Source organism: Rhodnius prolixus, unplaced genomic scaffold, assembly GCF_049639745.1.
Source record: "Rhodnius prolixus isolate KJV_2025 unplaced genomic scaffold, Rpr scaffold_23, whole genome shotgun sequence".
In the NCBI taxonomy this organism is placed as follows: Eukaryota; Metazoa; Arthropoda; class Insecta; order Hemiptera; family Reduviidae; genus Rhodnius; species Rhodnius prolixus.
In genome coordinates this window covers 290,055-411,169 of record NW_027411627.1, presented here as the reverse complement: position 1 = coordinate 411,169, position 121,115 = coordinate 290,055, and the positions used below count along the sequence as shown (strand labels likewise).

Below are 121,115 nucleotides of genomic sequence, written 5' to 3'. Positions count from 1 at the left end.
AATTCGACTACACCACATGTAAAACCTTCTACACAAGGTAAACAAAGGCCACATTCTTGCGAAGAATGCGGTAAATCGTTTTTACTGAAACACCATTTAGCCACTCATATTAGAGTGCATACTGGTGAACGCCCGCACGTCTGTCCGGAATGCGGTAAATCGTTTGCATTGAAACATTGTCTGAGCACTCATCTATTGCTGCACAGTGCAGAAAGGCCCTATAAGTGCAATGAATGCAATAAAAATTTTACACTCAAACATCACTTAGTGAGTAATCTTTTCTCCTTTACATTTACATATAAACATTTCTATAATTATTAATTAAACATCTGTTTTATTTAAACTTTATTTTTTTTCAGGTAAGCCATGAAAAAATGCACACTCGTGATCGTCCATTTGAATGTCGAGAATGTGGCCAGAGATTCTCTCAGAAAAGGCATTTGAGCACACATATGAAGTTCCATTCTGGTGAAAGACCCTTTTCGTGTCAAGTAAGTGGCCACCATAGCAATCTTTTTTGGAGAATTGCTTCTCAAATTGTTGTAATTTTAAAAGTATTAAATAAATTTCATTTGCACATATTTAGTGTCATTTTTTTTTTCTAACATTAGCTTTTAATAGTTGTTTTAACTTTTTATAATAGGATGTAACAAAAGTATTTGCGTTTTCCTTTCATTTTTTGTTTAAGGCCTGTTATTTGAAGTCGATATTGCACTCTAGTCACATATTATTGATTAGTTGATAATATTATTTACTTTTCAGTATGTAGCTGCATTTTTGGTCGGATAATTTGTTATAAAACTTAATTCAATGCGTGAAACATCCTTTTTTTTATTAAAACAAATAAAAAAAGGGGTTTAGGGCTTTACAGGTTGCAGCGTTAATAAAGTTGCGGGATATCCAAAACCTGCTAAACAGTATGGTTTAACAATTTCTGATAAGAGAGATTTGGTGACTCTTGGAAGATGGCAGAATCCACAGTCCCTTGATCCAGTTATATAAAAAAAAATTAATAACTGTAGAAGTAGACCGGTTATGAGAGTCTCCCTCTAGTATTAACATGCACTTGTTTGATATAGAAATGTTTCCTAAAGAATGTAGAATGGTCCTCCAACGAATTATCACCTCAGGAAATGCACACAGGTTGTGCATTATACTAAAAAAAAAAAAAAAATCCACATTATTTTTCGATTTATAAAAAGAATACCACTTTCGTGAAAAAAAAGTGGATGGGTATAGCTAGAACAAACCAAGCCCTCAAAAAACAGTGTGTTAGACACTGACTGCTTTTCGTGTGCCTCAATGGGAAAGGTTGACTTTGAGAAGGAGTGAAGCATTTTTCCAGTAAAATTGGAAAAGGTCAATTGATGATCTGGCTGAAAATTATCCCTCCTTTGACAACAATGTGCAGGATGATGTTGTTAATACAAAATTCATGTTCTAACTTCTTTCACACCGTGCTTAAAACAAGTCCTTTAAAACTAGCACTTATTTGTCAGATGCATAGTCTTTGGGTAGATAAAAATTGACAGAAGGATGAAGAGATGATAGGTTGTATTTGAATTCTTTGCCTCCCAAGAACCTTTATAGTTTCTGAAGTGGAAGTTTATTGGCACCAAAGTGGGATTTTGGTAGCTATAAATTATACTTTAAGGAATAACAGGTGTCCAGTTTTTAAAAAAAATTCTAATCAAATTAAATCTTTAATTTAAAAAAAACGCCAAGAATTTTGTTACATCCCAGTGGTTATAGTTTTTAAACATTTTATTTTGTTTCTTCTAGTAAGTTTCTTTGCCATTCTTGGTTCTTTTAACAAGCTACGTTTCTGTTAACAGCATGTCTTATTTCTTTGAAGTAGAATTTAGTGATATTTAGTGAATTTAGTTAGATCTTATCTGAGGAGACAAATTGTGTAACTGGAAAACTTGTGCCTCCAAATTTCCTTATTTCTCTCCAATTTATATTTTCTTATAACGGCAACTGGAAATTTTGATTTTGCCATAAAAAAAAGCACCCGTTAAGGTCTTCTTCATAAAACCAATACATTAAAAACATATATCCTAATTTTATATATTTCTTTTATGACCAAGTTTGCGAATTTAAATTTTCAAAAGTTTTGGGTAATGGTTAAATCATTGGGAAATGTTTGGGAAAGTCCCATATCTAAACAATTTTATTTTAGTAATGTTTCTGAAGCCATTTAAATTTAGTTTGCAAAATTATATTTATAAAGCAGTTCAAAGCTGGAAAACCTCTGCTACTATCATAATTGTGCATAATCGCTAAATCACTTAGTTGATACATGATGCTGTGGATACGTACTGAAATATTGGTGATTAGGTACTTAATTAAGTGTTATACTCCAAATTTTCAAGAGGAACTGTTCTTACTTTACAAAGATGATGGATTTGTACTGCTTTTTGTCCCACCAAAACTTTTGATTTAATTTTTTTTTTTTTTTGGACAGGGCACTGCAAACGTTACAGGCCCATTGTGCTCTTCCCCGAACTATGCTTGAGGGATCACTTAAACAATAAATTAAGATTTCTGAAAATCTCAGAATCTAGGAGAGTTCCAGGGTGATAAAACCCTCGTCTAGTAACTCACCCAGGTTTACAAATTTTCTTTGATGAGGACATTGCAATTTGTTAAAAATGATTCCCCTCAGAATCTGCTGGTGCTCTAACCTAACCTACAGGGTTTTGTAGACCCTGTTTCAGGTTTCCACTTCAGGGAAGAACATTGCCCTGAACATGAAACTATTCAACTATTCTTTCAGCACTATTTCGGTTACAGTAGTCTAGGAAAATCTATTCCCGGATAAACAGTCCGGAAAGAGCTTAGCTTTAATGAGTTCCTTCTTTCTGAGCACCCCCTCTGGGGCAAGATAACCTGGTTTATCCCCCCCCCCAAAAAAAAGGATCCATTATAAGGTGACTTTATTTTTTCTACCCTGATTCTGATGTTACGTTTTCAAAACCATTTTTGAGCTTATAACATTTAACTTGTTGAAACCCTTTAACAAAGGTTTGTATTGCAGTCCCATGATTCCAAACTTACAGTCGTGATTAAACTGGACGCCTCTTCTTATGGCAGAAGCTGAGAAATTTTAGCCATAGGCTTCCGAGTACATGACTTGAACACGCTAAAGCGGCCATTTATCGAAACACTTAAGCCACAATGGCGTAAAAACTCTTTCTAGAGTAAAAGAAAGGGACCTACAGTTATTGGGCTTAATAGAAATCTCCAGGCTGTAACGGACAATAACCAATGACCCAGGACACAGGCGCATGCAAATTATCACTTGTAGGCCTCAATGAAATCGTCTGCAATTAATTTCTAATTTGCTGGGATCTTGATTGTGCTAAAACCTGCAATGATAGAGGATTTCTTAATGAAGCAATGAAAATAGACGCTACCTCCCTCCCATATACATAGATTTCCCTTGGAAAATTATTTAATTAAAAGTGATGGGCATTAGGTGCTTAAATGGTATATATAAAGAAAATCAATAGATCCATTTTCAAGAAAACCTTGGTGTAGCCTGGCGGCAGAATAACTTATTGTCTAAGTCGGCTAGAGTTCAGTATAACTCGCCCATCTGTAACCAACTCGAAATGCACCAAACTTTCTCCTTCAAAGTTTCTAAGATCATTAACTTTTTCCAAACAGTTTTCTTTGCAGCACAGGAATACGAGACTGGCCAGACATTCTGTTTTCAGCGTGTATGGGTTGTTAAAGCATATCTAACTTCTTAGCGAAGATCCAATTCACTTCAGGGGAGTTTGACACCTGTACTCTGTGTCCTCAACTAGATACTGTTACATTTCAAGAATTAATTATCAAATAATCAGTTTTTAAGAGATCAAAGTACCGTATCACTATTTAAGTATAGTTTATTCATTGATCCTAAACGCTCATTGTTGGCAGGCTGAGGGTTTTTCATCGTTTTTCCCCTCATTATTTACTTGTACTTTTATTTTTTATTTTATTTTGAAACAATAGATATTTTGGAGGTTATAGTTTTATTACTGGAACTCCTTATGTACATATGTATATACTTAAATGGTAAATAAAGTTTATTCATTCATTCATACTCATTGTTGGAAAATGGTCACGATTGCAACACTTCCACCTGATGAGGAGAAAAAAATTCCTGTGTAAACTGTGCGGTTTAAAAAAAAACAACACATATCAGAGTTCTTTTCTACGTTAGATTACTGCAGTTTTTGCTCAACAACTAGGGATATTCGTCCATCTTTAGCTTATCTTAGTGAATATTGGGACATCACAGACAGTGTGTTTGACACATTTGTAATATACTTCACAATAGAGTGTGCATTCTTCATTCTATGCTCTTCCCGTTCTCATAACTGCATCAAGGTAGTTGAAGACAGGCGATCACCTCCAGGAAAACGTTATGTTAACAAAATGAACTCAATTATGGAAAATTCTTTTTAATTTTAACAGCATTTTGAACTCATCATAGTTTCGTATTGTATCATTTTAATTGATTAAGTAGCGTCCCCTCTCACAATCTGTACATAGAGGGCCTGAGATTAAGATTGAAGAATACCGAACGACTAATTCCGAAGGAAATATTATGAAGGAGAAACAGAGTCAAACAGAGTATCGTGAAAGGCTTGGCCGTTCTGCTCAGAGATGCAATAAGGAAGTGAATGGTTGAAGAAAGTATCGATGTCTTGCGTCGATTTTTCTGGAAGATTATTCATTGTTATACTTTTAAAAATGAATTCTTTGTTTAACTGGTGTGTCTACCCGGCCCTGTTGTAAGGCTGCAAGAGCTGGGTTTGTGATTAGCTAGATTGATGGCAATATGGAGGCAACGGAGATGCGATTGATGAGGAGAATGCTTGGATGTAAGAAGAAGCCATAAGATAAGAAATTCGTCCCTTCTCGAGAAGATAAGAATGAAGAACTTGGCAAGAGAAGCTCGCAAGATAAAGATGGGTCATGTTGCCCGGTACTGGACTAATTTGAGCGCTGAGTGGTTCCCGTGGGATAGAACAAGAAATAGAGGAAGGAAGGGCTAATCCAGTGGATTGGGTAGGTGCAGCTGAACAGTAGATCCAGTGAGAGGTAATAACCTTTAGTTCAATTGAAGGTATGATTCTCTTTATTCGGTCCTCTTGTAAGATTTGTTTATCTTGTAAATTTAGAGTTTCACTGACCCTTCAAACAGTAAATGCGTATTTAAGAAAGACAAAGACAAGCAGCTCTGCAAAAATTATCTTTGATAAAAAGAGCCTTTTGTTCTGTTAACTAATTTGCATTTGGAATCGTTACAGGTATGTGGTGAGACATTTACACGCGAAGAGCATCTAGTAATGCACTCCAGATTTCATGGCGGCCTACAGCCTTACATCTGTCCAGACTGTGGTGCAGGCTTCCTACGTAAATTCCAGTTGGTGGAGCATGAACGTCAACATGGAAGATGTCCAGACGCGTGCCCTACATGCGGCAAGGAATTCCTACAGAAACGGACATTATTGCTGCACGTACGTACGTGCGGTATGAACAGCAATCCGCATAGTACGCATAATGTAGATCCAAATGCAGCGCTCACTAAAGTTTGCAAGTAAGCTGTATTTTTTAAATTTAAATATCATTTATTTAAAAAAAATAAAAAATCCATTTTGGTCTGAATCAATACAGAACTGAATTTCAGTACTGAATTTATAATCAGTGCGCTTAGTTCGAGAGAATTGCGGGCCCATCATATTTCTAGACAATGTCAATTCCTTATCAGTTAGAGTTAAGCATGTTTTCCAAATCGTTGTAGCAGCTGATGTCTTGGAAGATTCTTGCGCCTCTTCAGAAAACTTTCAACCAAGCTCCCTCCTTATTGATAAGATAATAGATGGGACGCGACCTACGCCCCACGGCACCACAGCCACAAAAGACTTATTGTGCCAGCCTCTTCTTAGTTCTAGTAAGCGAACCCTACCCTCCTAAAGAGGTTGAGGACCTTCCCTACTAGTTCTTTTTGCGCTACCATCTCCTTCGGCCTCAGCGTTCCAAAGGTTTCATAGCGCAAACGCTTGATTGCAACGCAATCGAACAGTAGGTGAGAGGCCGTTTCCTCCTCTTCCTGACATAATCTGCACAACGGTTCCGAGCTAATAAGCCCCACCTTGCGCATAGCTCCTTACTGAAGTTCTTGTCCCTTTCTTTAAATATTCTCATCTTAAACTTGCTTGGCAATTTTCTTAAGTTTTTATTTTACCTAATCCTACGTCTACCGCCCTTCTTTTGGCCTAGATCAAGTGATCCCGAATGCAAACTTATAATTTATTTATAAAAACAACATGTTCAAAAAAAGTAATTAGCTCCTTGGGGATTTTTAGTTACTATCTTCATCTGATTTTTCTTTTAAGTCTTTTATCTGTCAATAAAATCGTTTTAAGTCCTAGGTAGATCAAGTAGGTGTAGGTATCGCACATCGACAACTTTCAGCACGCAGTGACATTACTGCATCTAGTTAGTATTGCAAGTTCGGTGTTAAAGCTGATGATTTTTAGACTCTAGTATAGTTTTAGAGTATTCTCATTTTAATAAAGCATCCTCCGCCTGCATGTATCCGTAGTTATGAAAATGCTAGCGACTGATTCTGTTGAGCCAAGAGTATACTACTGAGCCACATTTCCTCATGCACTCTCCTGCATATGTTAGATTGTTTCTCACTTTTTTGTAAGCTGTTCAAAGCAGCCTTGTACGCGCCCAGGACCTCTCTTCAACTACATTTTCTGATACAATTCTTTGATTAGATATGATTCTCGAAAGTTTACCGTGGATTTCCATCATTTCTTCAGACTTAAAAAATAAATCTCATCCAAGGACTCCATGTAGAATGATGGTCTTTCCCTCACCTGTATTCTCAGCACCCATCCTTGAATTTTCATAGGGAAGAAATGTGACCCAAATTAATAGATTAGAATCTCGGTGATGTGCAACCGATTTACAAACCAATAACAGCCTCTCAGTTGTTCAGATGATTTGATTTAGTCTTTAAGTTTAATTGTAAACAAATTTTATTATTTGCCAACCGTTAACATTAGATTATCTACCCCCTACTTAAGTGTTTTCTCAGTGAATTCATGAGAAACAAGCTCGAAACAATCTTCCTCATTGTGCATATTTGTGCTGCATGAACGACTCTTTCATGTTGCGATTCGTTCCTTAAAATAGACTTTCATCAGCTGATCAAAACTTTTTTTTCAATTGCCTTCTTTTCTTTCTTTTGTTTTTAAATTGATTTTTGATCTAATCAAAGCAAAAATATAAAACACAAACAAACAAAAAAATTATGTACAAAATCAAAAAATATCAAGTGTATTTTTAACATTAATAAAATTTGTGATAATTAGAACTGACGGTACCCGAACACAGTCGAATGCAGTCGACGGCACCAGTCGGAGGTAAATAAATTTTTTAATTTTGTTAAATCAAAAAAAAAGTGCATCATTTTTTGAGGATTGGAAAAGATCAGAGAAGCTTTTTTTTTTGTCTCTCCCAGTAAATTTGTTTGAATTTTTGAATCAAAGAAGTTTCTCAAAACGAAGTCAAATTTTTGGAAACGTGAACAAACGGAATGTTACAAATTGTTTAGAATTAACCGTGTCTTGACTTCAGCTTAAATTTACCTACATTTCAGTTCAGTTGATGAATATTTCAATTTTTTTTAAGTTGATTTATTTAAATTACAAATATTTTTGAAACAATCTTGATTTTCGTTTTAAAATAAGTACAGATTTAGGTTTGGCATGATCGGGTGTCGAAGGAACCCTTTCTTTTAAGGCCCTTTTTGTTTTTTATTATAGCCTTCCAGTCGCAATGGTGCTTCTTTTTCTGAAGTTTTTGGACCTGTTTCGAATTTGCCTCCATCATCAGTGACTTTCATTTTATAAAAAAAAATATATTCACACAACAAATTTCAGTGATTGCCAAGCCGACAAAAACAAAATTTTAATGTTTGCCAAGCTAGTCTGTGCAAGACTGAGAAATTTACATTTTCCTCTAACAGAGCTTAGTGCCTTTATTCCAAGGCTCTCATGACTAGGTGGTTATAGAAAAGGATGTCGATATGCTACCTGTGCAGGCTGTAAGTTAGTTTGAGAACGTCAGTTAAATGTTTGTTCTTGTGGTTAGGATACGGAGCCCCGCTAGGAGGGCCCTGTGGATGTTAGGTTAGGCATAGTTCCCTTCTTCCCGTGGGAGGTCCGTCTGGCACCGTAGAAAGTTTGTGAAAAAGGGTCGATATCATTCTTAAGACATTTTTTCAAGATTTCTTCATTTTTTTTATTTCAGGGTTGTGATTGAAGATTGTTATGATTTATAATTATTAAATTTCAATTTGTTTCTTGCAGGGAATGTGGCGAGGCGTTCTCGAGTGCTGAAGGATTGGCACTGCACATGCGTCTGCACATCGGCGACCACAGTTTCCTATCCGACATCTGCAGTCTGGCGGCATCATTGAAACAGGCGGCCGGAACACAGACGCCAACGATTCCGAAGAAGGCGCACTCATGTCCGGACTGTAATCGCAGTTTCACGCAGAAACACGGCCTCAATCAGCACATGTTGAGGTATCCAAATGGTGCATGTAAATTGAAACCGTTCAGATGTGATAAATGTGGTAAATCTTTCTCGCAGAAAAATCATCTTGTGCTACACGAACGTCAACATATGGAGCCGTCGGCTAGAAGTGAATTACAAAAACATAGAAATAATAATATGCGCGATAATATGGCTAGCATAGAGAATTCTCAGGCAACGCTGATGAGGCACCTAGAGTTGAGCAGTCCGCCGCCACGGGGACCGCATACTCTGGCACATCCGCAGAAACCGCATCTAGTGTTGCACGAAAGACAGATGGAGCCGGCTGAAAGAAATGAAATCAACAAGGTGAGAAGCAATATGGAGAGTATGGAGAATTCGCAGGCTTTAATGCGACATCTAGAGATGGCGGATCCGGCGGCCAGACCTCAACAGCATCCGTTATCGTTGCCGGGCGGCAAGGGTCATCATGTACTACATGAACGGCAGATGGAAAGCGATCGTAATGATCTGAACAAGCACCGCAACATGGAGGCCATTGACGGCACACAGAGCTCCTTGATGAGACATCTGGACCACCCTTTGGCGCACAACCAGTGAGATCTCAACAGTATGATTGGCTACCTCTCCTAACATCACCTACTTCTTCGTGATTAACTTCTTTTTTTTTTCCAAAAAAATAAGAAAACAAACGTAGGTCTTACATGCTGCAAGGAAAAGGAAAAAGATGTCTGCTACATGTTTAGCACATTATACTACGTCAAGTTTAAAAGGAAATGTAAAAAAAAAAGAAACTTTTAAAAGCTTCAGCAAAATTTCTTGATGAAACCATGATTATCAGCAACTGATTTACTGAAGCAAAATTTACTTATCTTTCAATTAACATTTAAAATAAAAAAATTAATTGAATAAGTGACAAAGCGTATTACAATGGACTTTAAAAATACAAACAAACAAAAAATGTGAAGTTATTTTGATTTTTTTGTCTTTTTAATGCACATTTAAGGGCTAAAATGTTTGCAGCTTTAGAGAACCATGAATTTATTTGCCCTTAAGTCGAACGAATAATATATTATTAAGGTTAACAAAACACATATAACCACCAAACCTAAGTCGTCTCCTTTCAGTAAAAGCGATACTTTTTTTAAGATTTTTTTTTTTTGTACGAAATTTGAAATACATGAATAAATAATACACAAGAAATGATAAATTGCACTACTTTTTTTTTTTGTGTTCACAAAGTAACAAATAATTTTGTTCTTGTTCATTTAAACTACACATACTTCGCAAAATAAAGCCAGAAATGATTTCTATTTAGTCGTGGCTAACCTAATCCACCTGTGTAATACTCCTAGCACACTAAGTTTGGCCATATTTAAAACAAAAAACAAAAAAATATATATATTACCTAAAAATAGTAACTTTTCTAACTCCAACCTTTTTTTGTTGTGACTAATTTCGTACAACAAAAGCACAAAAATGAAAGAGTGAAAAAAAATTACAATATCCGAGTGAAATATTTTGCAAAGATCGAAATGCAAAGGTTGAATCGATCATCGAGATCTAAAACAAAAACAAAAAAAATATATGAATAATCTAATAAAGGCCCACCGATTTGTGAACGACAATTATATGTATTGTGTAAAAAAATAGGTTATTTAATATTCTATTAATTTCTTGCCGGCAATGAATTTTTCCATTAAAAAAAAAGAAAAGGTTCTTTGAACAAACCAGTTAGACGTCTTTCTCTTACCAAATTTTACACATATTTGAAACATTTTGTCCAGGCAAACAACTATGAAAGAAGATGGGTTGCAGGTTTTCCCCCTCTTTTAAAGAAAATCACTTTGTTCAGCAATATTGCCACACTTTGATTGCGTTCTCCGAACCTAAGATCTGGATATCGGTTTTGGTTACACTTCTTTTCTTGAAAATAACTTTTAAGGAAAAAGTTTTACTGGAAGCCATGATTCACTTAAAAATTTATTACTTTTATCGTTGTGAAAATTATATTTCATCCATCATATAGGGTGCGTTCCACTAAGCGACCACAACGACCAAAACATACCTTCAGGCGTTCCACTTGGCGACTGCGGTCGTTGTGGTCGTGGCGAAAACGTCACTAATGACGTCACTATTTTCGCTCACGCGAAGCCCACAACACCCCATCTATAGAGCTGGGTCGAAGTGGGCGTTCAGAAATATGGCGCAATTTTTAAAACAAAATATGGCGACCGAAAAAATTATCTCGATGTAAATGAAAGTATTATTTCTTGTAAATAATAGAATGTGTTTCTCGAAAGTCTACAAAAAATAAATAAATAAATAATTACTTATCCCTTTACATACTAAATCACTGAATAACACAAAATCATTTACCTGAAATAACTTTCAAGTTTTTCATCTGAATAAAGATCAATTACACTGATAGCTAATAATAACGTGGCCTAAGTTTTCGCTTTTCACCATTGCGATTTTGTAAAATTGCATTCCACTCTTCATCGGAACTAGATAAAGAACTTTCTAAAGCGTTATTAATAAATATCCAACTGTTGCCACAAAAAACATTTTAATTTTATTTAAACGTAAATTTTATAAATACTCCACTAAAATGTAATATAAAAAATTGAATTATTTATATATTTTTAATATAAGTCAACTTTACCAATAATTAATAAAGTTTATCATAACTGCTTATAAACGGGGTTAAAATTAAAAAATTAATAAATAGCTCTTCAAGCTTCTAACTTATTTTCGAGGCCACCATATGTAATGTTTACATGAACGGTTAAAACGCCCACAGACGATTCCACTTGGGTTTTCGACCGCAACGCTCGCAAGCAAGTGGAACGGCCAAAACCGCGGTCGTTGTGGTCGCTTAGTGGAACGCACCCATAGTATACAGACTTAAGTTTAAAGAACATTTGGGAATAGCTGATTAGAGAAAGACTAGTGATACAGAAAAACTGGATTGTCGATAATAAATTTTTGGTTTCTAAAGAAAAATGTTTTTGCATTTTTTAATCCCTGAAATAAATTAACATATTGTTGAACCCTTTGCTCCTTCCAGAAAAACTCATTCAAGTGCTAACAAAATTTAGAATGTATAATTTAAAAAAATAAAATAAAATAAAAAGACAGAATTTGTAATGAGAGCAACGAATTGTGCAGAACTCAAAATTTTAACCTGCAAATGTCAATAAACAAATCGACTGTTATAGAACCTACCCTGCACGTTTTTTTTTGTAAATCATTTTATTATTATTATTTTTTAGTGGAATCAATTTGCAAACAAGTTACAAAAAAAAAATAACACAATCTCTCATATCAATTCTTTCATTTATTTTTTATTCACGTTTTAAATTTATTAATGTTTATTATGATAGATTAAAAAAAAAGAAATATTTATATGATATTTTAACACTTTATCTGTCTGTGATAAAGAATTTTAATTTTATTATTTTTTAAATTTGTTTCTTTGTTTCGTACAAATTAATATTTGTGAAGGTTACAAATAGTGTCATTTAATGGATGTAAACAAACAAATTGACGTTTGCGTTGTGTTTCTGTTTCATTATTGATTATTTAAAAACATTTGGGTTTGCGTCACAAAATATATAATATATATTTTCAATTAAAAGAAATTGACTCATTAAATTTAAACTGCTTATAATTTAAATAGAATATTGAGGTTTGTCGTAGCGGGAATCTCTTGCTCACGCTTCTTTGTTGTTACCTCTTTTCTAATGCGTAAATTGAGACCATTTTTTTTTTTTTTTTTTTTTGTCAAGCTACACTAGAGTGATTCTATTTTGTACTATTTATTAAGATCTCTGTGTTGCAAATAATCTCTTCTGATTTGGCCAATCTGGTAAATTTAGGCTTTCTCATCCATTAGTCTAAACTAATAAAGTCCCCGCTGCTTCTCCTAGAAAAATAGAAATCTACTAAGGGGGGCAAGGGCTAGTAATACACTTGAGATTTTTCTGGAAAAGTTCTTTCATACAACGAAATTGCGTCCGGGTTGCATCTTTGGCAACTTTGTCGTACTGTACTTATACAAAAGAATATTGCACGTACTAGTTTTTTGTTTTAACTTTATTCTGAATTTTGTACACGTTTTGACGTTTTAAAAATTTCTGATTTATAACTCATCAGATATAATGTGGACGCAATGTTGTTGTGATCGCCCGAACGCATTTTCTCGATAAAGGAATCTTTAAGGAGCTTTTAGCCGAGTAAATCCTGATGTAATTCTAGCCTGCACTGCCTCCGAGCGTCAAAGTCTTTAAAATAAGTGGGAATTTTCTTCTATATTTCTTCTTTTTTTTTTTTTAGAGAAAGAACCTCAGTATTCTTTTTTAAATTATTAAAAACTCGTTATTTGATAATACTGTTCCAAAAGAGCCATATTGAAAGCCTAATCTCTTGTAAGGTTTATATATAAAAACTCTTATGAATTAATAATATCTTTTAAGGTTTTGTCCTTTAAATAAACAGGATAAACATTTAAATCAGTTATAAAATATTGAAAAAAGAAAAAAACTGAACTTAATGGAAGATAATTTAAAAAGTATGAATCGAGTCAACAATCTAGCAGAAGTCTAAAAAACGAAACGTTAAAACTTAACGTTCCGCAAGATACTTTAAAAGCTAAAAAAAAAAAACAGGACTTCTTTTTTCTAGATTATTTTTTGATAACTCAGCCGTAAATACACACAAAGGAAAAAACATAGACAACAAAGATGTTAAAAAGAAAAGGAAAATGTAAAAAAAGAAAATTAAAACGTTTTTTTTTTTTTAGCCTGCACTTATGTTTCCCCCGCATTAAATGTACGTCTAGATAAGAAATTTGTAAGTGTGCGAATATAAATATAAATAGTTAATGTAAGAAACGAAACAAATATGGAAGCAAATATGTGAAAAATAAAAATATTATTAAGGAATAAATTTAAAAAAAAAGTATGTTGCATTTTTCTTACTTTGTGTGAAAAATCGCCTCTTTTTGTTTTTTGAAAAATATGAGAAAACAAATTTTTGTATGTGTGAGTGTGTGTGTAATTCTTCAAAACACCTGTAGATAAAGAAAAAAACATAGTGGACATTTTTCCGCAGTTAATTACTTCGGGAAAAAAAATTTAAAGAAAGTTTGATTAGATTTATATGTAAAAAAATAAAGTATTGTTTTTTTGAACAAACAAAGAATATTAAACATAATAATTTATTAAAAACTAAAAAAACAAAAATAGATTTTTAGAATGATAAAAAAACAGAAAATAAAAAATATAAAGTAGGCACATTAAATGGAAATTAATTTCATGTTTACTCAAGTTTTTGTTTATCGATAAGTATCGATTGTTTGTAGTTACTTTTTTTTTTTTTTTTCTTATTGGCTTGGAATAAGACAAAATCGATGATACTGCTGTTGTGATGAATATATTTTAATTTTATTTTTTATTTGATGATTAGATCTGACTTTGCTGGATGATATAATTTGGGGGATATATTGTACGAGTATTTTAACTGTAATTGCAAGCTTGTTTTCTTTAATTCTGGATTTTATTTTTAGTAATTTTCCCAAAAAATGGATTGGTTAAACATGGATAGAGTATTCCGGCTTTCACTTAGTGGTTTTCTGTCCTGTGGTAAACCTAGAAGTCTGCGTGTTAGTTGTGAGGAAAAGATTTAGGTTCATAGCTCTGTTAAACAAACTTTAACTTTAAAGCTGCTGTAAGCTTCGTAACTTCAGCGCTTTCATAAAAGAAAAAAAAAACTAAGCTTTTTATTTTGAGTGAACTGACTCTTTCGTATCTATATTGAACGTCTGTTCTGGAAAAGCCATTCTCCCAGAATAGAATATGAAGGCCCATTATTCGGTCCACAATCACTGCCACCTATACGGATCGGAATGCGCTCAAAGCCAGGCCCAAATTGTATGTTGAAGTTGGAAACATTGGCCATTGAGACTTCGTTAGTTGTGACCAATGAGGTGATCTGTGGTATGCGCACTTCGAAAACCGGAAGAACATCTTTTTAGAAGAGTTTCTTCCTGAGCGTTGTAGGAGAGAAAGTCCGGAAGCTAGTGGAAGGATCATCTACTCTATGGTGGACAACGTTCAAAGAAAGACTTCCAAAAGAGTTGCAGCCCGTGGAAAAACACTTGGTTCTCCATGAGAACAACGCTATGCTTGTTCGTTCATTTCTCGACAAACACAACACGTTGTTCGTCTCATCCGCAAGGTCCTCCCCTTTACTCTCCCAGATTTAGTTCTCGTGGATTACTTTACTCGTATATTCTTGGAGGAAAAGATCCCATTGTCGTTTTAATACCCTTTTACAAGATCTAGCGTGAATCGCAGAAGCTTTTGCTGCTTGCTTACTAAGGAGGACTTCAAAACATTCAGGAGTGGCAGCAACGTCGAGATCCAGAAATGCCTAGGTGTATTTCTGGATCTCTACTTGAACCCACTTGGAAACACCAATTGCGAGGAACACTAATAATTATAACAACTTTGACAAATTCTTGATTGAATTTCAGTCGGTCTGACAGAAAACTTGAAAGTGAGAATGCCAGTTTATTTCTGATTTCCAGAATTTAAAGAAAACAAAGCTTATAAGTTAAAAAAGGGTCAAAACTTGATTATTTGAGATGTTGCTTTAATAAACTTTCTAAGCATTTCGATTTTTTTTTATTCGATTTTTTGTATCGATGTCTACTAGCATATTTCGACAACGCCTTTTTAAGGCGATTATCAGAAAATAAGACAACAAATACAAGTTGAATTCGACCCTTATTACTATTTACATTAGACGAGACAAATCCTGATTTAACATTTACCACTTTTTTTTTTGTAGTTTTTCTTTGGATGAAAAATAATGTCTCAGATATTTTCTAAATTTTTCCAGTAGTTTAACATCTTCCGTCCATGAGAAAAATGTTCCCAGTGTTTTAGAAGAAGGAAATAGTTACCAACATAGGCGCGTTTATAATATATTGTAGTCCAAGTACGGTGTTATTGATGGTGCAATGCTTTAGTAGAACTCTAAATAATCGCAGAAGACGGAGACACAAAGTAAGACCCAGAGGATGTAACTAAAGAGGTCCAGAGCGTTTCCCGGCTGGGAATCTCCCATTTCGGAGATCATTGGCCCAAATTCCTGTGTGATTACCCCCTCCCCCCATTTCCCTTTTGAACTTTAAGGAAGTTTCGGTGGATCGTAGGAGAAAGTTGAATGACGCTGGTTTATTCCACTTCGTTCACGTTCTCTGTACTGAACAATAACTGGAGACTGCCCATTTCGTGAGAGTGAATATTGGAGAAATCCTCTATCCTTCTCAAAGGACTTCCGCACTTCGTGTCTCTAGGCGCGAAAAAAGCCATTTGTATTGAAAAATAGTGATCACTGCACTTAGTATATTAAAACCAAAATAACTTGGAACTTGTATCAAAGTTTACATAAAACAACATCTCAAATAACCGTAATGACTTCTTTTTCAGCATCTGAGTGTAAAATCAGCTGTAAAATATTTTAAACTTAGGATGGAAGATTTGCGAGGAATCGGTCAAATAAAAACAACTCCGTCTTTTTTGCCAACTTTTCGACAAATATATTGTCCTCTTCAGAGGCCTGGATATTACAAATACAAAACAATTTACAGAGTCAGTAACATAGAAAAAAAAACAGTAAAAAGTCAGTAATACAAAAATAATCAGTAAAATACAATAAATTCTTTATAATTATTGAAAACTTACGTGGCTCTGCGGGTTGGTTGAGTTACAGAAACTAAGATCTCCATTGTTTCTGTAACTCAACCAACCCGCATAGCCAGGTAAGTTTTCAATAATTATAAAGAATTTATTGTATTTTACTGATTATTTTTCTATTACTGATTTTTTACTGTTTTTTTTTCTATGTTACTGACTCTGTAAATTGTTTTGTATTTGTAATATCCAGGCCCTGAAGAGGACAATATATTTGTCGAAACGTTGGCAAAAAAGACGGAGTTGTTTTATTTGACCGATTCCTCGCAAATCTTCCATCCTAAGTTTAACAATTTGCGGTCACGAAAACTATATATTCGTAAAATATTTTGTTAGACAACTATTTTTTTTTGTTTTAATAAAAATGTAAACAAAACTAAAAATGTATTACGTACATAATGTAAATTTAAAATTAAGTAGAGGTTTTTTTTTTCATTTTTCAATGAGAAAATTAAATGTTTAAAAGAAACAAAGTTAAAAAGTCTTTTTTTTAAAAAAAATAAAAAAATATTGTATAAAAAATATGTTAACCCTAATTGTAAATTACAATTGCATGCTATAAGTAACTGGTTTATCTTAAAAAACAAAAAAGCAAAAAAAAAAAGTTAGATGTAGTCTCCGTATTGTAAAATATATACATAAATTTAAATATAATATATATAAAATACAAATTGATATGAAATTGAAAAATACTTGAACAAAAAATCTTGTAAGAAAACGTTTTTGTCCCAAGAGAAAAAAAGATTCTTTTTCAGTAACAATTTTGAAAATTGTTTGAAGCTGACAGAATAACAAAATTCACAAATATGATGAAGAAATAAGAAATAAATATATTGCTAATAAAGACTGTGTGTTCTCTGAATAGTGTCTAAGGTGCTATTGAAAAAAATAAATAATAAATAATAATAAAGTAAATTAATAATAATACAAATTTAACTTTAAAACAATATGAGGCTAATGTTTGTATTTTGTACACAGAGAGCAAAAAAGCTGAGAAGCGAAACAAAGCAAAATGAAATATCATGTGTTTGGGAAAATACTGAACATTTTGGTTTTTGTTTTTTTAGTTTTTCTTTTAGTTTTCTGTTTCCTTTTTGTGCAAAGCTTCGAAGTGTGAGAAGTTATTCGCTTAGTGTAGTGAACTCATGGCAGACCGCACCGTAGGTCCTCCCACGTATTTTTGGAAATTGAAATCATGCTATTATACTTATTTTTTTCTGTTTTTTGTTTTAATGATATCAGATGTCGTGATTATAGATTTAAAATAAGTTCAGTGGTAGCAAAAGAAAAAAAAAAAACAACAAGTCGAGGAGAAGGTTATCTCTCTACAGTGGTTTAAAATCTGTATTTAACCGGGTATACGTGATCTTCAATCCATCAGAGAATATGGCTCTGTAAATCAATATCTGAGGTTATTTGTTCCAACAATATCTGCCACCGAAAAGTCTTCACAATGCACTGCTTCCCTCGTTGCAAGTGTTCTCTCTAGTTGCACATCTCCCTCATTGGTAAAAGATCTGGGAAGAGAGAAATCTTAAGCAGCATTGGTTCCCGTCTGGAATCCTGGGACATTCGCGTATTCCGAGCGTATTCAGCGACTACTCCGTAAAGTAAAGGCTTCCTTTGAACTGGTCCTTCCGGTGTACCCTGAAGCGTATCAATCGCCTTGACAGTACCTCCAGAATGTAATTTAATTCACTCTGACCCACCAAGTGCACTCTCGTAGCGCTAGTTTTTTATTTTTTTTTTTCCGGATTTCATATTTAGGAAATTCTTTTTTTTTAAACCAGGAAAAACTTGACATTAATTAATATTTTATGGATAGCAGGAAAGGGGGAAGCCCTTCGAAATTCCAAAAATAAATGTATTTCCAAATGTCTACATCTCGTACAACTTCGCAACACTGAAGCAGTCCAAAGTTTATCTCGGCTTTTCCCGTGGAGAACCGTTAATTGCTTTCCATACAGTCGCGTATTCCTTCCTGTCATTTTGTAAGATAGTGGTAATTTCTAGTTTTCCAAATCTTCAGGCAAATTTTGGCAGAAGTAAGTTGCAAAATTTAATTTTCCACAAACTACATTAAATTATACGTGTATGTGGGCAATACTTGAATGATAACTTCTTAGATTATGTACATAAATAATATAAAATTAAATCTATAATCACATGTTTACGCGCATTATTTATTTATTGACTAAAATGGATTTTAGTTTTTTTTGCAACTCCGCCTCTCCCAGCGCTCCTTACAGTAGAAAATGAACTATAAACACATTCATTGAAGATGCAATATTGGTGGCCATCTTTAATTTTATTTGATTTTAATTAAATAATATAATTTCATATATTATTGATTGTTAATTGATTCGTTTTTATTTTAATTTTTATTTTATTTTTTTTTTTAATTTTATATTAGATTTATTAGAACTTTTATTTTTTAATTTACGCCATTTTTTTTTTAAATTTTTTAAATTGTGAATATTTATTTTTTAATTATTTTAAAAAAATAAATTATATATTATATATATATTTTTACTTTGTATCTCTCAAAAATAATAATAAATAAATAAAATAAAATAAGTGAAAAAAAAAATCGTGTCGTATTTTTAGGATTTATTACGTAGAGAGCAATAAATTTTAATTAGTTATTAAAAAAATATATAAATGATTAAAAAAAAAATGTAAAGAAAAATGAAAAACTCGAACAAAAAAGAAAATGTGGCTTGTTGATGGCCACAAACAGGAGGAAAAATTGTAAAACAATTTCTAAAAACCCAAAAAAAATTCTTAAAAATAAATAAATGTAAAAAAAAAAGTACACTTGGATCGACCTTGTTCTTTTCTTAATGTGTTTCTTTATTTTTAATTTTGTTACTTCCTCTTACTTCCCTGAAGAGGATGTATTGCGATCGTGTCAAATTGATACAGGAAAAATTAGGTTTTTTTTTTTTCTTAATCTGAGGAAAAAAATGGGCTCTCATTATCAAATAGTGTTTGTTCTCTGGATTAACTTGGGTGAATTCCTAAAAGTGTTATAAACTTTTGTAATCCCTTGGGAACTAAAACAGAAAGCGATCGAAATTCCTGAACTAGAAGATCCACTTTGATAGACTTGTTTCTTTTTTAATTGATTGAGTTTTCTGCAAAAAAAAAACAACAATTTTCTAGGTTTTCCTTTAATCTTCACCGCACAACCATTTTCCTGTCCCCCCTACTCCCTGTAAGCTAAGCTAACCTTGGGGAACAGAGAGAGCTAGCTATCATCGAAGTGGATTAAGCTAGCTAATAACATAAATGGACTAATAGAGCCCAAATTGATTGGTTTGCTCAAAAGTGATTGCGGATTGCAGCAAATCTTTCAAAATCTTAGGAAGTTGCAATTGAGACTTCAAATTGTATTTCTTTTAATGCACCTAAAATCGCTTAAACTTCCGGAATGAAACATTGAAACGGTTTGGCCCTGACATAAGTTATCTCCAAATTCAGATGAAACTTTTTGAATTACTCGAAAAAAATAGAGAAAGTTCCTAGACATTCTCACTTTGATGTAATGGTATTCTTCCAACGACAATCTTTGGGGCTACATGTATCTCACTCACAATAGATCAACTTGTACATAAGAGTGTTCACCAAGTTAAGAAAATCTTTCAAATAATTTATCGGAAAAAAGAAAAATGTATTGTAGTAAAGTTTAACTTACAATGAAACTGATTATCTTTAAAATTGTGAGTTTTTCTTGGGGCTCACTTTAGGAAGAAAACCTACCACGCCCTTAAAATTGCCATCCAGGGGGAAAAAAAACAGGTTCTGGATAACCAGTTATAGATCAAGATGCACGAAAGTCGTACAGTATGTTTAAGGTAACTGTAGCCAGAGAGATGAAATTTGTTACTTGACTTAAGATGTGGTACTTCTATGGAACGCCATTATATGCCTTTCGACATACCACAGCCTCCAGGATATACCACTTTACTAAATCAATTTTTGAACTTAAAATAATTAAGTACATGTAGAGCTTTAACTTTTATTTGAAACGTTCTTCCAGGGAAATACATTTTATGGCACTTCAGGGAATGGGGGTCCCTCTAATGTCTCGTTTCAGTTTCAATATACTGATCTGTGTATTATAAACTAAACTGAGAGAAAAATTACGTGATTGTTCCGCACTAGATTTCAGTAATAGTTAAAATACGTAAGAATGGACTTCGCAAATTCATTAAAAACTGTTAACACCAAAACTTCAGGACGTGCTGTGGTAAAAACGCCCATAAAATGTACACTTAGTGGTACCAAAAATATTTGAGGGAGACCTCAAAACTAAATTGCTCCTGGAATTTTCTATAGTGCTAAAAAGATTTTAAAACTTACCTTTTTTTTTGTGAGTAATTGAAGTTAAAATTATTAAACAAAATTCCAAACTAAATAATTTATTAATGAAGTGCTTTTAATTATTCAATGCGGTTCATTAAGCACCTGTAAGCCCACTGTGCTTCCAATATATTTGCAAGGAACAGAATTGATAATTAAATATTTAATCTATTTACATTTTTTAATTCAATTCGCAAAATCATCGATCTTCATGACTTTAATTGCAACAGCATTCAATCTGCGGACCATGTAGTTTCAAGTGATAAAAAGGTAATTATTAAAATGCAAGTTGGAACAGAAAAGAATTAGCGATGGAGCTAGTAGAATTATAAAGTTGGCGCAAAATTCATGCTGTTCCAATTTTATTTCTTTCTGAATAGAATTGTCGTATTATCGATTTAAATAAAAGTGATTGTTTGGCGGAAAGTTTGTCCACGTTCGTAGAAAAAAACATGTTTTCCTATCAAGTTTAACAAGATATCCGCAGAAGTTCTCAAAATGGTGATGATATTTGTAAACAATCTGATAATGAGATTAAACAAAACTATATAACCTTAAAATCAGTCCCCAAAAACAATGAACAATATTCATTTTATCGATTATTACACAAAAGCTCATAGTTTCAAACTGAATGAATCAAAAAATTAAATTTCGATTTAAATCGAAAAGTTGTTTAATACAACATATTCATCACAAACTCGATTATATATGTTATGTTTGGAAAAAATTAACTTCTACATACATACCATAATGCATTTATTTGTGGGTCTCTTACAAATCCAAAATTATATCACTATTTCATTAAAAAATGTTCAATCTTTTTATAAATTAAATTTTTCAAAAAAAACTTTAAACACTTTTTTTCCACTTTTACAGTATCTGAATAGAAGAATTAAAATGTTGAAATAAAGCTTCACAATCGTATTAAAATCATTTATTTAATTTACTTACGAGATATTGAGTAGGCTGGACCTATCTAATCAGCCAGTTCAGCGCGGAAACTGCATCTTTAAACCCTCGGAGGGGGGGGGGCTTTTGATGTAAATACAATTTACTTTAATTAAAGATTGCTAGAATAATACATTAGAAAAATGAAAAGAAAAAAATTGAAATATAAGCATTAGATTTCTGTAAGATTTTATTTGATACAATGAAAGATTATTTTATTTTAAAATTACTGGAAAAAACTCAAAGGTATCTTCTATTTTATAACTGAACTTGGAAAAAAAGATGGCGCAAGAAAAAACAAATTTCAATTAATTGTAGCAGTTTTTTTGGATAACTAATGATTGTAATTCGTAACTGTCTTAAAGAAAATGGTATTTCTTTATCTTTATTTACACAAATAAATATAGAATAGATTTTTTTCAGAATCTATTGAGAATGTTTTATCTCAATTAAGAACTGCAATTTAATTCAATTTTATCAAAAACAAAAAACTGAATTTAATGAAAAGTTATTGCGCAAAGCAAATTCTGCTATCTCTAAAATCTTTTTGAGATCATTACTTATGATTTTTTTTTTTTTTATTGATTGCATAAAACATTGTCGCCAAGAATTTTGTAATCAAAGAGAAGCAAGGAAGTAATTAAGTCTACAATTTTTTTGATGTATACTCACTTGTAAAACATTTTATAAACCCATCTGTTTTATAGTTCGATACAAATTGTGAGTAACAATAAAATTACCTCTTCAACAAAAATTTGAGCTCATAAAACAACACAAAAAATATAAATTACCAATGTAATTCTAAACAAAATCCAGACTTTGAATATAATATAGTATATAACTGGCCACTAAATTATCCATCGAAGGTAGCTAACTTTTTGTTTTGTTTTGAGTTAATTGCTATAAATTAATTAAATTCAAAGATAAGCACTGACGAAAACTGCTACATTAAAATAAAATTTTGGTAAACCAAATCTTAGCCTTAAAAAAAAAACAACAACAAAAATCAGAAATTACAACTGAAATTTATAATCAATAAGAGCCTTAATTTCGTTTCATAAAACTACGATAACATTGTGGTTAGAACAATACTATTTCTGCTTCGATTAATTAGGGCTTAATTTAGGCTACATTTTCACGTTTATTAAGTTTTATGTCCAATATTGTTTACGCAAGAATATCAAACCAAGCTGCTATCTTATTATTCGAAAAATAAAAAATAAATTGGTAAGTTATCATTTTTCAATTATAAAATCCAAATTATCGTATTTTTCCACTTTGAAGGGAAAAAATGTATGAAAATGATTGTCCCTTTAAAAAAAGTTCTAACCTTCAAATTTCAAATTGATTTTCAAAAAGAAGGAAAAGTTTAATACGATAAATTTTTTGCTTTTTATTAGTTTTTTGTACAATAAATTCAGAACGATGACAGATGTTCATTCTTCTTCAGAGAGATGGCGATCAGATTTGAATGCTTAGACCAGAGTTCCCCAAACTTTTTTGTGTCGTAGACCCCTTGCCATGTTTTTCCGTGTTGGGTAGACCCCCTACTTACCTGATATTGATTTCCTGTAAATTTCTAACTGTAGTGAAGTTTAGTGTTAAAAACTTAAAGTAAAAACACATGTTAATTTATACATTTATTAATTGAATTTAAATTAAAACTACTCAAAATAAAATTTTGTATCTGTTATGTAAAATGTACGTAACATTGAATAAACATAAAATAAACTATAAATAAAATAACATAAGCAATAAGTCAATATTTTTAATGAGAAGGATGAACCTGATGCTTTAATAATAAATTATCAACATTTGGCGTCAATTTTGTAAGGGTTAATCTTAAATCTCCTCGGCTAATGATGTCCAGCCTGTTTCTTTTTTTCGTTAGGAGATTGATAACAGCGCTGAATATGTTTTGATATTATAAGATAGTATGATGTAAGTAAATAGGTTCTATCAGTGTATGTGTTGAGATCCACTATCGTGGACCCCCATTTTCATTTCATGGACCCCCAAATTTTTTTTGCGCTGAGGTAGACCCCTTGCAGGTTGTCATAGACCCCTAGGGGTCGATATAGACCACTTTGGGAATCACTGGCTTAGACATTCCTATCTTTCTTTACATGAATTTTATAAAAAACTAATTTGGGAAAAACTAATGAAAACCTAAAACTGCCACAATCAATGATAAAGTAAAGGTGCTATTATGAATAAAATCACTGATATTATTCAGCGTTATGAAACTAATAGGTTTTAATTAATCTAATTTATAATGAGTGAATGATTACTCTGTATTAAATATGTTCTACTTTTATGTAAAATGAAAGATACTATTTAATGATTGAATGAATGAATAAAAATAAATTTATTATCCTGGGACTATTGTCCCCTTAGAATAAATACATGTACAATTGGAGGTCCTATCGATTTGGCAATGTATAACTTATCTGAGATAACAATTATCGTTTACATTTGTAGATATTTTAAGAAGTTTGTCCAGAATAGATTCATGTTTTTATTCAGGCATTTATTCAGACAGTGTTGCAATAATGAAACAATTTTTTTCATGGTTGAGTCCAAATTTTAACTTCTTGTAACACTTAAGTTATTTACAATAACTTCTTAAGCAAGAATAGAATAACTCACCTATCAAGAATAAGATTCACAGTAGGTAATTTAAATAATAGGTAATAAAAAACAAGGAGCATGGTTTTAATCTAAGAAGGTTAGGTCTTCTGTATTAGTAAACAAATTATTACATATGTATGTATGTAGTACTGTACTAATTATTAGGTAGTCTATTTATTTTACAAATTAATACTCGGAACGGCTCACTTAAAGCATAAAAAATAGTGTAAACTTAAAAGTGTATATTAACAAACAAAAAATGAAAGAAATAGAACTCAATCTTAATAGATTCTAGTGTAATTAGGGTTTCTCGTACTAGAAGATGTAGTACCTCCAGTGATAATGCGTTGATGAAGGATATGTCTGAAGAGTAAGAAGAAGATAACAATATAAACATCTTGAATGTCGAGTTCTCAATGTATTTGGGTATTTTTAGGAAAAAAAATCTCGTTCACTGCGATCTGTAGTGTCCTGAAACATTAGTCATTTCGTTAGTGTATTGCTAGCTGCTATGCCAACTGGGCAGCCTTTTGTCAACTCAGAGTTCTGAGGAGTGTCTTGAACAGCAGTACAGTACTGAAGTGATTGAGAAATGTGTTTCTGTTGATGGGTTTGTTTCAGTCGAGTGTACGATTGTTTTAGTACTTAACACATACCTTGGTCGTTTCATTTCCATGGTATTTCCAGATCGTAAGCCTTCATTCCGGAGCCGGCAATGATTGAAGAACTTTACTTCTTTTTTGGAACTATTGAGCTGCAGTTTTTATTTTTGAAACAGATCGATGTCTATGGATGTCAGTGGCATTATTATTTTGGTGTGGCTAATATATCGTCGTTTCAAACGTAGCTAGGAGTCGGCAGTACAGGTAATGTATCGGGCTCACGATTGAATCTAATCAAGGATTTTCAGTCTTGTAGAACAAAAGTTCGTTTTTATGTAGAAATCCAGATATTGCCAAATTGGCGAATGCAGCCAGCTGTGTCAAGAATATCGCCGCAATATGTTTTCTGTCCTTAAAATTGTGTACGAAGTGTTCGTGATTCCCTTAAGTTGATTGTATTGGTGATTATTTAGGCTTAAACCCGGAGTTGTGAGATGGAATGGTGTTTTGTCCACTTTATTTGGGAGACATTTGTAAATCATTTTTCTTATCTTTTGGTTACGTGTTCAGAAGCTGATCGGCCGGTAACTGTTAGTACTGTGTTTTGTTGGCCAGTTTTATGAAGTATTATTATGATTACAGTGTTCGGAAAGTATTCGCAGGTGTTGAAAAATGCAGGTTATCGAGTTTATGCGCTTTGTTTTTCATCGAAGAATGCCTTAATTTGGAAAATACAAAGAGGCTTAGGAGGTTCTGTGTCGACAAAATGCTTAGGTCGCTGCAGTTTGTTATTGATGTCGATAGTCAAAGTCTGAGTATTAGTTACGAGTGAATTCGTTTTCTAAGTGATTTGCTGGTACCTCGTATTTTTTATTTTTCTTAACTTTTGCATCACATGTTGCCAGATGTTTCCATTTTGAGACTGTAGGAAACGGAGACAATTAATTAAGTAGCTCTTTAAAGGCAAGTCATCTGATGTTATCGCTCCTAAAAGAACATATGAATTTCGGAACTTCTGTAATTCTCAAGTGCCCATTTAATTTATATTGCTAGTAAGTCAAAGTTTTGCCAATGGATTCCTACATCTGTGCCAAACTTGGTGTATTTTGTTTTGTTGAATCAGTTTGAGAATGTCCAGGTAGTCATGTGTCTGTTAGTATTGTCATGGTTTTTTGGTGTGTACAGTTCGGTATTGTCTGGTTAAAAAAAAGTCTATCTACGGTAAAAACCAAATGCTTCGACTGCCTGTGCTGTTCGGCGAGACCATCAGAGATACCAACAGGAAAATCCAGAACTTTGACGACATGACTAACCATTAGAAGTAAGTCTTATTAAGTTTATTTTAAAACTTCTTTTAAATTTTAAACACTTTTTAATTTGTAACTGTGACAAGAAATTGCTACGATTTGAACATCCGTTTTATAAAATATGGTTGAGTTGGCAGTCCTGGATAATATCGTCGATTTTTCCCATCATGACATGATTTTCTTAATTCTGATTGGTTTCGAATTTTCAACCATCATCAGAGATTGATTAATCAGTTTTGAAATTTTACCTCCCAACTTTGTTTCTGTCACACACTTCATTTGCTGACAGGGGAGCCAAAATCTCTTCATCAAACTAAAGAATGAATCTCTAAATAAATAAATATAAAAAAAAGACATCGTGCTATGACGAAACAATAATGTTTTGTCTACTTTTATTGTTTTAACAATAAATGAATATGTAATAAATTCTGGAGTTCACTTAGGTCACCAAACAAGTTTTGATAATACTATTCAATGCGATCGATAGGAAATAAAAATTGTATAAATAGATAAATAGAGTAACGAAAAAGATGATACAAATAAAATCTTACAAATTGTAATCAAAATATTTTAGGAAATAAAATCATGATGCTATTGTTGGGCAATAAAATAGAAATTATTTTATAAACTATTTCTTGATTGCCATGCATTGTAAACATTCTTTGGATTTTCAGATGATGCAGGAGTGTAAAAGATAGGTGTTTGGTTTGTTTTTTTTATTCCAAATATTTAATATATTAAAGAAATGATTTTATTCAAATCAGTGCGTAAACCTAGTAATTCGTGTTTTACCCAAATTATTTCAAAATTATCAGTTTGTTTAGCCGTTACTATTTATTTTTATTGTGTCAAGTGTCTAGTGAGAAGTTATTGGCAGACTTCAGACGGTCCATCCATGGAAATAGCCACCAATAAAAGAGGTAGGATTTAAAGAATTATACAGTAATGGCCCACATTTACGCTTCTGTACCAATAGATGGCACTATTGTTACAATTTCTGTTCACAAATGAATTTAATGTACCACATTAAAGATAATTCCATCTTATTTTACTTATTTTGGGTGCAGGTATTTATTTATTTTTTCCTCAAGTTGTATACTGTGTTAATATTTAAATAGATTTATTCAAAGTAACTTTTTGAACTTTGAACGAGTAAACTTTACAGGAGCTAAAGAAGTATCTCACTCCACCTCAAAAATAAGCACTAGCCTGACATTGGAATGTTGTCTAAAAGATTGGGATCATCTCCTACAAATTGCCACGTCAGCAGTAGGCACAGAAATGTCTGGAAAACCAAAAAGATATTACAAGATTACCACTTTGCGCCAGACTGCCTCGAAAATTACTGAGTTGGGTTTGAACTTCTACCTTACAGGGGATAAACAGGGGTTCATAGCATAACCTCGCTGCTTCCGATCCGTTGACCATTAAGGGCGGGGTAAAAACTTTGCCAACAGGATAGCGACTGACATCCGGTTCTATTGAATTATATGCCTCCCAACAACCTACTAGTGGGCAAATAGGAGTTGAATGTCTTACATAGAATTGGGTTTAACTGAATGGATAACCATGGATTATGTAACTTAAATCAGAAATCGGTGCCTCCATAAGGAGGTAGAATGTGCACATAGGCCGTACGTGGCCTATTGTGACCCAGCCTTGCACGATTCAGAAACGCCTGGTCATAGGCGAGCGAATACTTTTATTTCCAATACAGGTGCCAAAGTGGTCGTCATGCTCGTATTCTTCAAGGAAGTGGAAGGAAGTTTTGGCCCTCTAGCGATGTTTCCTTCATAGCGGTTTCGCATATATTTGCTTCAAGAGCAGTGTGACTACGACTAGGGCAAGTAATCTTCGTCAGCTCGATTTCAACCAAGGAGATTGAGCAGGGGCCTTGACACAGACCTTTGCTAGAAGTTCTGGAAAGCGATCTTTTGCGTCACAATTTGAAGCCAAATATCTTTAGTACAGACTCTTTAGTTTTAAGAAAAAATTTTTTATTTCGTCGAACTGCAAAAAAGAGAAAGTCATATGATTCTTAACGCCAGCTGTAGTATATAATAGTGATGGGCTATTAGAGCGGACTCGTTCCACTGGAACGAGTCCGATGGTGGAACGAGTTGATTCAAATCCCTATTTTAAAAAAAAGTGATTCCGCCCCGCCCCAAAAAATTGAGGCAAATTAAAATGAAAATAATTAATACTGTAGTCGTTTACACTAAAATAAAACTCACTTAAGGCTACTATGTAGAAGTTCACTGACACATTCCAACTTGTAAGAGGAATCCACACCAAAATACAAAATCTGGCGAGCTTAAATACTGATGCTTGAAGAATAAAATAAGTTCCAAGGTTTTTTTAGAATATCGATTCTAAAATAATATTCATTTTATTATTTTGTTAATTTCTAAACAAAAGTAGGGGTCGATCTAAGACAGGGAGTCGAAGGAAAAATAATTTCGTACCCAATATAGCGAACCTTGCAAAGAAACACCAGGCACACCCATCTCATTAATTAAAAAGCAATGCTGTAGTTACTTTACTTATTATTTAATATTTTATTTTACATATAGAAAATGCTGTGTGCTTAATCTTTAACTTAGCGGCTGGACGCTCTTTCTCTTATCTTCATTGGCGAAAGTTAAATCGTGTACATGTTATTACGACGATCAAAGTAATACTGAGCTAAAAAATAGTATTACCTAACTGGTTTACTTACTGCTGTATCCCTCCCACTCTATCACCTACTTCACAAACATTCGTCGATTGGAAATGGGTTGTAGTTTAATATTCGTTTCATTTGAAAACAAAAAACATTATAACGCTTTCTCAAGATGTTTTTAATTTTTAAAAATTTGTTTTTGTCCATTACTCTTATAATATACGAAGAATTTCGAATAAAATATAATATACAAACACAGAATGATCTAGAGTGCAGGTGGAGTCAGTCGGCGTTGTCATGGTGATGGAACCGTTTAACGACTCCGGCCCAACACCAGCAATTTCATTGGTTAAATCCACTGGAATTGGTGGAGTCAAATCCGGAGTGATTTAAATCCTTTTGAAACCGGACTCGTTCCATTTTTTCGTTCACTGAATCTAGCCAATAGAAAATGCTGGAGCTGGAACCGGAGTCGTTAAACGGTTCCATCACCATGACAACGCCGACTGACTCCACCTGCATTCTAGATCATTTGTGTTTGTATATTATATTTTATTTAAAATTCTTCGTATTTTACAAGAGTAATGGACAAAAACAAATTTTTAAAACTTAAAAACATCTTGAGAAAGCGTTATAATGTTTTTTGTTTTCAAATGAAACAAATATTTAACTAAAACCTACTTCCAATCGACGAATGTTTGTGAAATAGGTGATAGAGTGGGAGGGATACAGCAGTAAGTAAAGCAGTTAGGTAATACTATTTTTTAGCTCAGTATTACTTTGATCGTCGTCATGACATGTACACGATTTAACTTTCGCCAATGAAGATAAGAGAAAGAGCGTCCAGCCGCTAAGTTAAAGATTTGGCACACAGCTTTTTCTTTTTGTAAAATAATAAGATATTTTAAAAGCTTGATATTAATTCATAGTAAATAAATATTTCTTTCTTTATGAGTAATTATCATTTTGTTTGAAGGGTTATAATTTTTTTTTATGGGAATAATTTCCTACCCATTTGCGTTTTTCTTCTTGAATCAAGTTAACTCCGGTGGTCAAGCTAGATAACGACAAAACTGCAGTTGCTTTAATTTTTATATTTGACTAGCCTATTTTTGTTAATATTTGGTTACGTTGTTAATTTTATATTTATCAGATCAATTGGGAATTAGGGAACTACTTAATGTGTGTTAAAGAAATATAGTTTTGTTATTAACTGGAAAAGCTAACTTTTAATTATTTATTTAATTACAATGCGTGACATTTGTACTAATGCATAGGGTAAGTACAGACTGGAATCAGTGAACGAGTTGTTGGAATCGATTCCAACCCTGGAACTGATTCAAATCCAACGACTCCAAACGCGGACTCGTTCTGCCCATCACTAGTATATAATGGATTCGCTGTAAATAGCAGAGTATTAGTGTCTGTAGTGGGGGGTACCCATACAGGCTGCGCACTAACCTGCGCGTTAGGTCCAGTTTCTTGCCTTGCATTCACCAACACTTGGCCACAAAACAAATCGAAACTCGTTCTCAGAATCGTGTGTGCGCTTTTACGTCTCTTGTTCAAGATATTTTTGTTTGTTTTTTTGAGAAATAACAAAGAACAATTGAAGTCGCATTTTGTTTTTGTAAATTTGATTCAACAATAAATCTATAATCTTGTTTATAATATCTTTAAACGGTGTACAATACGCGGACAATCGTTTTAAATAAAAGGATTTCTTAAAGAAATAATATGGAGGTAAGTGGTTTTCATTTCTGGTCAATCTGTTCACTTTTTTTGTAGGTTTTAATTGGTTTGTTTTTTCTTGATTGAATGATTAATTTATTCATTGATTTTGTTTAAACATGTGTTAATCAATTTCCAGAAATTAACTGCTTTTGTTGTTGATTGCATTTGGAAATTTACGTCTTTAGGTCAGTAGCACTTTTAGGTCTTATAGCTGCAAATTAGAATAAGGGAATCAATAAATTCATTTAATGTAAATAAAATTTATTTGTATTGAACATATTTTACACAGTAAAGTGTATTTACTTTCTTTGATTAATTATTAAAACGAATAGATCAAAACTTTGCCAGCAGTTAAACCCCTGATTTGGGTTTAGATTTGACCTGTTTACTTACAAGAGTTTTGAACCTCTAAAACTTTCTAGATAAAATAGCTTGCAAGGAACTTCGTTCTGGGATGTTTTGACGATCAGCTGAGCGCAGTCTGAGAGTGGGGATGACGGTAGTGTTGCCCTGGGGTAGTGGGGATACCTCAGTTTTTTGTTCCCTCAAAGGGGTTTAGCATTGGCGGGGGGTGGTGGTGGAGGAGCAAGATTATCTTTTGTATAAACTTGCATTGCTCTCCTTAGTGTATTTTTTGACGATTGTCTTAACTGACGTGGTTAGTTCGTTCTTGGGAGTAAATTTTTATTTATTTTTGGTAGTATGTTTTTTCCGTTTCTATAATAGACAGAGTGAACGAGCTCAAAGTGTTTATCTTCACTTTATTTATGAACTTCCTTCTTGTAGCATTTGTGATTTTTCGGCACCTTGGAGGTAAGCCAAAAAATATATTGAAGGCAGTGAACAGAATGAATTTAATGTATTCTTCCTTTTTTGCACTTCAATCCAGAATGTTTTTCATTTGGTTCAACATGACGATTTTTTTTTTCGTTCTTGTTTTTTCAGCTTTCATCTGCAAATTTCCTCTGTTGAGAGGCCCCTCTGAAAAAGTAATTTATAAATTATTAGGATGTGCGTGGTGTTTGTGTTACATCTAGCTCTATAATTAAGTCGTGCTAACTCTTTTGCTTTATCATCATGACACTTGGGACCTCAATTAGCTAGGGGGAAAGTTCTTCGACTTTTCCGACGATTTTCATGTCCAGTATAGGGTGTTATTTGTATTTTAATTATATTTTTCTAGGAAACCTAGTTTTAGGGCCATACTGGAGGAAGAGACCTATGTACCCTTTCTTCCTAAGTGTTATTTAGAATGATGTACAATTTAAAATTGTTACCTACCTACCTGCCTTACATCGTGCGCTACGGTCCTTCAAGAACCTGGGCTTTTTTTTTTTTACTAACCATTGCCATTCGACTCTGCTGCGTCTTCTCCATCATCACTTTAGTTGTCTCAAAGTAGACTGGAATTCGTCACTCTATCTCAACTAAGGGCGCCTTCTTCGTTAGTAACGGACCTTAGTATATTCAAAAATTCCCAGTTTGAAGAGAATGACCTGGAGAATCAAGATTGAGAAATTCCTAAGAGTGTTCCAGAAACATAGTTTAGGATGTACTGGGATTACTAACGACTAGGGAGGTAGATGTTTCTCTTTAAAGTACCATTTTCTTAATTACAGGATGTAGTGCCAAAATCGCCGAATGGTACAATTATCAGCGAAACAATAATGCGATTTTTTTGCAGTTTATTCTCGATTTTCCCGAAAATAACTCACAACGCTTTTCTGTTATCTATTTTTAATCACCTGATTTCATAATCACTTTTCATTGTAACTTTTCCGCCTGAAAATTCGTTATCTAGGTAATCTTATCTTTGAGCATTTCCTTGAAATAAAGAAATGACTAAATATCGTGACTCACCAACGGATAAACATCCTAGGGGTTTAAGATGAATCTATGTTTGAATTTATATGGCGGTGGATTTCTCTTAAACATGGTTCTTATATGAGGACTACCAATATATGTACTGATATATTGTCGGAAGTATCCGTCGAACCTCCACAACGGAAAGATTAAAATATTTGGTTAGGGCGCCTAACCAGAGGTTGCGGCAATAAAGTTTTGGTCTAAATCGGTCCGGCGGAAGTACTACTTTACGATTTTCCGGTCGTTGCGATTTCCGCTTTCGTACAGTTTTTTTTTACACGCACTTTTATTTACACAATTTTCCTGGGAAATTGGAATTAAGGCTCTACTGGTAAATGGAGAAGTAGTATTCCCCTAAAGAGGGCGCTGAAATATGTTGCTAAAAGATCGCGTTGATGCAGAGTTCTGTATCCGGAAGTCACCGATGGATCATATGTTTGCTTTATTGCTGAAGCTTAACCGGCCATTTTTTTTTCCAAACTTTATCCACAGTTGTCTTACAAATAGATCTTCAACTACTTACAACTTTTTTTAAAAACAATTCCAGGCGAATGAATGGGATAGGTAGGGGGGGGTTGACCTGCATCTTACGCACCATTGTAGTTGTAATGTATGGTTTTACCAAGTTTAATTTTAGAAAAAGGAAAATGTTTGATTCGAGAGTTCTGATTTTATTAGGAGAAAGTGTTAACTGGTCGCCATCGCCATTCAGATATTAGTACGTATTTTGGAGTCTGACCGATCAACTTCCGGCTAACTCCGTCATCCTGTTTTATACGCTAATTGGCTCCTTTTTGTTACTTTTTTTTTGCGCGCGCAGTAATTATTTGTAAGTAATTCTTTTATTATTAAAAGCAAGCAGCCAAATTCAGTCGCTTATTGTTGTGAACCTTTATTCATTTATTTTTTTTAGATGAAAAAAAAATTTAATGTCCTACCAGTTTGTAAAGGACAGTTTTGCCGGAAATAAGGGCAATCGCCGCGATGAACAGCAGATCCGGGGAGCCGTCATTGGAGCTCTTACAAGGCGAGTCATTCAACCTGCTCTGGCCAAGTTCATTAACACGCCCCGCACGAGGTGTTGCGTTTGTGCGTGTGTAATTCACTAATCGAGTTTATAAATCGCGCTGTGAAAATATATCGATATTTTAGTCCATTTTCAATTTTTCTAACACATGGTTTTGTGAAATGCATTAAGAGGAAATCCTGTGAATGTAGAGACTAGATAGTTTCTGTCTCGTTGTTTGTAGTTGTTACCAGCCAAAAGGTGCCTACACTGACCTCTCTGGAGCAGCTGCAACCTACTGGAGGCAGGGCTGGAGTCACCCTTCTTTAGAAAAACCACTTTGTATAGGTTAGTTCATAACAGAGAACAGGTGGTTCCATCTTCCGCCCGGATGTAAGCAACTTCCGCTCGCCTAGTACTGCAGCTGGACCAGTTCAAACCCACTTTAGTTCCCCCCCTCCAAGGGGGTTTTTGGTTATTTTTTGAGCATTAGCACCACCGAGGGATGTAGGTTATTTTCTGGTTACCAAGTTTTTTATGTTTTTTTCTCCTATTTTTCACAGGAGCAGAGTGGGGGAACACTGTTAGCTTTTAATACAAACCGCGGGTAGCTAAAGTTAGGCTCCGTGATTGGACCTGGAGGACAGCTAGCTGTCGGTATCCCTCAATCACAAGTGGTACATCAATCACTTATTTTTTATGGATTTTTCGATTACCCTTAAATTTAGATCTATCTGCAAATTAAATCGAACAATTACGACACGTTTTAACTGTTGTTTCCATCTTTTATCTAGTTTATTTCCGGAAGTACCATTTTCCCGGCGAATTCTTCCCTTTTTTGGAGTTTTTCTTTTTGGATAATCCCAACGATTTTCTTTAATCCTTTTCTCTGGATTTGATCTCCTACTTTTATTTGAGATAAGTCTAGGATAATTCGATTATAAAGAAAAGGGGGAATGATATTCTTCAAGCAAAGTAACGCAGTATAATTCAGCTATGTGGGTTCTATAACACGAAGAAAGATTAACTTCCTGATAAAGTCCGCCTCCCGGAAGTAGCACACTGTTAATTGGATTTTTATTTATTTATTTTTAGAAAAACTTATAGAACAGAAGTTTTTAGGTTTTCCAAGTGCGTTGAAATGTTCCTTCTTCTAAGTGAGCTACTCAAGAACTTTAGCGTAACAGAAAGTCATGTGGGTGGTTAGACAGATTCCTTCCTTCACTTAGCGCAATGATCTAGTTATCATTTTGTCCAAAACAGAATTGTAGCGATCTCTGTTTCCGGCCTTCAAGCGAATACCTTTTAGAATCTTAGCGATTTTTTTCTTATTGGGTTGTACAGTCAAACATTCTATAAAAAATCTGAGGAGCCTCAAGATGACGTGCCTCAGCATCGAAAGTCTAAATCTAAATGATCACGAGATTTCCTCTGACGTGTTTGTTTTTTTTTTTTTAAGTCAGTTTGGTCTTTAGAGGTTATATTTTTTTGAACTTGGGTCATCATTTAGTGCCGAATCATACTGTTAACTGTGTAAAGTAAGACGAAGTTGTTCTTACCAAACTTCATTTTACAATCACCCATGTGGGTAATAACAATGTCGTGTAGCCTGAGTGAGGGGAGGTTACACATGTGCAGGTTCGAATGTAAAGGTCACCTTGAGGAGCTGGGAGGGTGTTGTTGTTACTGGTCAAGTTATTTGTCAGCAGAAAGGCGTCCATTACCTTGCTACCCCTACCTCAAGGTCTCTGCCTCACAAATAAATTGCCCACCGACAAATATTTAGGCTGCCCCATCTCTGTACAAATACTGACAAGTGGTGACAGGTTTGTATAAATCTTAACCAGCTGTTTATTTTTGGCGCTGTTTAGCTCACGCGTGTTGATTATAAAATTGACACCCAGGAATCGGAAACAGTCTGGGCAACATTCACCTACCACACTTTCTCTTCCCGGCATTTCTCATAATTCTGGTAAATTTCTGCAAACCTGGCCGTTTTAGTACACTTTTAAAGGGAAAATCCTTGCAATCGTATGAAATTTTCGATATTTCAGTCGAGTTTGTGCCTGAATCGATTCTGATCTCAAGAAGCTGGAACTTTTAAACTTCGTTTAGATGCTGCAATGAGGTCTACAGAACTTATTCAAGGAAGTACATTGACCGGAAGTGATGCAGTGTAGAGTTTTTGTTTTTTCCCATTTTGCTGCCATTTCCTCGCGATAACACAGACAGTTTTGGGACATTTTCCCTGTGAGATTGAGGCACTTCCAGCAGATCGGACGGAGTTGTTTGGCTTCTTCTCTAAAAAGTATCATTCTAGTATTTGTCCGGTATTTAGATTATGAAGGAGGTTTAACTTTGTTACTTAATATAACGATTTTGACTTATTGACTTAACTTTGACCTGTGTTTCGGCGTGTCTATAAAACTTCTTCCTGGCTCGGTTCGTGATATGTCAGGCCCTAAATTCGGTTCCAGTTAGAATGTTTCCGCTTTCCAATTATCCCCATCACTCCACTGGTTTTTTTTTCACGTTTCCGGTTTTAAATCTGCCTCCTTTTAGTTATTATTTTTTTCATAGCTTTTCTTTTTTGTTTACATTGTAACCTCACCCTGACAACAGATAAATTTGTGAAGTTCCTGAAGAAGGGAAACGGTTACCGGAAACGTAGAGCACCAATATAAAGTTTTTGTACAATAAAAGAGACTGTCTTTGGCCATCGCAGAACTTGCTTCATTCTTTTACTCCACTTTTTAATAATCCTATCTTGATTAAGTTGTTCTTTTATTTTTTTAGTTGTAAATATAGTTTGATTTTTTAAGTGAAAGGTGTATATTATTGTAGAATTAGGACAGACTGTTTGAATTTCACATCCAGTGGGATTACAACCTTGACAGAATTACCTCAACACCAGCACCACAGTGTTGGATAAAAATCAGTAGGTTATGAAACCTTCCAGACACTAACGTATTACGCCATCTGTGTAACCTACAACGTGAGGAGGTTTCTTTTCTGTTCACATTAAATATCAAGAGAATAACCTGGTGAGGGTAGGTTATAAGGTCGGCGGAGTATTCTCTCGTACACACCTTGTTGCTGCTGCTGCTGATAACAGGAAGTAGGGCGATCTAGCTGCTGTGACCACTCACACGACTTCCTGTCTACGTGATTCCTAATTCACGAATTTCCTTCAGACCCCCAAACATTTTAGCCATATTTAATATTATGCGCATGCGCCTAGAATGAAGTTTTCACGAAAATCCTAAAAGCCATTTTTAAGAAAATGTGGGAAATGCGACCACCCATATGTTTGAATAAACATCTTCTGCCTTCGTGGTTGTGAGGAATTTCCTACAAACTCTTGGAATTCTAACGACGCATTCAGCCTTCCCAAGTGGTAGGACCATAAATTACAGAAAAATGGGACATTAGAGGCAGGACATAAACACTTCCCACTCCCAGAGGTACCGTTAACCGGAATATATGGAAAAATATATTTTTTTAAAAAAGTTATATAACTACATTTACGCAGTGGTTCGTTAGGTTTTAAGCAACTCGTTGCGTTAGCGTTAAAACGCGATGTAGCTAAGAGATTTCCGGTAGAGATCGTTGGAAAAGTGTCGGAGAATTGATAGTATTGACGATTCATGGATACTGCTAGCGAAATTTGTGGATAATTTTGATTGCGCATATGCGGAAATGCAGTGACAAACACACGCAACCGACCCAAACAAACTCCATCGCGCTTTATTTTTCTCATTGGATGCATTCTCCTAACAATCGGAACTCCAGCACCATTTACGCACCGGAACTCCGGAAATTAACTTTCCACCGGAAATTCATGTTTTGTGATTCTTTCTGAACGTGAAAAATGTATTTTGTGCAAACAGCATGACTGAAAAACGGAAACTCGCTGATGACTCAAATTTGGTTCCGCCACCCGCTTTTAGATACTAAAATTTTTGGTTGAAATCAGTTCAATCACCGGAAATGCGACTTAAAACTGAAGTGAAGTGTTCTATATTTCTATGCTTCCGGAAAATGACTTAGGCTTTATTTACCCCCTCGAACCTACCAAAATGTTTGCAACTTTTATTCGAAATTTTTTGCCGCTATAAACATCTGTGAAAAAATGCCGCTTTTAGAATACAAGATGCAGTTTCGGCGTCTACAAAGCGTCAACGTTAATTTCATTGGTGGAATTTTAAGCTAATCGGTTAACAGGAAGAGCAGAATAAGGTTTTAGTGTTTTGTTTTATTTACAAATATTTCCAAAAATGGTTCCGGTTATTAAATTTGCAATGCTTTTTGTTTATTTGGTAAACAATATATTTTATTTTTAAACAAATTTCCGGAACAAAATATTTTCGTGTGTTTTTAGGTGCTAGGCACAACTTCCGGATTCTTTCCACTAAATCTATCAGATTAAATTCTGTCTTCAACACGATCATGATTGCTTATCTGCTAGGGTTGGTTATTTACCTTCACAAGTGGTACTTAGATGAACTAGAAACGTCCATTGTTCGTTCATCTTTAGTGGTTAAGATTGATAAATAGATGGAAATCGTGTTCAAATTGGATTCTCAATTAAAAAACGTGGTTCAATTTTATTCCATGGCCACGTTAATCTAAACTGATTCGCTCGATTTTTTTTTTTCTAGCTTGTTTAATGGCCGCATGCCCTCTCCAGCAGGACTTCTGACGGCAATCGATACCAAGTAATGGATGTACCCATGCAGTGTGAACTCAGGTACGGAGATCGTTGACTCGCAGACGAATCCTCAGCCAAGGTTGCCCCCTCCACAGAAGCTGGTCTGCACTTGCACTTACCAAGTACTGCATTAAAACGCCATCTTCTTTGCTTTGCTTTTTTGTTTTTTTTTTTAATTTCCTATTTTACTGTTGGCAGCACTGTCAGCTCCAGACGCCATGTTCAATGCCCTCTAGAGGAGGTACATTGTTTCATCCGCAGGAAGGTCAACACTCTTTCCTCTTTACATCCTTTTTTGTTGAACTATTCTTGGTTGTGTTTTGTTCCATTGTTGTCGAGTTTATTTCTGTACCCTTTAGATGAACAGTTGGGGTTGTAATATTTCTACTCACGAGTTCCACTGGAAAAGGATCCAAAATCATTGTGACCAACACTGAATAAGCTGGTCCGGCTGATTATCGCCGGAAATGGGTATTTGGAGGTCACCTAACCAAGGAAAAATCTGCTTTGAACCACTCTCATGACTTACCACTATCCCCAAGGTTCTAACTCATTAATTTCCTCCAAGCTCCCAGCGTTTGCATTACATTTCATGCCTATGTCTTTACAGGAAATCCAACCTCCCCCTCACTCATGGAAGTAGTCTAAATTTAATTTCTGGCAAAATGGCCGTTGTCGTGAAAATCGTTGAAACACGGGAAATTCTGTTCAATAAAGTGGCACTTAGGGCGAGCTACTTTTCTTCAAGTTGGGAAATTCAGTTTCACATTTGATTGTCATACAGATAGATGGCCACTTCAGAAGAAAGCCCAAGTGGTGCCTTTATTCTAATTTTCCAGCGGATATGTTACCAATAATGGAGAGCACCACTTGTTCATGCTCAAGGGAACATGAAACGGATATCTCCGGTGAAATATCAAAAGCGGAAACTAACACGATTGTCACACACACGCCACACCTCATTTTTTGAATTAATTTCCCCTCTGTCCACCCCCCAAAAAAAGCTTGGCGATAACTTGATTCAGTAAAACTAAAACTAAGTAGGTTATTAAGGAAGATTATGAAATGTTGGTAAAACTGCTGGTTCGTTACGCTAGGTGTACGATGTACATGAGCGTACTTCCGCCGCATAGAGTCGTATAAACGGTGACACCCATTATTCTCAAAAAGGTCATCGCTACGCCCACATAAAATGGGAAACTTTAGACTTTTAAATGTACACTTGAATACTAAATATTTCCAGGCTAGTTCCAGGATCTCCTACTGGGACGCCTGTTGAATGTTTCGATTCCAGGCCGGGTGCACAATGTGCAGACATTTCAAGGGAACATTCGTCCAGGGTTGCGCACGAACATGCGGGATTTCCTAAAGTTTCCGCTTTAGGCTGAGGGAGCACCAAGTATCCAGATTGACTTGAGTCCATAAGCCTTCTTGTTTGGAATAAAGGCCAAATAGAACCGGTTTTAACTTGCACGTTTTGCTAAGTAGATAATGGTGGTGAGGATTAATAGGATTTTGGAATTTGGGGGCTTGAAAGGTGAGCGTCTGATCTTAGAACTTTGTAGTAGCGCTAGGCATTAAATGATTGGCTTTCAACCGGATTTTGGCTTATTTGAAATTGTCTAGATAGTCTTGAACGAGATCCATTCGTGAAGCGATTTGGTAATAATTGCAATTTTCAAATAATACAACAAAATTATTTACTTAAATTACTGTGAAAAGAACCATATTCTGTTAACGTCATATTCCTTTAATTACATCTAAATTTTAATACAAACTGAATACCATAAATGTGAATATTGCCCAAATACGTTTTGATTGGATAGTTGTCTAACCAACAGACAGGTGATGCAATTAGTTGTGAGGTCGAGGGAAATGTTTGGCTGTGCATGCTGATAGTTGGCAACACTGTGCTGGACCAGCTGTATTAGTGCAGTGTTTACAGACCCAGCGTGCTGAACTCGTAATGCCGTCTCTGAGTGGGTTACTCTCTTGTTTACAATATAAAGAGCTCCCAGTTATGTTTTAAAGTGGTGCCGCGTCAGATTCTTCTACTCTCTAAATATTTTAACCTGTGCTCTTTTGTGTATTGTGCAATTCTCTGAGAATTTGCATATTGTAGTAAGGGATTGTCTGTTGTTTCTCTCTTGGATAGTATTACTAATATTTTAGGTAAGTTGCTCTTTGTCTTTATTTCTAGTTATAATATTCTAGGTTGAACCCATTTCAGTTCCGGTGTATGATTACCTCGTTTTAGTTTTATTGTTTTTTTTTCCGACTGATTCTACTAGCAAAGACTTCCTTTTTGTAATGCCATCTACATTTCAATTCGGCGCTGTACAAATTCCGTCGTGCGCCTCCAAGGGAAGCAATTTCGCGGAAAAGATGTGAACGACTTAATATTTTGTTTGAACAGTAATCACCCACACGATTTCCTTTTGCTACCGATTTTAGAATTAAAAGACTAATACGTAACTTTAAAGTTTTAATTTTTTTTTCTTTTTATTTTGTATACTAACAGATCATTTTTTAAAAACTGTTTTTTTTTATTTTAATTTAGTGAAATACTCCCGTGTTTTCAGTAGCCATTTTGCACTTAATACTAGATTATTTACTAGTACGTATTTTAGTGCTTGAAACTATAAATTTATGTTTTATTTGTGTGATTATTGAAGAAAAATTAAGACTTTTCAGTTTTTACTCTATTTTTTTTCTTACCGTACTTTCTCTTACACCTTAAAGAGGGAAATACGGCAATCGTGCAGATTTTCTAAAAACATCGCTTTGTGTTAGTGGGTTCCGGAGCAACTGTGACGTCACGTTTCCTTCAATAGAATATCTTGTTATTAGGCTAATAAAAATCGTAGAGTTATAGCGATTTTTTTTTATATTAGTTTCAATTCTCAGAATCTTAACGAAATTTAATGACGTAAACCTGTGGTAAAAGAAAATTGTGGCCCCACCAGATTTTTTAAAAAAATGTATTAAGTTGGCCCACCTGCAATTACATTTTTATAAGATAATCGTACTGTTGCAAGAAGGTATCATTTAGAAAAAATGACAGAAGTCGACCTTACGCTGTATGTTGAGCACGGTTTACAATTAATTATTCTATAATTGTGCACTAAAATTACATGATTTGTCGGTTAATGTAATAGTAGTGCAAAATTATGTATACATTATGTAAATAGTGTTTGTTTATGTGAAAGGTGTTAGTTCTGTGTGAGTCATTGGACTGACATACAAAGACAAGGTAGGTCGCGTCATTTCTCTTATCTATTTTCCTTGTTGTTGAGAGATTTTCTTGTTTAAACAGACGATTCTCGAAATGACTGCGCTTGGTATTGTTGAGTTTGGCTCAAGTTTCCTGGAATCGAGTCTTTTCACTCTGTGATGAGGTATTGTTACATGGAAGTATCTATCAGAACGATTCATTCCGGTAACATTGTTACCTTCATGGTGCAAGATTCGTTCACCCTGTGTATCCTGCGAATGCAAAGAACTGTGGTCTGTACACGTGCACCTATCCTGAGTCTTGTCTTTCTGTCAGAGAAATCAGTAGTCAAATACTGACTTCACGGGCTGTCTAACTTTTGATATTTTGAGCTTATATAATATATACTGCGGGTCAAAAGTTTAAGACCGCCTGTTATTTATATTAATTAATAAGTTTTAATCACTCAAAACCCTAATTACACTTAGGTTAGGCATACGTACAATGGCGGTGCTTCAAAAGACATGTATAAGATTGTAACAGGTGACGAATCATGGATATATGCGTATGAGCCGGAAACTAAACAGCAGTCGACTGTATGGGTGTTTCAAGATGAACCAAATCCAACAAAAGTTGTTCGCGCTCGAAGCACTTCCTTAACAAATGTTCGCCTGTTTTTTTTTCCGGAAAAACTGGTCATGTGGCAACACTGCCTTTAGAGGAAACAGAGAACGGTCAATTCTGAATGGTACACAACCATTTGTTTGCCCGGAAATCTTCGATGAAATAAGGAAAACAAACAAGCGCCCGGAAGTATCGCTTTGCTGCAACCGGATTGCTTAAGATTTGGTGCTTTTCGAGGAAAAAAAGAAAACATCTTTTCGTTAAGGGTAAGAGGAAGTAAGATTGCACAGGAATGTAGTCGATTTATTTAATCTAAACAGTACTACCACTACAACAACTGTAGCTGTTTTAAGGATGAACAGGTCGGCCAACTGCTTTTTTTTTGTCGTGCTTTTAGGTAAAATTAGTTTTTAAGAGTTGAATGAACCGTGTAGGACTGTGGTGGCTTTTCTTTTTGACTACCACTTTCAGTAATTACTTAGTAAATACGAGCGTACGTACTAAGTGCGTGCTCGATTCGCTGCCGGTCACGCAACAGCCATTGCCTTTTTGATTATTCACTTTATTTGAGTTAAAGTTCTGGTAATCACTTCCGCGTGGGAGTACCACTTGTATGTTGGTAAGCGTGAAACAGTTGGAATTACTTTTTATCAAAGTGGCAGTGGAATAGAGCAGTTACGCGCGCAAAACCAGTAACTGTGACCAAGTTGCCTAATTCAACTTGAGCCTATATTATCTGAAGTGAACACTCTCTCGACTTCCTTCCGGTCACTACGCACTCAAAGATCTCACCAATGTTCGAGTTATAGATTCTTATTTCTAAAAACTCTTGGATGACCAACTGCAAGTTCATTAAACAGTCCAAGTTGGAAGAAATTGTCTGATTGCAGTAAAGAGAAATGCTATTTAGATAATTCTCCATGAATGTGGCACTCTTTCCGGTTTAGCAACGTACTGTATTGGATGAGATCTCAAAAGATATCAAGTTAGCAGTAATAATGGGCGGTTTAATATTTAACAGCTGACCTCTACTTCAGTTTGACCTACGAGATGACGTCAAAGTTACGTAGGTCAAAGTTATGTGAAAAATATTCTCTCGAACTGGTAATTCATAAAAACTGCTTTGACCATTTCGCTGCGACCCTGGTTGTGTAAAACCGTACTATCCTGTACACCCTTTTACTGCCTTCTCTGTAGAAGCTTTTGTTTATTAATTTTAAAACCAATAACATCGCAATCAGCTGTTTAATTTGTTTATTTAATAACAATAAGAGGTAATAACTGTTTACCAAATAAAGGTTATTGGGTCAATGTTTATCTTAATTTCCTTTTTAAGGTCACCGCCATGTTTATTAGAGTTTAGTTTGTTGATAAAGGTTAGCGGCGCTACAGTTTTGTTTGTTCGTAGTTAGTTCATCAAAACGTGTGTACACGTTCAAAATTAAAAGTAAACGACAGTTTGATAATCCCTCAAGCTAGGTTATTTCTATTGGCAACACTAGTGTTCTTAGTAATATTGTATTCCAATGATGGCAGCCCCTGCGTTCGAACGATCGTATTGTTTACATTAATTTTGTTGTAACCTTTCTTTTACAAGGTAATGTCAGGGCTTCGAAATCGTCTACCACTTTATGATTCTAGTTTTTACCGGAAATGTTGCGAAGTCTATTGTGAATATCTGTAAGCTTAAATCCCGCAACCGGAAGTAAGTCACTTAACAGAGTTTTTCTGTCACTTTTTTTGGTGGAAGTATCACCGTGTGTGGGACTCCGCCAGAATATCAGCTGCTGAAATCTCTTAGCAGGAAATTGCTCTTCCATAAACGACAATGTTCACCTCTTTTGTAGTCGTGTAAACACGTCACAGGATTTTCCTGAATTCTGTTTTCCATACTTAGTCTTGGTAATTTTCATTTTTAAAATTTCTTAGGGAAAATTTGTTTTTCTGCAGTTTTCTGAGAGGGAACGCAAGGAATTTTATTAACTTGAAATTAATAAACTTATAATATTCAATATAATTAATATACTAAACCCTAAAAAATAGAAAATGCATAACTTATTAATAACTTTTTTAGCAATATCATTCATACGAGGCCCAACCAAATGTGTGTGGAGTAAATGCCAAAATATAGGTGCATAAATATCTGGCGAGGTTGCATACTTTAAGGTTATAATAGTGACTATTTCTGTACATAATTTATTCAATTATGGTTCAGTATAATCTGAACATATGATCAATAAAGATCATTATTTATGTGGCTGTGAGATCTATATAACCTCTCACTTCCTATTATTATTTCAACGGAAATAATAAATGAATTTTAGGATATTGCCCTCTCTAGTTCGGAATAATCATTTATAGCTTATTAATAAAATAGAAATGCGTAAGTAGTAAAAGTAATTTATGTATAAATTTTGAAGGTTACAATTTAAGATGGCGTCTTTTCCTCTAAATTAGGAAATACGCGTTCACTACATTTTACATTTCGTTCAGTCAAACGCCATATGTGTTTTGGTTTGTACACCAACAGAACCAACCAAATCTATCAATTGGAAGCCACTAGAAGAGTAAGGAGGAAGTGAGGAACCCTGAGTGTTCACCAGAAGTGCCCGTTTTGAGGTTCCCTCAGGTTGACCTAGTTCCTTGCTAGTTTAAAACAGGACTCCTGTTTTGAATCTATCTGTTTACATTTTTCTTGGTATAGAGGGAATGAGGCTATTCATTATACTGATATGTGATTTCCGTTTTAATACGCGTATATTATCTCGTGCACGTTTTCCTGTGTTTTTATTTTTTGTAAATAATGCGTTTAATAAAAACACCATATTGGTGAAAATTTTCCGCACTGTAGCTGGGAAAACAACCAGCACTTACAAAAATAATATTAACAATATTAATTACCAATGCGTAATTAAGTCGGTTGTATAAGCGTAATAACAACAGCTGGGGTAATTATGATTTCTTTTAACAAAAAAATAAATAAATAACAGCTGATTGTAACAATATTGTAACCTTCCTGCTAATGGTGAAAGCTCTCGTATAAAAAACATTAAATTTGTTTCATTCATTTAGATTTCATGTATCTTTTTTTTTTTCACAATTATTTTACATTATTTTGTTTTAATTGAATGTAATTTTGTATTGCAGATTAATTGCTTAATAGCGGCTCCAATATTCGGACAATTGTTACAGCTGTAAGTACGCTAATATTTCCTAACTTCTTTTTTTATTATCTATATATTTTTTTTATTGTGTTTGTTTTGCGTCTAAACGTAGTGATATCTATTTCTCTTTGTATTACTGCTCTAATTTTTTGTATTGTTTTAAAGTTTAAATTTAAAGAATTAAGATAAGATTAGTGTAGTTAGGTGCGATGGGTTTGGCCCTACATCGCCATTTTGTTTGTGCGCATTTCCTGGCGCTCATTGGCGCATTTATTAGACACAGGAGTGTTGCCTTAGGGCAGGAATGGCGAACCTTTTTCGAGACGTGGGTCAAATTTTGTTCTTTTTTCCTTTTAGTACTAGCTCTTGGGTCACGAATGCCCATTTGCACAAGAGAGTTAAGTTTAAAAATTTTAAACTGAATATTTTCAAAACTAAACATCTTTAAAATTCAGTTGGCGGCTTAACTAGGTAAAACGGGACGAAACAATTGGCTATGGAAGTCTCTTTTTACAAACATAACTGAACAAAAGTGTGTGTTTTATCTGAAGAAAAATCTAAATATGGTTATTTGCTTTGGGTTGTCGATTTTTTTAACAGACATTCATTTAATTTGATATTTTGTAAACACTTTTTGCTTTATTTCTCAAATACTGCAAAAGCATTTGTCTTCATTTGCGTTTTAGAACTGTAATGATCAAACTAAAGGTTATAGATAGGCATTTAAATTGCTTTTGTGTCAATGCGTGATGAAGAAAATACAGATAGAATATAAATTATCCACAACAATTAGCAAAATCTAAATCAACCCGCGTAAACAAACAAATGGTTGCCTGGCAATTGTGTGGGTCAGTGAAAAAGCAGTGCCTGATCCGCGGGTCATAGCTTTAGGCCCATACTAGTCCTGCACACTTCCATAACCCTTTTAGTTTAAACTTGCTACAGGGCCTCTACTTGGACGTATCCAACTAACTTGGTCATCCTCAGTAGGAAGACTACATCAAGATTTAACAGCAAGATGAATGTATCAAACCGGAAGGAAATTTCTTTAAAAAGGTTCTAATGAATTGAATTGGGATTCCCCGTGGGTTTTTTTAAAGGGAAAATCTCGATCTGAAAAGTTTCGAACAGATCTCGATATCTTTTGTGTGGTTGGCGGGGCCACATTCGACAAAGGTGTGTTCGAGTCTAGAATGTCCGATATATGGTACTCCAGGAGTGTTGATGTATCAAAGTAATTTTCCAATTGAGGACCAATTGAGAAGGACCAAGGGTAGTGAGTGTGTTAGTGTTAGTGGTGACACCACACAGCGCTGTTTGTGCGTCTGTCTGTGTGAAGTGTCGCCGCCGCCAGAGACATCTGCTGGTCGATGTGCTCCGCACACACTGCTCTCTGGTGTGATCGTATGAACGTGTTAAATTGCTTTCAATCAGAACAGAGCGGCGAGGAGTGGGGGGGGAGCAGTATTTCAGCCAATTTGTTGGCATATTATTCGATTACAGATCGAACAAAAAGTGATTGACACTCTTTAATTCCTTGCTTTTCCTTCTCTGGCTGCGGTAAGGTTTCTTTTTTCACCCGGTTTCCAGTTGGCCGGTGACACCGTCTTGGGCATGTCGCGGATATCAACGGAAAGTTCACCTTCCAGATGCCTTCTCCACGTATGGGATCCAGCTTCCTAGCCTACCCGAAGACATACCGTTAGCTAGTTGGTCCATAAGAAGATGAAACTTTGAATTTCGTCGGGATTCTTCGGCCGAAACGGTCACGTTACTGATTGCAGTTTTACTTTGTACACGCTTGCTCAAGGTCGCCTACAACGTGTATTTGAATCACTCTATACCAGGAGGATTCGTTTTGGGGCAGTTCTAGGGAACGGATTGGGGTAGTTCCCCTCTAAATGGATTTCTAAAGCAGCAAGAACTGGATTTGATTTCTAACGTTTGAAGGTAATGCACGGAAATGGTGGCGAGCAAAAGTCGTGCGAGTGAGTGAGTCCAGAATGTGGCCTACTTCCTGTTTTGGGGCAGTTCTTGAGAAGGGATTGGAGTAGTTACTCTCTAAATGGATTTCCAAACCCGCTAGATCTAGATTTGTTCTAAAGTTAGTTTGAAGGTAATGCACGGGAATAGTGGCGAGCAAAAGTCGTGTGGTTACGTACTCCAGAATGTGGCCCATTCCCTATTTCCTCCTAGATCTAAAAGAATGCAACTGAAGGTGTATAGATAGATAAAACCAGAAGTGAACTTGAGATTTTGCTATGGGCGTTTTAGTTTTTTCCCAAACAGCTGCAGTTTTTATAACTTGGATAGTTTTTAAAGGTAGATGAGTGTTGGAAGAGGCTCGAAATTTTGGCACAGCCCCTTAAGAAGTTGGCATCAATAGCTGCTGTTATGCACAGCTTTCAAACTATCAAGGTGGCTTTTGCGAGTGTAATGTTATGTACTATCTCAGTCAGCTGTTTGATTATCTATTTCCACTGTGGACCACTCTGTTTACGTCAATCTATTTTTGGAAACTTTGTTTTGAGTTTAAATTTATCCTCTTTTTGGTCATCAAAAGTAGATTTTATTGTTTTCTGCTGCGATCGAATAGATTTTTCAACTTTTCATCGGAAATCCCGTGTAGTAATGAACGCGGATTGGTGCGGTAACAGCAGCTGCCGCGCTTTTCTTTAAAATTTCCTCACCTCGCCCCTTTTGCACAGAAGTAATTTTATAACTTTTTCATTTTTCCAGGGTTTTTTGAATATAGCTCCTAGAATTTCCTCTGTTTCGTACGTACTAGATCCACGTAGCCCTTCATATCCTATAATTAGCATAGTTTGTAATTCGGAGTTCGAAGAAATAGTGCAGGTTAGAACCTCGATAATGTGGCACCTTTCTTGCACGAATAGAAAGTTGTAAATGATGTTCACAGGAGATTTTTTCTTTAAAATGCTAGAACTGGTCTATAAGTGGTTGTTAAAAATATAGTGGGTGGTTTGGTGGGTGGGGGGAGCGTCAACGTGCAAGTTTGAACATGCTCATTGTGATCACACAGACCGCGTCCATGAACCGCACGCCACAGGGCAAAAGGAATACAGGGTCATGGAACTGTCTGTCCAGTTCGTTGTTTGCGCTTGCGCAGTTCATTGCTCCACACTCTGTCCATCGGATTACTCTTGTTTGCGCATGCTCAGTACAAAAAAAGAATAAAAAAAATAAAATGCTCGCAGCTACGAGGTTGGACAGTGATCTTAAGTTCCCTAACCTGTGACGTAGTTTCGCTTCCCTCTGTGTCTTCTTGATCCAGTATTCTGTGACTCATATCCCTGTCATTCATCTTAGACATCCTGATTGAAGAATATTCTCTTATTACATCCACCTACTGATTCTCGCTAATTATAGATATTAAAACTAAAATGTTTGTTCAATGCCAGTGCAGAACGTCGTAATACTGAATTGACGGGGGCCTTTTTGCTCTGCGCGCGTAGCTGAGCTTCCCAGTTTCGAGTTTGCGTGTGGCTGCTTTTATTTATTGGAAGTAATGTTTGAGCTTCCGTCACTCGCCTAATTCGGTAGTTCAGCTCCGCCTATAGAAAGTAGGCGATTAGTTTACTTGCTTTCTCAGTGAATATTGATTAGAGCACTTCTTTAAGACGATACTACACCTAAAGGGGGCCATTTCAGCTGATATACTAGGGTCTCGCATGGGTGAGCGATGACAGCTGTTCTAGCTGAAGAGCTGCACCACGATAATACCAGAATTAACAATTACGTCAGACTGCCTCCAACGTTAGTGAGCTAGGGTAAGAACTGCTACGTCACTCTGCTCAGCTGCACCTCTTCCAATCCATGGCTCATTTTTTTGCGGAGAAAAGCTCTTTCTAAGGAAGAGCAGGCAGTATTTGGTAATCCTCTGTCTTTAACGAGGAATTTAATTGCTGTCCTAAAGATGGATTGGATTATACTTGAAAGAATAAACGCTGCGTACGTATGGCACCCGGATCGCAACTTCTAAATAGATTGCCTTCCTTGGCCAGTGCTGTAAACATGAGAGACCATGATGTTGTTGTTTGTCCGGCATGTCCGTGGTGATGTTTATCATGCATAACTGGGTTTGTTATGTACGTAGAGGGGGGGAGGGATGACTACAGTTCCTTATCAGGAGGACATGTACATGCGCATCATTGTTTGGTAGAGTCCCACTCTGGCGCATGTAAAACAAAAACATATGCTCATTGTTTGTAATGTTGGTAATTCGTGTTTTTTGTTGCGTTGTATGTGATCCACATTTTTGCGTCATGGCGGGTAATATCAGAGAGTTCTGGTGTGACTACACCGTCCAGCTTCTTTACTTACACACTCGTAACTCCAATTTTAAAACATTATCTTAGATTATAAAACTAATCCAGCTCCAGGTAAAATGAGTACACGGAAATGAATTCGTATAAAAGTTATTGACACTACAAATCTAGATGTAAAGTAGATTTTGTACAAACGAAGGTTAGAGAGAGTCCAGGTTCTTTGAAAACTGAGGGCTGGCAGCTCAGTCAGGAAGAAGAATCAGCTTAACCTTACTTTGCCGAGGAGTTTCTCAACAGACTCTTCAAGTTAAATTAATCGCAGAGGAGGTGCACTTAGTAGAGGGTGTCTCAATGAAACCCCATAGACCTTAGGCCGAGGCTTCTCGTCATCCTTTCTGGAATCCAGGAGAGTGACTCCAGGGAACTTGCCCTGCTCTCTCCCTAGGGGGAACTTCCCTTGAGAGAGTTCATCCGGGAAGCCTGACATTTTTTGCTCTCTCTCACAGCAGGTAAGAGAAAGGGTCCTAATCCATGAGCAGATTTTCATGGAAATCTTGAGCTTTCTCTGAGTAAATAATATTTGTAACATTTTGCGGGCAAAAGTGCTGTTTGTCTGTAGAGTGCACGCTCCTAGCGTTTCCTGCATTCTTCACACACGGACTTAAAACTTCACTTTTAGAGTGTGCAAAACCCAGGAGTCAGAACCCTGAGTAGAAGTAGCCAAAGACAGTCGTACGAGTGGTCACAACAGATCGTTAATTTGGTTAATTTATTTATTTAATTTAAGAACTGTATTAGTGGTTATATTTGTGTATTTATAGCTGATATAGCCGTTCACCTTGATTAGTCGGCATTTCTCTGTGAAAGTCAGCATTCTAATATTTAGTAAATACTGCCTGTCTGTCTGTCTGTCCATGTCGGGTATTTTTTTTATTTCGGCGGTGAAGTTCACGGCCTTTTTGATCATTTTTGTTTATTTTGTTGACGCTGTATATAGTAGTTTGACTAAACTTTGCACGTGACGGTTAGTTAGCTCACATGGCACTTATCTTTTGTCGGCCTGGAGAGTTTGTTGGGTAAATGTTGATTTCTGTAAGAGCAACTGTTGGAAAATTTTGGGAGGGTATTTGTTGCGATGCTCTGGGACCTTCCAGTGTGGCGCCCTTACTGGCGCTAGGATAGTTATCTACCTACAGCTTCTGGCAACTTCCAAGGTGTCTCAATCTTTCTTAGATTGTGGCATCACTAATAAGTTGGAAGGTATATTGTGGAGTTTTCTCCATCTCTTCACAGAACTGTTCTAGAAGATCCAGGTCTTTCTTCAGGTGCCCTCTTGAGTTGACAATACTCCATAAGGAAACCGATAGCTAACACCTGGTAACTATGTAGGCTTTCCAAGTATTTTAGAGGCTCTGTTAGTAACCGAAGTTTCCTAAAGTTTTCCAGAGATTTTGGAAGAAGGCTCTTCATAAGGGCAAAAACCAAACTCTTCAGGGCAGCCTTAGGAAGTCTAAAGAAACTTCTAGGATTCCTCTCGTTCCGTTAAACTGAATTATTAAACACTTTCCCCGTTTTATAAATGATATATTCTTGGCAACTAGAATGGTTAGCTTGCGAGGTGAAAAATCCATGGGGATTAGTGGCTCAGTAGATTTCTGTGGGGGATAGACTGGGTTAATTCCTGGATATTGAAGACGGCGAACACTTTTCCAGCTGCGGATGAAAATACTGATTGATCGTAACTCTGAAACCTCTCGGAATCTTCAGTTTTCCCGGCTTTTCATTTTAACTCTTCTTCAACAGAGAAAGGAAAATAGCCTCTTTTCAAATATTCTCTTTGTACGTCACAGAACAATTGGGGAAAATCTTTTACACACTTTTCTCTTGTTATTCCGTCTTCACCCGGTTCTTGTAGCGAGAATAAAGAATCTGTCCAGGAGTTAGAGTAAATCAACTCGGTTGTTGTTATTTTCCATTCGTATCAAGAAAGCATTGTTATCAAACAGACAAAACAGGAGAGAATTCCAGAAAGAAATTTTCTAATTTACCATAACAGTTGAAAGAAGGGATATTTAGGGAGCTGCTCTCTGTCAGGTTGTTAGACCTGAAGATGGAAAAGCGGAACTGATACTCATCAGCAGAAAGTATCGCTCCTCTTTCTTTCCACAGTGAACAGAGGGCGTTCGTGGCACTTCCGTTTTGTTTTTATTACACTTCCGCCCTCTCTCTCGCGCGTATTTTCTTCGCTACAGTTTTATTGTTAACCCATTTTTTCCAGAAAATCTCATTCTTCCAGCTTTCATTGTTACTAATATTTTCTCCACGGTCTCTCGTCGTAATCAGATTATTGTTACACAAAGGCCAGTTTCACTTTGGTTCTTGCTAATTTTGTTCTAATTACTTGCAGCCCCCTCGCACACATGGGCAGGTGTCCAGGTGCACCTGCTTGGTGCCATCAGCATCACAGCTTGCTTCCTATGTAAGGATAAAGCCTATTGAGCAAAGAAGTATTTCCGGTTGAGGAATACTCTTCAAGTCCGATATTAACAGTTTATTTCCGTCCATTACAGAAAGCGCTCCTCAGAGGAAATCTGCTCCACCCCTTTTCCTCAAAAATGTTTACGATTTTTTCAGAGAGAAATGTATACAAATAAATCTAATTTGAACTATCCGCGATTTGTCGTCTTCAGTTGCTATGGAAACACGCTGGATTAACTGAGAGAGGACAATTCGGGGCAACCACTGTTCCATATTCAGATTGTTTCAAAAGAAATATTTCTGGTGAACTCTCAAAAACGAAAGTCTGCGCGATTGCAAGAAACAATTAAAGACGATACGTCACAAACCAAAACCGGAAATAACCACCAAATGCACCTAATTAAAAAAAAAAAAGAGGAGATAATGTCCGCTTAGTTATTTTTCAATTCCAAGTAGAATTAACTCGCAGTGAACAAAAATAATGACTTCATTTCCGGAATAAAAGAAATTCCCCGACGGGGGGGGGGCTCCATCAACAGAGGAATGCCGTATAAAAGATGCAGCGGAAATGCATGATCTCACTTTGTGGTAATTATATTTTAAGAAATATGGTGGCACTTTTTCGTCACAATTTGACGGTGGGCATTTCTGGGTAATATTACATTCAGCTGCCTTAACTTCATTCTCAGAGGCGCTGAGAGTGTGAGCGTGGTCATACTTAGCGCAAATTCATGGAGTATAGAACTTAAAACCAGTAAAACTGGTTGCTAATAAGATGATTCGCGATGGTATTCGGAAAGTGCCCCACTATACGTAGCAGACTTTTCCTCGATAGTGCCTGCTGCTACGTTTCCCCTAACTTTGTGGGCACCTCCATCAAGTGGTTTCACCTTTGTTGGGATCATTTTTTCTAAGGAATCCATTTTAAGGTCATCTAAGGGGTGAAGATTACTTTTAAAGATTTCCCAGTTAGAAAAAGTTTAAATCTCGAGATGGGTAGTAAAGACGTTATTCAATATTATTAGGATCTCAATTTTGTTTTTGGACTTTTATTGGATTCGTCAAATACTTGCTAGAATTGAAGCAACATCAAGTTTTGGTCTCGTTGGTTATTCAGGACTAATTTCTATAACTAGAGAAATAACGGAATAATTTTGTAACAATTATCTAATCTCTTAAAGAGATGTTAATCTGTAGAAATCTATAAATATTACTATAAATAGAATTGGTAGTTAAGCAATCTGGAGCGGCTCTAAATTTGGAGGCTAACATGACTAACGGCTTCGTCATTGGGCGATAATGCTACAGAAATAGCTGCAATAAAATTAGGAATGGAGCGGGGCGCTTTCTTAGAGCCAAAACTTAGAAGTCCATACTCATAAACATTGCATAGATTTTTTTTTTAATGTTAGCATTCACAAAATACTTTCAACACCGATGAAAGAAAAAATGGTTGCGAGTAAATAATAAGTTCTGCTACGATTAACAAGCATTTCTTAAGACATGGGAGTTGTTGCTAATTTTATTGTTATTATTATTAGTATTTTAATGATTTAAGGCGCGTCAACATCTGGAGGTTATTGGCGTCCTCAGGTTTTATCGGTGCTCTGCCGGCCTCCGGGCAGTGTTCTCACGTTACAGTCCATCCACCGGACAGTGAGCTGTAACAAGCTCTCCTAGGAAGAGAAAATCTAAGGGGCCAACAGCTGGATTCGAACCTGAATATGCTAACCGCATCATAGCGAATTCCTTCCCTTAATTTTATTGGTATAATTGTTATTTTTTTTTTTTTTTTTTTTTTTTTTTTTTTTTTTTTTTTTTTTTTTTTTGCGCATCAACAGCTGAGGTCATTAGCGCCCGGAGCTTTTTCCAGTGCACTGCCGGCCTCCGGACAGTGTTCTCTCGTTACAGACAACACTGTCCATCACCGGACAGTGAGCTGTAAGAAGCTCCTAGGAAGAGAAAATCTAAGGGTCAGCTGCTGGATTCGAACCCGGGACCTCCGCGTGGGAGTCCAGTATGCTAACCTCATAGCTAATCCCTTCCCTAATTGTTATTATTAGCATTTTTGCTTTCTTTCATTAGGGAAGGTTTTTGAAATGGTGCGGAAATATCCGGGGTTAAAGGATATACTTAAGGTCTTCTGAGTCCGAAATACGGGTATTCATCTCTCACCCCCACCCTAGTCGTATCAATAACCTCACAATGCGCGCATCACGTCCTCAGTCAGCTGTATTGAGAAAACATTCGACATGTTCTAACATGCATTACAAAACAAAAACCATTGATAGCAACGCCATCTCTGTGCAAAAGCGAGAACTTTTCTCATCACGCTAATAGTTTCCCAGTTTCGGGCAGCCATTTTTGCCAAAATCTTGCTCAGATCCCCGGGGTTAAAAGCGGATAAACGGGATCTTTGAGTATTCTGCTTCCCCCTCCGCCACCCAACCGTTTTTAAGGCATTCGATCACTCCAAATTCCTTTAATCAGCTATAAAACAAAAGTGTCACAGAAAGGAACTAATTTCAACCGGATGTTATTGTTGGTTAGTTTATCACCACCACACATGTGCTATATTTGCGAAAAGATCCTACTTTGGCAATCAGCCACTTGCTAGGTATAAACTAACCTTAACACCATGTAACCACTGTTCAAGGTTCTCATTATATATTTTTTTTAAAAAAATGGTTCCATTGTTTACATATCCAGTACATTCGGCCTTACTTACAATTTGTTATTATTTAATCATTGTTCTCTGAATTACTTAATTTACAGTTTTAATTTTGCTGACGTAATTGAGATTACAATTTATTTTATAAATTGTATAATGTTGGTAACAATGGAATATAACTCACAAATGTCTGGCAGTATAAAAATAAATTTGTGTGTTAAAATGTTGAAAGTAGTTACAGAATTTTTTTTTAATTTTTATTTTTGTAATTTAATCAGCTGATTTCAGTAAGAGTGAAGTTAGCTCACAGGGCCGTGTGAATAGAACAGCTGTAAGAAGGTAACCTTCACTCAGTGCCACCTAGAGTTAGTTCTGCGTACTTGCGTTGTGTAATATCTGTTTGTTCCCCCCCACCATGTTTCCTCCTTGCATACTTAATTATTAAAGACGATGCCTTTGCAGTTGATGTTGTGTAATGGCTAATTTATTCATTTTATTTTCATTACTATTAATATTATTATTAATAAAACCATTACTTAAACAACAAAATGTTGCGTATTATTAAATAACGGTATTCATTATTGCGGTAGTTCGAAAAGACTGGGAAATTTTTACACGTTTCTTTGTTTTTTTTAATACTGATTACATAAATACCTGTTTGAAGGCAATCCCCGGTGTCGAGTGTGAGAGAGTTTCCACGTGTAGAAGTGGTTCTAGAATCTTTCCGCGATATGAACAGGAATGGCAAACACCACTGGGATGTCTTAACTTTCTGGAGACTCACATCAAATGATGGGATGTGCTCTGGGGGCCTTAATTAGAAAGCCGATTAAGGGTGGAAAATTTGGGAGAAGGGACTTAATTGATGACGTCGTCCTTGGGGATCCCATGGCTTTGACTTAGAAGATCTTTACCCTTGTTCATGCTAGGTAGGATTACAAAAGAGACATCGGAGCCAACTCCAAGCGACGGAAATGCGCTATTTAAGAAAGATTTTAGGGAAAACGAAGAGAGAGATAGAATCCAGGAATGTAACAGTGAGAAGAGACCTGGACATTGTGAACCGGCCATATAGATTATTAAAAGGAATCAACTCAGATCGGTCATGTTATGAGAATGATAGATAATAGAATTTCTAGGGCAGTGTACGAATAAGCACGTACAGAAGGAAGTAGACGACGCGGCCGCCCTCGAAGGACATGGGAAGAAGAGATAGGAGAGAACCTGTTGGAGAGGGGAGTGGAATGGAGGAAGGGGAAGGAGCTTGCCAGGAATAGGAGTGAATGGAGAAGATTATGTAAGGCCTCAACACTGCCGAGGCGCTAGAAGAGGATAGATAGTAATGATGAGGATTACAAAGAAGTTTTCGATCTTGGAACCTAGAACTTACTGGGCTCGGCACAATTAAGTTCGGCTAGAATGGGATTAAGGGGAATGAGACAGCCGGTCAGCTGGCCCAGGAATTGAGCCAACACTCCTTTCATCGGCCCGGAGCCTGTCCTGGGGATCACCAAGGGTGCAGTTCGTGAGGCTCTCAGAGATTGGATCTGGAGGGAGCACGAGAAGAGCTGGGCGATGTATCTTGGGGTTAAACACAGCAAGACTATTGCTTGCCTTGGCTGTGTAAGCAAACAGCCAAAGAGACCCTGTGTTTGGGTAGGAATCAGATTACTCTGATTACAGGCCTATTCACGCAGGGCATAGTAGGTTCAGGAAACATCTGCAAACAAGGTGGGGCTCATTAGCTCGGAAACCGCTCTGCAGACTGTGTCAAGAAGAGGAGAAGACGGCCTCTCACCTTTTGTTCAATTGTGTTTCAGTCGAGCGGTGGCGCTTTGGAACGTCGAGACCAAAGGAGATTGTAGCGCAAAAAAGAACTAGTAGGGAAAGTCCTCAACCTCTTTAGTAGGGGAGGTTTCGCCTATTAGATCCAAAAAGGGGAAGACACTATAAGACCTCTAGGGGCTGTGGTGCCATGGGGCATGGGTCCCGTCCCGTTTTCTTATCTTAGATCTTGGATAAAGAGAAGACCCCATTTGTGGTGCTAGGAAATCCAAAAAAAAAAAAAATTTATTGCAAATAGTTCCATATGTTACCACGGCAGCCTAAATATGTAATTGAAAAATCGCAAAACGTGTAAAACCGGATATTTAATAAAAGCTCTCATTCCCCAAGAGTATTCAATTGGCTGTTGACTTCCGGTAGTTGCTACTAAATCAAATAAATTTTCCAATTTTTTTAGCGTTTCCTTCGAATAACAGGCGCTTATTACTACTATCCTTTAAGTACCAATGCTCTCTTACAATAAATAAATAAGTAACGTAAGTTGCTGTAAGAAAAATGACATAAATGAATGAAGTACCATTCACTTATTGTGAGGCTGTTAAGTTCCAGCGAGTTCTCATTAGTAGTCAACAAAGTCAATTGATTTCTTTTATTAGTATGAGAGGTTATGTAACTGTTTGCTCTGGCAATCAGCTGATTCCACCACCACTGCCAGATTCATCGATCAATATAATATATTATACAAATACACACTTCAAAGATCGTAATTTATTTCATAACGCAAAATTACCTGAAATTTTTTTTAAAATTTCTTCAAAATCTATTTATTGATCCAATAACAAATAGTCTTGTGATAGAATCGCTGAATTTTTCAAGAAAACAAAAATCAAGTATAAAAACTCGAATGTTATTGCTGCTCTAAAGTACCCATAATGATTCTCTCAGTTGTACAGCTAAACATCGTCTACAATTGAGCGGTAATTGTATGGCGGTCACAGCATTATCGAGGGTTAAATTTGGACTCGGAATATCCGGTTTTGTATTTCTTCATAATTTTTGCATGTTATATTGCATTTATATATTTTGGTCTCAATGAATATAATAAATTCTGATTTTGAAGCACACTATTAGTGAATTGGACTTTGTTTTGTTTATATTGTGAGTTTTTTTAGTAGTGCTTACACTTCTTGGAGAGTATGTGAACATTATTTAAGTCGCACTGTAGTCTGTTCAAGGAAGTTGCAATGGGAGTGTTGATGTAGGTATGCTGCAAGAGGGGACGGTCTTGCATAGCACCGGTTCTGGCGCTGTGTCCACCAGACAGGATATTGTCTCTTCTGTGCCCTGTCCGCTAGCAACAACATGTCCTGTCGATGCAGAAGAGCTTGTTGTTGTTGCTAGGCGGTCTGTCAAGGTCGACCGTCAGCTGTTCGCCCCAGCTGGTCGGCCGCACACATGTTCCTGATCCCCTCCACTTCCTTTATGGGCGCCCAGACTTGCATCTTCTTCTTCTTCTTTGCTTTTATTTATTTTCCTTTTAATTACTGGTCTGGGGCAAGGTTTACAGAAGTTCAATCCTGATTGGTTGTAGATTAGAGCCCTTGCTCCGCCTTAACTTCCTTCCTCTTATTTGATGTTGGTGCTGCTGCCAGTGTCCCTTGACCCCGAGCAAGATTACCTCTCTCTTCTTTTAAAGTAATTGGCATCTGTTTGGGTGCAACCGGTTTTAAATCATTTCTATTTTGTCTTGTTGCTCAAAATGGAAAAAAAAATAAAAAATAGTGAGTTATTTATAACTCACTATTAGTATTTTTTTTTACGCGATCACTTTTGAAAAAGAATGTATTATCTAAAGTAATATTCATTTCTGAACGCATGTTGTAGTGGCAACACTGTCTGCATCAGCTGTTTGACATTTGCTAAATTAATGGTAAGTTCTCCACAGCTGATGTATTATGCTGACGCCATGATTGGCTGTTACGAATCAATATTTGTTATTTGGTGAAATTACATTTCTAATAATTATAATTATTCGTGGCAGTATATGGGATCTTTAAATTTATGTTGTTATTTAAATGTTTAGGTATAGTTGTTCAGATTTATGGTTGGATAACATGTTTTTTACAAATTTGTTTTAAAAAGGCCCCCCACACTACAAATCTCATGGCTTAAAGCTTAATTAATTAATTTTTGGTACAATAAATTTCTTTCAAACATTTAAGAATACAATGTTTGTAAAACTAGCCATCGCACTAAAAAAGTACATTAGAGGGATGCCCCTTAGTCACTTGATTTCGTTCAAGTTACAGAGCTATGTGTGTCTGTGTTCTAGAGTACAGGAAGTAAAAAAACAAAGTGAAACAAGAAAAAAATCGTTCTATAACGTGGCATATCCTGTAGCCGTAAGTTCGGTTAAACTCGGACATTTTCGCCACACATTCGGCCCTCGTTAATGTTACGTAACCGATTTTACTGGAAAAAAAAAAATTTGAAATAGACTAGGGCAGTTGTCAAGGTGACCTTTCTTACCTTTCTTCCTCAGCAGGAAATGACTTTAGTGGAATTTAGGAAATGTATTTGAAATGAAAGTTGCAGAATCGTGTGAGTGTCACTGATGGCTGAATTTAAAGGAACTCATTGGCTCCCGTGGAAATACTCAGGTCTGAGCTTCCTACGTGTGTTTTCTCGTTTTTGAGCTGAACATTGTAACGGGATTGCTTACAGCTGAAGGAAAAAGTTGATTTAGGCAGCTGTGGTAGAGGAGAGGCCATCTGTTCTCAGCCGCCGATATGCCCAGTGCTACCACATAGGTACAGTAATCGATCTCTCACCCCTGTACGCCCTCCTGACCCTCCTGTGACGTCAACACCCCTCCAGAGCCTGGTGCCGATATAAACAAACTCACTCCCTGCGCCAGAACTGTTGCACATCGTACCCATTCCCCCTGGACTGCCAAAAAAATGCTGCCATACTCTGCCAGCCGTCAATTATGTATACGTATATATATATTTATATTCTTCCACTCCTCCTCTGCAGTGCCCACATAATACCTTTTTCCCAGAATGCATTATCATTTCCGTTTGATTACGTGGAAAAAACTGAGCAAAATGGCGATCAATTTTTCTCGCTTTTCCACACCAACCTTTTCTTTAGTAGGGCAATTTTCGCGGAACAAACTGAGTCATTATTTGAAGAGTTTTTCCCTTCAAGGCTGTTGAGTAAGTTCTGGGAAGACCTTTTGCCAACTAGCGACTGTACGTGTTCACTTTCCTGAATCCATATTGCCTTTCCAGTTACTGTTTCCGGGGGACAATTTTAGCCTAAGAAAATGGCGCCGTTGTCGGTTTTTCCCCTTTTAATTATATGGAAATCTCTCTCTCTAGTTTTTCCCACGCTATGAACCTCGTTCTTCTGTACAGCAGAGAATAACTCGTTCATGAAGGTCTCTTGATTCGAAATCAGCCAATTACATCGCCTCGGTAATTCTTTACTAAGCTAATTGCTTTGCTTATAAGGTATGTAACTGTACCCCACATGTTCTTCGATCCGAACCCAATTACATCGCTTTTAAATAAATCATTTTGATTCAGTACGTAGCTGAACCAGTTAATTAAAATCGCTTCTTACCAAAAAAAAAGTAATTTGTTCACGCCATTATTGATTGACCAACGAACGAATCATTCTAGAAATGTTTTATTGATTCGTTCACACAGAACGAATCGCCCCCAAAATAGGCGCATCATTTAAAGGTTGTATGCAGTGCCTCAAATTGTAAAAATTGGAGTGTTTTGCTGAGTCCCCTTACGCATTTGCAAACCGGAAGTGTAAGCCCAAAGATAAGAGAAAGGAGTTGTTAAACCGCGAAACCCCCTCAGGATGTTCAGGAGGAGGACGTAGTTGATAATGTGAGGTGTTATCAGTGGCGAGTAAACAGACTTATCACCAAAAGACCCAAAGTCCGTTCACCCCTCTCCAAAACAAAACAAAAAATATATATATATATATATCTCCTATCTACTCTTGAATTAATATTTAGCTCGATTGGCTGAGTTCCTTAAATTCTTTACTTAATGATCCTTCTCCTTATCTCCCAGCCTTTTTTTTATCACTTCCTCATTGTGCTGAGCTCCCTTTTTGCGCACTTTCACCGCATGCTGTTCTCCTGTGACTGCGCTACTCCTGTTTCCAGAGTCAGTTTGGCCGGATATGCTAGAAGGTGTCCTTCAAGCAATCTCTACCTCAGGTAAATGAAATTTCCATTTTTTTAACTGAAAAGGAAGTTCGATATTAATAGTAAACTGGGTTCATTTTAATAAAACCATTAGCGGAAACTAAAAAAAATTCAATTCATTGAATTAAACTATAGTGGCACTTCCGGGACAGCGATCTTCGCCTAATTTGGAATTTTGGTTCCATATTTAATGACTGATTGGTGCTGAAATGGACTTCAGTGCCCAATCATCACCCTGGCTCCTGACTTGTGCTAATATTCCCGGAACTACATTTTCTAAGTGATATCACATCAAGGGGGAGTCAAAGATCTGTTGGAAATAAACATAGTTTTGAAAGAAAAAAACCCATTTCCTGTAATGGTGGGGGGTCTGAAAGTTATGTACATCCACCACTTTCAGGAAGTACCCATGACGCGCCTCTTAAAATCGTAGTTCAGACAGACCCACGCAAGGGGTTCGAATACTCGGGGTTACAATTTTTTTTTTTTTGTAATAATCTAAGTTTTACTTACCCCGATTGGTTGTTTTTCTAAAGCGGGTGCCTATATTTAGCGCCAGAATGCGGTATAAATAGCACACTACTGCGCTCTCGCTGCCAAAGTCCCAACCACTCCTCTACCTTCCCACTAATTTACGTATTTATATATTTTACTAATTGCTTCCCTCTCACCTATTAGTAATCCCAACAGTGCTAATGTTTGTTTTGTTTCATTCTTATTTTAGAATGGATTTTGTAAATAAATATTAATGAGATCTTGGAGGCCTTGATTTTGTTGGTTTTTTTTTTGTTTCGTTTCCTGTTTGGTGTTAAGCAAATAATGCTAGTGCGCTTTCTCGCACCAGTATTTCTCATTTTACCACTATAATTAGACAATTCGTTCAATATATCGAGAAATATATCGATACAGTGAGTACAAAGGAAGCAATCTCCCCCTCCCCTGAAGAGGAGGAGGAAATTAGAACTTAGTACGCACATTGTACGTCATAATGGCCGTCAAAAAAATTTGTCCTGTCACATTTATCAAGAATTCACCGTAAAAAGGCACATCTAGGAGCGTTGGTATGCTTCCCTCAGACGTGATACGATTTCAGTGAAATTTACGGTCAAGGGGGTTTAATAAATGTACATAATTCGGTTCTGTGAAAAAAAATATATATAAATTAAAGTAAAAATTAGGTTTCGTGGGCGGGGGCGGAAGCTCATACCTAACTGTAAACAATTTTTTTTTTTTAACAAAAAAAAATATTAAGCCAAACGCGGGATTCGAACTTGCGATCTTTCACACACTAAACCGCGCTCTTGACCACTAGACCAAAACGAACAATAGAGTTCCTTGCAGCATTATTTTAAAACATAGAGAAACTTTATTTAATGTGTCCAACACTTTAATAAAAATAACAGCTGGAACGAATTGATTTCTTGCAAAAAAAAAATATAAAAATAAACATGGGATTAATCGTTTGACTTTATTATATTTATTCACAACGTAAACAAAGATTTGTTTATAAGTTTTGTGATTGTTGCATTATCACGTAAAGGTTTAGAGGTTCATCTAATTATCTTTTATTTATATACTTAAAACAATTCTTTTGACTACGAAATTTTTTTCTGATTTTAAAAAAATGCTTAAATTTTATCTACTGTTTCTATACTGTTTCACAGGACTGTGTGTTGCTAAAATTCTGAGGTACGAAAGTGATCTTTTTAACGGAAGTTCCATTTTTTCGCTAGCGGAAGAAGAAGTAATTAATTGCAATAATTCTAATATCGATTTTTTAGGTATTAGAACATAATTGTTTTGCTCGTTTGTGGCTTTTTTTTTATCATCACTCTATGAAAAATAATCGCAAAGTTCGATTAAGACCAGCAGTGGTTGATGAAAATCGATACTTGTATCGAGTTTATTCTCTGAGATGGAAAATTTAATGGCTTCAAAAATCGATTCGTATTTTCATTTTAAAAAAAAACAAAAAACAAGGCTTATCTGAACAAGTTACTGCGCATGTTTGGTTTTACGGTAATAATAACTTTTGAAGTGTTTTTCAATTTATCTTGGGAGAGATAAATTTTCTTGAACAAACAAAACAAAGCGATGTATTTATAATCGATATATTCAGTTTGAAGTCGTGTGCGTGATCGCGTTTTTTGTGTCGTTTTTTTACGGTCTGCCACCCAGGACTGGTGTTGTTGTTTTGTCACCTTTGTCTGTGACCATTACCTTGTCTCAGATTCAAGTAAGTAAAAACTGAAGAAAGTTCGAAGTCTTGTAAGGTTTTTTCTTCTTCTTCTTGTAGCCGGTTACGGTTTATTTAGTTCAGATAACTATCTGAAGAGACGTCCAGTGGCTCTTTAGTGCCCCTAGGGGCTGCAAGGGACTCCCCCCCATCTTAAGAGACATTGAGTTGGAGAACGTAGTCTTAATAAAAGCAACTGAGAGAAGAGATAGGCGTGCTGGGAGAGGTTACTTCAAGGCTATATCAGATGTTTTTATATCCATGACAACCACTCGACCTCATGCTCGAGAACTTCTCATTTATATTACCTCTTCAAATGGTACAATAAAGAAGGAGGACGCCTTGATAAAATCTTTATCTATAAATAGCCGGCCGAGCAAGGTCAATTTTTCTTAAACAAATATATCGATAAGCCATTTTGGAGTGTAGTATAATTTTGTTTTCCTCTTATTTAAAACAAGTTCGGGAAATTTTTTTTTGGCATATCGAAAACTAAATTTCCCATTCTTGTAATCGTAAACAAGTTTTCGCGTACTTGGGGAAATTTAGAACTTGTATTTTCACGTTGCTTCTTCCTGTTCTTTGGTATTTAGGCGTTGAGTAAAAAAGACGCTAGCCGTAGTAATTGCCGGAAGTGAAGTGCTGCAGAGATTTCAATGGTGGTGTTTTTTTTCTTGCACTTCGTAGTGAACTTTGTTTTGAAGTAATTGACGTATTGTGTAGTGGCTAGTCTGTCCTGTAGAGGGCACAACTTTTTTGGAGTCACTGTTAGTGGGAGCCGCTTGCGAAATGTTAGCCTCTTGCCTGCCCCGTGCCCCAGTGGAGCAGGCTAATCGAGGGACCGGCCAGTGAACCCCTTAGGGGCCACTCCCAGGCTAATCCCCGACACGCTGTCTTCTTTGTTCCCCAGCGAGGCGTGCTGTAGCTCCCCTCCAAGTCTGTCTGTCTGTTCACCTTCAACTTACTCCCGAACGTTTACCTCCAGCGGGCAATTACTTCCTCCCACCGGCCGCCATAGCCATTGTATCTCCACTGAGAAATAATTTTTTTTTAAATTTATTTATCTGTTATTGGTTCCTCTGACCACGTGTCCTGGGGGGGGGGAAGTATTGTGCGATCGGGTCCAATTTTATATCTAATTTCTCACCGGAAACGATCTCTTTCGGTGGATCTTTGAGAGTCAGAAAAAAAACCTCATCACTTTCTCCTTTGCCTGTACTCTGGGGTTTTTCTCATCGACTTTTTTAACTTCCTTTGATCGTAACAGAAAGTGGTGCTATCCTGAACTCCTGACAATGAATGCATTCACGAAGTTAATCACAATATTAATGTTCGATTTCCAGAACGCACCGGAAATATTCATTTTTGAGGACCTCGTTTTGGTTCTGTTTCTGTGAATAGCATTACTCAAAAAAGAAAGAGAAATATCGCCGGAAGTTAAATGCCATTGTGGGACCCGAGTATAAGATTTTGGGAGGGAATCAGCCAAACGGAAGTGCCTCTTTATGCTCAATAAAGCCTTTGATTTTGCAAAGATTTTCTCCAAAATGGTGTCTTCGATTCAGGGCTCTTTTTTTAGGCGGGGATGGTGGAGCTGGAGCATTCTACCAAATAACCAAGATTAAGATATTATTAACCGGAATTCTAAATTTGAGGAACGTTGGCTTACAACAGGAAGTACCATTTCACTGAATCGAGTTTGAAAATGCTACCTTCAGACCGGAAATGTATAATATAAAGTAAATTATCACAATTTAATTACCTTTAATCGGAGGTAAGAGGAGGTCGTCCTGAGTGTTGTTCACGCCATATTGGGTTTTCTGCCCTCAACTTTGTTAATCCATTGGCAGAACTGTCAATGTGCTAAATTGTAGGGAAATTTAGATGTACTAGAATTGTACGTTGTTACAACTTTTTGGGTGGATTACTTCTGTGAGAGGAGGTTATAGATGAGAAAGGTTACAAAGCTTATTGCTAGCAAAATAAGGCGACTTCCTGTGGATTGACCTTTTAATAGAGAAGAACTCTACAACGTGATCTCTTTAATTTAAAAAAAAAAGCCAAACTCACTAGAGTGGGCCTGTTGATGGCGAGGTTCCACTATTCACGAAGTAATGTTGTGAAATACGTATACGCGCTGTGTTGAACTGGGCCCCTAGTCTGCTCCGCCATATTTAATTTAATATTCCGTCGATGTAGGAGGCATTGGCTTGATCCCGGCAAGCTGACCTAAGTTTTTGTAATACTTTTTATGCAGGCAGTTTGAAATTTTATTAATTTTTTTTATCAACTCTTTATGGGAGAAGGCCAGATATTATGTGACTCTTTTTTTTTTTTTTTTAACTTCCGGTTACTCTCTGGTAAGAGGAAGTATTGCGATGTTGCCGTTTGATTTTGAGTTTTCAAAGAAAATTTCTGTTTTAAGCTCGAAAATGATTAAAATATTTGGTATTGAACTAGGGAGGGGCACACCTACGAAGTTCCGTTTGGTATATTGTACGCTTCTAATGCTGCTTAAGTTCTAAGAGTAGGTAAAGTCTAGAGTTGCCAGAATATCAGACTGTACAGGACAGCTTTTCCGCCCATTTCTCAGTTATCTAGACAATCTGGGACTAACTTGAACTTGCAAAGAACGCATTAGCTTTATCGCCATAGGTTTGAAACTTATTCAATAATGTTTTTGTTAAGGTTATAGCTGGAATTTGTGACATCATGGTATTCTTTAAACGTATTTTATTATAATGAATATTTATAATATTAAAGTCAATTTATTTTATTGAACAAAATAAACAATTTTGAGAAAAATTCAATTACGTCAATTGCAATGAGTGCAAGTCGTGAGAGTGTTCAACACATTTTTCGAAAAATTAATCTCTATTTCTGTTTCCGAAAAAGCTGCTATTAATTCTCCCTAAAGGAATGTATAAAATTTTAATTATTATTTAACTAAATAAAAGTAATTATAATTGTTAGATGTAAAAATTAATAAAGATTAAAAATAGAAATAATCAATAAAACTAAATAACTAACTTGTTTACTTTTAAAAGATACTGTCCAGTTCAACACAGTGATGCAGACTTTGTCACTGCTGTCCCAGACACACATCTAATACATACAATAACTTAATTATTCAAGTTGGTCACACTGTTTCACATGCTAAGAGATACTAGACGTCTCGTAGTATGATCAGCTGGGTCAGTTACTGGCATCTATTTCTACACTTTACGCTGTAAATTTTTAACTTAGTTATTGTTTTAATTATTAATTAAAAAAGCATTTTTAAAGTGTTGATTGTTCAAATTAATTATAATTAACTTATATTGGTAGTGCATAAAATTGAAAATTATTAAGTGAAAAATGTGTTAATTCGTTAAATTAGTGTTAATAAGGTTTCTGTTTTTTTTTGTAAGGGTACTTATCCTGTATCTGGAATTATTAATTTTCAAACAAGGTAGGACTTTATTTAAGTATGCGTTTTTATAGTTTGCTTCTTTCTTTTTAATGTCTATAACAATGAAATCCTGTTACAAATTATTTAAATGTTGAAGACACGATTTAATTGTGGATTCTTTCTCAGAGATGTGATATTAATTAATGATAGTTTTAATAGAGTTTAATAACATTTAATGTTGCTACACTAATTAATTATTCACAGTTAGTGTTCTTTAAAGAACTAATTTAATAGATTGAAATGTAGAGCCCATTGTGGCGCTTAAGTTTCTCTTCATCGCTACAATGAGCGCTAGTGATCACTTCTCCTTTGACCATTTATAAGGAAAAACGTAGCAATCGTACCGATTTACTTTTTTTTTATTTTTCATGGGAAAATAGCTAGTGAATGATTGTAACAAGTAAAGCGATTTTCAGCAATCGGTCTGCCGTGTCTTTTTGTTTGGTCATAAGAAAAATCTAGAAACATTTTTTCTCTGTAGATTATCGTTTCATCGCTTTTTTAGGACATTACGCATTTTACTTTGTTTTTGCCTGCCTTCCAAAGAAGGCTGCTTCTTCTACTTGCTTTACTTTTGATAGACCCGTCCGTAAAGGTTAGCTTTCCTCTAAAATACTGTTTCAGTGAATATTTAATCGTTAAAAGCTTAAGAATATTGTGGGTTTTTACACCAATTTTTGGTTTCATCAAAGAAAAATTTGATGGTAAAACAAAAACGATGTTGACAGCAGCAATATTTTTTTAGTTTATTTCTGTGGATTTTTATTTGTACGTATTATACATATGTTTTTCATGTGGACCCCAGTGGAAGAAGGTTATAGTAATTAATAAGAATGGCGGTTACTATGGCAACCTGGAGTCATTAGCAGCTGTTGTGAGCAATGGCCAACTGTATCAGCTGTACGTTTGAGTTATTACAACGTGACTATTTTTTTATTTATTTATTATTTATATGGTCGTTGTTTATTACAGTTGACGCCCTGCCATCAATTCTGTTTTATTGCTTTATTTCCTCTATTGTAATCGCTTATTGTGTAATTTTTAACGATTTATTGTTCTGTATGGAGAAAATTTTTCTAGATCTTTGTCGGACTTTTCTTAGTTGTTGCATTGAACAGGTATTTTAATCGATAATTATTATCACTGACCGGAAATTAGTAATAAGTATCGAGTTTATTGTGCGAACCATAACATACCCTAGTGGTTTTTCTTAACAGAAATATGGACAAATGGAAACTTTTGCTCAGTTTTTCCATAAAAGTTTGAGAGAGAGAGAGTGAGAGAGAGACAGCTGACAAAGCAAGTTCACCCTGATGAATATTTTGGCCGATGGCAATGAACTCTTCTTCAGAACCACTCGCTAATTAGACCGGGCGCCCCACTTAGTTCGGGTACCCCACTACCTGATCTAGCCAGCCAACTCCAAACTATTCTCTACCTAGTTAATACTTGGACCGTATCAAGGAGGCGTCTTGGTTCAATGGTACGATTCTCCCATTTCTCATACCCCCACCCCTATTTTTAGAGGAAGTGTTGTAAAAAGTGCATTCCGCCGGAAAATTCAGATTTTGAGGGAAATTCCGAAGTTTAAAGGAAGTCGATCGACCGGAAGTGCCACTTTTCTGAATATATTTTTCTGATTTTAGGACTTTTTTTTTTTGACGAAAATGGTTGCAGTAACTTTCTTTAAAGTTGGCACGTTCACTATATGTCGGGGAGCTTTACTACCTTTACCTGAAACAGATTCTTAGGAACACGTGAAGTTAAGGGCTCTTCTCTAAAAGGTCGACTTAGTAGACTGTACGGTTCCATTAGCTGCATAAGAGTAAGCACAAAGTATAGAGATCAAATGGGAAGATATCAGTCTACCGGAAATGTAGTGCGCCAGTGTGGCTTTTTCTATGTTATCGGTAGTCTGCCGGAATTAGCCCCAACAGAGATGGACAAGGAAGCTTTTTCTCAAGAACTCGCCTAGTTTTGTTAGCGCCAATTAGGCTGGAAACATAGTGGAGCGGCTAGCAAAACGGCGATGATAGCGAAGAGTAAAGCGGCGAAAACACAAACACTCTTTATAGATAGGGTTGCTCTATCTTCGCTTTGCTCTCCACTATGCGCGGTCCCATATGTTAACTTGTGTTTGTTTTCGCCGCTTTGCTCTTCGCTATCATCGCCGCTTTGCTCGTCGCTCCACAATGTTTCCAGCCTAATAGGCGCTAACTGCGCGAACAAAACTAGGCGAGTTCTTAGAGTTAGCTTTTAAATCAGCGCGTGTTGCTGGTCCCCAACACCAAGTGGCAGTGGCTAATTCTTGAAAAAGAGACTTTAATGCCAAAATGTTCTTTGATAAAGACTGACTAAATTTAGACGCATCTTGTGGGGGCATGCTTTTCGAGTCGTCAATTTTAATGAGACCACTTGAAGATTCTAGAATGGCATCAGCTAGACTACCTGCTCTATGGGACGCCTCTATGGATGACTTGGAAATGAAAAGTCGTGGTAACCACAAATTTCATGAGCACAAGGTGTTATCAGTAATTCAGCTTCCATCGCACCCATCTTTCCACCCCCCGAAAGAAGCTCCTGATCAAGGTCACCAAGGATATCATCGAATCCCAAAGATATGTTACAGAACTTACGACTCCTTTAGCGGCCAGTCCTTAACAATACAAGAACCGACCATTCACTAACCAGTGCAAGCGTTATATTTAGTTCAGGTACTTCAGGGATCTCCGAGTTTGGTTCAATGATCAAGAGGCCTATCACTTTTCATCGAACTTCGGAAAGCTTGCGAGGAATGTTCGCCACGCTGCCACCCTCAGTGTTAGCTCAGGTTCCCCCTCCTCATACATCATTCAAGGTCAATAAATATTTAGTAAAAACTCCAATTTCAAGAAAAGTCTTGCGAGTGTTCCACCATCTGTTTTCCGTTTTAGCTAATTGATGGGGGTGGACAGTGAAGATTATTAAAAATTTTTTTAAAAAAGTAGTCAAGAATCGTTATTTTATTAATATCGATTTGTTGACGCAAGCAACTGGAGCACAGCTGTTGCCCGCCTCCACCCTCCCGCAAAATCAACCAACACTGCCATTTAGATAGTGAGTTTTGTGAGAGTTAATTATGATTAAGTGGTCTCCACATGTTAGAAGGAGCTGTATGCAAGCAATTAAGGAGAATTGCTTGTATATTGTTCAGATTTATAGTGGCTCTCTTTTTAATTAATGTTCATGCTTGAAAGCGTGGATTTGGCTGAAATGATGAGAGCGCAAGAATTACGGTGAAGCATTATTTCAGCGGAGAGGGGCTGAAATACGGCTGACAAAAATTAATGAAATGCTAAATATTTCGTTTTATTAGTCCATCCTTTATGTAATTCCGTGCTTGTTGTGTTAATGGGAGAACAAGAAAGCCATTCGTCCTGCTTTCATGCGGAAGTGTGCGCATTAGTAAACAGTAGTCGCTATATTGCACCAGGAAGTTCTGCATCAGTACCGCAAGTCAGGCGACGTCAATCCTCAAGGTTTTCTTCGAACATGATTCCGGTACAAGTTCTTCATGAACAGATGACTTTGGAGGTAAATCCACCTTGTTCAATGGGAGGAAAAGTAGGTAGTTGAAAGTGTGAAGGGATTTCCGTTCAGTTCACTCCGCATTAACTGTCTGCTACTTCCGTAGGAAATTACTTTTTTGCAGCAAATTGATCTTGAGAAGAAGGGGGTTCTGGGAAAGCCGCCACGCTTTCTTTCACACGAACTATTGAAGTCAGCCAGGAAGTGTCCTGGAATTGTGTTAAGAGAAAGTCATGCGAGTGTGACATTTGCTGACCACAAATCCGCGAAAGGCCGATGGGGCGAGCTAGTTTGGGTGTTGGACGGATAGAGCGGGCTAGAAGAGCCCAGACGGATGCCGCGCTCTCCAGGGTGCAGAAGATCGATTCTGGCAGACTAGTGGCTGAGTAGCGACTGCCCCCGCGCCGTTCTTGACCTTCACAAGTGCAGCAAGACGTGCGGCACCCTGGCTAGGCTAGACCCGACCCCCCTTTGTTTATCTAGCTCGCCGACGGCAGGATTTTCTCTTGGTTTTTCCACGCAAGACCAAATCACACATTCTTGTCAAGAAACTGGGTGATCGATCTATAAATTTTCCTTCTAGAGCCAAGTTTTGAGATCGTCTCGAAAGTTTCCCCTTGTCGAATATTGGGATGTGGTCTGCAATAACCCACTCTTGCCAAATTGCTTCTTCAGTATACTTCTATAGAAATTTTAGCTTATTTTCTTAATGTTGTGGTACACCTTATCACAACAGCCTAGTGAACTTGATTGTGTGACGTTCAATTTACTTAATACATGGCGGGCATGAACGTGTTGAGTATATTTCGTAAAAATGGATAAACTAAAACTTATTGTCCTCCATTGTGGACAATTTAACGCCTGCGGAAGGTTAAGCAGAGATGCTGAAAGTTTATTAAGGAGTCGGCTCGGTCTGCGAAGAAATGGTTGTGGGAAGATGATTCTTGAAGGAGGCCGAAAGCGGCCTATGACAGCATCGAGAGGGTGCACCATGGAAGACGCTTACTCAGGCCTGCGGGATTGAAAATCGTGGGAAAATCCGGAGGGAACGACATCTTTTCACGGGACTCTTGTCCAATTGAGGAATTTGAAGTAGGAATTGTAGGAACGTCCACTCTCTTTTGGTGGCACCCTCTGTCTTCCGTTCATTCCAAATCTCGAGATATCTATGGCTGGTAAACGTTTTGACCCAAATGAAGAAGTCCACAGAGAGGAGTATTTTGTGCACCTGCCCACTAGGAAAAAGTCGTGTGAGTGTTTATTGTAACTCTTTGCAGCATTATCAATACTTTCCGGAAATCAACTCGGATAATTAAACAAAAGAACATCGTGCATAATTGGACTTATCGGTATAACGAGGTGTGATGGATGATGATGACACGGGACTGTGTCTGCAATGGCAAGGAACAAAGAGTTGGTTGTGTTTCAGAAGACAAAGCGCCTATCTCCAAGGTCTTGGGCAAGATGTCTGTCTCAGGGACACCCCGAGTATACTGTAGGAGTACAACCAGCCAGTCTGTCCGTTTGCAATACGTACACGCTAGTCAACCTTATTTATTATACAAGCAACTGTAGAAACTTTGTACTTATCGTTCGTGTATCGATAGTTGTGGAAACTCGATAATAGAGGTAGATTTCCAGTTCAATAAATTGGTGTAAACACCACGTGCAAAGCTCTTTACCGGAAGATGTAGTTTTATCGAAATTAGCTCATATTTTTTTCTTTGGAATTTCTATACTCTTGTTGTGCTCAGGACAAGATCTATTTTGGTCCGGAGATACGTTATAAAGACTATGGTTACGCAGATTTAAGAAAATCGCTTGACCGGATGTACTATATTTTTTCAATATTCTCAGAAAACTTTTTCAGCAAAATGGCCGATTGATCTATATTCAATCTTGTCATGACTGCTATTTTATGTCTAGATAATGATTTAAAATTCTATTTTATTGTATAATACATTGCAATCTATATAATGCATATTGTTTTCAGGTGCCTGCCTCCACCAATCTGGTCACATTATACATAAACTCCGGGTCAACGGATTGTTGAAGACTGTAAGTACTGCCAACTTGTTTCTAGTTATTTCATATAATCGATAGCCCCACTAACCAGGATGTCGATTGATGTTTATTTCTTGTTAGAAAAAGTTGGTACCACTTAGTGCTTTGATCCAGCAATCCCCATTAATGAGTTATTTATTTATTAGATATTGTTTTTAGAATTACCTGATTTTACTCTATAATAGACTATGACAATCTAAAAAAAGGTTTTATTCCATCGCAAAGATAGCGCTGGTATAACTGGATAACCCAGAAATATCGGGACGTTATCAACTATTCTTAGATTATGGGGAGGGGAGAGTATTAATTAACAGCGGAAGTGTATCCTATGTTAACGTGAAATTGATCAGATGATTAGCTGTGCTTAAAGTTCTGGTGTGTTAGTGTTCCGTAATTCCCCCCTCACCCTCGAAAATGGCCTGGATTTGTTGGATTAATTTCCCGACGTCTCAATAACCAATCAGCTCACGAAATCAATACATGATTCTTCTAAAAACGGTAACAAACTGCATTTCGAGAACCCATACATAGAAACTGTGCTCTCTTCTCTCAGTGTATCCAAAAAGTAAGATTTCAAAGACAAGACGATATTGCAGCTTCTTTTTTTTTCTTTTTTTTTTTCTTTTTTTTGTACGAAATGCTCCAAAAACGTCTTGTAACTTCATCAAAGAATTCTATTCTATAGATCAAGTTGGCTGGTTGTTATCAGTAGAGCCGGTGCCAACATTGGATGAAAATTTGTTGATTACAGTGCGAACACAGAAAGCTTATACACAGTTTTCACCATTTCCCTTTGGAAAAAATGCTTGTTGCTAAGCTCCAAGGTCAAGCGTTAACTTTAAAGCGTATACCTTAAAATTGAGCCGGAACATGTGCTATTCTGCTACTTCTATCTGGTTAACCTTTTTTTATTTTTTCCCCCCACCAACTGATGGAAAATGATGAAAATTCCATAGGACGGTGATAATAAGCCGTGAGAAGTATGAAAAGCGACCATAAAAAAAGAACCCATCACGCTGTAGTGCTGGATTAAACTTTAAAACAGAGAAGAAAAAATAAACGGAGAGTACAACTGGCAGATAAACTGTTACCACGATCTCAGGAGATAAATCTCGAACTGCTCATCCTCCCCCTTTAACCATTCAGAGGAAAATAAACCTGGTACTTTGCAACCTCCTTGCACTAGAATAAAAAAAAACTGTACAGCTGTCTTTTTTTGGTGTTCTTCTTCTTCTGTTCTTCCTTCATGGCCCTGCTTTTTAGTTTTTATTGCCTAATATGATCAAGTCCCTCAGTTCCACTGGATCAAAGAGATGCCCCAATTAATACTCTACCCTTTCTTTGGGTGGGGGCGATATCTGAGCACCGCTTTAATCTTGGAGCGCCCCCCCTTCTTTCATCATCTCGACTGGATTATTATTTTTGTAAAATGTCGTATTAAATAGTTTAAAAAATGAATTCTTCATTCCCCTCTTTTTACTTCCTCTTACGTAAGCGGAAATTTTACGATTGTGTAGATTATCAATTTTAGAGTTTTCACCCAGGGGGGAAAGTCAAATTTTCTCCAAACTATTTTCCGAGGACCGTAATCATTTTCGCTAGTACACGCAAACGCTAGTACGAGATTACTAAGTAGACACAGCTGTTAGTACGTGAACTAAGGAAATAGATTATTTATAAGGATACAAAAAAGAAAACTGTTATCTTTTCCACTCATTTTTTCTTGAGATAATTTTTTAGGTTGGGGGGGATTCAGCTCAGTACTGAATTCCCTTACGGAGGGAGATCCCGGGTTTGAATCCCAGCTGGCTGAACTTTATATATATTTTTTTTTTCTTCCTTAGAGCTACTAACAGTTCATTGTCTTGTAAAAAACAAAAAAAAGTTACGCGTAACGAGAGAACACTCTCCTGAGGTCGGCAGTGCAATGGCTAAAATCACTGAATTTGATAATGGAGGAAAAATTCTGATATTATTATTTTTCTAAGGAATAAATATACCAATAAAGGTTCAATTAAATAGCAATGGCGTATTAAAAGTGTGAAAAATGGCATGGGCCAATAGAAAAGCTGTGGTACACGCCCTCTTAATAATAAGCCACGCCCAGACCAATGAAATCTAATGGCTAGTTAATAGAAAACAAAATGGTGGTTGCATATTTTTAATTTTCTTAATTACATTTACTTTCTTTGCGAAGTTAGTTCTTATCCTTTTGGGTGTGGTGAGGAGGGGGGAAATAAATCTGTAAAATCTTCTAACTAGAAAGATGTTCGTCTATTAACTGGAAATGTCTTTTTATCAATGTGTCCAGGAATTGCTGGAATTTTAAAACAAATTTTTATGAAAGCTGAACAAATCTTCCATCAGCTTTTAAAGCATCGCTTGAATTTAATATTTCAAGAGAAATTCGATTAACCGGAAGTAAAATGACCATTTTCTTAATTTTCCTGCTTCTGGTTTCATGAAAATCTGGTTTAAAGCAGATGAGACGGGGGAAAAAAATATCTTCGTTTTTTGGTGTTCTTAAATTTAACTTGTTTAGTCTTCCTTAATTCCATGATTCATGCAATATGTAAAAACGAAATTAATTTTATTTTTTGATGTTGAGGAACACCAAAATGTACCATCAGACTTGTGCTGCAGCCTTTACTGGACTATGAGCGGGATTGTAAACTAGAAAGATTACGCAGGCCGGAAGTACTTCAGGATATTTATAGGTCTAGCAAAGACATTTTTTAAATCGACAAATCAATTTACTTACTAATCGAACTACTACTATTGGTGAGTAGTTTCCTGTGGGCGTGGCAAGGGGTGGAGCTTTTAATTAATATAAATAAATAAAAACGAAAAGAAGCAAATCTTATAAAATTGTTTTTCGTATAATTGGTCTGTACATCTCTTTCCTGTTAAATACCTATTTCTCTATCAAAATTATCTTTACTGGACATTGTCTTAGGGTCAGGTTCAATGATGTTTGGGCCGTATACGTAAAATCGGATTCAGCCCTCGAACCGTAGGTTGCACATGCCTGATGTACACACTGCTGGAATTCAATTACTTAAAACACTCTAATCGAATTTAGAGGACCTTACAATGTTTATTTCCGGTGTAAAATCAATTTATATATAAAGTAAAAGGAGTAAGAGAAAGGGAAATTTAAAAACTATAATTTGTCAAATTGACTAACCTGTTTACTTTCTGTGAGTTTCAAAGAAGTTTGTACAGACATTGTACAATAATGTGCTTCTGTCTGTCCATTCGAATGGACATTGCCCCAGACGGATGACTCATTTATCAGTAAGGGTTTTTTTTGTGCTTCTTCCCTCCTCTCTCCCACCTAAAGGGAATAATTAATTAGCAACGGTGCGGTGACTCATTGAGCTTGTGAGTAGATTGGAGTTCATTCTGTTGGTATTACTGTCTGTAATACAGTTCCGGTCATTATTTCATTGTGTCTGGCTTTCTGCTTGTCTTGAGTCTTAAGTGACATGTGCCGTCTTAATCACAGCCCCCCAAAAAAAAGGCTGGCTAAAGATGACCCACGATACAGAAAGCTCGCTGCACGTTGCTCACAGGAAGTGGCGGTTATCTGAGCTGTGGGGGTTTTTCTTTTCCACTTTTCTTTCCCACGCACACAAAAACAAAGTATTTCCATTGGGTCAAACTCGTGCCTAACATCGAGTTTTCCGATGTCAATTTCCGGTTCCCTAAGCCCGAAAAAAAATGTCCGTTGTGAATGTACGGGACAACGTTGATATAAAGCATGACGTAACGGATATACGTCATAGAGTTTTAGAGGTTAGTAAAATTCCAAACTTGAAAAGAATATCTGATGACACCGGAAGTGCCAATTTACAGTATAAATTTTGTAGTTTCTGGCGATTTTCTGTACAAAGTCCAAGTTGGGAGAAAATCTCATAAGAGGAAGTTGTTGCACTGCACAGCCTCAGTTTCCGGTGTGAAGATGCTGTCTATTCGTGCTGAAAATGAAACGATACGTCTTAGACAAGTTCTGCCCTTAGTCTTATCTACCACTTCTAGGGTTTATGATTGCATAAAAAGGGTTTTAAGGATCTGTTACGTCATACTTCCGTGTATTATTTTTTTCCCCCTTGCCACTTGTGGTTATCTTTCAATTTACAGATTAAAAACTGCAAAAACTATCAGGGATTCCTGGAGGAATAGTTTTATATCCTTAAGACAGCTTCACACGGTCGTTATCATCTCTCTGGCCACAGATAGTTGACTAGAGACCGGGCCGGTTGTGGAGGTGAAGGTTGAGGGCACGGACGTACTGATAACAGCTGGGTGATTGTATTCATAATATGAGCGGGCGCCATGTTTATTTGTTATTGTTATGTTTCTCTGGTTCTACTATTATGTAACAGCTAATGAATTATGTGCATATCGCTAATTATAGAGACGTCATTTCTATTGGTGCATACATCATATCCTGTCTGTGCCTGCACAGGACTCTTCAATAACTTCAAGAAGGTATTGGCACTTCCGGTCTGGCAATTTTGTAATTTTGGTTGACTTCCTAATCCTTAGTAAATATTTTATAGGTGATAAAGTGCTTATATTTCTATTGGTGTACTCCCTATAATGGGGACGTAGAAGAAAGAGCATCAACTCCTTGCTCAAAATTGCCCATACAGAATTTTCGCGGTATACGCGGTATACATTTTTTTCAATTTAATGTTACAAAACTACTACTAACTACTATGGCCGACAAGTTTTCGAAAAACCTTTTTTAAAAAACTGAAATATCGACCCAGTTAAGGTCCAGCACTTCCTTCCGGTTGTCAGGACTGGAAAAAAAATGTGAACCGGCGTTGAGAGACACTCAGTCAGCCATTGGGAACTCTCATGCACCTTTAATCGCCAATCGTCTTAATGCCTTATTGCCCATGTTTCGTATCTACGTTGCCGTTTTCTTGGGCCGTCATTGACATATATAGTAATACGATTTGAGTAATTGACATAGTGCAATACGATCATGTTCAGCTGCTTACTTCTTCACGATTGAAAATCAAGAAAGCAGTCTTCATATCAACCCTTTCATCAAGTTTGGATAAATTGCCGTTGTCGATATATCGATAAAAACGAAAAATGACTACGATATTTCAGTATATCCCATTTCAATGAAATACACAAAAATAGTTCCTGCTACTTTTACGTGAAAGTAGGTACATTAACTGAAATAAAGGGAAAGAACTTAGTTTCTACTTCCGTCAAGATTTCTGAAAGTTGCTCCGCCCACCGGACATGTCTTCGGAATCCTCGCCCAATCGCGCCACTCTCAAAAAAAAAATTTGTATTTCCGGCAAAAGAGGAAGTTTTGAACTAAGTACTTCCTTGGCGACTTGGATTACGTTAAAACAAAATAAGGAAAACCCTAAACAATTAATATGCAGGTTTTTACCCCATTTTATCGTGAAAAAAACTCGAGAAGTAACCCAATTTACTCTCTGGCGGAAATAGTATGAGGAAATCACGTGAATAAAAAATAAAATCATGGAAATTTTCACTACAACATTCATAATTCGACACGGGAAAAATTAATTCAGGTTGACCAACATAACAATAGAATAGAATTTAGTTTGTGGTCGGAAGAGAGAGAAAGAGAATTCAAAGCAAAGATCAAGGTAGCATTGACTGTGAATGTAATCGTAAGGCAGCAAATTAGCTTTAGAAACTGCCCCCGAATGGAAATTGGAATTACGAAATGGGAGCGAGATCAAATTGTTGGAGGAAAAGTCGTCGGAATACATTATGGTTCATTTCCGTTTCTACAATTTTATGAATTTTTCATTTTTTTTTTTTTTTTTTTTTTTTTTTTTTTTTTTTTTTTTTTTTTTTTTTTTTTTAATGGTATCAGTGCTTACACTATTAACCAATCAACAACTAACTGTATGTGTGTTTAGCAATAACTGGCTGGTAGGTTTTTAAATATTGTATTGTTTAATAAATTCTGCCAAAGACGAATACACGTACAATTTTTAGTATTACAATTTGTGACGTAAAACTAAATATTCAAAAAATCTCTGCACCAAACTACCTCTGATAATGGATGAAGATCCGAAACCGTTCTGAGGAAAAAAAAATAAACATGCGCACCATGACGTATAAACGCTCATAATACTTATCTACACATCATTAGTTAAAAGAAAGTAATTGATATTGAAGTAAGATTGATCTGCTTCTATTTATAGGAATGTTGTTGAGGAGTAGTTGTGATTGATCGATGTGTGGTGGTGATGCAACCGTTTGTTTAGTTCGATATTCTATCGAGAAAATACATTCTATGTCTGGTATGTTCGTAACAGGCGGTGAGCCACAAGCGATTGATTGTTTGTACAAAAAAACTTAGTTTGGTGCATAAAAATGGCATAAGTGCTGCAGCTGCTGTGCCATTTTATGCAGTGTCATGCACGTTGTGTCATGCACGTATGGGTGGGTGATGTCGTGCAGGTGCAGTCGTGTATAAAAATAATAATAATAAAGAAAACGAATGAACATATTAAAATATACAATCAATATTACGGTGCGTTGAAGGGCTTCATGTAAAAACCATAAAGCCTTCTCGGAGTTTTTTTTAGTTCGAGCGAACCATTAGTGGTTTTAAACATTTTATACACTTGGTAATAATAATTATATTATTTCATGATATTTAATCATTTCTTCCATCAAGTTCCGTTCCGCATCAAAAATTTGTTGTTTGTGTGTGTGGGGGGGGGAGTGGCTGTCGTCATCTACGCAGCTGAACCGGAAATTGGCCGTTTCTGTTGCCCCATTTCACTGACTGCAGCGGGTTTCTCCCCCTCTTGGAGATGATTTCCTCTATTTAAAACGTCATATCTTTCCCCATCCCCCTACAAGACGTAGAAATAAAGATTTCATGAGAAAAACAAGCATTCATTTTATTCATACTCGAGAAAATCTCAGAATACTGATAGAAATATTCAACGCACTTCCGGTGAGCATCTGGGGAAATTTGGGAATTTAGTTCCACTCTAAGAATCTAAATTCTTATAACTGTCGTTGTCACCACAATAAACCACCCATCTAACTATAGTGTCAAGTACCCTATTTTTTATAGTAAAAATACCAAGTTTCAGTAAAATTGTATTACTTTGATTGTTAAGGAGTAGTCATGTAAGATTGGCAAACAAAGCCAATCATCTCCTCGAAATACGACTCTTAAACCATAAACGTATGGTGAGCAAGTTCTTTCTTACTCTTTAAGATTGAATTGTTATAAAACTTGCTGTGCTAGGAGAAAATAGATATAGATGGCATTGGTTTTGGCTCATCTAGGTCTCTTCCAATCAGATCTATCAGGCTGTGTGAAGGAATTGTAAACGTGATTGTCGTTATTATTAACCTCATTCCAGTCATACACAGCTGTTACTTTAACATGTAGGTTAATGTCCGCCATTTGAATTTCTCTGTAGCGATCAGTGTAGCGCACTCTTGTGACGGATGCAGTGGCCAGCCTGAATTCTTGTCCAGATTCCAAATTATTTACCCCCTTCCACTAGCCGCCATTTCTTTCCACTTCATTCTCTGACATGACTTTCTTTTATTGCATTTCTTTAAAGCTCGAAATTTTTTTAGCTTACAAATTTGAGCTTTGATACAAAAATTTTTTTTTTTAATTACTTCCTCTGCGAATAAGCGGAAGGCTGCTTTTTGCATCTTCATACTCTTGCGAAGTTAACGCACTCAAGTTGTGATGACTGCTAGGGTCGGAAGGCTACTTAGGCTTTCGGCTATTTTCGTAAGTTGTCGGAGAAATACGTCATTTTTTCTGTAGTACTTTTACTGTCCAGTGTATAGAGGCTTTCGGCTATCTTCGTAAGTTTTCGGCGAAATAAGTCGTTTTTTTCTGTAGTACTTTTACTGTCCCAGTGCACAGAGGCTCTTTCGGCTATTTTCGTAAGTTGTCGGAGTAATACGTCATTTTTTCTGTAGAACTTTTACTATCCCGTGTGCATTCAGAAAATTTGTTGCGTCAGTTCTGGATAAGCCTAATAATCTTCATTTAGATGTGAGGGGTTCATTGTGAATTCTTCTAGCGTTTCAAAAATGATAAATGCATACTTTTTTTTTGAGTTATGCTGACCCGTAATTTCCTTTATAAAAGCTTCTAGCGAACCCAAGTGAGGAAGAGACCAAAAGCAGTTGTCGTGAAAACGCAACAAAAACAATGACGCACGATCACCACACTTCCGGGTTAACATCAAAGTGAAGAAATTAATAGAAAAACTGTTGTACATAGAAGGTTATGTCAGGGTTTGTGTAATATATAAACAAAGCAAGGTTCCTCCAGTCTACGTCATCACCATTCAATTACAATCCAATATCCCCTGCTGACAGATCGCCTCAACCAGGAACTTGGTTCAATCGATTTTATTATTATGTTCTAGCCGAATGTTGATATTTTACGAGTGACGTAAATGAAGAGTATTTTGATATTGTATCAGTATACATGAACTGGTCGGACTTCTAATTAGAACCATTAGTGAAAAGAAGCGGCCAGCTGATATAACGCCATTTAGCAGGTGATCGGCAACACTGTGGCCTTGAACACACTTCAAGGTCGCCAACTGCTGTCTGTAAACATTAATATTTATTATTGTATGTTTAGAAAACATTTACAGAAGGCTGTGCAATTTTTCTTATTTTAAGTACTTGAAACATATACTCTTACCATGTTTAGTGGAAAATATTGCGATCGTGGGAGACAGAAGTTTATAGAGGTCCTCCTCTCACAATTCCAGAAGCAGGTTTGTAATACGACTTGCTTTTACTCCTATTCTAAATGATTGTAACTTACAGGACAACACCTCATCTTTCCCAGCAGGAAGCATTCCGATTTTAGAAAAAATTTCCTTCAGACTCTCTGAACGTAATCTTCCCTAATCAGGAAATAGTATCTTAAGGGGGGCCATCCTTCCATCTCCCAGAATTTTTCTTAATCCAAATGTTTTCCCATGTAATTGATTTCCGGTGAAAGCAACGAGTTTAGGTTTGTTTAATGAAAATCGTTGGGATCCATTTCCGGGAAAAATATGAACAGAACTTCTTCTTTTTTTAGAGTGCTATTTCCGGTTAATTTTAGCCGCTACGTCACGGTCAGCTCCCCAGCTTGGTATCTAAATAAAATGTTTAGAGCTATCTACGATTCTATTGCTTTTTGAGTTCAAATATTGATCTTGTACGCATGCTTTCTTAAAACTCAGGTAGTTTCATCCGGTCTAGAATTACTTTGCAGGTCTTAGCAGCCAGTTAAGTGGCCTGGAAATCTAAATTATTATTATTTATTTATTTTTTTTAAGGCGCGTCAATATCTAAGGTTATTGGCGCCCGGAGCTTTTTTAAATGCACTGCCGGCCTTCGGACAGTGTTCTCTCGTTACAGACAACACTGTCCATCACCGGAGACAGTGAGCTGTAAGAAGCTCCTAGGAAGAGAAAAACTCAGGGTCAGCAGCTGGATTCGAACCCGGGACCTCCGCGTGGGAATCCAATACGCAAACCGCATAGCTAATCCCTATGCGTGGCATAGCTAAGGGAATCCAAATTATTACTCTGTGAAATTGATTATACGTCTATTTTGATCTGAGAAGTACAAATTTATTGCAACTAGAATTGCTAACTGTGAAAATACTGCGTTCTGTTTCTCTAGATAGATCAATCTTCGGATAAGATCCGCACATCTGGCTCCAACTTCTTCTATCTTGGAGCCATCCGAGTCTCTAACAAAGTAGTTACGTAAATGGTCTTAGCTGCAGGTTTTTCCTCCCCTTTTTCCCCTGCATTCCAATCCTCCTCACCTAACTTTTCTCTTACTTCACTTAGTTAAGAAGGTTAAAATGTATAATACATTTATACTTCTGTATTTATTTTTTGTATATTTTTATAGTAATAAATATTTATTTATTTTATTTACGTAAACGGTCTCTACTGAACAGTCTTCCTTGTGAACTGTAAAATTCAATTTTGCCTGCTTCTTTAAAATGAAAAAAACCCAGCGATCGACATTGCCAGCAGATCGCTGCAAGAAAATGAGAGTATAAACATCCTTTTCCTGCCAGAAAGAGTATAAAAGCTCACCCCTTACTCCCCCCACCCAAACAGAAATACGTAATTTCTTCGCTGGGAAAATTTGTGTGACGTAACGTTTTTCTTTATAAATAAAACACACCTTGAACTATATAAATGATTAAACTAAATTTCCACATTTTGATTACTGTTAATGATATCTATTTACTGGCATTAAGTCTCTACAATTATGGCACGTAACGTTGTTGTTGGTTTGCATAATCTCGAGGTAATTATCGTCGGCTGGAAGAGAGATAGAGAGGCGGAGGGGAGGTTCGATACTTATAGCAAATCGTTGTGGCGTGCACAGCCACAGCTTGTAGTCAAAAGGCTAGTCAAGAATTTTAAAATAGGAAGGTAGAAATAGTAGTTAGCTGGATAGGACAGGGTCGCCTATAAAGAGCACAGAGTTGCGTGCGGCTGTGGTGATCACGTCACCAAGCCCTTCAGAGGCCCAGACCTTACATCGGGCGGAAGTTACTTCATGGCTGCTGAGAGATTTTGAAGCCAATCAGTTGGCTGGCCGGAAGGGTCACATTTTTTGGCCAATCTTTCTCGACAATGGATCCAATGATCTTGGTATTTTATAAAGACGTAATGGTATGTTGAACCGGATGAAGATAATGGCCATACTTCTTCCTATTTCCTGTCCCTACGTAGATCCTCCACCCCCTTTATTGGAACCACTTTTTCCAGGAACCTTGATCCTTCAAGGACACTTGAAGTTAAGAAAAATGGAGTTTCCCATACTTTAGATCGCAGAAAATGGAGGATGACTGAGGAGTTTTTTGCTACACGAATAAGTGCGACCCAATCCCTCCAATGTAAGTCCTATTCAGCTCCTATTGATTGGGATGCCCCTGTTCTGTGGGCTTAGTAAAAACGGAAAGGCATTATTACCTAACTAGGCGTACTAAATAGTACAGCATGCTTGTGTTGACTGGCAGCGTTTAAAGCAGGGGTCCCCAAACTTTTTACACAGGGGGCCAGTCAGGGCCGGATTTTCCTATAGGCTAAGTAGGCTTCAGCCTAGGGCCTCAAGATCAAGAGGGGCCTACTTTCAAATTGTTAGCAAAATTAAAATTACGCTATTCTAAAAACAGTGTACACTAAAACACTGAACCGTAACTAAGGAGTAATTCAACGCATATGTCTAATAAACAAACATAAAAATGTAATTTACAAACTTAAAAATGGGAGGTGAAAGGGCCTCATAAGTGGAATAGCCTAGGGCCTCTTTTCATCTAAATCCGGCCCTGGGGCCAGTTCACCGTCCCTCAGACCGTTGGAGGGTCGGACTATTCTCTATGAACTAATCTCTATGCACACTGCACATATTTTAAAGTAAAAAAACACAAAACGGGAACGAATACAATATTTAAAATAAAGAACAAGTAAATTTAAATCACCAAACTGCCCAGTATTTCTGTGGGAATTATGGGACCTGCTTTTTGGCTAATGAGATGGTCCAATGTCCGGTTTAGTTATAGTGCTTTACCTTTTCTTCCTACTTCTGGCCGTTATTTTACACTGCTTCCAGAGCCGTCACCAAAAGTAGTACTGTACTCCAGTTCTCCAGGAGCATAGGATGCGGATGCGATGTTCCTCTCACTGACCACCAATGAAAAAGGTGCCTCTTTTGGAAGTGCGGAGCGGGGGCCGGATAAATGGCCTCAGGGGGCTCATGTGGCCCGCTGGCCGTAGTCTGGGGGACCCCTGATCTAGGTAATCAACAACTTATTCTGCCAGGAATGAAAATTACTAGTTAAAAGAAATTTTGATGGTACAGGCAGCAATAAGTGAAAACCACTAGAGTAGAAGGCGATAGCCATTTTCCTCGTTCAGAGTTCAGTAAATCACATAGCGCGAAATAACAATGGAGACACCAGTACTTTCAGTTCCGGTAAGGCCCAAAATTAAATTTAAAAAAAAAAATCACCTGAAAACAATAGTCGAATTAACGCAAAAGGAAATAAAAAAAAGTCCTGCGAGTTATTAAAAATCTCCGAATGAGAGAAGCGCAAAGCCCCACAAACACACGATTTTATGGTTGCGCGCAGTGTTGCCCAAAAGAGCAGGGCAATTTTTATGTTTTAATAAAGTCCCACTTGACCACACTACTGGCAACACTGTTCTCTTTCTTTTTAAAAAAGGGATTAACAGAAGGGACAAAATAATTTCATAATCTAGCTGGCTGTCCCTTCCCCCACAGCCAGTGAATTTTAATTTTATCTTTTGTGTGCGTTCCCCTCACCCCCCGCCACGTTTTCCTTCGGTGAGAGAGAAAATCGTCCTTCATTTACATATTATTACAGTTATTTCCCTTAATATCAGCACCAGCGAAATATAACTTGGTTGCATGAGCAGAAATTTTCAGTTTAAAAATAAAAAATAAATAAATAACGTGATGTTCCATTTCTGGTTGGTTCCGGTCAATAAATGGGCGAAAAAAAATCATATGAAATCGATTCAGCACAACTGAATCGAGTCTAAAATGTTCTGGTGGAAAAGTAGCCTCTGTAAAGAATCCCTCTGCAGCATGACAACGCAAGGCTTCTGCGTCACATTGGCTCAAAAGAAATCAGCTGGTTGTTGAACTTCTTCCTCAGAAATGGCCCAGACCTGTGCTCTACTGGACTGCCACTTTGGCTCTCTCATAAAGTAAAATCTTTAGAAAGTCGATAGAGGCAGTGAACGCCGCTAGTATTGAATACTTTGTCTAAAAAGCACCTTCCAGAATCCAAAGAGGAACTGGATTACTGGGTAAAACTTACCGAGAAATACTTTTTGAAATGACACACAGCCTTGCCAACATTATTTTGCCTAATTCCTAAGAAATAGGCTAAGATTTGCACTCTTGATAGAAAATGAAAACCCGTTAGCCCTTGCTGAAGAACATGGTACAGAGGGAAAGCGTTTCTTCTAAATTTACTTCTCACTATAGAATCAGTGGATACCCGGTGAGATTTTGGGGTAGAAATATCCGGGATTCTCTTGAGCTTTCATTGAGGTATTTAAATTGGATTTGAAATATGTAACTTCTAAAAACAAAAAAATTTGGGAATTTCTTGAGAAAGGGTGATTTCAGTGAAATCCATGCGTATTCGGACAGTGTTCTCTAGGGGAAGGAAGAGTTATACAGTGATCGGTACAAAGTTGGAAGGGAAAGTAAATAATTTTTGACATTTCCTTTGTTAGCCGTCAAGGAGTGTGTAGGGCACTTGGTTAGGGGTGTCCCACAGGGGAGGAAATAAGTGATACGGAGAGGAAGAATGATTTCATGTGTTGGATGCCACATGAACAAAAAGGTGAAGGTTTACCTGGTAACCCAACGGCATAACACACGTGCAGCTGATAAGATTTGAGCGCCCGAGAGAAGGAGCACGTGCTGCTACTGGCGATCCGCGCCAGTATGTCGGTCACAACTCCATTACAACAGCTGTGTGCCTTGCAAAGGTCTCTTCGTTAAGTTCAAAACCTTAATGAGGTTTTAATGAGGTAATACTCTGGCTCTTGTTCTTCTTTAAAATCTTGGTGCAAAGTTAGAAGACTAGGCCCATTATTGAGCGAGTCGCAAGTCCTGAACACCCCATTTTTTTTTTTTTTTTTGTAAATACAATTACAAGCAGTTCCTGTTGCGTGTTAATTTTGCTGGGTAGGCTTAAAAGTGTAGGGATGACTTCCAAATAAACTCACTGACATCATCAACCCACTTTCATACAACATTAATATCCCTCCACCAAAGGGAACATATTATACTCGCAAAACCTTTCTCCAGGCTTTGCCCTATTTTGGAGTTGTACCCTCTTCAAAGAATAATAGCAAGTCGTCTGGAGTGTTCCATCAAGATTTTTACTTTTTCTTACAGTCCTGGATAAGAGCGCTTATTGTGATCACTTTTGGACCAAATCAATCAACCACCATTTTCCTTTTTAAGTTTCTTAATTGAAGGGCTTTTCTTTGGATGGATGATGAAACGCGGAAGTTCATACCCTTTTTTTTTGTCTTTGACACGATCACAGTAGTAGGAGGTAGTTCGGCTTCCGCTGAGCGCCACCAGCCACTATAACTCACCTGGACAAAATTCTGGTTTCCTGAATCCTGTCAACTTGTTCAAACATGTTGCAATATCAAATACTTTATATGAAGTTCCAGTAAACAGTTAGAAGTGTGTAGAATGTGCTGCAGCCTGAAGAGATACAGAATCTGGACAATTGTCCAAAGTACGTACATGAATGTAGTAAAATTATCGTACTATTTGGGAAGTATGTATTGGGTGAGCTGAGATGGATTCACTGGTATTACGATGGCATTGGTAATACAGTTAGCTGTTTAGAATTCACTAGGCGTGCATTACACGCTCACTCTGTAAGCACGGCCAAAGACGGGCCAGTACTGAATATATTTATGAGGAGGTAATTCTCTACACAAGAGTGCTCTTTCCGGCGGCGATCATGTTTGTGAGTAAGAAGGAGATCTTGTCTTCAGATTTACCTGCGCTGTCAGACCAAAACTGCGCACTTCGTGCCGACTCGCTCAGTAACATTTCTCTCTAAATAGCCTTGTGATTCTAATTTTAAAGTTTTTAATTTTTTTATTTAACATCCTGTAATGGATAACATGTAAACATTCAGTGTATCTATATGGGGAAATTTTGTATTGTCATGAAGACTGGCAACACTGTTTCAAGACCAGTTTGCATTTAGAATGCTACCTACTAGGACCTAATGCAGTAATTGCCAACCAGGTGCGAAATACTCGCGAGATTGTCACTTTAGTAGGACCTGTTCTTGTAGAAGACAATCCTCTCAGGAGAATGGACGTCGCCTCTGTGTTAAATCCGATGGCTTTTACAATGACCAGAAATAGGCTAAGATTTGCACTCTTTGATAGAAAATAAAAACCCGGTAGCCCTTGCTGAAGAACTTGGAAAGCCTACAGCGTTTCTTCTAAATTTACTTCTCACTATGGGATCAGTGGATACCCGGTGAGATTTTCGGGTGAACAAGGCGCGAAGTGTCCGGGATTCTCCTGAGCTTTCATGCACTCAACCACATGAATTAGAGAAGATAATGAAAGACCATAAACCAGGGCAGCTTTGTGACGTCATAAAGTCTTACATTCAGGTTTCTTGAGAGTAAGGTGGTCCTGGTGTAGACAAATTCTAGATCCGCCACTAACCCGATAGTACAGGTGAATGTGAAACCAGGATAATACTTCCAATTGGGTTTTCTCCCCAGTCCAATTGGTCAATCCAATTTTCCCAACCTGTCATCTGGCAATTATCCGCAAGACTGCCTCCTATAACACCACTTTCCTTTTTCGCATTAGAATTCCTAACTGGTCATCGTTAATTTTTCTCTGGTCTTAGTAGTTTTACTGGAAAACGTCCGTTATTGGACGGACGTTAGATGAAGGTGGGTGAATAGGGTCTTTATCTAGTTTTCCCTTCTCTGGTTGACCAATCAGAAGCAGCAAATGGTAAATCTTTAATAAAATCGCAAATTATACGCGCTAAAATTCAGTTTCAGTGAGGTGGTACATCCGGTACTTGATGTGCCTACTTGGCATTTCCGGTTAAAGGCAGGCATTTGATGGATAAGTTTCACCCTGGAGTGACACTAGTCTTGACTGCTCCAACCAAAAAATCTACACAGTTTCCTATAGTAATAATTATATTTGGAATTCAATATGGCTGCCGTGTCCAAGGCTTTATGTGTGGTTTATGTCCTTCTCTGCTAAGGTAATCGCCTGAGGCGGGGCTTGATGTCTAAATACCAATTGTCGTGTTCATTATTTCTTCACCTGTGATTGGTAATTGTTGGTGTCCATGCCTGTAATCGCTTCATCGATACCTAATATTAGGAACCCTGTCATTAGTAAAAATGCCATGTTTTAAAAATCTGGCAAATCATACTAAGTGAAAGTACCTAATTTTTCTTTCTCGCAACGAATCCCTAAACATTTAGAATGATGTAGGAAATTAAATCGATTGTATCATCGTCAACATTTTTGCAATTTTTTCCCCCAAAAATTTCCAAAACATTTGACCAGTTGGGGCAAAATAGTGTTGTTGTTGCTGTTGTTGTTGAATCAGTGAAATTTGAAAACATGAGGATCGTTCCAACATGAGCGTGTCGATCCAATCAGAATGCAATTAGTGTTGAAGGTCGATGGTGAGCAATTTATTGTGTGTAAAAAGGTTCTGCCAGTAATTACACGGGCGCACTAAATACGTCACAGTTACCCTATCGGCAGTACGCGTTTCTATTGCGTGGGTAAACAGCTGGTTACGCAAGATACTTGTGGTCTCTAAACATGGAAGTCCACGGCCGATTTAGCATATAAGTCTCTGACTTGCGTAGGGAATATAGATTCTATTGGTGCCTGGGGTCGTATTTAATTTAATAATAATTTTCTATGTCTAGAGAAAACTATGATGACGTAAATTGAGTCCAATAGAAAGACCCAGTTAATTAGGGGGGGCAGATTTCCCCATGATCATCCCTTGGGAACTCTTCAAGAGGGGTAAGAGTATTGCTAAAGGCGATTTTAAAGCCAATTCCACCACCGGAAGTACCTCTTCAGCGTATTGTCCATTTTCCCGGAATTCGCTCTTATGCTTTTCTCTACATCGATTATACAGGGTGACCAGAGTTATATGCTCCACCCACTTTTTTTTTTAACGGCGGGAAATTTCGAAAAAATAAAAAACGCGTATTTAATCATTTTTAGTCTAGTTTATTTTCAGTGATTGACCCATTTTTTTAAACCCCTGTATCTCGAGATTCAGCATCCAACTTTTGTTTTTTAAATGGAACGTTATATTTTTTGTTGCATATTTTTGTAGTATTTGAGCTCCTAAAAAAAACAAAAAAAAATTTTGGAAATCGGTTAGGTTTTTCAAAAGTTATGGTAATTTAAAATATGAAAAACAAATTTCACTTTACTGTCAAAATTACGTTATTTTTCTTAAAGAATCTGTTCAAACTGGGCACAAACAACGGATAGGGAAGCCAAAACTCTGGACTCCCACGCTTTGTTTTTAGCAGTACTTATGGTGGCGAAGTCAAGATCTAGGAGGATAGAGTTATTCGACGTTTCAGCCACAGGATTGAGGATACTTTACACTTTATTTTTTAGGTATCCCCACAAAAAATAGTCCATTTGGGTTAAGTCTGGAGATCAAGGTGGCCATTGGATGGGACAATGAGTCCTTACGCACTTTTAATGGAAATTTCTGTCCAGGTAACCTCGAACCACTCTCGTCGGGCAACCATCTTGTTGAAAATACATATCTAGCCGACGTTGTAGAGGAACATCTTCAAGCAGAACTGGCAAAATGTCTCTTAAAAAAAAGTTGGATACCTTTCACCAGTTAAGTTCTCTCTGTAGAAGTATGGGCCGATTAGTTGATTTCCTAAAACTCCACACCAAACGTTTGTTGAATAAACAACGTGAACGTCGAATAACTCTAACCTGCCTAGATCTTGACTACGCCACCATAACTGCTGCTACAAGCAAAGCGTGGGAGTCCAGAGTTTGGGCTTGCCTATCCGTTGATTGTGCCCAGTTTGAACAGATTCTTTAAGAAAAATTACGAGATTTTGTCAATAAACTGAATTTTTTTTTTCATATTTTAAATACCCATAACTTTTGAAAAACCTAACCGATTTCAAAAAAAATTTTTTTTGTTTTTTTTAGGAGCTCAAATACTATAAAAATATGCGACAAAAAATATAACGTTCCATTTGAAAAACAAAAGTTGGATGCTGTATCTCGAGATACAGGGGTTTCAAAAAATAGATGAATCACTAAAAATAAACTAGACTAAAAATGATTAAATACGTGTTTTTTATTTTATCGAAATTTCCCGCCGTTAAAAAAAAAAGTGGGTGGAGCATATAACTCTGGTCACCCTGTATAACCTTTACTCGAAAAATCCGTTTTGAAGCAGTTTTCCCTTTAAGGTTTGACTTCAACGGTGTTTGAAGTAAAATTTGAGTTAGAATGTTGAGAGCCCTAATTAGGCAAGGTCGTGTGAGTGTTCAAGTGAAGATTAATCTTCAAAGGGACAGGAACTAGAAGAATGCGCCCTATGAATGCCCCATTGATACAAAACTACAAGGGCACCTTCCGCCAAATGCGGAAGTAAACTGGAAATGGTGTGTTAGTGTTGCGCATTCTTGATTTTCTCGACCTCAGGAGACCCAGAAACGAAGGGACTTGAGATCCTCTCTGTGAAAGTTTCTCGTCCTGAAATATTTCTCTTTGTAACAATACCATTAACGAACTCTGTAATAAATGTAAAGAGATATGAGATCAGCTGACGTAATACGTATCAAGTAAAATAAATAGAAGGCAGTGGCGTAGTTATAATGGGGAGAGAGGGATGATGGAAGGGCAGGTGGTAGGAGGAGGAGGAGGAGGTCAGTCACACTGTCAATCTGTCTGTGTCAGTAATCTCCTCTGTGTTTGTGTGTGTGTGTGTATGTATTCACAGGGAACACAAAAATCGATTAGCCGAATCGACTCGAATGTTATTAGAGTCCTGCTAGCGTCTAGTCCAATGTCCACAGCTTTTTCTCTTCTAATTTTAAGACTTATTGGCCTCGTCAGGTCAGCGAACTCTCGTGGTCGCCTTCTCCGATCACCGACCCCTCACGGATGTTCAGTCGTAGAGCGACTGCGGGGCATCTCCTTCCATCACAGCTCACTATTTCAGACAATTTTTTTTCTTTTCGCGTTAATACTTAAAAAGTACCTAATACTTTTGTAAATTACTGTGTTGCAAGATAGAAGGTAAAATATGACCTTGTGAAGAGCAGTTGAAACTTCAATTTACATTTCTTGGTGCCACGATAACCTAGTATTTACAGGAGAGCATCCGGAAAGCCAAGAAGATGTTACGGCGACAGTGTGGCAAGTTCATGTCTAGGCGGAAGTCGGTGTATACACCAAGAAATGGAAAGATGGACTTAATCGGCTGATGAGGGCAGATCACTGTAGTCTGGGATGCAAAAGAGATCTTTATTGTCACCGGTGTTAAGGACACGGAGAAAATAATTGTGATCGATAATTATTGAAAAAAAAAAAATCGGTAACTATAACAATCGATTTGTGCTCATGAATTACGGGAGTGTAATCGATAAAATCGCTCCAATTGAATAAACAGTTGAATTATCGTGGAAGAATGCAATCGATTTGCCTGCCGATGGAGTGTTGTTGTGCGCGCAGATCAGTTGTAATTACTGGGTTGACCTTTGCAACTAGCGAACGGTCAGGGTGTCCCTGTGTGTATGTGTTCGTATTGTACCGTACTAACTGGCACTGGCTCATCTGGTCTATTTATATACCGCCTTAACTCCTCCCGTCTCTGTATAATTGCACTTCCTGCTCTAGTGGCGTGCTCCACAACTATGGAGCCACCACTGCCTGTGTTCAATATTGCAAACTTGCTGCACACAAACTCGGCTCACAAAACTGCAGCAGCATTGTCCTTCAGCCGTAGCGCGCCACAACTTCTTTTAGTACGAAACACCATTCACAGAGCACTCTGGCCTTCCTATAGATGTCTATTTCCATCTCTACTACGTCTTCCGGCACAATTTACTTGAGGAATTTTAATAAACTGTTGGCGCCGTACCCACTTTATCTCTGCTCTTCTGTTCAGATCTTATAGGATTACTTCGCTTTAGTTAAATTCCGGATGTACGTCTTCAAAAAAGATTTCCCAAAGTTTCGGCGAGAATGATTGCTCTCATCCAGAGAAATTTGACGAAAGATTCATTCTAAAAGGAGAGGAGTAGGATATCCCTTAAAGTAAAGTACGATCCTTCCACATTATGAATGTATACTGTTCAGGGGAGCTGACATTCCGAGATACGCTAGCGGAAATCTCCCTTTACGTTCTTGTACTCGAGTATAGTAGGTAGGTGTTCAATGCTGTAGTCAATGTGTGATTGAGAAAGAGTAGTCCATGATTGACGGAAATAGTCAGCAGCTGGAGGACGTTGGCCCCTCGGAAGTTCGTCACCAGCTGTGTAATTGGGGTTGAGATTGGTGGCCTTGAACGAGAGGATCTCGAGTACAAATTCTTCTCATCCTTCCGGGCAATCGGCACCACATAACGATGTCTTCTTATTCTTTCAAACTGACCTAAAAAAAAACAAAAATGTAAACTATTTCCTGTTTGCAAAAAAAAATGAAGATATGTTTATCTATCTGTGTACAAGAATAAAAAATAATATTCCAATCCAGCTGGCACTGGTTCAAAACTATACTTATACTATATTAGAATAGGTAGGATTTTTCGTTCATCTTCAAAGTTGGCATTGGGTGAATTTTGTTTTTTGGTGAATTCATGATGACTGGTGTAAAAGGGCGGAAGTTGAAAATGTTTTTATTTAACGAAGGAATTTCTACTTTAAAGTTACAAGGAAGTGTTTGCATTTTTGTTGAAAGTTTCGAAATGGTGCCCAGAGTCGTAAAAAAAAAAAAGAAAAGAAATTCTAGAAAATGCGATTAAGTTGGCAAGAGTGGAAGTAAGTAACGTCAAAGAATTCACTGGTACTTTGATCATTAATTTAGATTTTACAGCTATAACTTATACACAAATTATGAACTTTTTTACAGCTGATTGCAATTACAATGTGACTAAATCTAAATGTACCGAAAAATTAATTTAATACCACCATTTGTAAATGCACGAGGCTTGATTTTTTTTAAGTAAGTACCGTTTTGAAATAAAAGCTCGCCAACCAATTCGTTCAACATCGTGAACATTCGTGCGGCCATCTTTAAAAGCTCTGCTCCTCTTCCACTGCTCATGTTTTTACCATGAACTGCTCTGATCTCACACAGATGAATTTCAGCCGCTTTCACACCTTTAGCACTAAGAAAACAAAGTGCAGCTTCGAAACCTTGTAAGACGGTGAAAATCTGCAAATGTCACCGTAAAAGTACATATTGAAGCGTTCATTACTTACTTACTTACTATAGGACACTACGGTCCTGTAAGGACCTTGGCCTCCTTCAGTACAGCATTCCACTCGTCCCTATCCAAAGCACGGAGTCTCCATCTTCTGACTCCCAGCCTAACCTGATGTCGGTTTCGACATCGTCCAGCCATCTTAAGCGAGGACGTCCTCGTTTTCTTCTTCTGCCTCCTGGATTTCCATATAACAATTTTTTTTTTGGAATTCTTCTTTCGGGCATCCCTTTCTACGTGCCCTAACCATCTTAATCTGGTGGCTTTAATGAAACAGACCCAGATCTGGTTCGCCATATATGTTACGAAGCTCATTGTGAGTTCTGATCTTCCAAATATTATTTACTTTTACGGGACCAAATATCCTTCTTAAAAGCGTTCATTAGGGTTCCCTTTATTATGCCACTGACCTAGATGCTAATCTCCTTGGCATTGACGAACTCTGTGTTAGTGTGATGTCATTGATGAGTTGATGTCATTGATTTTTATATAAAGTATGTTTCACATCATTTAAAATTTCTTAAAGTGAAATGGTTAATGGTTTTCAAAGGACAGAAAGCTTCTCTCTGGTTTCTATTTTGTTTTGCTGCATTCAATATCCCTTTTTTGGGATACTGACCCAGGATGGAACTCCCAAGGAGTAAGGGTCCCCCCCATATGTATATACTTGAAAACAGTAGAAACTCCTTGATGAAACTGGATATTACAAGCTATGGAGGTAAGGCCTGTAGGCAAATTTCAGAAGCATCCTCGTGTGTCTGGGAAATAGAACCACAATGCAGGAAGCGGCGAAACTAGTGCAGAGTTAGGTAAATGGAGCGGAAATCTCGCTCCAGCAGTTGCCACTGTGTACTAGATAACTTTACCAATCCGGTCTCTCCATACTCCAGTAGCCATCATACTTCTGGGACACATTTCATAACGTCCCTGAAAGTCTTATTTTTGAGGACGTCAGAAGACCGCAGAATTTTACCGGAAGCTTATTGTGTAAATCTGGACCAGAGAAACAGGAAATGGGATTAAGCTTTGCAAGCTGTCTGAACGCCATCATGCTCCAGTCAAATTTAACTATCAACGGAATTACCAACATTACGTAATAATCTCCAACTCTTAAAGGTTCAAACAAAAATATAAACTTATCTGAATTTGATCAGCTGATTAGAAAAGTATTTGCGATCGTCAAATTCCTTTATCTAGTCATCACTGGAAATAGCTGCTTTGAAAGTAAAGCCAGTGAAAGTAAAGATAGAATTGCGATAAACGTCAAAAGAGGATCGATGATTCTTCTTCATAAGAGGATAGATAAAAATAGATGATATATCGATAGATAAATCAATTGTGAAATGAACATTCCGTTTAAATGGTGAGAGTTTATTGTCTGGCCGTCGAGGTACCTTAGTCTTGAGAATTGCCATTATAAAGGGGTATATAACTAGATTAGGCGGGCCGGTGTACGGGTCCCAGGACTGTATTATACATTGAGGGGTGTTGAGTGCGGTTCGGTCTTTGGGTAGGGGGGTATTTCCTTCCACTGGATGGTCCAGGCGTCCGATTACATCGACTTGGGGAAATACAATTCCTTTGGAGAATTAACGACCACAGCAAATCGGAATCGCCCCCCCCAAAAAAAAAGAAGTCTTCCACAGTTTGCTGCAAATTACAGAAAAATCCGGAATGAGCCAATGCATTAGTACGGGAGATTTTGAAAGTATGATGCATTATTATGCAAATTTGTTGCATGTTTACAGTTAACTTGAAAAGCACTTAAGAAACTGAATCATTCAATTTTTATCTCAAGTTTATTTATTTTTTTAAATTTAAGTTATTAAAATTATGCAGATCTTTGTTTTTAAAATTCCACCGGAAGTTCATCCAATTTATTAGGAAACCAAGTTGTCTTTTGTGTGTGCCTGTAGGTGGGTAAAATGGAAATTTCAATGATTTTTTTTTCGTTAAATCCGGAAAATGCACCAAGAAAATCAGTCAGCCGTAACTAACACATTATTGAATCGAAGTTTTTTGTTTCAAAAGTTAGCAATTTCCCTGGATGGTGGCTCTCGTAAGATTTGATTTTAACTTGATGCCACCAATATTTGGTCCATAATTTTTATTTTTAAACTTTTTTTTCACCAGAAAGTTTCGATGAAGAAGAGTACGTACTTCTTAGGAAAAACGGTAGGTAGGAAGATCCCCCCCTCTTGGAGGGCCATTTTTCTGTAATGGTCCGCGCCCTAGACTTTGGTTTTTCCGTGAGGAGGGTTAAAAATGTGTTTTGCTAGAGTTTGGAGGATTACTCGTAGATCTTGAAACAGGAAATACCTCTTCGTTGAGTGGTTTATTAACTTCCGCACCCAAACTGGCTGCTAGTATGTACTTGGTGGTGTATGACGTATAGATAGATTTATCATTTTTCCTAGAGAAAGTTTTCTTGTTATGGCAGTTTTCCGGGAGAAATTTACAGTAGGTTTTAAAACTCATATAGTATTGGGATAGGCATTGTGGTATTGGGGAGTTTGAAGAGTCTTTGTGATAGAACCTTGAGGAAGTATCAGGTAGATAGAAGGTCGTATGTTCCAGAGGGATTTATATCATTGAGGCCATGGCCTAATTAGATCTAACAAGTCCGACCTAACTTTACCAAGTTGACACCACCACTTATGTGACGGTGTTAACACTTGGAGGAGAAATGTAATCTCTTTCAGGTGGGTGCGGGCGTTGGAAGAAGGATACTGGATAATGTCGTAGCAAGATCCTTGGGAGTTGGAGAGAGTTCACTCTCAGATATACTATACAGTCGGTGAGTAATTACTCGCTTAGTAAATACGTACTTCTGACCTGAATAGATCGTCTCTCTGACCTTAATTTACTTGCCACAAGTAGTAACAGGTACAGGCTGGGATGTTACACTGCGGTAAGCCAGATAAGCGCGTCGTTATTACTGTGGCTGGTGGATATTTCTCCGGGCCATTGGCGACGATATCATTTTTACTTAGCGTTATTCCATATTAGTAGGAAATTGTTTTTACTGGAAATGAAGGTTTTTTTTTTCTAAGTACAGCAGTTTAAGAAAAGACTATGATGTGTGAACATTCATGCACATGAGCAAAGAGAACCCACTGGTTTTCATAGTGGTACATATATAAAATTTGTGATAGAAATAATTATCCACTAATATGAGTATGTTATTCTGTTGCAGGGAGGGGTTAGGTTGGATGGGGAGGGGCGGGCAGAATGGTGAAGACGTTCCAGGCCTACCTACCGGACTGCCACAGGACTTACTCCTGTATCCATTGTCGGGCGCATCTTGCCAACCACGACGAGCTTATCTCAAAGGTAAGCAAGCCAACTTTAAGTATACCCTTTGTGAAAATATTTTCGTAAGAGTTTTGCAGCAGGCTACAAGCATCACCAAGAAATAATAATCTGCTGCTAGAAGCGTTTGACTGCTGAAACAAAGGCAAGCTCCTCCTCCCCATCTGTTTCAGTCATAGCGTCAGTATATCAAAGAGAATGTAGGCGAACTCGACTTTTTGGGCTACTCTTCTGATAGCAGAGCTCCTCCTGAATACATTCGTTCAGACTTGTAAAGCTCTTATTCCGGGTAGAGAGTCTTGCTGCAGAGTGGGCCACCCCGTTATCTGGCGAAGTTTTATAAGTACACGTGACGGCTGCAACACAGAAGGAAGAAGTGTGGGAGCCAGGAGTGTTTGATTATGATGTTGTTAAGATCACAGTTCCAATGTCAGGAGCAGGAGGGAGCTAGAGTACACATTGCCATCGGTATGATGAAAGTGTCTTTCGCTAGAAAGTGCGGCTGTCCAGAGCTAACGTAGAGTTTTATCCTTCTCTATGATCTGGTCAACAGCTGTTGGCCCCACGCACTAGTTAGGCGTAATCTCAAACCGCCCCTTTTGGGGCCAAGCGAGGGAGTTGCCTGGGGTGGCCACTTCTGTCATGGGAAGATCTCTTAGCACTTTAGCCTCTGTGAGGTGGTGACATACTTCTCTTGTAAAACGAACCTGTGCTTGCACGAATGGATAGGAACGGACCTTAAAGAACCCCAAAGTACTTGGACAGGAACGGGTAAAACGGGAAGAAAGAGTTGCAATGTCAGAATCCCGGACAGCTTTACGGTTTTCCCCCCCTCTAAAGACTAGATTAGACTAGACTAGGGCGGCCTCAAGGTCTATGCCACTGCGACTCCTTTGGATCTATTGTGGCTCCCCTCACTTTAAAGCTCACCCCTCCAGACCTGTCCTTTTAATCAGACTTTCAATGCTGGAGAGCGACTCCCCGGGTAAAGCTCACCAGGCCTTGGTTTTTCCTCCCCGAGAAGTAACATCCTTAGCCACACGAGCCCCTCCCACTGACAGAACCTACAGTGGCTATCATCTGCCAGGCCCTTGCGATGCATGTGTTTTCTGAGCCTGCAGTGGCCAGTTAATAGGCCTACAATCATCTCTCAAGACTAGTACATACCTGCTTGGAAAACCCTACGAGTATTGGTAGCCCCAAATGAAGTTAATAAGCCTTTATAATATTGGCATAATGTCTAACCTGAAAATGCGATTTAAGCTTCATATTTTCTCTAAACTTAGTTTTAATAAAAGTAGAAAATTTGGTCAGCCTTAATTGAACGGTTGGCCAGGCAGTGATTATAGCGTTAGCACAAAAAAAAAGTATAAAAAATAGAACGCGCCCGCCCGCACTCTATTGGTCTAAAAAGTAATTACAAGCTGACAAGGCGGTTGGTGGAAACGGGAAGGTTATAAAAGTGTTAATGAATCTAGTGGGAAGATTGACGGACAGCTTCAAAAAAAAACAAAAAAAAAACCAATATCCTCTTTAATTTGAATAAAGATTAATGTGTGCGTGTGAGAGAAGTTGTTATTGGCGCGTGGAGGAGGTTGCAGGTGGACAGGTTGATTGGCCGACATGTTGGTGCTTGTAGTACACTAATTGCCCAGATGTCAGCATCGTCGCTCCTTATCGCGTAACTCTCCCTAACTGGATTATCCACTACCAGACTGCGCCCTTTTGTGCTCTTTTTTTCGGTCCCTTCTTCACGTGCAATTTAATATTTTGTCTTGTTTTTTGACTGTGGTTAAAGGAAATGTTAGTTTCTTCAAATTTCGTCCATTCCCTCTTTTTATATATCGTTCTTTAATATTTATTATTTATGCCAGGAGTGGCCAACAAGTCGATCGCGAAGCCAGTTTTTGTCGATCGTCGATCGCTCGCAATGTCTGGGGTGGAATTCCGTATACCGTGGATTTTGAAGCGATTGTAAAAGACAAACAAAGTAAATTATATATCTGTCTTTATCTGTAGCTACTTCGAATTAATAATTATCTATGTTCTTTTAATTCCCCTGGATGTGAGTTTTTTGGCCCTTTAAATAATTATTGTTGTTGTTTTCTACGTAGGTAGATAAGCCGGAGATCTATATTTCAGTACGAGGTGTACTCAGCGAGCTATTGATAGATTAGCAAAAAGAAAGTCATGTTATTCTTTCAAGATAAATTTTCCTGGCCCAAAAAAAAACGCGAAAATGAAATATTGAAATCAAATTATCAGCCATACTGTGCATTTTTATAACAACTTTTCATATTTACGAACAACTAGTACAACTTATACGAGTACATTGCAGTTGAAAAACTATTTTCTTCATGAGCCTATATCTCGAAAACTTGATTTAGAAAATAATATATTTTACGTATCTACCCATACCTCGCTGGAATGCACCTTATACTCGTACTTTGATACACAGTGTATAAACATAGTATGCATTTCACAACCCTTCTTCCACCCTTTAGATTACGCCTATCGACCTACAAGTCGATCGCGACACACTTATAAGATAAAAAGTAGTTCTTATATACAGAAAAGTTGGCCACCCCTGATATTTGCGAAAATTATTAAAAATGTCCGACAGGACAATTGTATAAAAAGGGTTAATCATCAAAATTGTGCACGAATAGCTGCCGTAACGTTGAAAGACCAATTCGGAAATCTGCACCGATATCACAATACAACCTTTTGTCTGCGACGATAGCATTAACGTGTATAGACATGTTTCAATATGGCGGCTAACTGCCGTCTGGAGCGCTTACAGTGAAAATAAATAAAAACTTTGCCGCTTATCTTCTCAATGAGAGCCATTAAATATCAACAGATTATAATTATCAAATTTTTATTTTTATCCAAATTTATTTGATCATTAACTTGAACCAAAGAAATAAAAAAAAAAGCTTACTTCTCAGCAAACTTTAGGCTTATCCTACACGACATGAACAAGAGATTCAAGCTCTGCTAATTTTTTAGTTAAAAAGAAAAAATTAAAGTAGATGAATTAGAGTTAAGTATTGGGGTGGAGTAGCTCCTCGGGTTTGGTCACTGGGGGGCGGAAGTGTAGGAGCAAGTTTGGCGAAGAGGACGTTAAGCAAAACAGCATTATTTGATGTCTGCGGGGGCAAGGAGCCAGTATTTAATTACTTCCTCTTTTACAAACTAAAGTAGCATTTTCTTGTATTGAAACTTTACTGGCGCTGGCGGGGGGGCCTCCCTGATCTTTTTAATTAAGTTGGTACGACTGGTTGTGGTGCGTGTACACTTCCTTATCCTGGCCGTTGCGAGGCGCCACTGTGCCCTGCTGTTGTTGCGTATAAATCGTTGAAAATTAATTAATTTCATGTAGACTGGAGGCGTGGTCTTTACTTAAAGTAAGTAAGAAGTATTTTTCTTAAATATTGCTTCTTCTTTTTGGGATCTTAAGCGACATTAAGTCCTGCTTGTGATTTGTTGGGGAAAACTCTTCTTCTATTTCCTCAGCTTTTTTTGTAAAATCCTGTTTTTTCTTGTTTAAGAGGACCGTAAAGCGTGTGTTTCTGGTGAAAAATGTAAAATTCTTAAATCAGCACGATTGCAATATCGCCATGTCCGGTAGGACAGTTTTATAAGGGCTGATCGTCCAAAAACTGCTCGAAAATACGTAACGTTGAAAAACACCCAACTTTGACAATTTTTTTTGTTCTCTTTTTCTATAAAAGATAAAATTCCCAATTTATTTTTTTTTAATTATAGGGCATATCCCTGTTTACAAGGGTATTGTATTTTTTTGGAGTCACTTAGATTTGATGGATTTTGAGAAAAAAAAGTTTCCAAAAATGAGCAAAAACGGCATTTTCAGAAAATTGTTGTTGTTTTTAAGCTTAGGATTCAAGATTGGCGAGGAATCGGTCTTATAAAAAACAAACTCATCTTTTTGCCAACGTTTCCACAAATATATTGTACTCACTACAGTTAAATTTGATGGCCAGTCTGTTTGTAAAGTTTGTAATACTGACAAAGAGGATATCTTTCACATAATGTGTAAATGTCAATCATATTTAGAAATTAGAAAATTGTGTTTTAACTCTTTGGATAGTGATTTTATTTTAAATGAATTTATAGCAGCCAATTGCAATTTGGAGAAATTACATAAATTATACAAATATTTAGATTTAATTTTAAAGTTTAGGCATTTCTGTACCACGTTCTAGGGTTCCTTAGCATTTTTTTTTTCTTTCTTACAGTTAAAAGTTCATTTAAGTATTATTATAAAAGAAATTTTTGTTATTTTAAGTTATTGCTTTTTTTGCTTACTTTGTAATTAACCATTGCTCATTGTTGATTGCGACTCTGTATTGTAACGTTCATTCTTATACAATACACATAAATAAATAAATAAATAAAAAAAAAAAAAAATATATTGTACTCTCTTCAGGGCCTGGATTATTACAAATACAAAACACAATTTACAGAGTCAGTAACTTAGACAAAACAGTAAAACAAAAATAAACAGTAAAATACAATAAATTCTTTATAATTATTGAAAACTTACGTGGCTTTGCGGGTTGGTTGAGTTACAGAAACTAAGAGCCAGAACTGGAGAACAGGTATATGTATACAGATACAGCGGGACTTACATGGGAATTTTGGTACTGACAATGGGACAGACACAATAGACTAATTACAACAAAAGAGTAAATAAAATAAATATCTATTGGGAAATTTCTTTTAATACAAATAACCGTTAAAAACAAAACACAGGAAAAGCCAAACAACCCTTCTGAACTAAATAACAAATAACCAAAAGATTTGAAGTAAATTTAAACAAACCCAGCAATAATTATGTACAAAATTTGGATATCTATTTATTTTTTAATGACAAAATTGTAGCAGTTAGCTAAATTCGACGTGTCTGTCCTAAAGTTAACTGTGTTGTTCTGTTTTACTATGTGGCACATTTCAAGAAAATTTCGATTATACTGGTTTTTTTCCCTATCGAGTACGGTCACATTCTGAAAGTCAAAGTTGTTTGTTGTCCATATGGTTTCTAAGTAGCGCGGTGGAATTGTGTTCGTTGTTGTTGTTCTTGTTGTTAATCAAAATGTAACCTTTCCCAGGAGGCAATTTCTTGAGCGCATGCGCATTAGATCACTAAAAAAAAAATTCTCTTTTATTGCACATGCGCATTAAACTAAACTATCCGAACACAGACAACCATATTATAAATTCAGTACAGAACGTTTTTGCAGAATTACTGCAATACCTCGTCTGATGGCTATAGGTCAGGTGAGTGACCATTAAAACTGACAAGCCAAAAGAAAACACGCACGTAAAATTTTCTTTCAAAGAAAATCATGTGATAAAATTTTCCTAAAAACGGGGGGGAGAAAGAAGAAGAAGGACTGCCAGAAAAGACACACAGGGTTTTTCCCTTGATGAGTCCAGAGTTGGAGTTCGTCAAAAGGAAATCGCTGAAGTAACATTGGTCGTTAGGTGGAGGCAGTGTATGTAAATGGAGAGCAGTGCCTCAAAAATCATCATTTTACTTAAACCGAGAGAATTTCCCTCAGATGGAAAAATCTGTGGCGGAGGGATGGAAAAATAAGAGAAAATCTTCGGCGGTAGTTTTTCTCCTCCCCCTTTCTCCGTCTAATTCTTGGAGAAAAAAAACATATTTTGGGTGTGTCTGTGTGTGGTATGTTTTACGAGGATGTGGAGGGATGATTTGATATAAAGTAAAATGTAAGGCTGGGGTTGTGTGAGTGCCCAAGATATGGAGACCAAGCGAACCGTAAATGCCACCAGTCTTTTTATGTGAAAATCTATTCAATTCCTACCTTAATGCATATCATTTTCGTGTTTTCTGCTTTGCGCATCTTATTCTATCCTTTCATTGATCCAAAGTATTGTAAGATTTCATCAAATCTTTGCAAATGTATTAAAAAAAAGAAGACCGTAATTGTACATTCCAAATTTTTAGAAAATCGGTCAACTTTAATGGTGGTCAGAGATTTCTAAATATGTCACGATCGCAAAACTTCCTCTTATTGGGAGTACGACAAAATCTTAAAAAAAAAAACAAGCCTCTTCACAATTCGTACAAGTTACTTTTTGCAAATATTTGTTTACGTAAATAACATATCTGCTGCTAACAGTACACAGTTCACTCACTGTGCAGTCAGTCGGCTCTAATCTTTCCAGGAATATACTGAAGAATGAATCGGCGCGAATTGCTTGCTGCGTATTAACCTTATCATTATCATTTATCAGTGTTGTTAACATTGAATTATCTACAAAGAGAGAAAATAAAATCTAAATGTAAACAATAAATCTGTACAAATACTTGGCAACAGTGTTATCTGCTTGTCTCTATTTAAATATAATATTTATTATCATTTATTGTTGTTTGGCCAGGATATCGAGTAAATGTATTGACACTTGGTAAGTACGATAGAGGCACTCTATTTTATAGGCAGTTCTTGGGGTTGGTGGACTGTAAACGCAGGCGGCTCCACTCTAATGTTCCATTTTAAGATGAATTACAAGTTTACGAGAACTGTACAGTTGAATATTACCATCACAACTGAACATCAGAGGTATCTAGCGGTAGCATAACCAACTATTCTGTTGCAGGACGTTCTAAAGTAATCTTGGACGTGAATTAACACAATTACTTGTATATGTACTTTAAAAATTATATTTATTTAAATTTATAATCGATACTGATCACATTTATGATAGTTAATATTTAGGGCCACAGATTTCTGTATTATCGGAATAGTTCAAGAGCTTGACTCTTCTCGTAAAAGGAGATTTAAGCCTGTGTAGTTTTTTTTCTATTCTTAGTTTGTTTTTTTTTACCGGAAATGATAAATTTTCTGGTCCCCTGAGTGTGTGGTTCGTACACATTGTTTGGGTGTATGTAAGTAGCTTGAGGGTGACAAGATTTGCCCTAAGGTGCCCTTATTGTGCAATGTACGGTGCTACCCTAATGAGAGCCTAATGTGACGCACAGATTTTTGAATTGAAAGTCGACAACAGGAAGTAGCTCTTCACCCACTTCCTGTTGGGAAATTCTCCCCCCCCAGCCCCACGGGTTTTCCAGGAACTGCGCAATAGTTTTCACACTGAACTAATCTGATGTTAGTGAATGCCTGGTGTAAAGATGTTGTTGCATTCAAACACCAACATACGAGCGTACTATATACTATATCCTCTTCCTTGCTAGATAACAGTGCATTAAACTCTAACCCTAACACATGTGTGTACACTCATACAAATGGTTAAATAAGGTAGCATGGAGTTTCGGAATCTGTTACTCGCTCGCGTGACCATCGCGGAAAAGTCCTTGCCAGTGCCTCCAGTGAGTTGTGTAAATAGTCAACATACGTGTACGCACAGGGCCCTGCGTGATGGTGTGGGCGTGGCTACCTGATTAGTAGCGTACAAAAATAACACGCCCATTGGTTTCTGCTAATTAAAAGCAAAAAAACTGTTAATTGCATTTAAGGGAGGAGGGGTGGATGTATTAAATGTTGCACAATATGTTATGAACTTCGCGATTGCCTCTCTCATCGCCATGAAGACTGGGAAATTCTCCTAGCCATTGTTTGGTTCGTTAAAATCGCTAGAAACTATAAAAATTTAGTCAGAAAAGTGTTTATTTCGCTCAACCAATAGCGATGGACAGTATCCGCACATGAACTGCCAAATTGGGATTGGGCCGTCAGCTGTCTAGAGCTATAGCACGTGTGCTTGACTAGCAACGAAATCAGCGAGGTACACTTGCTGGAGCCAGAGAAGTTAGAGCTATGAGCACCCTACACACTTGGAGCTTACTTGGTATTTTTGGTACTTGCCATCTATTATTAGACACCCAGGTTGCGCCGTCTGTGGGGTCGAACTTGACACCAGCGCCATAGCTTGGATCCATTTAAGGTCTGGGCGTAACGTTGGGGGGGGGGCCCCGTCACTAATATTAGTAATTCTCGTTTTGAAGCTGGAATCGTATATTAATACTTCCTTAGAGCTGTCAACGACCATCCTCCTAAAATAGACTCGGTAACATCCCCAGCTAAACCCTTCCATCAGTAGCTATTCTTGTAGTCAAGTTTTTATGGACTATCACTCCTCAGTAGTCCAATTTTGCCCGTTGCGGGAGACGAAAGCCTTATTGATCCTAAACGAAGTCCCCCACTCACCCCGCCTCCTGGAAAACTCTATGTATTTCCGGTAAAAATTTGGAATCAAAAGTCTTGCAGGATGGCATTATTTCCCCCTTATGAGCGATAATTGACTCATTTTCAATGAAAATCTCTTCTGCGCAAAAGGAAAAGTTAATAAAGAAAAATCCCTTTTTATTAAAAAAGATACAAACATTAGCATAAAGGAGGTAACAGCTTTATTACCTCCATATAAAATTAATCATGTACATTAGCTTTTTGAAATATTAACTGGGTTTACTGAAGCATATTGACCCAATATAATGACGTCAGACAAAAACAAAGGGCTTGCCCTAGGAGGAAAGCGGGCGAGTGAGTGAGTGAGTGTAGGCCCTTGACCTAGCGTCTTTACAGCCCAGCGAGCCAACTACAACTAGCAGTGTTACCAACACAGCGTTTGCTCTTGCACAGTATGGCTCAATGCACACACAAACGGGTAACCTTCTTCTCTCCGCATAACCTTCTTTTCTTATAACCACCAGTCCAGTGAAGAAGTAATGCCGTTTCATTTATAAAGCACACTATTAACTTCCTTAGTATTAGAGTTAAGTGAAAATATTTTGCTTAAAAAAAAACTTCTGATGCTTTGTTTATGAATTTTCATTGTTAATTTTTTGGTGTGGTTGTTGCATATATTACCAAGAGCGCCCAAGGGTGCTAAGACCTTAACCGATCACAAGCGTTGAACTGCAGTTGTGCAAACAAGTTTCCTTCAAATATATAATGAAATTTTAGGTACCCTTTTCTGTAACCTCAAAAAAAAAAGAGTAAAAAACAACTTATGTTTAATATTGTACGAACATGTTAGAACACGTTAGAGCGTAAGTACTCAATCATTTACATCTTATGCACAAAGGGATACTTCAAATACCACGAGATAATTTCAGGGCGCCTTGCCTTTACCAAAAACTTCCGAAGGATACAGTCTTCGTATAGCCATTCGATGTCCAACACACGCTCTTCAACTCTTACTGTAATGAAAACTGCGCAGCTGCTGCAAGAGAGGCTGAGGCACCACCATTGGGTCGTTGTACACTTTCCACTTTCCGTCTATTCTTTTAGAACGTAATTCAAACACGACTGCTACATCTTAGGTGCCTAAAAGAAACGGAACAAAAGCGAAGTATTTTAAGAGATATTGAAGGTAGACCAAGCCTAGGTTGGCCTGGTCCTAGACGCTTTCAAGACTAAAAAGGAACAGCTGTTTTGTCAATATTTCGAGCTTAGATGACCTTGAAACTCAAATCTGCAGAATAAAGCATTCAATCTGTCCCTCCTTGATATTTTTACTGAAAATAAATATGAATCAGCTGAAACTTATTCACCTACTTTCTTGTCTGTTGCAGTCTTTCCAAGGAAGTCAGGGCAGAGCGTACCTCTTCAATTCAGTGTAAGTAGTCCTGCATCCTTCATTACCTTGATGAATGTGACGGCAATTATGTAGAATTATTTTGCAGTTGCCTTCGAGATTAACAGAGACTCTGCGATTGCCTACAAGATTAACAGAGACTCTGCGATTGCCTACGAGATTAACAGAGACTTTGCGATTGCCTAGGGCAGGGGTCGGCAACCCGTGGCTCGCGAGCCGCATGCGGCTCTTTTATCCAAATTTTGTGGCTCTTCAGCTTATCTAAAATAAATTGTACAATATATTTTAATTTTATTGAAATAAATGAAAATTTCATTTATTAAAGTAAAGATATTTTTTCAAAAAGAATTTTAAATGCGATAGGTTTGAAATTGAATAGAATTATATTAAAATACAGTACGTAATATATAGGACTGCCGCCATTTTCATTCAAATACAGGTTTAGTTATTATTTATTTGTTTATTTACTTTGCAATATGTGAAAATAAATATATAAAACATTTAAATGTTTTTTGAATATCATAAAATAATAATTTGTGAATACAAATGATCTTCAGAGGTTTTTACACTATCATCCTTGCGGCTCTTGGTAAGATTTATTAAAATTACATAAGGGAGAAATGGCTCTCTACTTAAAGTAGGTTGCCGACTCCTGGCCTACGAGATTAACAGAGACTTTGCGATTGCCTTCGAGATTAACAGAGACTTTGCGATTGCCTACGAAATTAACATTAAATTGTACAAATTTTTTTTTTTGACAAAATTGGATTGGAGGCTTTTGTTAATGACCGAACATGTTGCAGTTAACTAAAGCCTTGTATGTATTAACTTCAATAAAAATTATTTGATTCTCTTGAACTGGAACATTGCAGAGTGAATGTTGGGTGCGGTCCTGCAGAAGAGCGAGTCCTGCTAACTGGCCTGCATGCAGTCGCTGACATCTACTGCGAGTGCTGCAAAACAACACTCGGCTGGAAATACGTAAGTAATGTCTTTCTTGACTTGGTGATTTAGGGAGTTTTGCTATGTTCCAACACTGTTTCCGAGGGGCATTTAAGCGCTGTGCCTCGAATTCTAAGGCATTTAGAGCCATTATTCTTCTTCGCACCTCGTCGTGACGTATACTTCCGGGTGAAAACACGAAATCCACGCGAATGACCACTTCCCTGTTGCGGATGGCTGGAGGTTTTATTCCAGAATTATTTTGTGGTTATTTAAAGTGCTGAGCTATATACCCCAGTTTGGTGCTTTTAACTCTGGGACTTGGTGAACGCCCATAAATCGGCTCCCCCCTCTCACTACTCCAGCAGGCAGTGGAGACCCGCTAAATAAACACAGCTGGGGTACTTTACACCTGGCCAGCAGCAGTAATACAGTTCCTCTGTGGAGGGGGGGCACCTGTCTCACTAAATTCCGCCCCACAGATTTATATTCACCTGAACCTTTTCCGCCCTTTCCATGGTTCGCTCTTTACACACACGCACACGCGCGCGTACCAACCGTGCACCGGAAACAAACTGTAAAGCACTTTGGCCACCGTATCGCTAAAAAATGTTTAATATCACCGCCGACTGTAGGGACGAAATTTCATTATTGGGTCGCGTATTCGCCCAAAACTCGAATAACTTGAATCGAGGCAAATTTTCATAATTGAATTTACATTAACTCTGTGTGTACGTGTATGGGTGGAATCTCAAAAAACGCGATGCTTTCATCTGTGGATGCAATTTTGGGGTCCGCAGAAAATACGATCACTTTTCTGCTTAACTTCCCTGCTTTCCTGCTTTATAGTTAGCCAAGCAGCAGATTCCCAATGATTCTTCGCCAACGTCGTATGAATTTCCGTCAGAAATCGGACGGTCCATTTTTAAGCTGAACTTAATTGTATTCTTTTTTATTTGCAGCATTTCTGTTTCAGTTTACCACCTAAAAGTGTAAACCACAGTCTTAATTGAAGAGCTTGGTGCAAAAAGGAATTATCTACAGTTTTTTTGAAGTTTTTAGTAGGGACAAAAAACTAAATATGCTTTAAGATGTATTCCTTATTGTGTTGTGTCTGCTGTAAGGATTAGTTAATATATTGTGATGGGGTCATTTGGGGCTCAATTTGAACTTTCTAGGGCATTTTTTAAGCTTGCTATAAGCAAAAGTTATTTTGCACCAAAATCATAATTTTTCAGTAAAACTTGAGTTCATATTAAGTACTTTAGTCAACAGATTTCTTGTTTTTGAGCTTTTAAGTGGCATTTTGTGTCTTGTCGAAGGGAACGTTAGATATATTATTATGCCTGTCAAAAAGAAAAATAATAATAATAATAATATCTACCTAGGGGAAGGGATTAGCTATGAAGTTAGCATACTGGACTCCCACGCGGAGGTCCCGGGTTCGAATCCAGCAGCTGACCCTTAGATTTTCTCTTCCTAGGAGCATCTCACAGCTCACTGTCCGGTGATGGACAGTGTTGTCTGTAACGAGAGAACACTGTCCGGAGGCCGGCAGTGCACTGAAAAAAGCTCCGGGCGCCAATAACCTTAGATGTTGACGCGCCTTAAATCATTAAAAAAAAGAAAAAAAAAAGTAATATCTACCTAATATAAACATTAAATAAACCTAATAAAAAAATTTTTGTTTGATTGATTGCATCATCTTTTCTGTTTGGAGCAAAAGAAAGTTATCTGCAGTAGAAAACTCATTTTTGCTCCAAATCTAACCTATATTAGAGAATAAGTAATAATAAAGGAGTCTGCATAAAGACACGTTTATGCACCCAAAAGATGTAGAATTGAACATAGAATAGGGGGCGCCACTAAACACATTTTCTGAAAAAAAAAATGTAGTTAACTCCTTTTTGCACCAAGACCTCTTCAATTCTACTGGACGCCATTCAGTTCAATAAAAAGAAACGCTTTGTTGAATTGTAACCTTTACAGTCAGAGAAACGCGATATGAGTTCACGTAGCAGCAGGATTTGTTTTTGTGAAGGACTTAATTATTAAAGCGTTTTCCCTTTGGTGTTACTTAAATCTACCTTGTTTTTTTCAGGAACATGCTTTTGAGTCAAGCCAAAAGTATAAAGAAGGTAAATACATAATCGAACTGGCCCATATGATCAAAGAGAACGGCTGGGACAACTAGCAGTACCGCAACCGGCCGCAGCGGGAATAATGCCAACAGGAGCAGAGCTTGGCCGAACTGGAGGAACGACGATCCTGCTGCGGTGAGCCAGCGGTCAGAGTGCAGCCATCGACCGTTGAACATGACTATGGTGTTTTTAGAGTGTATATTGTGATAATAATAATAATAATTATGATAATTTTAATTATATTGATGATTATCTTATTATATTGATTTTATAAATTACATAATATATTATGCATATATTTGGATATATTATTGTAAATCAATTTTTATGTATGTATGTACATGTAGTGGAGCCACACATTCACGAGTTCCCAAGATGAGAACTGCGTTCTTTTTTCTTTTTCTTTTTACTATGTACATATTAGTTTTGAAACAAAAAATCAATTTATTTTTGACTGAAAAATAATAAATTAAAATAAAAAAGAAATCACGTTAAGGTCAGCTTTAGATATTATATATATATATATGAACACTGTATTATTAGATAGGGATTTGTTACAAAACAGTTTCCATTTTCTTTTCTTTTTTGTGGAAAAACTTATTTGTGATGATTGTTGCGTGCGCAGTCCGTGAATACTTTGTGGTGAGAGAGTCTGTTCCAATAAAGCCTTCCGAATGAGTTTTTTTTTATTTTGTCCGGACGAATACATAAAAGGTAGGCATAAATTTTTATACAGGGTGAACCAGTAAGTATTGTCCATAGGCCTACTGTCTGTAGTACATCTAAAGTGGGGTTCAATGACGTAGTGGCCAACTTCATATTTTCCTCTGTTCTTGAGTGACGTCACTTTAAAATTGTTTCTAAAATCATTACTTTTTTTTTTCAATAAAAATGATATTACTCAGAAAGTTTTTGATCCGAATTCGATTCTGATGATACGGCTAGAAAGGCAGATAAATTTTCTAAAAATGGATACCATTTCGAAGCATAAGTTATTCTCCAAACAGCCTCAATCTTCCTCCAGGATACTGGGAAAATAAAAGAAATCGAAAATTTTTGAAGAAAACTCATTAGGCCCTTATGTGCGGTCATTTATCAGAGCCTAAGGTGCCAGGCACTCTTTAGTAAAAGTTTCCTTGTCTAATGGGCTTTCTAACGGTATATCATTTGCCCAGGATTCCTTTTATCTTTGTAAAAGAGAAATTACGTTTGTTTTTTACAAGAAAAAACGTGTTCACGAGCACTCAACAGTGTTAGTTATCAAGTTGTTTAATTCATTGAAAACTCTTTTAGATGGACCAGTAGTCAATTTTTACAGTAGATTGTCTTAAAATAAGAAAGTCTAAGGTAGCAAATTGCACTTTAAAAAAAAATAACAAAGTTACTTCTGATCTCACTGAAATATTTGAGAAAATGTTAGGAAATACGAGTATTTTAAACAAGAACTATTTTTATAAACAAAAATTCATACGTACTTACACCAAATTACAATTTCACACACAGCTACCTGTTGGAAAAAAAAAAGAATGTGAATAAACCTTAACTTTTTTTTTTTTAAGTGCAATTTGTAACCTTTGATTTCCTTATTTTAAGACAGCCTACTTTAAAAATTGCCTACTGGTCCATCTAAAAGAGTTTTCAATGAATTAAACAACTTGATAAACTAACACTGTTGAGTGATTGTGAACACGTTTTCTTGCAAAACAAACGTAATTTCTCTTTTACGAAGATAAAAGGAATCCTGGAAAATGATATACCGTTTGAAAGCCCATTAGACAAGGAAACTTTTACTAAAAAGTGCCAGCACCTAGGTCGGGTAATGATCACATAAGGGCCTAATGAGTTTTCTTAAAAATTTCGATTAATTTTATTTTCCCAGTATCCAGGAAGAAGATTAAGGCTGTTTGGAGAATAACTTATGCTTCGAAATGGTGGCAATTTTTAGAAAATTTCTCTGTCTTTCTAACAGTGTCATCAGAATCGAATTCGGACTAAAACTTTCTGAGTAATAACATTTTTATTGGAAAAAAAAAGTAATGATTTTAGAAAAAAATTTAAAGTGATGTCACTCAAGAACAGAGGAAAATATGAAGTTGGCCACTACGTCATTGAACCCCACTTTAGATGTACAGACAGTAGGCCTATGGACATTGCTTACTGGTTCACCCTGTATACTCAACATCCACTAAATAAATATAAAGTTCGGAATTAAAAGAAATCTAAACAAAACCCTAGGTCAAGAATAAGAATGACCATGGTTATTTTAAAGAAACAGTAACGGTAACCATTGTAAACAAACAACTAACCTAAAAGCGAAGGTAGCAAAAGTGAAATCTATTACTAATCGTTTCTAGTCGAAACTAGAGTTTTGATACTTGTGTTTCCCAAGTAATATAAGTACCAAAGAAACTCAAGTTTGTTGTCAGAATGGTGAAAAAAGAGGCGGAGAAATCTGCTGCCTCAAACTAAGCATTCAAAAGAAGGACCCCCCACAATATGTAAATTATTTATTTTCTTGTTTTTTTTAAAAAAAGATAAGAAGAAATGAAATGAAATTGTTTACTCTGGTAACTAAAAATGTTGACTATTTGCTGTATAAATTAAATTTAAAAAAAAAAAACTAAAAGAGAACTAGAACCTATAAATAATATTCACCTTTTTTTCTCAGCAAAATCATTAAAATGCCCAACTAATAAGTGTCCACTTTGTGAAATTTACTTTTAAATAGCCTTTTCTGTCCCATAACGCGAACAATTTCTACTGACAATATTAAATCCATCTTAAGGCTTTATTGGAACATATCTAAAATGTAATTAGTGCTGTTATAAATCGGTATTTATAGTCCAGACTGCGTGTTTAGTAGAGTTGTCGATAAATATCGATAGCTGTTTTATTATTAAAACAATTACTGACAAAAAAAAATAAATCGATTCCCCCTTAAAAAAATGGCCATATGAACTTTTGCTCAGGTGGCGCAATCTTAAAAATAAAATTATATATATATATAAAAAAAAAAATCTGGTTGTGTAATTTAAAAATTAAAAAATAATAATATTAGTTAATTAATATATTATTTTTTTAATTATTATTATTTTTTCAAAAGTATGTTTTAATACTATGTAAATAGAACAAAAAAAGAAATTAAATTTTTAAAAGATAAGTTTTTACAGAACTTTAAGAAGTGTTAAAATTAAGCTTTTTTTAACACTAAATTTTTTGTAGGTAAATGTTTTCGAGAGCCAGTAGAGACTTTAAAAATGCTGCACTCTGTGTTAAAATAAAATTCTGAGAAGAATATAAAATAATCGAATTTGGTAAAGTTCTACAATCGAACTCACTTTTTTTTAGTGTTGTGTATTGTTGTTGGTAAACAATGTGCAAAGAAAGTAACAATAAATTAATAAAAAATAAATCTGTTAAATGTTTTATAAAATATTTGTGGTTAAATTTAGTTGCTAATTATTTGTTTTTGTTTTTGGGAACTAAATTGTTTTTAAGTTCAGTGCGATCTCCTAAAAATTTAATAATTGGAGAAAATGTTTTCTGCAAAAAACAAAAGTAATAATAATAAAGAAACGAAAGTAAAAAAAAAAATAGTTTCTGTTGAGTGACAAGGTTAAAAAAAAAAGATTATTATTATTAATTGCTTTATATTTTATAATTTTCACAGGAGGAAGCCCCTCTCCCTACGTGTGAATAAGGGAAATTTTTGTTTGTTTGCATCTAAAGTCCTGTATAACACACCTGCTATCATGTAACCTAAACTCAGCTGTTATCTAAGGGAGTTAAGGTTCTAGTTTAAAGGATTCGTGTGTTTGTGGAAAAAGTGTATTTTTATGTAAGTAATTTTTTACGTTCTTACCATCTGATCAAGAAATATTCTCAATTTTTTTTTTTAATTTTCTTTATTCTGTCACATTCATACAATGAAGAAGCAAAAATTAGTTGAAATGATCTCAAATTATGTTTATATCAAAACGTTTTCGTATGAGTATTCAGTGTTGATTAAAGCTCAATTTTTCTATATAATTTTTTTTTTGTAATAATTTAATGTAGTTATTTGTTTTATTTTAAATTTGGCTTATATATTTTGCTCTGAAAATTTTTTATTAACTAATAATGCACACTTTCTAAGAATCTAGACTGAAAAATTTTTTATACATGCGGAGCGTATTTGAATGAATTTAGTTTTTTTGGAGGGGCCCTTGCTCACTAGGCTCGCTTGTGAATCGTTGAGATTAGCTTTTACTATTCGAGCATTGTGGGTCTTCTGAGAAATGAAGGAGTCGACGCGTAACCTCATCTGTCCCGCAGAACTGCCTTCCAATAAAAGTTATCGATGTGCAATGAGTATACAAAGTGTAAACATTTCCATTCAATGCCTCCCACAAATACTGAAAAATCGATCAGTAACGTAGCGATTTCGGTTAACTGATTTCAACTACAAACTTTAGTTCACTGTCCCATAATGGCGACGAGTGGTAATATCGCCACTGGTTTTAGTTTTTGAGTTATTCTGATCATACTCACAGAGTAATTTGTAAAAAAAAAAAAAATTGTTTTTCACTGTGATAACCTCAAAATAAGATATTCTAGCTGAAAACTTGAAAATCTGTACGATACAGATGCCTTCTTTTGGTTGGAAGGAAGAAGAAGTAAGATATCGGTATAGCGCGTTAAGTGAGCCTAGTGCATGCTCTAGGAGTCACGTGGTGTGTGCCTAAAATGTGAAAGGTCGAGACCTGTTCAGTTAGTTTCAGCTTTCTCAGGACACGTCGTTTTTTTTCCACCGTATTCTCTGCTTTTAAAGCACCGAAAAAATGTTGCTTTTCACTTCCATAACTTTTTCTGCATTGAGGCCCAGCAACATTTGGTCCCTTTCCGCTTGAAACAGCCGCATTGATCACCCTAAGGGAAGGAAGTAGGTTAGTGAAGAAGACGATCTGACGGTGACAGTAACGAGGCTGTAGTTAGCCACAGAATGATCTTCAATCACTTCACGTCAATTTCAAAACAACCAACTTCTTTCAATCGTATGAACTATTCGTGCAATAAAATTGATATTATTCTGCATTCGTATCGTAAAAATTCTTTTTGTCGCCAGCAATGTGAATATTAAGATTATTGATTTACAGAAAAAAGTTAAATTAAAGTTGAAGAATTTGAATGAAGTTACATTGTAACCATGGTAACTCATAGGTAACTTTGGTGGGTAACACTAAATGTAACCTCTCCCTTTTAAACAGAGAATTTGATTCTGGTGCTTAGAAATTGAATGAATCGATTAGTGTGTCTTATCTCAGGCACATTCTTTTTATGCTTTTGTCGCCATCTGTCCTGGCTTCCATTTTGGTTTTATTATCTTCAGCTTTTTTAGCGTCTTAGTGTTTTTTCTAAAATAAAATCATGTTAATACATGCTCAGGTACAGGTCGCCTTGTTTACTTAGCTGGAGAACTTTTCTTTATAGTGATAAATTATTAATTTTATTCAACAATTTATCGAAACTTTAGGCAGCGATTTCTTTGTCTTCGTCGTGAGATGTTGATTACGACTGACTACCTACTTTACTAACTATAATAAGAGCAAAAAACTTATTTCGCGCCGAGTATCGTCGAAAGTCGGAATAGTATATCACTTTTTTTTTTTTAATCGACCTTGATAAATATAACCAATATAGCCCTTAGGTTACTGAATTATTTGCAACCCTATAGTCTAGCGAAAGATGTTAAACATTATTGTAGCCAGTAAATAGCACATCCAGCAAGTTTGCTTATCATGAACGAATGGAAGATTTCAACTCCTTTTTTTTTGTATTCATGAAATTTGTCCAAAAATTTTGTGGAATTGGAGGTGTGAGAAGGCACTTTATTTTGTTTTGAGTTGATGCCGCATTATCGCCACGATGGAATACTCACCACAACTATTACGTCTCGCATACATCCCATACGTACAACGATTACCGGGCGATTTAGCCTCACCTATTCCTTCTAAAGCATCATTGCCGCCTCCGTCAACCCCCGTCTAAACTCCTAATTTGCCCGCAAGATTTCCTGCTCACGGCATCTCTTGAGTTACTACCAAATGTGCTTGTTCACCTCTTGTTCGCATCACATTCGCATTTCATCAGATTTTCATTATTAATGTACATATTATACAGAGTGTAAATTTCTAAATAATTTTTAATAAAATAGTTATAAAAAAGGTAAAAAAAAAATTCATTATGTATGTAAAGCAAAAGTTAACAAAACTAAGCAAAATATGTACTTAAGTTTTAATTTCATTTAGGCCCAACTATTGGTTTCATTCTCAGTTTTCTTTAAATAAAGATATTTCTTAAAAGAAGAATAATAAAAACAAATGAATATGGAAAATAAATTATATAAAAATTGGTAAACAGAAATTAAGTTGAAAGAAATGTCTAGTCTATTTTGTAAATACGTTTTATGAGATACACGTTCTCTAATTTCTTTTTTTTTTTAATCATTAGTTTTTAATTTTTGCCTTATTCTTTTTTGTATTCAATTTCATTTTTGTACGTACATTGTTATTTAAGTATATATATATATATAAAAAATAATTAAAATTTAAAAAGTGAAAAAAAAATAAATAAATAATAATATTTTATGTATAGAAAATGTGATTTATTGAAGAAAACTTGATCATTTTATGTGAAGTGCATCAACGATACCAATTTGGCATCAAAGAGAAAACGTAAATTTAAATTACAATATGTCAGTGTTTTTTATTTTTAATTAAACTTAATGATTATCTGATGCCTGAATATATTTTAGGAGGACCAATTCAAAAAAAAAATATAAATATAAAAAAAAAATTCAAGATAAAACAAAAGTTATATATAATTATAAAAGAATCTAAAAATAATAAGAAAAATAATTACACTATATTTAGAGAATGAGAGATTTTTATGAAAAATAAATATTTATCGATTTTATTAATTTATGTTTCGATTTTGTCGATGTTTTGGTTTTGGATGTGCGAGTTTTGGCGAACTAACTGGTTTGTACTAACAATGCACATGGCTTAGTACAGAGAGAAACAGCTGAATCTTGTATTACCTCAAGGTACTGTTATCTTCAAAGCTGTGCTGTGGGGGTGTCTTCATGTTGTTTTACTTACTTGTAACGTAAAGATAGTAAATATGGCAAATGAGGAGGTGGATTCAAGAAAATACATGGTGCACATAATATAGCAAAGACAAAGAAAAAGATTAATAGCTAACCACAAGACGAGTTTAGTTTTTTTTTTTTTTAAATCGTGATCCAGACTTTGTACTTGAACCTCCATCATGATTTAGGGTACGTTCACAACGGAGCTGTGAGCATAGATGATAGCGGAGATGATAGCAGTGATGCATCAGCGCTTATAGAATAACCTAGTACATTCTTATGTGAGCGTGCACAACGAATCTTCGACTAGTGACTCATACGCGCTGCTATAAACGAGCATAGATGATAGAATTGAATTTTTCATTTTTCTGCTAGCTGAACTCCCAGTATCGGAGCTTCAAAATGGACGTCGAAAAATTATTTAGTGCTGTCTTTACTCATTATTTTTGGTTATTATTTTATTATTTACTTTTAAACAATATTTTGTTTTTTAAATCGTGCTTACATTTATTTTCATGCGTATTTATTTGTTTTTTCTCAATAAAATCATTACTAACCTAAGAGTAATCACTAGTTTTTCTTCTATGGTTATAGGATTTCCATGACAATTTTTCCAAAGTTTTCTTAATTTTGACCTTATTTTTTCTAAAATTGAGTCGAATGTGGGTGGACCCATCCTCACATATTCAATAAAACGATCCGGATAATTTCTAAGTTCCTTATATAAATAGTGAAATTCGCCTAAAGTACTTCGTTTTTTATTTATGGGATGTACATGATATTTTCTAAAGCGTTTTTTCTTTAAAATATACCTTTTTGTTGCTGCTGAACATAAAAACTCTTCTTCACTACTCGGACATGTTGCATTTATCACAGCTCTGTTGTGCACACTAATCAGCGATTATATTTTACTCTATCAATTATCATCTCTGCTATCATCTATACTCACAGCTCCGTTGTAAACGTACCCTTAGGTGGCTTTGTGACTTGATTCGGTTAATTCTAACCTAAAGGTATGAACTACAACAATATGTAGATGTGTTTCCAACTAGAAGTCTTTCTCCGACAGACACAGATTCTTTATATTAGTCCTGGATACCAAGTAAGCATATTAGACAACCAACGACCTTATCCGCCAAGATTAAGCGAATTCTTCGCGTTAGCAGTACTTTACAATTTCGAATATCCTTCTTAACTTAAAAAGTTCAGTAGAAAATGCTAAAATTATTATTATTATTTTTTTAACAAAGGAGATCTCAAATCAAATTTTACTTACATTATAACCTTTATTACAAATTTTACTTACATTATAACCTTTATTACAAATCTTACTTACATTATAACCTTTATTACAAATCTTACACGAGTGCAATGCAATATTTGTGCTTTAGTCTACACTTTAAAATAATAACTTGGTTTTTACTTTTATTTACGTATTTCACAAACTACTGCAGACGAATAAGTTCATTCTGGTTAATCGCCAAAACTTGCTCATTAACTTGTTTACTGTTAATAGAGAGGAGGTTTATTAAAAAAAAATATAATTAAAAACAAAAACTGAACAACAAAAAATAAGAAATGCTCGGATCTGAAAATTGCTTAACCTACCCATAATAAAACCATGTGTACATAGATACCTCCTTTAAAAGATGTTTTTTTTTGTAAAAATATAAAAAAAAAATAACTATTTTTTAATGAAATAATTGATAAATGTAATTAAATTTAAAAAAAAGAAAAAAAGAAAATATTTCTTTTAAAAATAAAGAACATTCTATGTAACCTAATTGTAACCTTCCTGTATAAAGTAAGAAACACGTAAACCAGCTTATATGTTTCCATCATTGGCCTATATGTAATTCGACAACTTGGTTTATTATTATTTTATATTACTTTTTATCACTGCATATTAAATGTTGTTAATTATTTTTTGAAACAGAGTTAAATTTAATTAATTAAAGAATATTAAATTTTAATCAGAAAAAGTTATAAGCTGGAATTTAAAAAAAAAGAAGTTTTTTGAAAATCAGAAATAGTCTAGTTCTCGGACATTGTGATATATGTATAAAAAAAAAAAGAAAAAACAAAAATGTAAGTTTTGATTTAAAATATTTTGTCTATAGTTACATAGCTCTCCTTTAATACAAGAGTATAGAGATTTTGACTTTTGTTTTCTCAAAAAACGATGTAAAGTAATTTTTTTTTATGTTGATTGTTACAAAAAGGAATGAGTAGGAACTATACTGACGTTTTACTACTGAAGGTACTGCTGTAATAATCACCATGGCGCATTTGCTTCAATAATAGAAATTTATATGCATAACTAGATGTTTTATCATTCTTTTCCTATTTTTCTTTGAAATTTCCTTTATAATCGATATATTCCACTGCCACCTTACGAAAATAAATCGTGTTGTTAACGCTCTTAACGACTTCCTCGTGCCGTATTTGTCGAGGTTCAAATTGTTTACATTTTACCAAACAATGAAAAAAAAACATAATTGCTTTTTGGCTAATTATTTCTTACTTTAATTTAAAACTTTTTAAAATTTGAGATCAGCCCAAAAACACAGCGCACTTCCTGTCTATAGAAAGTTCTCTCCCGTGAACTAGCAGGGATTTCAGGGAAGAAATAGTCGAGAGATGCAACGCACTAAACGCACATGCTAAACATTCGTACGTATTTTATTTTGGTTTTGTAGATAGTAAGTATAAGTTATACAGAAACAGTAGATCTAGAACCTGTATTTTACACAGAAATAATGTGAATCTCAGAATGGCATTTAAATGAAAGTTTTCTTTGAAAACAGCTTCAAATAAAAGTTTATAGAAGCCCATATGTTTAATTAGAATTTGGAGTTTACAAGGTAGCCATGGCAACCTGCCCATATGTTAGAATTTGGATTTTAAAGGTAGCCATGGCAACTGTGTATAAACAAACCGATTCAGTTTAGTATTTCTGTGCCCAAATTTTGACTTAAACCTTATTGTGGCAGTCTTGACTTGATGACTTGATGGCTTCTCAGCGAAGTATCAAATTGGATTTTTTTTTTTCATTTTTCCAATTAAAAAAAAAACCAAATCATTTTGATCTCTGCAGATCACAACATACGTAAATATTTTCAGAAACAACTCGACGAAGAAATTCTACAAATTACAATACTTTTTTCTGCAACAATGTAGGAATGTTCTCATTACTCAATTAAAATCAGCTGTGTAATGCCCAACTTTACCTCACTAGTGGGGAAAAATTCCCATTAGTGTCACTTTCCTCACTAGTGAGTGGAAAAACTTTATTGTGCTTCCTTGATATAAGAAGTTTTGTTATTAAATATTTTATGTAAAACTTTAATAAGCTTATTTAACGTAACTAATTAATTAAAAAACGAATATTAAAAAATAAAATAAAAATTGAAAGGAATATAGAAATAAAAATAATATTTTAATAAATAATTAGATATTTTTAATTACAACAGTTAAAAAGGTTATAAGATAAGATAAGATATTAGTTGGGACGGGACCTATACCCCAAGGCACCGCAGCCACAGAAGACTTATTGTGCCAATCCCTTCTTAGTTCTAGTAGGCGAACCCTCCCCTCCTAAAGAGGTCAAGGACTTTCCCTACTAGTTGTTTTTGCGCTACTATCTCCTTCGGCCTCAACGTTCCAAAGGTTTCATAGCGCAAACTTTCGATTGCAACGCAATCGAACAACAGGTGAGAGGCCGTTTCCTCCTCTTCCTGACATAATCTGCACAACGGCTCCGAGCTGATAAGCCCCACCTTGCGCAGATGCTTCTTGAACCTACCGTGCCCCGTGAATAGGCCTGTAATCAGAGTAATCTGATTTCTGCCCAAACACAGGGTCTCTTTGGATCTTTGCTTACACAGCCAAGGCATCAAGGTCTTGCTGTGTTTAACCCCAGGACACATCACCCAGTTCTTTTCGTGCTCCCTCCAGATCCAATCTCTGAGAGCCGCGCGAACCGAACCCCTGGTGATCCCCAGGACAGGCTCTGGACCGATGAAAGGAGTGTTAGCCCCATTCCTGGCCAGATAATCAGCTTTTTCATTCCCTTCAATACCCACATGACCCGGCACCCATTCCAACCGAACTTTGTTGTGCCGCGCCAGTAGTTCCAGGGCCTTCCTGCATTCCCAGACCAGGGAAGAGGTGATTCTGAAGGATACGAGAGCCTTCAGTGCAGCCTGGCTGTCCGAAAAGATGCGAATCTCCCTATTTCTAGGTTCCATCCGCAGGTTTTCCTCAGCGCATATTTTAATAGCAAAAACCTCGGCCTGGAAGACTGTGGCGTATCTCCCAAGAGATCTCTCAATGAGTACCTCGGGTTTAACCCCATACACTCCAGACCCAGTCCCACAGTCCATCTTGGAGCCATCGGTAAACCAAATGCCTCCCTTCCGGTACTGATCCGTCCAGTTTACCCTCCATTCAGTCCTCGGTTTAATACACACCTGAAAAGGAGTCTCGAAACTGTATTTAGGACAGATACTGTCCCCTGCCAACATACGTAAATATTTTCAGAAACAACTCGACGAAGAAATTCTACAAATTACAATACTTTTTTCTGCAACAATGTAGGAATGTTCTCATTACTCAATTAAAATCAGCTGTGTAATGCCCAACTTTACCTCACTAGTGGGGAAAAATTCCCATTAGTGTCACTTTCCTCACTAGTGAGTGGAAAAACTTTATTGTGCTTCCTTGATATAAGAAGTTTTGTTATTAAATATTTTCTGTAAAACTTTAATAAGCTTATTTAACGTAACTAAATAATTAAAAAACGAATATTAAAAAATAAAATAAAAATTGAAAGGAATATAGAAATAAAAATAATATTTTAATAAATAATTAGATATTTTTAATTACAACAGTTAAAAAGGTTATAGTGTAACCTTATAGAAATCTAAAATGGATTC

General features: G+C 36.4%; 2 protein-coding genes across 8 annotated transcripts in view; both read left to right on the top strand.

Annotated features, from left to right (window-relative positions):
* Window positions 1-17,644, top strand: part of LOC141459854 (uncharacterized) — an 18,575-nt gene extending 931 nt beyond the window's left edge. The window contains exons 2-6 of one of the 2 annotated variants that reach the window (XM_074139389.1): window positions 1-267; window positions 360-491; window positions 5,310-5,599; window positions 7,389-7,439; window positions 8,388-17,644. The exon at window positions 1-267 is cut by the window's left edge and continues 376 nt beyond it. In XM_074139389.1, coding sequence (XP_073995490.1) covers window positions 1-267; window positions 360-491; window positions 5,310-5,599; window positions 7,389-7,439; window positions 8,388-9,177 — 1,530 coding nt within the window. In that variant the 3' untranslated portion in view covers window positions 9,178-17,644. The remainder of the gene's footprint in view (window positions 268-359; window positions 492-5,309; window positions 5,600-7,388; window positions 7,440-8,387) is intronic. The other variant, XM_074139390.1, reaches the window with a different exon arrangement.
* Window positions 17,645-22,435: 4,791 nt separating this feature from the next.
* Window positions 22,436-118,498, top strand: Ypel (Yippee-like). 6 transcript variants are annotated; one of them, XR_012461650.1, is made up of 8 exons: window positions 30,363-30,598; window positions 45,158-45,204; window positions 71,876-71,940; window positions 96,242-96,378; window positions 105,944-105,987; window positions 106,839-106,947; window positions 109,010-118,266; window positions 118,401-118,498. XR_012461650.1 is itself a non-coding variant. In XM_074139423.1 (7 exons), exons 4-7 carry the CDS (start codon window positions 96,277-96,279, stop codon window positions 109,100-109,102), a joined length of 348 nt encoding a protein of 115 aa, XP_073995524.1. In that variant the 5' UTR covers window positions 22,436-22,519; window positions 45,158-45,204; window positions 71,876-71,940; window positions 96,242-96,276; the 3' UTR covers window positions 109,103-118,498. The 6 variants fall into 6 exon arrangements, 5 of the variants coding, with proteins under 5 accessions (XP_073995524.1, XP_073995521.1, XP_073995522.1 ...); XM_074139423.1 differs by lacking the exon at window positions 30,363-30,598 and adding an exon at window positions 22,436-22,519 and having other exon boundaries at window positions 109,010-118,498; XM_074139420.1 differs by having other exon boundaries at window positions 109,010-118,498.
* Window positions 118,499-121,115: the final 2,617 nt, after the last annotated feature.

Excerpts from the sequence above, each read along its gene's own strand:
- Ypel (XM_074139423.1), top strand. The coding sequence starts at position 96,277 with ATGGTGAAGACGTTCCAGGCCTACCTACCGGACTGCCACAGGACTTAC. Across the intron at positions 96,379-105,943 it reads ACGACGAGCTTATCTCAAAG|TCTTTCCAAGGAAGTCAGGG; the intron begins GTAAGCAAGCCA and ends TGTCTGTTGCAG. Across the intron at positions 106,948-109,009 it reads CAACACTCGGCTGGAAATAC|GAACATGCTTTTGAGTCAAG; the intron begins GTAAGTAATGTC and ends TGTTTTTTTCAG.